General features: G+C 37.8%; 1 protein-coding gene across 1 annotated transcript; it reads right to left on the bottom strand.

Moving 5' to 3' along the window:
• Positions 1-28,288: 28,288 nt before the first annotated feature.
• FCHO2 (FCH and mu domain containing endocytic adaptor 2) lies at positions 28,289-130,160 on the bottom strand. Its single transcript, XM_037529348.2, has 26 exons — positions 130,091-130,160; positions 113,977-114,068; positions 103,390-103,464; positions 98,980-99,121; positions 98,735-98,887; positions 91,115-91,219; positions 84,947-85,045; positions 84,118-84,214; positions 73,103-73,147; positions 71,236-71,308; positions 68,569-68,593; positions 61,966-62,023; positions 61,507-61,682; positions 59,881-59,892; positions 59,517-59,541; positions 53,689-53,728; positions 51,569-51,660; positions 49,185-49,288; positions 44,971-45,100; positions 39,245-39,356; positions 37,855-38,010; positions 37,383-37,515; positions 33,884-34,083; positions 33,197-33,261; positions 30,699-30,863; positions 28,289-30,400 (listed from the first exon to the last, which is right to left on the bottom strand). Exons 1-26 carry the CDS (start codon positions 130,121-130,123, stop codon positions 30,378-30,380), a joined length of 2,430 nt encoding a protein of 809 aa, XP_037385245.2. The 5' UTR covers positions 130,124-130,160; the 3' UTR covers positions 28,289-30,377.
• Between the last annotated feature and the right edge of the window lie 1,498 nt (positions 130,161-131,658).

Here is a 131,658-nt window from a genome sequence, read left to right as displayed (position 1 = left end):
GGACCTGCTGATGGGAAGATGAGCCTCAAAGTGCCCTCCCAGTGGGGAAAGCCACCTTGCCCTGTTCAAAACAGGGTAAGAGATACTGTAACATCTCTCAGCCAACCCACAGATCTTGAATACCTCTAATTCCCCAGAGAAACAGCCCAAGATGCCAAAGAAACAGCCCATTGTTAGCATTCCTCATGCCAACCAACAGGCCAATACTTTCACCAACAACAATGCGCTCACTCACAGGCCTATTGGCAGAGCCTGGGCTGTGACTGAGATGAAGATAAAGAAGAAGAACCCGTGGGGCCCCAGGTCTTGGCCACACCGACCTTAGCTGACTTCCCGCTCTCGAGCCTTGATGTCCCAGCTGACCTGATGATGGCTCAACCACGCAGCACACACACAACCGCACATTTCAGCTGCACCATGTTAAAGTGAATTATGGCCATGTAACAGTGTCAAGCCACTGATGTACCCAGTGGGCATCTTCAAAAGTGATGTCTGTTTATGGTAAAATGTTGATATTTTCAGCATAACATGAATACAGCTCTGCCCCGCTTTACAAGGGGGTCACGTCCTGACAAGCCCATCCTAAGGTGGAAATATCACAAGGCAGGGTGCTGCCTGGGAGCTGGCCAGCATCACAGGAGAGCAACAGTGGCTTCTACAATGTCGAAAAATCGTAAGTCAAGCCATCGTAAATTGGGGACCATCCGTACAAAATCCTTTTTATTTAAATTTATGATGAAAATTTTCCATGTCCGCTTTAAAAGTGCAAGCGGGCGTATCACTATAAAAAATTATGTCAGAGGCTGCTCCCAACAGGGCTCACTTTAGTGATGGGGACGGGGGCCTCTGTGGCCTTCCCAGGCCTTCTGAGCTCTGCATTCCAAGGAGTTAGGGGGACACTCTCTCTGGTGAATCCTCTTACCACCCCCCATCTCGCACCTCTGGCTTACACCCCAGTTCTTGTATGCATAAGTAAATAAATCTTCTAAAAACTTTTTTTAATAAAAAAACAAAAAGAAAGGGCTAGGTGGAGCAGCCTTATAACATAGCCAAGATCGGGATCACCCTTTCCCAGGCTGAGGGGGTGTTCTGGGGCCCCATTTATCGCTGAGAGAAGCTCCTGATGAGATTGTTCCAGAACAAAGCAAGTCTGTTCCTCAGTGACTTGAAGCACTGATAACTTAAGTAGCAGCTTTTCTCTTTAAAAAAAGAAAGCTGTTTCACTTAACCGGCACCCTCTTCACAACACAGTGCTATATTTATCGGTTTTGTTTTACTTTTAAGATATTTTTGTGTCTTATTAGACTATAAGCAACATCAGAGCAGGGATCTGCCTGAATTGTTCTCAGGGCCTAACAAAGTACCCGGATGGCTCATGGTATGATCATACTGTTACTGAATAGACATGAGTCATTAGTCTTCTTTGGTTAAGGTTGGTTCTCTGTGGGTAAGATATTTTTAGGAGGTATGTGTGGGGAGACGCCAGGCTGATGTTCCAGGCCCTCACAGGAATTCGACACCAGGTAGGTACTTGAGTTAGTTGTTTTACACTTGATTTCTCCCCTGTCAGCCAAAATTGCCACTCTAGACTTTCTGAGATGGAACCTTCTGTGTAAATGTGAGTTGTTCGGTGATCCACATTTGCTGCTTCTTCCCCAGCCTTATGTTGGTGACAACTTGGGTCCAGAGAAATCCCCACTGCCAGGAACTTGCTTGTTCTCATTGCTAAACAGTGTTTGCCTGCACCCCTCGGGACCGACCCCTTGGAGAACCAAGTCTTATCAGTTGTTTGGAACCTGTACCTACATGCTTAATGGGGCACCTTCCCCCTGCGACCTCTGCTTCCCTGTTAGTGAGGGGTAGGTGTGGAGCCACTTTCACCCACCCCAGCCTGCAGGAGAACCCTCAGGATTTTCTCATTCTGTTTGACTGTCATTACTGTCACACTGACAGCTCTTGGTTTGTGATTTTGAGTTATAAATGTCTTCTAGCTTTGTGAAGAGGGGGATTTACATTTTTCAATCTTTGGGGGAAGATTTACTTGGGGATGGTTTTGAAGAGGAGAGGTTGGCAGTGTTATTGTTATCTCATTTTAAAGTAGGACTCTCCTTGGGTGGGATTTTGAGTATCAAGGGTAGAGGGGAGAGAGGCAGGCCTCCAGGTGGAACAGGAAAGCAAGATTCAAAGCAGTTTTGGAATCACTGACCACGTGAGTGGGGGCTGAAGTATGAGATGAGATCAGGGACAATGTAAGAAAAGTTTGCTTAGAAAGTCAGAGGGCTGATACTTTGGAAATCCTTCTATATCAAATTGTGAGGTTTTTATTCAATTCTAAGGTCAAAGGGGAAACATCGAAAGTTCTTTAGCAGAAGTTAGCAAGGTTCTATTAATAGTTGATAGGCTCGGTTGAAGGTAGAGGGAAGGTCTGGCAGAAGAAAGCAGTGAAATATTGACAATCAGAAGGCAGGTGCTGGGGATCGAACATAACTAACTCCCCCGCCCTCCATACACATTCTTGTGGGTTAGTTGATTTAGTCACATACTATATAGTCCAGAAAAGCTTTAAGCTGGGGTACAAAATACATATACTCCAACCATAAGAAGTGAAATGATAAATATGCTGTAGTTGAATCCTGCCCATCTTCTCTGCTTGGCCTTGAGTTGTCTGAAGGCCTGAGCAATGTGTATTGTAGATCTTTCTCCTCCCTTATGGAAGGAGGACGTGTAAGAATAAAACGAGGCAAGGGAGAACTAGTCTAACAGGAAGTTGCATGACATTTCTATGTACTATCCTGGGACAGCAACGTGCAAATTCTGCACATGGCATTGAATAACTGGTTGCCATAGAAACAGAGAGCTTGGTGGGGTGAAGCTGTCAGAAACAGTGTTTCTGCAATTCAGGAGAATTAGTGAAAGTGGCCGCCACAGTTGTGCAGCTTTCCACGCAGTCAGGGCCACTGACTTCTCTGAACACAGGGTCTCCGGATGCTGGTGGACCGTGTCTACAAGCGCCCAGGGCCACCTGTACTCCAGTGCTCCTGATCTGCTCCTCTGGCTCAGCGAGGCAGCTTGACCAGGTAAAAAATGTAATGACTGTAATGTTCAGCCAAGAACATACTCTACTCAGAGACTGGGTGTGTGTCTATCAGATGCTGCTATCTCACTGGTTTGGAGACAGAAAGGTAAAATCAGCTCATATTTCTGATATTCCTGCCTAGCCAACTGTGCAGTTTATGACTCCAGCCAAGACTGAACGATGGGAAAAAAAGCATCTTGGAAATAATTGTACAACTTCACAGATCATTAGCAAAGGACTTCCTATTACAAACCCTAGAGTTGTAATATGAGTTTTATTTTCATCCAATCTGTCACTTTTATTCAAAAGAAAAATCTTCCCTCAATTCTCTGAACTTGGCAGTCAGACCCACTTCTCTCAACACCCAGGAACTGAAAGACACCTAGACAAGTACCCATTAAAAACACAAACCACACCTGACTTAAATGGAGGGCTGGCCCCAGCGTTGTGTGTGAGGTGGGTTTTTCATCGGGCACAGTAGCTGGCCGTCAGGGCACTCACTTGTTTGACTTCCAAATATTCCCAGGATGCTAATGTATAGGACATCAGAGTCCTCTAGTAGAGCGGAATTATTTGTCATCTCACTTTTATAAATTTATTTTAATAACTCATTAGCTAGAGAAAAAAAAAAATCTGTTCCTGAGAAGGCTGAATTAAGGTTACACTGAAAGGAAATAAAGTTGTCTTCAGAGGAGTCCCTGGAGGAGTCGGCTCTTGGGCAGACACTGAAACTCTGTGAGAGTCAGCTACACAGAGACCCAGAGAGCAGCTCCAGACCGAGGGCACAGCATGTGCAAAGGCTGTGGAGTGAGAATAATGACATATTCTGGGAACCCCAAGAAAACCAGTGCAACTAGTGAGCAGAGTGAGCAAGGGAAGATTAAGAAGAAAGGAGCAGGCATCAAACAGTGAGCCCAAGAGAGCGAGGGAGGGCTTCAGCAAGGAACTCCAGTGGTACGATGCCCAGATGGGGAAACCCACTTGAGGTTTGCTGTCTTGAATCTCAAGCAGGAGAGTCATGTTGTGTCTTCCTGCCATAATAGGAGCAGCTCGGAGCTGTAGGAAAGCAGGGTCCAACCAAGCCTGGTTCTCCCAGCCAGTCAGGGAGGCAGTGATGATGGTAGGCCGCAACACTGGGTCCGGTAGCAAAGAAATGGGGGCCACAGGGAATAAGAATCAATAAATGCTGATAGGATCAATGGGGCTGAGGAATTGTTAGAAGTCCAAGGATAGATGCAGTTTTCTGGAAAGAGAGCAAGCCATGGTTAGAGAGTGGGGTACTTCTGGAGGAGTTAAAGTTGTCATGACATGGCCTAGTGTGTGATCAGGGAAGTCAGGGGATGACTGATGTAAGATCAAGGAGTTGAGAGTCCAGTGAGCTGACAAGTCTGTTGACACAGATGTTGAAATCAAGACTGATGCGTAGAGTATTGGGTGAGGTAGCAATGCAGGCGTGAAACCACCAAAGAACCAGCACAGAAGCAGGAGATTAGTGAACAGGTGGCAACGAAGAGAGACCGTGGTGCATATTCAAGTTGAAAGGTGTGCGAGGGAAGGAGGAAGAAAAGTCTGAAGGAAGGGCATAGTGGTCTTCCAAGTACGTAGGACTGGGGGAAAGCAGTTACATCACTCATCACGCCCACCCAGTTACCCCGTTCCAAGGGGACAATCTGACTGCACTGCCCATTCCCCATCTACACTCTATGGCAACGGAGCCCCCTCCTCTTCAGGGGGTGCAAGTGTGCGCTTCCTGTCCACCTTCCCTGGGGTGGCTGCATGACCGTTCAGCGGTGCTGAGAAGCAGGACCCGAGCCCTGAGGTGTGCAAGGGAACGGATGTCAGCCTGACCCCCCTCGCCACTTTGGGAGGAGGGAGATGACCTGGGCCTGACTCCCCGCAGCTCCTTCCTCAAGGCCGGGCAGGAGGCCAGTTCCCCCAAGACTTCAAGAAGGATGTGGCTGATGCCGCATCCAAGAGACGTGGCTTGATCTGAGAATGTCTGCACATCCAGTGAGCCGCAGCAGGAGCCGCTGAGGAAGGCTGGAGCTAGCGGGGCAGTGGCGTCCTCACGCTGTTGCTGGAATGTGATTCCATAAGGGTATCGCCAGGACTGGTAGAGGCTGCTCTGGGGGTTTTCTGAGTTTGGGGAAAGGGGTACTCATCACGCAGTAGCACACACAAAGGTATTGGGGTAGGAAAATACCTCTTTCTTGGCCCCAACCTACAACAGGAACCATTTCTGGGGTTTTTTTTTAATTTTTTGAAGATTTATTTATTTATGCATACAAGAGCTGGGGTACAGGCTAGAGGTGTGGTGGGGAGAGGATTCACCAGAGACAGAGTGGGGAGCAGAACAGGCAGATTGACCAAAGTACACTGCTGAGGGGAACAGCGGGTGAGACAGGAGAAATCTGCTGCACCATGTGGGCTGCTCCCTGACCAGCCAGAGGATTGAACTCATGCTGCAGAGACTGCAGTTTAGCTTCATAGTGCGGTGCTTAACCCCTTGCGCCACCAGGGAGGCCCCCATTTCTGTTTCTTTATTACAAGCAGATGAGTTTCATTTCAGATATTATCTCTCTACCCAAGCTGATAGATGCCCAGCCCAAAGGGGCTTACTCTCTTCAGCTGTGTCTCAGCCTGCTTAGATCTTTCTGGCACTTTCAATTTAGGAAGCATTTTCTTTGCCCATGTGAAAGTCCTTCTGTGGGATATCGGCTGAGGAGCCTCAGTTACACCTGTGAGAGTTGTTTTTCTTTGGGGCCAATGACAGAAACAGGGAGGAACCAGAAGACTTAAGTGTCTTCCGGGTCCAGAGCAGGAGCTGGGAAATTTATTCTTTCAGCACGTCAGTTTTCTTATCTGCAAAATAGTCGCGGAATGATCCTTCTTCCCATCTGCCTCTACCCTTGGACCAAGAAGAGCAAAATAGGTGCTGGTGGGAGAAGTGCAGCAACCCACGCTCCCGGGAGAGCTCTCGCAGGGCAAGGTGAAAGGTGGCCCAGGCAGACCTGTGTGTGGGCCTCAGCCCTGGCAGCTGACCAGTTTAACTAGTGTTAGGGAAGAAGCAGAGAGCACAGCGTGGGGACGGTGAGCACAGAGGAGGGACCCTGGAATCCTGACCCCAACATTGCTGCTGCCTCTCCGGAAGCCGGAGCAGGAAAGTTGCTGGAACTCAGGAGTGAAGACTTTTTCTTCAGCCTCAAAGCCTTTGCGCAAGCTCAACCTTACCAGAAAAGCCCTCTGTGTAACACAAATCTTGGGCTGGACTCCTGAGAACGTGGCTTTATCGCATGGATCCTACGTGATTACACACGAGGAAGCTGAGGGCAGGAGAAATTAAGGCGCAGGCTCATACAGCTGGCCCCTGCCAAGGCCAGAGCAAAATGCAAGCCGTCCACGGGTCTTCCATGCTGACAAAGGATTTCAGGACAAGCCAGGGAAGTTGGACAGAGAAGGCAGCCAAAGGTAAACAGGAAGCCGGGGTGGAACCCCCTCCCCGGGAGGACAGATTCCTGGGAGTAAGGTGACTTCACCTGTCCCCAAATAAGAGGGCAAGTGAGGTTCTTCAGGAAAGGGGAGACTGAAACTGGGGTTAAGTACTTTGAAGGGGTTTGGTGACAGGAAGCTCAACTTTTGCCCTTAAGCTGCTCTTCCCACTGGTCAAGAAATTCTAGGCCCCTCCTTTCACGGGAGGGTGCTTGTAAGAGTGAGTCCTTAAGGGTTGTCAGCGACCACTGCATGATATGGATGAGCTTGCTGGGTCAAGGGCTATTAACTAAAGGCCACTAGTAGGGCGTCCGGCTTGAATTAAATCTACCACAAATTCAAGAATAAGAAGATCAAAATAATTAATAGGGAAAAACCATAGTAGGGCTAATGATTAAAGTTAAGGTTGCTCCTCTATGTAAATGAATCAGTAGATGGCCAGTGCTCATGCTGGCTGGTATTCATAAGGCTCAGGCTATTAGCTAAGTAGGCTAATTTTTTGGATAATTATTAATGTAGAAATAAATGGGATAAGTGGCCTTTGAGGCAGGAAATGGGCTAAAATGTTTTTGGTTTGTGGTGGAAATCAATAATTATTGCTCTGCTCACAGGGGAATGGCCATTTCTAGATTTATTGAGCGCTGAGTAGTTGGTATAAATGAATGTGATAGAAGTCCTAGTGGGTTTGTTGAGCCAATAAATAAGTGGTAACAGTATTTAGGATCAGACCTATCCTTTATAATTGTAAATGGCTACTATCTGTTTTGATGTAAGTTGATAATCACTTTTGGATAGAATTTAATTGGTTATTATTGTCAAGTCTGGGAAATGAAATGCTTGGAAATATAATCACTGCGGTGACATTAGGTAATCCTGTTACTGAAGGGGTAGCAAAAGGGGAAATGTTTATTTTTTTTCTCAAGGGGTTTAAATTTTGATGTTTTGATATTTTTTAGCTGTGGAGTTGGAAGATAAGAATGTTTTGAAATGTTTAGTTGGAATATAATGAATACTATCATAGGTATTGGTATAGTAGTAATAAATCATGTATCTAATTGTGGCATCATTCAAAAACTCTTTTACTTAAAAGGTTAATACTGTTTAGCTTCTTGCTGATTTTATAATATAAATGAAGATCATTTATCAAAATATTTTAGTGGAACATCTTCAAGGACATGTAGACATGAGGTTGTGGATGTTTTAATATTGTCCATAGTATAAGCCTGCCTGTAAATATGAAGTTGAGTCCCTTTTTGCCAAATACTGTTGAATAACATCAAATTGCATATTTAAATAAGAAGCTTCAATTCTACTGGGATTTCTCCTTCCTTTCTCCCCAAACACTGAGAGAAGTAAATTGAAGTCAGATTTTGCTACTAATTAAAATTTTATGGAATGAAAGCCCACCAATCTAGTAAGAATTTAGCTTAGTATTTGATTTGCATTTGGTTGATGTAGGATGAAGTCTTGCAATTCTTATCTTCAGGAGCTAATTAAAAAATAATTTGCCTAGGATTGTGAAGTTTTTTGATCTGTTCTAACCTAAACTTCTAGTCCGGTACTGATAATATTGGTGTTATAAAAGAATTAGGAGGATTAACAGTGGAAAAAGTATGATTCATTTCATGTTTTTGCATTGTCTTTATTTTTGTGCTATTGATGGGAATATGGTTTGTGATGTGGAGTAAATTAATTGTATTTAGAAATATTGGTTGAGTGGTGATATAACTATACATGTTGGTAAAACAATGTGTTATTTGCTTCGGAAAAAACCCGAGAGGTTATGGGAAGCCTCCTAATGATAATATAATAGAATGAACCTAAGTGTAGCAATTAGGGTGCTTTATTTCTTCCATTGGAAAATAATAGTGACGTGGTGACTGAATTATATATAAATAGCAATATGTAGCAAGTGTTATCATGACATAAATTAGTAAGTGTAGGACTATTATGGTTGGATTTTTAATTATGACTGTTACTTTATGTGAGCAATTGATGAGTAGGCTGTGATTTTTTTTTTGTAGTTCCGTTTGGTTGCATCTTCCTTATCCCCTCATGTGATAAAATAGTTATAATTAGTAGCATGTGTAGATTAATGGATGAAATTTTATATAAAATTGATAGTGGTGGAAGTTTTCTATCATGTTAATAAAATTAGGCCAGATATTAAGCAAATGCTTTGTGTAACCGTGGGTAGTCAAAAGCAGAATGGGGAAAGTCCAAGTTTTGTAAGGAGGCCTGTTGTCATGATAATGGATTAACAATGTTTGTAATTGCTCATAGGCCAGAATATGCTAGAATAATAGATATTATAAGAAGTATAGTGCCTCATGTCAAACATATTTACAGATGCTTGCATAGCCTGTGGGTTGCATTTTTTAATTAAATTTGAAACTAATATGTTTATTTCAGTGGCAATTCAGATTAATAACCAATATAAGTTTATTTATTTTTTTTTGAGTGCACTTTATTTTTATTATGATAATAAACATAAAACATAAAACTTACCACCTTAGCCATCTGTAAGTGTACAGTTCAGTAGTGTAAAATATGTCATTGTTGTGAAACACATCTCCAGAATTCTTTCATCTTGTAAAACAAATTCTTTTTTTTTTTATTTATCTTTTTGTTTATATTGTAATAGTATTTTTCTCACTTTTATCTTCCTAGCATCAATTCTTTTTTTTTATAATAAATTTTATTTTTATATTCCCCATACAATTGCAACCCCCCATTCTGACCCCAATCCCTCCCCTCCCACCCCCCCCCCCTAAAAGTGTCTCTGGTTCATAGTTTTTTGTTGATTTTGATTTTCACTTTCTTATAGTTATTCATTTTCCTGGTCCCTTATTTAAGTTTTCTAGATTCCTGCTATGAGTGAGACTATCTGGTATTTTTCTTTTTCTTTTTGGCTTATTTCACTGAGCATGATCCCTTCCAGTGCCATCCATGTTGCTGCAAATTGCATGTGTTTATCTTTTTTGAATGCTGAGTAATATTCCATGGTATATATGTACCACATCTTCTTGATCCAGTCATCTATTTTTGGGCATTTGGGCTGTTTCCAAAGCTTAGCTATTGTAAATAGTGCTGCTATAAACATAGGTGTGCAGGTGCTCTTTGGAATTGATGTTTCTGTGTCCTTTGGGTAAATACCTAGGAGTGGAATTGCTGGATCATATGGAAGCTCTATGTTTAGTAGGTCCAGAAATCTCCACACAGCTCTCCATAGTGGTTGGACCAGTTTGCACTCCCAGCAACAGTGCAGGAGAGTTCCTTTTTCTCCACACCCTCGCCAACATTTGTTGTTGCTAGTTTTTTTAATATGTGTCATTCTCACTGGTGTAATATGGTATCTCATGGTAGTTTTGATTTGCATTTCCCTGATTTCTTTGCATTGGAGCAAAGAAAGTTTGTTCAATAAATAGTGCTGGGAAAACTGGGTTGCTACATGCAAAAGAATGAAGCTTGACCACTACCTCACACCATACACAAAAATCAACTCAAAATGGATTAAAGAACTAGACATAAGACCTGAAACCATAAAATACATAGAAGGAAATATAGGCGAAACACTACGGGACTTGCACATCAAAGACATCTTTACAGACACATCACCCAAAGCAGTGATAGTGAAGGCAAAGATAAACAGCTGGGACTACATCAAATTAAAGAGCTTCTGCACAGCAAAAGAGACAATAACAAAAACAAAGAGAAACCCCACTGACTGGGAGAACATTTTTGCACCCAACACTAATGATAAAGGACTGATCACAAAAATCTGCAAAGAGCTGATGAGACTCAACAACAACAAAGAAAATAACCCAGTCAAAAAACGGGCAGAAGAGCTAAAAAGAAACTTCTCTGAAGAGGAAATGCAAATGGCCAACAGGCAATATAAGTTTATTATAGTGATTATTGTTCCTGAAATGATAGAAAACAAGATAATAGTAAAAGTAAGGGAATCATTAGTTGCTATAAATCAACATTTTTAAGATATGGGCCCAATAGCTTATTTAACTGATCTTATCATAGAGTATGTTGTAGTGCACAAAGATTTGTGAATTCTTGGTTCAATCCCTACTCTTTTTTGTTTTAATGATTTATCTTTATTTATGCATATAAGAACTGGAGTGTAGGCCACAGGTGTGGGGAGTGAGAGGATTCACTAGAGACAGAGTGGGGAGCAGAACAGGCGGATCTACTGAAATGCACTGCTGAGGGGAGCAGCGGATGAGACAGGAGAGGTCTGCTGCGCCATGTGGGTCACCTCACTGGCCGGGCATCAAACTCATGTTCCAGTGGCTGGCAGTTGTTTGACAGAGCTGAGACTTAACCCTTTGTGCCACTCGGGAGGACCTCAATTCCTATAATTCTAAAAGGGCTTAAAACCTCTCTAATTTACTCTGTCAAAGTGACTCTTGTAAGACACATTTCTTATGTTTGTGGTGGGATGCTTGATAGAATGATGGGTGAATGATACACGTCATATGCAGTGGGCTGGTGTTATTGGTAAGAAGTTTTTTCACAGAAATATATTTTGGTCAGATTTGTGAATAAGATGCTCAAATTCATAGAAAATTACCATTAAGAAAGGGTTTTGATAATAAAATTGATCATAATATTGGCATAAAGGGGTTATGATATGCTCCTAGAAATAGAATTTTATGAAAAATTTTATTCTAACGTTGGCACAATCTACTAGGAAAAATAGGCTGAGTGGGCAGGTTACATACTCAATACTGAAGCCAGAAATAAATTCTGTTAGATCAAACAGAGCTTAGTTGGTTTCTGCTAGGGTCGAGATAGAACATGTTAGTGGTCAAGATGGAAAAATTACTCATAAATATTCTTGAGTTGTGATTAATGTTGAGAATGTTGAGTGTGTCAATGCATTTATTAATAAAACTGATAATAGAATGAGTACTTCATATGAAATTGTGCTCTACTCTTAGGGTCCTGATTAGTGCTTATTTTGAATTTCAAGTTCCATCTGACCAGAGTGTAGAATATATGTCCAGGGTCCACATGGCTGACATAAATAGTACACCTAGGTTTATGTTGATTAATGGATATGGCATGGGTAATGGAATTTGTATTGTTAGAGCCAAACTGAGGGCTAGGATTGATACAATGATAAATATAGATGTGATGCTAATGGTCATAATGGTGTTTAATGAAATGCATTGGCAATAGGTTGGAGGAGGCCATGAGGTCCAACAATGTTTGATCCTTTACGAAACTATATAACATAGGACTTTGCATTTGATCAGCATAAGGAATGCTATGGTGAGTAGAGTGGGAATAACTTTTAAAGGTCAATTACAAACACACCATAAGGAGAGGAGGTGAACCTCTAGTTATAAGGGTTTAAGTTTTATGTAATTACTAGGCTCTGCCAATCTTGGCAAAGCCTGTTCCTAGCCAGAGTTTTTGTCAAATAATTTAGATTGAATGAGCTTTTGCATAGTAGGCTTATTTCTCTTCTCCTTTTGTACTGAGAAATACAAAATAAAAACTGACCTGCATTACTCTGTCCTGAACTCAGATCACATAGAATTTTAATCACTGAAAACAGAAATCATTAATAGCAATAACACCATTGAGATGTCCTGATCCAACATTGATGTTATAAACCCTGTTGTTGATGTGAACTCTAGAGTAGCACTACACTGTTACTCCTGGGAGAATTTGTTTTGTTGATCAAGCTTTTTTTTTTTTTTTTAAAGACTTATTTATTTATGCATACAAGAACTGGGGTACAGGCCAGAGGTGTGGTGAGTGAGAGGATTCACCAGACAGAGTGGGGAGCAGAACAGGCTGACCGACTGAAATACACTGCTGAGGGGAGCAACGGGCGAGTCAGGAGAGGTCTGCTGCACCATGTAGGTAGCTCCCTGGCGGGGGATCAAACTCACACTGCAGGGGCTGCAGATAGCTTCATAGGTTGTGTCTCAACCTCTTGTGCCTCCAGGGAGGCCCTGATCAAGCTTTTTTTAAATTAATAAATGATAAGATATTTGGGCTAGTCTAGATTTTGTTCACTCCAGAGGTTGTGCTTTTTTCTCAACATCACCACATCCAAAATTGTTAGTTCATTTAAAGTTTTGTTACCTTCTGATATGGTTCATCTGGAGGGTTTTGTTTTTTTTTTTCTGGACTAATTAAAACTCCATGGGGTCATCTTATTTTGTCCTTTCCTGCTACTTCATTGGAAAATCAATTTCACTGATTAAAACTGTGTTGCCATTCATATAAGATTTTATTTAGAAAACAAATAATCATGCTACCTTTGCACAGTCTGGATACCACGCCCATTAAACAGTTGTCGCTGAGCCTCTAATGCCAGACATGATAAAAGGCCTATGTGTTACAATTTCCTTTTAGTCTTTCATATCTTAGGTACATACTGTCTTGGGTTAACAAAATAGATGACTGGATCAAGAAGATATGGTATATGTACACCATGGAATATTACTCAGCATTCAAAAAAGATAAACACATGCAATTTGCAGCAACATGGATGGCACTGGAAGGGATCATGCTTAGCGAAAATAAGCCAGAAAGAAAAAGAAAAATACCGGATGGTCTCACTCATAGCAGGAATCTAGAAAACCTAAATAAGGGACCAGGAAAAAGAATAACTATAAAAAAGAAAATATCAAAATCAATAAACAACTATGAACCAGAGACACTCTATGGGGGGTGAGGGGCGGGGAAAGGAGGGATTGGGGTCAAAATAAGGGGGTTGTAATTGTATGGGGAATATAAAAATAAAATTTGAATAATAAATAAATAAATAAATATTCAAAAAAATAATAAAACAGATCCCTATCACTTCCTAAAATCAATAAATAAATAAATAAATATAGTTAGCAATAAAATTTAACCTATCAGTGATTATTTGTTCCAAGCTATGTGAGGAGAAATAATTTTACTTTTATCAGTGTTGCTTCTGTTAGTAAATCGATCCGGTGTTAAGTTAGAAGTTAATTTTTATTATTGGCATTAAGTACATCCTGGGTATTCAAGTGAGCTTAAATACTCACTTCTCTTATTTTCTATTTTTCAAGTATAATTGACAAAAATTTATTTTAGTTTCAGGTGCAACATAATGAATTTGACTAAATAACTCTACTTCCCTTCTATTAGCAATTTTTCAAATTTGTGACACAATGTTACCACCTCTGGGTTTTATGCTGTGTACTACATCCCTGTGACTCATTTATCTTATAACTGGAAATTTACTTCTCTTGAGTCCCTTCACGCTTTTCTCCCACACCCCAACCTTATGCTGGTAACCACCAATCTGTTCTCTATTTCTTTCTTTAGTTTTGTTTGTTTTTCAGATTCCCCATACAAGTGAAATCACACTGGCTTTGTCTTTTATTTTACTTAGCAAAATACTGTAAAGGTTCACTCATGTGTAATAGCTGGCAAGATTTGTGTGTGTATGTATAAAATCACATCTTTATCCATTCATCTGTCAGTGGACACTTAGGTTGTTTCCATATCTTGGCTATTGCAAATAATGTAATAAGAACAAGGGCACAGGGTAATATATTTTTAAATCATTTTTAATTATATTTTTAATTACTGTATTATGTTTTAATTTTCCTCAGATAAATACCCTGAAGTGGAATTGTTGATCAAATGGTAACTCTTTTTTTTTTTTTTTGAGGAACGTCCACACCATTTTCCATAGTGGCTGCACCAATTTACATTCCCACCAACAGTGTGGGTGGGTTCACTTTTCTCCACATCCTCCCCATTTGTTGAGTATATGCCAAGATCTACCAGTGTTCCAAGAAGAGATCTCTTTTAGTACTTACTTTCAGTTGGCTGAAGACTAGACCCTAGATACCAGCTTTTAAAGTATGCCAGTACCTGCGGCCCTATGGGGCTGCAGCCATAAGTCCTGCTGGCCACCAGACCAGGTGACATGGAGATGTCCCCTTAGGATAGCTGCAAGAATCAAGGTTCCAAATGAATGCATAGGGCCTCCCTGGAGGCGCAAGTGGTTGAGCACAGCACTGTGAAGCTATCTGCAGCCTCTGCAGCCTCTGCAGCACAAGTTCAATCCACTGGCTGGCCAGGGAGCTACTCACATGGCGAGGCAGACCTCTCCTGTCTCGCCCGCTGCTCCCCTCAGCAGTGCATTTCAGTCAATCTGCCTGTTCTGCTCCCCACTCTGTCTCTGGTGAATCCTCTCACCCCCCACATCGCTGGCCTATACCCCAGCTCTTGTATGCATAAATAAATAAATATTTAAAAAATAAAAATAAAAATAAAAAGTGTCATAACCTCCTTTCTGGGAGGTGCCCGTGAGGGGTAGGTAGGCCAATGGCAAGTGCAAAGATAGTGTCCCCTGGCCTGTGGTCCCTGAGAGCTCCCCTTGTTTCCACCAGGGGCCAGTGTGGAGGAGAAGACCAGCCTGGCCCACTCAGCAGAGCCTAGTGGGTGGGAGTGAATGCTTTCTGTGACCAGTGGCTGCTTTTAGGCCAACCATAATATTATTAATACTTTCTCTTTTATTAGTAGTACTTTCTAAGGAAGGTTGTATCTGTATTAAATCATTGTACCTCTTCAGATTAGCGTTTACATTTACATTCATTTAAATTAGTATTTTTAGGTAAATTTAAACTTGAACTAAAATTCTGTTCAGGATAACCAACCAATTATCACCAGACTTATTAGGCTTTTTCTCTTTATAAATCTTCTTACTATTTTGCTTTAGAAACTCTTTCTAGGTAGCTCATCTGGTTTGGGCGTATTTAATTCTTGTTTATTAAATTGTTCAATGATCATGCAAAAGGAAAAAGGGGTATGCTTTGCTATTTAATATTTTTTTCATCTTTTCCTTATGGTACTTTCTCTATAGCACCGATTTAAATTTCCATCTCCTATTCCTTTATTTGTAAATGAGTTTTATTTAATTTATATAGTATAATTGAGCTTGATTAGTTTGAGCTAGTTTTGATTCAAAGTAGTCATTTAAGAAGAAATCTCCTGGATATAAACTTATTTAAGCTACACTTTGATCTATTGAAGCATACTTTCTAGTATGCTTATCTTGTTATGACTTGTCTCCTCTGAATGTTAGTTATACGTAAGTTGTATATTTAGGTCTTGATATTTGAGGACAGTGATGGGTGGTGTGTATGTGTGCTTCAGGCCTGACTCAATTAAGCTCTCTTCTTAATTCTAAATCTTCGTTTAGTTTTTAATTCCATGTAAAATTTAAGGTTCTTAAAAGTGGAAAGCCTTGCATATTTCTTTCTGCTACATAGGGTGTATCTTCACATCACATTTTCAAGTTGATGTCTCTGCGCTTACCATATGTCTCCTAAGGGTTTGCTAAAGATAATCCATATAAGCTGTATTAGCAAGAGCTGGGGAAGTTTATCAGGATTTACTGACTATAGAGGGATATAAAGCACCATCAAGTATTTGAGTTTCAGGCTATTGCTAGTTAGTACCCTAATTAATAATTTTGTTATAATTAAGTTTTTTATTTAATGATTTATATATATATATTTACATTATTATTCATTTTTGTACAATGATAAATTCCTCCTCTCAGGTGTAATACCCATAAAATCCCCACCACTGAGTCATCCATGCACCACCACTATAGTCCTTGTGCTCTTCCCTCCCGATTTGCTCCCTCACCCTCCCTGTCCTCTGCTGAATGTCTCAGATTTAGTTTCCCTGCCAGCTCTGCCTTTTTTTTCCTGACCCCTTGTTTGGTTCCCTTATGTTCCTTCTGTAAGTGAAACCATCAGATATTTTTCTTTTTCCTTGTGACTTATTTCACTGGGCATAATCCCTTCCAGCTCCATCCATGTTGCTGCAAATGACATGAATTTATCTTTTTTGATTGAATAATATTCCATTGTGTATATGTATCACATCTTCTTGATCCAGTCATCTGTTTTGGGGCATTTAGATTGCTTCAATATCTTGTCTATTGTAAATAGTACTGGAATAAACGTAGAGGTGCAGGTTTCCTTTTGAATGAATGTTTTTGTGCCCTTTGGGTAGATTCCTTGAAGTGGAATTGCCTGATCGTATGGAAGCTTCATTTTCAGTAGTTTGAGGAACCTCCACACAGCTTTCCATAGTGGCTGAATCAGTAAGCACTCCCACCAGCAGTGTGGGAGAGTTCCTTTTTCTCCACATCCTTGCCAGCATTTGCTGTTGCCAGTTTTTTAATATGAGTCATTCTCACTGGTGTGAGGTGGCATCTCATTGTGGTTTTTATTTGCATTTCCTTGATTATAAATGATGTTAAGTATCTTTTTCATATGCCTGTTGGCCATCTGCCTTTCCCCTTTGGAGAAGTGTCTTTTTAGCTCTTCTGCCCACTTTTTTAAACTGGATTGTTTGTTTCGTTTTTGTTGAGTCTTATGAGCTCTTTGTACATCTTTGTGATCAGTCCCTTATCATTAGTATTGTGTGCAAATATTGTCTCCCAGTCTGCAGGGTGTCTCTTTGTTTTGGTTAATGTCTCTTTTGCTGTACAGAAGCTTTTTAGTTTGATGTAGTCCCAGCTCTTTATCTTCTCCTTCACTTTCTTTGCTTCTGGAGATGGTCCTCAGAGATGTTTCTGAGGTGTGTGTCATGGAGTGTTTTGCCTATGTTTTCTTCTATATGTGTTATAGTTTCAGGTCTTATAGTCAAGTCTTTTATGCATTTTGAATTGGTTTTTGTGTATAGTGTGATGTAGTAGTCTAGCTTCATTCTTTTGCATGTGGCAAAAGTAAGCATGTGGTCCAGTTTTCCCAGCACCATTTATTGAACAGACTATCCTTGTTCCATTGCCTATTTTAAGCATAATGGAGTAGCTAATCCTAGAAGAAGTTTCAGCTGTCATGAAATTGGGAATATTAAAGTCACTTTTATACTTTACTTTTATTTTAGTTAATTAAAATTTAACTTTATTTTGAGAATATTATTAACAAACTTTATGGTGAAAACTTTACTTACTTGAATTAATTGTATGTCTGCAGTGGCTCGTACAAAATTACCAAATTTAGTGAATATAACTTAGCTGAAATTTTTTTATGGCTTACGTTTTTATCACTGCTGCTTTTGTTGGAGGCTGATTACTGTGCTTGAAGCCTGAAGCCTGATCCCATAAATCACTGGCGATCTAGAGGGCATCTCACTGGAATGCAGATTTGCATGTGCAATTTTATTAACAACTAATAGAAAGACTTGGACCAAGCCTTTGTGTTTATGGAGCTAGTAAGTTAACCTAAGCATCTTCAGTGCCTTGCTTTATTTCTTAGGTATTTTTACATTAACAAGTAAAATGTAGGAGAATACCTGCCCATTATAATTCTGTGAATTTAAGTAACATTAGTATTAATGAAACTGTTTTTAAGCTTCTGAGCAGTAAGTTTTTCTCGTCTACACCAAAATTTTAACTTTTTATTTAGTTAAATAGGTGCTGAGTTTTGGCTTGCTAAAAGGCTGAGAGGTGGTATATGATAGCTAGAAAATATCTGATTTGAGAATTCACATAGGTTTAAAGGATAATCAAGTTTTAAGTTTTGTGTAACAAGGTTAAGTTCAAGTATTAAAGTAAAACCTAAAATAGTCACGGCAAGGGCTGTTACATTTAGACAATAAGGCGCAGTTACCTGTGGAATTGTCGATGGAGTCATGTTTTTGGAAGTGAGACATCCAGTGACAATCTTACAGTTGAAAGACATTTAATGGACTAATTAGGGGAGGTTTGTTTTCAGTAATTAAAATTAAAGTAGAAAAGCAAGGCTGTCCTAGAAGTGCCGAAAGGAGTCCAGTGATTTTTTTTTTTTTAATTTACATGTTTTTTACATCATTGTTCATTCTCCTCTCAGGTGTAATGCCCATAAACTTCCCACCACCAAGACATTCATGAACTGTCACCATGGTCTCTTGTGCTCTTCCCTCCCCTGTTTTGACCCCTCTCCCTCCCCCTCCCCCACTGAATGTTACCAATTTATAGTTTGCCTGTTAGATTTGTCTTTTTCCCTCCTGATGCCTTGTTTGGTTTCCCTGTGTTCCTCCTATAAGTGAAACTATCCAGTATTTTCCTTCTGGCTTATTTCGCTGAGCATGATCCCTTCCAGCTCCATCCATGTTGCTGAAAATGGCATGAGTTTATCTTTTTGATTACTGAGTAGTATTCCATTGTGTATATATCACATCTTCTTGACCCATTCATATGGGTTTTTTTTTAAAGATTTATTATTTAAGATTTATTTATTGATGCATATAAGAACTGGGGTACAGGCCAGAGGTGCAGAGGGTGAGAGGATCCACCAGAGATAGAGTGGGGGGCAGAACAGGCAGATATGCTGAAATACACTGCTGAGGGGAGCAGGAGAGGTCTGCTGTGCCATGTGGGTCAGCTCCGTGGCTGGCAGGGGATTGTGCTGCAGTGATTGGTGATATCTTGATAGTGCTGTCTTTAACCCTTGTACCACCAGGGAGGCCCCCAGTCATTTGTTTTTGGGCATTTAGGTTGTTTCCATATCTTAGCTATTGTAAATAGCGCTGCAATGAACATAGGAGTGAGGTTTCCTTTCAAATGAATTGTTTGTGTAGATTCTATCTTTGGGTAGATTTGTAGGAGTAGAAATGCTGGGTCATAGAGTAGCTCCATTTTTAGTAGTTTGGGGGTCCTCTACAAAGCTTTCTATAGTGGTTGGACCATTTTTCATTCCCACCAGCAGTGAAAGAGGGTTTCTTTTACTCCACATCCTCACCAGCATTTGTTGTTGCTAGTTTTCTTAATATGGGCATTCTTACTGGTGTGAGGTGGTGTCTCATTGTGCTTTTGTTTTGCATTTCCCTGATTATAAGTGATGTTGAACACTTTTTCATATACCTGTTGGCCATCTGCATTTCCCTCTTTGGGGAAGTGTCTTTCTTTTTTTTAAAGATTTATTTTTTATTTATACAATAGCTGGGGTACGGGCCAGAGGAATGGGAGAGTGAGGGGATCCACCAGAGACAGAATGGGGAGCAGAACAGGCAGACAGACCAAAAGCACTGCTGAGAGGAGCAGTGGGCAAGACAGGAGAGGTCTGCTGTGCCATGTAGGTATCTCCCTGGCCAGCCGGGAATTGAACCCATGCTGCAGAGGCTGTGGACAGCTTCACAGTGTGGCGCTCAATCGCCTGCGCAACCAGGGAGGCCCTGTATGGTATTTTTTTTTAAGATTTATTTATTTATGCATACAAGAACTGGGGTACAGACCAGAGATGTGGGGGGTGAGAGGATTCACTAGAGACAGAGTGGGGAACAGAACAGGCAGACTGACTGAAATATACTGCTGAGGGGAGCAGCAGGTGAGTCAGAAGAGGTCTGCTGTGCCATGTGGGTTGCTCCCTGGCCAGGGATTGAACTTGTGCTGCAGAGGCTGCAGATTGCTTTATAGTGAGGTGCTTAACCCCTTGCGCCACCAGGGAGGCCCTGTATGGCATTTTTAAGGAGACATCATATGGTATGGTATATATTGTAACTGTTTTATTATTGTTGTTGTTAATCTTTTACTATGCCTAGTTTATAAATTAAACTTTATAATAGGTATACTATGTATGGGAGAAAATATAGGTTTTGGTACTATTTGCAGTTTCAAGCATCCATTGGGAATCTTGGAAAGTATCCCCATGGTTAAGAACGGGTATAGATTCTGGCATTATCTGGTGATTAGTGATGTAAGAATAGTAGGTATCACATTATAAGGATACTTTTCTGTGTAAATAGTTCAACATTGTTAATATGATGTATATATTTGCCTTGTTGGTTGATCATTAACATATAGGTACACAGAGCAGTCACAACTATTTTAATTCCTATTAAGATAATAGTACTATTGGGCCTCCCTGTTGTTGCAAGTGTTCAAGTCTCACCACAATAAAGCTGTCTGCAGCCACTGCTGCATGAGTTCGATCCCCAGCCAGGGAGCTACCCACATGGTGCAGCAGACCTCTCCTGGCTCCCCATCGCTCCCCCCAGCAGTGTATTTCAGTAGAGCTACCTGTTCTGCTCCCCACTCTTGTCTCTGGTGAATCCTCTCACCCCCTGTGCCTCTGCCCTATACCCCAGTTCTGGGATGCATAAATTAAATAAATCTTTTTTTAAAAAAAGATAATAGTACTATTTAGGTCGTGAGGATAAAATTTCTATAATTCTCAATTGGTGGTGATAGGGCTAGATCAGTGAGGCTTGCTACTGGTCATCCTGCTGCTGGTGGATGTAATGTGCAGTCTGCAGCCTAGAATTGTTCAACTGTGGATTTGTTCAGTTTGAATTGCTGGGCAAAATAGTATTGATGACATAGGTCCACGGGCAACAGGGTATCTATGTGTGCATTAGGTAGTCAAAGTGGCAGGCCACAGAGAGGTATTTTTACTATAAATGCTATTATGTGTGCTAGTCATAGGGAAATAATTAGGTAAAAAATTAATGTTTTTATTTCAATGTTGAATTATTAAATTTTAAGTAAAAATTTAATGACTATAAGATCTTAGTAAAAACTAGAGCAATGAGTAGTAGAAGTGATTATACTAAAATGTAAAATAAGAAAGTCTTGTTTTTAATCATTCAGCTTGATTTCCTCAGTGGATAATAATGATTAGAGTTGGAACTAATGTAGCTTCAAATAATACACAAATATGCAAATATTTATGCAAATATTTAAGCTATTATGCAAATAGCTTCAAATATAATTATGCAACCAAAAGTTATAATTTAAAATATTTGTAATAAAATTAATATTGTAATGTTTTTTCAGACAGGTGATTTTTTGGATAAGTGAATTTGGCTGGTTATGAGTATTAATGGGAGAAGCCTTTAGTTCTATTCTATCTTCAATTATTCTGAAAATGTTCAGAATACTTAAACTGTCTCTCAAACTAACCAAATTTTAAGAAAGTTTCTTAGAAACATAACTCATTTATTTTTCCCCTTATTGTCTCATCTTTTTTTCTTTATGGCTTTCAGTCTTCTGATTTCTAATATGAGTCCTTACTCTTGTATATTTGAAAACATTTCATTGTGAAAAAAAATGCAGATAACTAAATGAAGAAAAGGAAAATTAACTTAGAATCTCAACTCCTAGGAAGTTTCTGAAAACAAAAGTGGAATATGCAGTATGTGCTCTTACAAGTTTTTCTGCTGTGGCTTCATCTTTTATTCCTCAGGCATTGAAAATGCCCTTAAAAGTTGCCCACAGTCTCATTATTGACGGGGAAAAAGTTGCTGAACTTCATTTGAATTTGGTAACATTTCTTATGCTAAATTTTCTGATGGCAACATTTCTATGCTGTTTCTCTAATGACTTTCAGAAAATGAGGGCAAAACCCTACTCATTTAAAGTTCAGAGGGGCCTCCCTGGTGGCGCAGGGGTTAAGGACAGCGCTGTCAAGCTTTCGCCAGCTAATGCAACTTGAGTTCAATCCACAGCCAGGGAGCTACCCACATGGCACAGCAGACCTCTCCTGTCTCACCTGCTGCTCCCCTCAGTGGCGTATTTCAGTAGATCTGCCTCTGCTGCTCCCCACTCTCTGGTGAATGCTCTCACCTCTGCACCTCTGGCTTACACCCCAGTTCTTGTATGCATAAATAAAAAAATCTTTAAAAAAATGTTACAGAGGTTTCATCCTGAAGCACAAGACAGATGAGTAAAAATAGCCCCGTTGCAGTGAGTCAGGCAAACAGCTCTGACCAGGCTGTCCTGAGAGTTAGTTTTGGAGCTGGCCCATGGAGGGGTTGCCTGGTTCTGTACTTGCCAGGCTAGTCCTGCCTCTGCTGACCTAGGAAGCTGCTTGCAGGCATTGCCCCTCCCAATTCTGCTCTGACTTCCTTAGGATAGGCAATTCATAGTTTGTCTGTACAGTTATTGCTCCAGAGGGTCAGCACTAAATGTAGTTGGCAAGCAAGGTGCTCATATACCCAAATTGGGAGCCACTCAAAAACAGGCCCCCACTTCCCCAGTCCTAGCAAACATTTTTTAACTCTCAGTGACCACAGTTCGGATTATGTGGAGAGGACTGCCATGCGTCTTGGTGTAGCCACTATACGAGATAGCCATTTCATATTTAAAAGATGTCCTTCAACCATAACCCTGTCACTATGGACTGGGCTGTGCCTCGACCCCGTGACTTAGGCCTGTGCTTTCTGATGATTGCTAACAAGATCACATTTCTAGAACCACAAGGCCAGAGCCAAACAGACAAAGTTCATGTCACCTTAGTCTTAGACAAGGAAGTGGCATTTTCTTTACAAATGAAAGGACAACAAGTGGTGGGTTTATGGTTGCAAATTAACAGAGGATTATAAAAAGTCTTACTTGCTGGGAAGGCAGAGCATGCTTGCATAATAGTTTGACATAACTTTAGAGTTAACAATCTTCATGAGGCACTGCCGGGCACCTATCAGCCACAGTATCTTGATGCCTCGGAGGCTGAACTTGTCTGTGGGAGCCAGCTTCACTGGCTGCTAGGTAATTTAACACTTCATTAGGAAAAACAGGTATTCTCAAGGGTTTCATTTGGGAAGCTGACCTCAGAGACACTGATCATATAGCAGATATCTAGATATTTTTCCTTGACTGCTCTAAGCCATTCCAGGTGATACGGAGGCTTGCAGTTATTCGCATGGAAAAAAAAAAAAAACAGAAGTTGACATTTCCAGGACTTTTATAGCTAAGTTGATATTATCTGGAAAATTTATTGAAGCTATGTAAAATATGCATGCCTTGGCACGTTTGACAGACTACAGTATTACTTCTGGTTAATTACTGAACCTTAAAATAATGACACATATGCTTCAACAAGGATGGAAGGCAAAGGCACAAATACCGGATGGTTACGCTCATGTGGAATATAGAGGGGAAAAAAACAAAGGAACTGACAAAACTTAAGCAAAATAAGCCCTAGAAATGACTGCAAAATTGAGTACTAGAGCAGGAGGGTGGGTGGGGTGGGGGCAAACAAGGGAGGGGACCCAGTGGCCTAGAGTAAAGGTGTGGTGTGGTGACATACTGAGGAGGTGTGACCCTGTTCCCCTAAATCATACACAATGTTGTGAACCAATGTTATCTCAATACAGAAAAAACAATTACAAAAATGCCCACATACTTGTTCCCCAGAGAGTTCAGGAAGCACAGAATAGTCTTCTATTTCTAATAACTTGCCTACAAACCAAACTTATACTTTCCCACAATTATTAGCAACCTTGTTTTATATAGTTCATAGAATGACTTGTTTCATTCTTCCAGGAGAAAGAAAAAATTATGTTCATGTATGGTTCCAATTTATAATGCCCTCATGAAGAAAGGGAGCTGTGGTTCCATGTTTGACTTCCAAACCCTCTCATTTCTGAAAAAAGGTGGAGGGGAGCTGAAAAGGAATAATGAATGATCACAATTACTTTGCAGATACATGAAATGTTCATGCTTTGCTGATTCTCTCTGAATTGGTATCTTGAGGGAATCTAATAATAAACTCCATCTCTGACTGAGGAACTAAGTATTATGGGTGCTTATGTCACTTTGGAGAGGTGCTGGGTTCAGAGGAGGGTCCTTGGGTCCCCTCTGAGAAAAGTTTCATCAGAGAAAAGTTTCATCAGAGCTCCCCTTTTCAGCAGAACATGGCGAGTTTCTCCAGGAAAGTTTCCCCACGAGGCAAAGACATTTAGTTATATCCAAAAGAGCAGGTTTATTGTAAAAAGGGAAGGGAAGTAAAGGACACTTGCATAGACACAAGCAGGCAGAAAGCGCCATCCCTGAAAGGGACAGGTTTGTTAAAAGAGAGTCCTGAAAAATACCGGATGGTCTCACTCATAGCAAGAATTCAGAAAACCTAAATAAGGGACCAGGAAAAAGATTAATTAAAATAAAGTAAAAATCAAACTCAACAAGCAACTATAAACCAGAGACACACTATGGGGGGAGGTGGGAGAAGGGAGTAGGATCAAAACAAGGGGGGTGGGAATTGTATGGGGACTCTAACCAAGATGAAAATGCATACATTGTGCAAAAATGAAAAATGTTGTAAAACGTTTATAAAATTAAATAAATAAGTAAATAAAAAAAAGAGAGGCCCACATAGTCCCCGGAGGGCAGCCTTGGGAGTAGAGCTGCGCTGAGGCTTTGCTAAGGGAGAAGGTTGGTGACGAGAAACACCTGCATATTCACAGGCGGGCCGGACAGCTGCATCTTGCCAGGGCAGAGATTGTGCCTATACAGTCTTCTCTTTGGAAGAGGTTCATTCCTTTGTGGGAGTGTTAGCTACTGTTAAATTATTTCTAGGGTTGGCACCTAAGGATTTTTTTCTGTATTTGGCTTGGTTATTTATTTATTTATCTATTTATTATTTATCTGGATATTTGACTTTTTAAAGACTGTTAATCATTCCTACTGCCACCTCCAGTTTCTGGTCTTGTAATGCCTCCTTCCCAAATTTACTCTTCTTAGCCTTCATTAGGTGCCACCAATTGGGATCACAAGAAAGTAAAGCAAAAAGTTGCAGCTGTGTGCCCACAGGATTCTGAAGTAGATTCGTCAAGAAGCTCTCCTTACCTAGAGTAGCAACCATGGTTTAGATGCTCTGGCCGATGCCGTTCTGAATATGCTTAAGTGACCCATGCAAATTAGTATGAAGGTGGCTTAAAAGTGTGGCTTTCAAAACACTTTCTGAAAAATTTTAAAGTCACTCATTAAGTTTTCTAACTAATGAAATACTTCATTAACAGAAGGTAGAAATAACCTAATATTTTTTTGAACCTTCATCACACTTCAGATCACTCTGGAGAATATCACTGGTATAAGCCAGCCTATTCTGGACGTCGTAAAAACATCAAGTTTCCAAACTGAAAAAGGCTCTGAATTTTACCGAAAGCTCCCTGGGAGACCACCTTATTCCCACACTCATACTTACACATCTCCTCTGTCCCTTCTCTGTATAATATTTTTTTTCAGAGAATAATTTGGGCAGGAAAAAAATAACTGACCACAGGTGATTCCTCTTACTCACTTAGGCAAAAGAATCAGAGCATTTAGTTTTAAGATGCACACACACAAAAAGCAGAGCAGAAATCTGCTTCCTACACCAATAAGCAATACAAAGTGGACCAAGTGGTAGACCAAGGCAATGATCAAAATAGGCCCTTATGCAGAGGTCTAAATGCTGTGTTTACATCAACATGAAGTTCAACTTGCACCTCCAAAACTATTTTTCAAAATAGAAACTCTTTATTGTAAATGTGATACTTACCTCACTGAAAAAAATGAAATTTAGGCAGCAAACATTTTGTGGAAAGAAATAACCATCATTCAGAGATTACAACTTGGTATTTTTGTAGAACTTTGTTCTAGATGTATGCATTTCTAAAAGTAGCATATTATTGTAGGGGAGCAAAAATCTGCCTCCCCCAAATGTCCTTTTTGCAAAAGATTTATTTCATGGAAGGGGCTCTGAAGACAGAGTAGTTGCTTTTGATATTTTTTATGTGAACAACTCTCTTACAGAGGTCTGTCCCAGAAAGACTAATCTTACAGCTCTTTTTACCTGGGGAGGCAGAACTAAATCTACCTACCTTTTGTTTGCAGTGCCTTCCCCAGTAAACAAGTTCCCCTTTCTTCCTTCAGTCTCCCTTGTCTTGGCTTCAGAAGCTGTATCTTCATTAGCTAAGTGAGATGATGTTATGCTGGGGTCTCTCCCTTGGAGGTATACATTATTCGTAAACATCTTTTTGGCTTCTTTTATCACTCTGATTGTGTCTTTGTCAACCTATAAGAACCCAGAGGGGTGCTAATGATTTCCTTTGGGCCCCAACTTGATCGAATAATGTCATGGCATGTCTATAAATCTTCATGGTTATTTTTAATATTGGTAAGATTTTTTACCATCTGGGAATTACAAAATCATTTAACCAATCTTTCCATTTTTTTCCTATTATAAAAATGCTGCAACAAGCATCTTTGTGTGTACAACTTTGCTTACTTCTCTCATTATTAGAACAAATTCCCAAAAGTGATAAATTAATAGTTTAAATGATACATCAGTTTTTAAAAAAAGGTTTTGATAAAAATTGCTCCAATTTTCTTTCTAAAGATAAAAACACTTTTCAGATTTACCCTACTCATTTCTAAGTTCATGTTGAAAAGTATTTTAAGAGTTCAAGATGCAAAGATTTGATGAGCCATATGTTATAAGGACATATGTCTGTTCCAGTCAGAAATGCTGTTGGCCAGACCATCTTCAGTCATTCCTATCCCTTCTCCTTTACCCACTCTCAACATAAAGCCTACTTGTTTTCACTCTGCCTCTTATACAATTCTGGCCAATAGGATACAAATAAAAATGTACTGGAACTTTCTGACAAAGCTTGTACTCTCATGGCAAAAGATGACATATTTGGAACTGTCTCTTCCTGCAGCTTTGGATTTAAATAGTCTGGAGCTGTGGGTTTACTACAACCATAAGGAATATGGCCAGAAATCATTTGTGATGTGAAAAAAAATTACCCATTTGCTTCAACTACTCTTAGTTTTATTATTGGCAATTAAAAACATTACTGACAGATAAAATATAAGCTATGGTTTTGAGTTATAATTATCAAATGTATTTAAAAATCGGGATAAAATATCTACATATAGCAAGAAATGGTGAAATGGACCTTTAGTACTAAGAGCCACAAGCAATATGCACATTTAAGAGGACGGAGTAGTTAACAAAATGGAGATGGGGTGCAGTGTGTGGCAGAGGACTACTGTGTTTATCAAACCTTGTTTTCTTTTCCTCTTAGGCATACAACCAAACTGTATTTCCCCTCTTTCTTCACAGGGAGATGGAACCACAGCTCAAGTCCTGGCTAATGAAACGTGAGCAGAAGTGATGTTTCTGATTCTAGAACTAGGCCATAAAAGAATCCCAGGTAATCTTTGCTCACTTTCCCCATCTGCTGGTCAAATGGAAATTTTGAGTGCAATCATAAAATGGAAGGAGGCTGGGTCCCTAAAAATAGAAGAGCTCTTCCTCTGTAAGACTAAGATGTGGGTGACATAATATTTTATAGTGTTAAGCTCCTGAGATCAGGGATTTGTTTATTACAGTAGTTTGCAGCATTCACTCTAACAGAAGTGGGAAGAAAAAAAGATTTAAAAATAAGGATGTGTACTACATGGTATAAATGGGAAGGGTGCTACCAGCCTTTTCCCAGCTCTGACTTAAATTAACTGAACTCCATTTTATGATACAGATTTCTCAAAATATTCAACATTTAGGATGAACTGTTTTAAAATTTCTTTTTGTTACTTTCCAAATTTACTGTTTTTTGAGAGGCTTGGTTACCTCTTGGTAAAAGAATTTAAAAATCTTAAGACTGCGTTCCCTAAGCAACTGGTTAGGAGGAAACTTTCTACTGAAGTTTAACAATATAAAAATTCCTTATTAAGCAATTTCCACTTTTTTTGGGTTATATCCAAATGAAGTTTTCCTACATGACTAATACTAAAAAAAATGAAATCGTCCCAAACAAAACTCATTCCTTACCTAATTGGCCATGTCTTAACATCTATGATACAGCTACTACTGTCAATAGGAATATAAAGACACATAAATTCAACTGATAAATTATATATTACATGTTTATTAAGGGTACAACCTTTATGTAAAATTTACATTTTATGAAAAAATCAAAAATATTTACAAAATTTTGTAAGATAGATTTACTCAAAGTAGTAAATAACAATTCTTAAAAACTCACATTTGTTAGAGTTCTGTGTTTACAAATTCTTAGTTAAAGAGGCAGCTACAAAGTTTATCACTGTACATAAGCAAGAACCAGCTTGCTAAATACATTTCCCATTGAAAATCTGTTTTTTACACCATTAGTGGATTTTTAAATGGAAAAAAGGTCAGTATAAACTCATATGGCTTCAAAATTGTAACCTGCACCCAATACAAATTTATCAACACTTGGTATGAAGACTGTGGTAAATAAGAAAGTGCAGAAGTTTAACCATTTCACTAATTCATACATATTTTTAAGGTAATACTTGATTGAAAACAAACATGGTGTGTATAATGGTGTCTGAATTCCAATAATAAAATATTAACTGCCCAATAAAAGCAGTTTCACTGCAAAGCAGTTACAGTTAAGATTCCAGTAAGGGACTGTAATTGGCATATAAAAGAACACAATATAAGAGTTAGGCATTCTAATTTTACTGTTTAGTAAAGATGAATATTCTAGCAAATTGTCCTATGTGTTGCTTCAGTCAAATCTAAATTTAGAATTGGGCTAACACTGAATACATAAAAAGCACATATTGTGTTATATATATTGCTAATGAGTAATCTCTGCTGTATTTAGGTAAAGCAAGATGTTACATAAATGTCTAATAAGGGGTATTTTCTGTAAAGCTTAACAGATTAGTGGTTTTATATAAATTACTATATATAACACAAATTTATCACTTCTATGCAAAATGTAAGATATGGGTATTTATAAATAAAACTCCCAGTTGCAAATTATAAAACTTTATCCAATATAATGCCATAAATTGTTAAAATTAGGTTTTTTAAAGGAAGTTTTACCCAATTCATACTTCAAATTTCCATTTTTAGTGGGTGGCAAATAAGAAACCACACAAAATGCAGTACTTCTGTAATGGCAAAATTAATCTTTTCAAAAATGTATTCCTCACAAAATACTACAAAACTCATACTCACAACATATTCAGCAAATGTATACATTTCCAGTGATAAACAGAGTAAAAGGAAATACTGAGTTAAAATACTAATTACCAATTTACCTGTTTTAAGAATGACATACTTTTGATGAAATTGAGGTCAAATATCTAAAGGCAATTTTTTTCCCCATTAGGTATATTTCTTTCTAGTGTCTACAGTGTATCACAAAAGAAGTGAACCAGGGTTGGTAAGTAAATTACTCTTTTGTTATTCTGAATTCCCCTCCCAACTGCAGTCAAAAGATTCTGATTAGAAGATACAGACTGAGAGGAAAAAAAAAGTGAGGCACATCAATGAACACAAACTGGATAGGCACATCTCTGGTTTTTTGTTATTGTTTTAAAGGCACACATTATGCAATTCATAGAAAAATAAATTAATTCTACAACATTAATTCATCAAAACAATCACAACTTCTATAAAGTTAACTAACTGCAGAAGTAAATTTCTCTGCTGTTTTTGCAAGCTTATTTTAAAACACATTGCACTTGAGGATTTTTTAGAAAATAATATAAAACACCATTTACACTTTGCTTATATAAGATTCAAATTATAATTTTTTTGCATATAACTTGGGCACTGGTCTGATTACTTTCATGGCACATAACTCAATCTGATTGAGTATTCTAAGTTAACATCCAAAACTTAGAATTCATGTCCTATTTGTATCTAAAGCTATCTAACTCCAAAATTTTATGGAAAGCTAAATTTTGTGCTTGCTCTCCGAAATTTTAGGCCTGATATCACACTATAACCCCTTTTTAACAGACACTGAAGATAATTTAAAATTTCAGCTTATGAGAACTTCATTTTACTGAGAATCTGAGTAAATGTGCTTCCTGAATATTTCAGTTGATCATTTACAGCATTGAAAATGATTTCAGTGCTATTTCTTTTGATGACTCACTTCAAAAGTGCAATTTAATATTTGTAGTCAGCTCTTAAATATGTCTAAGTTTTAAAGACATACAAGTTAAAATAGTGTTTGGAAAGAATAGATAATGCAGAATGGCAGGTTTGTACTACCCCCTTGAGCCAACCACGTTCCAGGGCCATCAACAGTCAGCCAGGTACCGACCTGAAAAACACCAAGCAGACCTTACAAATGAACTCACAGGAGGATCTTTTCACTGTGGTCATAGACACAGAACCTAGTTCCCATCGCTATTTACACTACATCAAAATCAGATCACAGGTGCTCAGCTACACTGACTAGGGGTACTCTCCCCCAGGTGTGTGTCTACTTGGCACCTTGTACCAAAGGTCCAAGAAAAAAATGTCCTGCCTTTACATTATACTTGGCAGTTGTTTAGTAACTGACTTTTAGAATACACAATTTCCCCATGTATTAAGAAACTGGAAATCTCCCAACTTACCAGTGGCAAACCGCTTCTTTAATAAGGAAAGCCGATAGCCAGTGCCTACAAGTTCAATGTCTACTCCTGAGAGGGTACTTCCCTCACTGAGGAACTGCACTGCAAGTGTTGCAGGTTTACTCGGTCCTTCTGAAAGATCAAATTTTGCTCTGAGGGATCCAGAACCTATGAAAAATAAAGATTTATACAGGGTAACATAAACTTCAAATGACCAAGTAAGCTAAATTCTACCAGTCCTATGCCAAATTCATGAAATGTGTACAGTAAACGAACTGTCCTATTTCCAAATCAGACTTAATCAGTGAATCTAAATTTTCATTAATCTAAATCTTTGTTTACTACTGAGATTCCAAAGCTATACTATGTTAGTCGCTGAAGGACAGCTCAGAGGGAAGCCCCAGGACTGAGGGATATGAGTAGGAACAAAGTCAAATCGCGGTAATGGGAGAAGGAAAGATAGCTACGACTGAAAAAAGCTATATCGACATTTCAATTTTCTATTCACCTTTTAAAAATTTAACTGGTCCAACATTATGCCAAATAGATACTTCTAGGGGTGCTTTCTTTTTGATAAAACCATTTATTCCACATACCTCAGTCTAACAGCATGGCATAAACAGTAAACCAAATAATTGATAAATGCTGTCATAGAGATCTTAGAAGCTGTGGGCACAAAAGCACATAAAATGGGGGTGATGGTGTGTATTTCACGAAATGGTTACTACTTCTATATGTCAGAAAGAAAGGTAATAGGATACAAGTGGAGAACTAGAGATGAGACTAGAGTAGAAGCAAGGAACAAGCTCTAAGTATCTTTACCTGCCATAAGAAACTTATGACAGAACCACAGGCAGCCACCAAGGATAAGGAGAACAAAAACATTGTACACTGGAGTAGCATGATGCAGGGTAAGGAGATCTAGTGAAAGTCAATAAAATAGTGTTGGGTTCTGGTGACAGATCTGAACTAGGTTAAGGAAAAGGAAAGAAGGGAAAATATTTGGAAGATATTTAGGAGTTAGAACCAAGGGGTGATAAAGGTGTCTAGGAAGGTTCCAGGTGCTGGTTAGGGAAAGTAGACAGAATTGCTGAATAGCAGGAATATTCTGTGATTCCCTGTACAGAAATTTAACACTGCAGAGAGAAATCTTGAGGAAGGCACCTAACCACAGATCCAGCCTATATTGCCTGGTGGCACAGATCATTAGGGAAAGATGAATTGCTGTCTAATTCTTAACCACTGTAATTTTTGACATATAATTCAATCCTATGAAACTGTGACAGCGGGCCAAGAGCACCACCTTGGCAATTCTTAAGCTTTAAAATTATTTCCTGTATCTCTTCTGGGCATAAAGCCAAAATAGAAACAGATTTCTATTTTATAGTATTCTAATTTAGATACATCTTTTTAAATGCTGACTAACCAAATCAGAACCACATTTTAAGACATTTCCATGTCCTTATGCAGACACTCTGATACCTGAACAGCAGAGATTAAAAGAAAATCTGTGTGTTATTTTTGAGAAAAAATACCCTTGGTATTTACATATAGTCTGATTAAATAGTAGAAAAACACAGCTTTCTTCCTTGCAAAATGGTTTTAAATCCTTACTTCAAATAGGACTTATGGTTTTCAGTTTCAACTAGGAGTTTCAGTTTTGCCCCCCTAAAGTCACTGAACAAGAGTGAAAGGCCACCTAAAAATAGGGACCTTTAAGTACCAAACAGCAGCAAAGAAGTACAGATTTGCTTGGTTATTTCATCCAATGTGTGGTATACTAGTACAAGTTTGATTTAGCAAGGCAGATATAAATTAGTAGTTAATACAGAAAAGCTACTGATGTTTTGATCACATGATGCTTAAAAATGTTCAAAAAGCTGAGCAAACTTGAAAAATTATTGCAGGTTAATTAGGCAAAGAAATTCTCTTCAATGAGAGAAAGACAAATAATTAATGTTAAAGACTTAATTGAGAATGTAATTCTCAGTTTAATTAAGTTAGGAGTGATCAGCTAGCAAATTTTTTTTTTTTTTTTTAACATTGGGAACACAAACAGATGCCGACTTAGAAGTAGCTATTAACATCTTGAAATAGATAGACTTGAAGGCTGGGCACTTCTACAAAATTTCTGGGTGGCCAGGAGGACTCCATAAACAGAATGAACTAAAGAGTGAGTTCAATCAGTTTCAATTAGTTATCAGGTTACCTAGCTGGGATAGTTCTGTTTTTTTAAATTTACTTTGTTAGCCCAGAAACGTTAAGCATTTACACAATAAAGTTACAGCAAAACAAATTCTTTTTCTTACAGAGAAAGCATATTCAATCAAGAGGGGAAAAAAATGTGCTCTGAATTTGGTCTACGGTGTTTAAGGTCTTAACTTCCACCTAGTGGTCAATTCTAGAACTGAAGGCATGAAATTCCAAGAACAAACTGCATAAACATGTCTCAAAAATCCATTTCAGTTATATTATAAAGAAAAAAGCATGTACACACTCACCTCCATTTTCTGATTTTTCTGAAATTCCAGACAGTTTCCAAAAGGCTTTCATCTGTTCTGCATTCCTATAAAAAGAAATATCTTCAGATTGCCTATCCCTGTATAGGATACTGTATTAGATAACCAAGTGAGTAAACCAATAAAAACAGTTATTTCACCGAGCAATTATAGTGCTAAGTTTACTTTTAATAGTATCACCTGGTAAAAATATGTTTGATATAAATATGCTGTATCTTAATTAATGGAAGTTTACTAAATTATGTAATTCTCATTTCTATTGGTTAGAAAAAAAAACCGAATGTTTAGGTGACTGAGTGCCTTCATCTCTCAAGGAAAACACTAATGGTGAAGCAAACAGAGTGGTTGGAGTCTAACAGAGGGGACAAAAGAGGTAATTAAAAGGTATGTCAATGCTATACTTTAATAATATCCTTATTTTTGAAAACTTATAGAGGTTTTAGCAATGAATCATTCAAGTCTGGGTGGTGACAGCAAAACCAGTTTTGTTTACTTTGGAATGAGGCTAGTGTGGCTTAACGAGTAAAATGAATAGCATCTTTTATAGAATGGTTTCTATGGGAAAACACAAACTTTTCAAACTAGTAAGTCAACTTTCAGAACTTAGGTTCTAAAAGTGGGGGGCTGCAATAGAAATTGAGCAGAAACTCAGAAATCTACTTAATTTACCATATTGCAGGAGGGATGGACTGCATGTTTGTGACTCCTCCGTCCACTGGTACAACCACCTGTATGTTGGAAAGCGTATTTGGTGCCACCATAGCTCCTGGGTTGTACTTATAATCCACTCTAAGATCTGTGGTGCCAGGAGTACATTTCCAATATGTTGCAAGATTTAAAGGAGTAGAATGAATACCATTTGATGATACCTTTAAAGAAAAAAAAAAACAAAACCCAAACAATTGACTTAGGCCTAAAAAGTAAACAAGTCATATTAATGACATGTATACTTGAACTCAGCAGTTCACACAGCTGTTTGCTAGGTAAAGCAGGCTCTTCTCAAAGAACTAACTTATTCTTAAAGGGTGAGCCTGGGACTACCTACATCAATATCTTCATGGTACTTGGTTAAATGCACAGTCCTTGGCTCCAAATGCAGAAAATCTAATGTAACAATTTAGATGCAAGGCCCAAAAATCAACATGTTACCAGGTCATTCTTATGCATGTAATGTTAGAGTACCTTAACATATTGATATAAGGGATAAAGAATCTAGCATTTAGATGGAAAAAAGGATGGGCAACCTATACAGTTCTGTAAGCTTGTAATTAGAATACTTCCAACCTCAAATGTTTAATTTTAACCACATGACTCACAGTAAATGGTAAAGATCCTTTCAACTCTTCAGTTTGCTTCGAAGATTTCAATTGAGACCTACCCTGTTTCATTTGCATTGACTCTTCCTTACTTTATATTCTATATACTTTTTCATTTCTCCATGCCACCTTCTTTTTTTATTATATATACAAGTTTTTTCAAGGATATAAATTTTCTTGCCAGAGTTTTTTTTTTTTTTTAGATATTTACATCATTTTTCATTTTTGCACAAAGTATGCTTTTTCATTTTGGTTATAGTCCCCATACAATCCCCCCACCCCCGTAGTGTGTCTCTGGCTTACAGCTGCTTGCTGATTTTGATTTTTACTTTATACACAATGGAATACTACTCAGCAATCAAAAAAGATAAACTCATGCAATATGCAGCAACATGGATGGAGCCGGAAGGGGTCATGCTCAGCGAAATAAGGCAGAAAGAAAAAGAAAAACACCAGATGGTCTCAATCATAGCAGGAATTTAGAAAACCTAAATAAGGGACCAGGAGAAAGACTAATTATAATAAAGTAAAAATCAAAATCATACTACTTGCTTTCTTACACAATTATTTACTTACTATGTTTACTGTTGGTTCATTTCTGGGCATTAGATCGGGAAAGAAACACTGAATATCTCCTGAATGAATGATGAACACTTGGAAGTCAATTTAAGTGACAGTACTTTTATTTATTTCATAGAAACAGCCATTTGAATTAGCTACCCTCACAAAAATTCAAACAATAGATAAGCATATAAAATGGCGAACTTATCCTTGTCATTCTTATTCCCTGTTTTTAACATTGTGGTATATAGTTCTGTGCAAACATGTTAGGCATATGCAAATGTGGATCTCTTTATAATGGCCATGGTAATTCATTTAATCAGTCTCTTCCTCTGGATATGTACTTAGGTGGTTTCCAAACAATGCTGCAGTGAACATTCCTTGCACCTTATCTCTTTTTCTGCCTGACTTCTCAAAGTGGAATTCTTTAATTCAAGAAACAATCTGTTCGTCTATTCAACAATCTAAGATTCTATTAATCTGTACTTCTACTAACATGTAGTCACACCTCTTAAAACTATTAACTCGGGCCTCCCCAGTGGCGCAGTGGTTGAGCGCTGGGGTGCGAAGCTGCCCTCAGCCTCTGCAGCGCCGGTTCGATCCCGGGCCGCCGGGCGAGGGTCCTACATGCTGTGCAGACCTCTCTTGCCACCTGCTGCTCCCCTCAGCAGTGTACTTTGTCAATCTGCCTGCTCTGCTCTCCCCTCTGGCTTTGGTGAATTCTCTCACTCTCCCGCGCTTCTGACTGTACCCAGTGCTTGTATAAAATAAATCTTAAAAAAAAAAAAATATATCCAACAGCTCTGATTATGGAAAAATGTCTAATTCAGTTTACTAATGGCAAGGGACATCTTCTTTTACTATATTATGGGGCTCTTTAGAGGAAGTCTTTTGATATATATTACAGGTATTTTCCCCCAGATTAAACATTTAACCTTTAAACAAAATAAATGTATAAATTTGTTTTAACCAAATATTTTATGCATTTATTCAGTTTTGTGTCAAATATCTCATTCTCCAAGTGCATGGTTTCTGGGTTTTTTATCGTACTTAGGTCTTCCACACGTCAAGATTAAAATATATAGACACATAAATATATTTACTTATGTTTATCTTTGGATCGCTATGGATTCATTTACCATTAATAAACCTTTGACAATGCGGATTTCATTCTGGTTAAAGGTATGAGTTAGGGTTTCAGCTTAATTTTCCCCAAATCTCCAGCTTGGTGCCCCAAAATGATCTATTGAAAAGTGTCATTTCCATATTGCCTTCAAGTGCTATATATTGTTACATAATTTTCTATTCTTAGATCTATTTCTCAATAACCTGTTCTATTCATCTGACCATCTATTGGCATAACAGTTTAAAACTAAATACTGTCACCTAATACATTTTCCCATCAAAATTAAAATTCATTCCACATTGTTGGAAACACTTTTTATTCGTCCAAGTTCTATTCTTCCAGAAAGCTTAAAAATGACTGCCAAGCCTCAAAACATATACATATACACCTCTAATGTAATCTCATTCAGAAATCAAATAAACTTAATTTAGAAGCAGCTAAATTCTTTACATGAGTCTTCATTCATGAAGTATTCCTTTTTAACTATATTCAAGTGGGTAAAGATTATTATGTAACAAAGGCAACATTTTATATTTATTAAAAAAACAAAATTACAAAGACATGAAGAGCAAAATCTTTTTGCTGTCTGATACATTTAATGTCATTATTTGGGCCATTTTTTACCTAGTTTTATTGTAAATATTCAGTAGTTTTCTACACTTGGCTGTTTGAGAGCTATTTTTAAGCTGATCACTTTAAACTCTATATTATCAGATGATTCTAGTGAGTTTTCCAAGAATATAACCTATAAGCAATGTCCTTATGAGAATATTCTGGTTCTTCCTTTCCAATTCTTATTACTGGTTATTTTAGTCTCTTGTCTAACTGCTCGAAGACATTCAGAAGAATTTTAGATACTACTAATAATGACCATTTCATTTGTTATTCCTGACTTTGATAGTTTTAGCTGTTTCATTACTAAGATTGATGCTGCTGGCCTTTCATGTATTTATATTTTACTCAGTATTTTAATCAGGAATAGATGGTACCTTTGATCAAAGTGGTCATAATCTCCATCTCCATAGGTTTATTGAGATTTTCTGATTTTGAAATACATTTGCATTCTAGAAAGAGTACCATCACTGATACATAATTCATTTAATGATTTGCATGATTCTATTTGTTAATACTGTAATTTAGAATTTTACAATGACATGACACTTACCTGATATTTTAATACATCTACATTATAATAAGAAGCAGCTGGATTTTGCTCTGATAGCTTCTTGAGGTAGAGAGTAACAGCTTGCATATTCATCCAAAAATCCTTTGTGTTAGAATCACACTGTGATGGGTCACTGTATGTACAAGAAATATTTTTATTTTATATGACTTATCTTTATCCTTGCTTCTGTATAGTAATTTGGCCTTGGAAAGACAAGTAGAAACGAACCAAAAGGGAAGACGGGGAAAAACTAAATTTAAGGGATAAAGAATGGAACACAGCCCTTGAAGCTTGACTGAAAGATGAGAAAGATTTAACGATAACTACTACCATGACCACCAAAACCAAAAATGCAGCATAAGGCTTTTTTATTATAATAATTTAGGTATTGTCTTCCAATTAAAATTTATTGCTTCAAGAAAGGAAAAAAATTCTAAAAAACAGTTTACCTTCAAAACAAAAATATACAAACCTGAACACAAGTTGTGCATTTGGAAGAATTTGCTCTAGTCTGCTGATATTTTTCACCCTGAAGCATAGCACAGCTGGAGATGGATTGCAAGTGAAGACTTTAATAATTCCACTTGGAAATGATATTGTCATATCACCGGTGATCTTCACGATACACCTGAAATTAGGGGTTTCAAAACATTTAAGTAGTAAAGTTTTAATCTCCATGTAAAGCATATTTGATTTAAAAACCATGCTTTTAAATCATGATTATGATTTTTCAATTTCATCATAAAAAAATAATTCTTTGTGAAATGGTATACTCATCTAGCATTAGATTGTCCTAGAATTAAACTCCAAACACAAATGCTAGAGTGTCCCTCCAAAAACATTGGTCATCATCATTTCTCTTCTCAAAAGCCTCCACTAGCTTCTTGTGTCCCTCAAAATGAAAGTCAGACTTCTTAGGGTCTACATACCTATCCTTTTCTGGTTCCTCGTAGGATTCATTTTTGACTTCTCTCTTCCTGCTTATTCCTACTTAGAGACATGGTTCTCCTTGCTATTTCTTAAATATGCTAAGCATGTTTCTACCTCAGTCTCTTGCCAGAATGTTCTTCCCTCAGAGAGCGGCACGGATTGCTTCTCAATGTCTTTCAAACACTTGCCTAAATTAATCCAAAAAAGGTTTTCTCTGTTCATTTTATCTAAAATAGTAGCTCTCTGTTGTAATTCTCCACCTTCTTACCCTTGAGTTTGTTTTCTTCATATCAATACCCCGACTTTTCCGGTAATAACACACATTCATCAAATATTTGCATGCTTAGTTTGTATAAGACTGTTATAAATGCTGAGGATATTTCAGTAAACAAAGTTCTCTCCAGAACTTGCATTATCAAGAAAAAATTAATCAAACTTTGCTCATAATAAAGTTTGTAAGAGTGTTACAAATAATAAGCACTCGAATATTTGATAAGTGAAATAAATTTCGAATGAATAAAGTTAGGCAGGAAAAGTAGGGGTCATTCACCCAAGCAACATCTTAGAAATTCCTACTAGTGTCTCAAATAAGATCTTTCTTGTAAACATAATTTCACTCAAGATACACATTAGGCCAACATTCAGTTTCACCCTCATCCAGGTCAGCTGTCATAACTGTGATCGATAGATACATTAAAAAACAGATGTGTCAAACTGGTAATAAAATCTGGGCAAGAATGTAAATAAACTGGAGGAAAAGCTATTACTATTGCTGATTACAGTGATTTTTAAAATTTGAGAAGTAACCCCAAAAGAACTATAATTAATAGCAACAAAAAGCAGATAAATAGAAAACCCTAACCTATACAGAATCAAACTAAAATTTACCATACTGCCCCCCCACCCCCAAGCATTTCTTTGTTAAAACTAACTTGGTGGGATCTGCTCCTTTAAAGTAGGCATTAACAGATTCTGTAAGAGCAACTGCCACAGGTAAGGTATCCTGATTTCCAAGGCTGACAGGGCTGGGACCTCGTGACACACCTAGAATACACACAATTCATTTGTTAAATCCCACAGAAAGATATTAAGTATCAGGACAGATTCACAATGTTAGCTTGTCACAAACAACTATTACTGGTTTCAGTGATGTCCCTCAGTATAAATCTGGAGGTTAAGAAATGTAGCATATAGCAAATTGGAACATAATACAAAAGAAAAAAAAAAATCAGGAAAACATGTCACAGTTACTTCTTTGAAATGCAATGACACAGAAGGTTGGGTTAAGAAATGTCAGGGGAAAAAAGCACTTCATCTTAGGAGTTAAAAATACTAATTTTTTTTTTCTAAAATGTTTTAAAAAACATTCAGATACTGCCTTGGCATAAACTTGGATAGAAATAGCTACATACAAAAGCCATTGGTTATTTCTAAATGAATAGTATAATGGTTAATTCACTGCTCATTGTATCATAATTCTTTTACCTCGTCTTTGTATTATATTCCCACTTGCATCAATAAATACAACTAATAACATTTTCTATAGTATTACTAACAAAGTTCAGTCAGATAAGACAACTTTAGAATCAAACTACCATAAATGTAAACAAATTTAATCTATGCATGGTTCCAGAGTTTTAACCAAAACATCTGGTTTAATTCATTAAAAAAATTCCCTCAAAATAGTGCACTGCCTTTGTACTTCTTCACATGACTGAAGTGGAGCATTTCATGTAATGTAAAAGTAAATGAAACTTTGAATAAATATAACTGTCCTATTGACTTTTCACATTCTTAAAGAAAAAAAAAAAAAACCTAGGTCAATGTGAATGTTATGAGTGTATAAATGTTCAAAGCCATCATGTATTTTTACTTCATACGTGATCATAGTGAAAGACAGTTACTTTTGACATACCTAGAGTATTAATTCTGACAAAAATCAGTACTGCCTTTCAAGCTATTTCACAACTAAGCCTGAGATTCTACAAACAGTGAGAAAGAACTTTTGTTAGCTACATCTTAGAGGCTAAGGTCATTTTTGTGGTATTTGATATTTTAAAGGAACTTTGATCTAGAAGATACTTGTTAGAAAAATTACTCAGTGATTAAAACTGTAACAACTGCTGAGCCTAGGCTATTAGAAAAAGTACCCTCCTCCCCACCAACCCACACAAGACAAGTTTCATATTGAAAAGTATGAAAACTTACAAAAATCACAATAGCTACTATTTACTAACCATTAACATGTGCCTCTTTGCTAAGGTGACACACAAAGTCTTTCTGAATCACAAGTAATTTTGCAAAGAAGCAGCATACTCTGTGGATGAGGGAGGATAAAAGGACATGAAGAGGGGCCTAGAGAAGTGTTTATAATCCAGGTCAGGGTACAGTGAACATTTAATTTTATCCTTTAGCATGGAAAATATTTAAGATGAACGTAATTAGGTTTTTAATTTAGTACTAACACTGACTGGACTAAAGAGAGAGATCACTGCTGAATCAGGTTTAGAGATGATTAAGTGAAAGACAGGGGTCTGATCAAGCAGTGGTACTTTCAAGGATGTACATAAGAAAATGTTAGGTAATTACAAGTGTATGAAAGTTACAAAACATGTATTTATATACATGTTTGCACTGGGAAAACTTCACTGTAAATACACAAATCAGTTGAATCAACTTTTATACAAATTGTTCTAAACTAGAAGGTCATTAGACATTCAGGGCTCATTTTCAGAGAAAATATGAAAGACAGAGTAATCTTTTTATTAAAAAATAATATTCTCGGGGCCTCCCTGGTGGCGCAAGGGGTTAAGTCTCAGCACTATGAAGCTATCTATCAGCAGCCACTGCAGCACATTCAATCCCTGCCCAGGGAGCTAACCCACATGGCACAGCAGACCTCTCCTGTCTTCGTCCACTGGTCCCCTCAGCAGTGTATTTCGGTCAATTCACCTATCCTGCTCCTCACTCTGTCTCTGGTGAATCCCCCTCACCCCCACCTCTGGCCTACACCCCAGCTCTTGTATGAATAAATAAATCTTTTTAAAAAATTATTCTCAAATATGAAATTAGTCTCTCCCCTAAGATTTTAACCTACAAAAATGGATTATTTACCTATAGTCATGGATAACAATGTCTGCTGCTTCTTGGGCATTAAAAAGAAACCTACAAAATTATTTTAATTGAAAACTACCCAATTTGAGCACATAAATGAGAATTCTTTTTTTTTTTTTTTAAGATTTATTCATTTATTTATACAAGAACTGGGGTACAGGCCAGATGCGCGAGAGGGTGAGAGGATTCACCAGAGACAGAGGACAGAGCAGGGAACAGAACAGGCAGACTGATGAAACACACTGCTGAGGGGAGCAGCGGGCGCAACAGGAGAGGTCTGCCGCGCCATGTGGGACCCTCGCCGGTTGGCCGGGATTGAACCGGCGCTGCAGAGGCTGCGGACAGCTTCACAGCGCTGTGCTCAACCGTCTGCGCCACCAGGGGAGGCCCATAAATGAGAATTCTTGAAATAGTTTTCCTGTAAACAGTTTATGCTCATTATCGAAATATGGCAAGTGGAGAAAAGTAGTGAAAAATTCTCAAAATCCAGTTAACATTTTGGCATACTTCCTCTTGTGTTATCTATTTCATTTCCTTTTAAGATCATATTGCACATGCATACTTTAAAGAAATGTTTGCCAAAGGAAATAGATACATAAGTCCCCTAAAGGTCTATACTGTTATTCAGAATAACTTATTTATGCCTAAAAGAACTGGGGTGTAGGCCAGAGGTGCAGGGGGTGAGAGGATTCACCAGAGTGGGGAGCAGAACAGGAGGATCTACTGAAATTTACTGCTGAGGGGAGCAGCGGGGGAGACAGAAGAGGTCTGCTGAGCCATGTGGGCTAACTCCCTGGCCTGGAATCGAAACCATGCTGCACTGGCTGGCGATAGCTTGACAGCATTTAGACTTTAACCCATGCGCCACCAGAGAGGTCCAGAATAATTTTTTACAAATAAATCCCCTTGTATTCTTTGTAAGATACACAGATTCTGATTTTGGTTTAAATGATTTTGTTACAAAAATGCAGAGAGCTTATGAAGCTAAGGTATTTTCAGATAAGTAAGGGGTACCTTCCTATAACAGTGACTGTTACTCAATGGATTCCTTTCAGCTCAAGAAAAAACAGACACTCACTCCCAATGCTTTCCTACTTGTCTGCCTGGAACTTAGGTTCACCATAGATATGATTTGTGCATAACTTTTTTAACATTCATTCTGCTTTTCTAATCACTTCTCTGATTCTGATAGCATTAAGATTTATTCTATTTAAAAATGTTGAAAAGAGCAGAGAGATGGATACTAAAAAATACTGTATATTTTTATAAGTGGGGATTGGATATCAAAAGAGTCTATATAGCAACTGGACATAATTAGTACAAAATTGAGATAGTTAAACCTTAGGAGTTATTCTTGATTTCTGAGACACCATACATTGCTGGAAAAAAGAAAAATTAGATAAAAGTATTTTAGATACACTTTAGGCTCATTAGTCAACACAGATTTGCTGTTGATACGATACCTTGTGAAGTCTCACAGTGCTTTTCAATTTCAGAGAGTGTCCCAATCAAATTATCATCTTCTATCATATTTAAATAAAACAAAATATTGCAGGAAAATATTTTCAAGAAACAAGAAGAATCAAAAAATTTAAATCTAAAAAGAACTGAATAAGCATCATAATAGAGAACCTTCTTTAAATCTACCTAAAAAGTTAATTGTAGAAAATTTGTACACATCCTGCCTGCCTGTATCACTGTCACCTCCTTGTGGTTCTTCTAGTGCCAGCACTGGCTTACGCTAAACACAAGTATGTTCCAACTCAATCAAAATTAAAGTTCCCATCACAAACAGAAAACCTTCCAAATAATCTAGATAATGGAAAAGAACTCAAGTTTACTTTGGTTACCCAAACCACCTGCCTGATTTCTAATAGGATTCATCTATGTTGTTATGCCTAAAATGCTGTGCAGGAACAAAATTTAAAAAGCATACATACAAAGAAAAAGAATAAAGTATGCATTACAGCAACAAAAAGAAGATTGTTAGATATATTCTGTTTACATAGTTAAAATATGGGGAAGAACATATGTCCACAAAAGTATATAAAATGACATATGCGCATTTAGAAATCAACTTATTTTTTATGTCATTTCTACAATGACTGCACATACACAACTGCACCATTCCTATGTGAGCTTTACCAGTTAAATCAGCCTATTTTGGGGCTATGATTCCCAAACTTTGAATCATCTCGAAGGCCTTTTCAAAGACTGCTAGTGCCTACCCCAGAGCTTCTAATTTTCAAGGTCTGCATTTCCTATAAGTTCCCAAGTGATGCAGATGGGTACTACAAGGTCAAGTACCACAATTTGAACACTGCTAAATTATGTTCAGTGAAAATCAGTGATTTGCATTATCAGCGATAAACCCATTACTACTTAAAAGCCTCAACAATGGGGACTGTTGTAATTTTGATGGGAAGCTGCTGCTCCTGAAATACAACTTTTTAAAGTGACTTTGTGCCGTTTATTACTAACAATGAGTGGGTAAGAAAAGTAGTAAGAGTTTGTAAGAAAAGTTGGGTAAAGACAGTAACAGGCTGGGGCCTCCCTGGTGGCGCAGTGTTTGAGCACTGGGTTGCGAAACTGCCTGCAGCGCCGATTCGATCCCCGGCCACCGGGCGAGGGTCCCACATAGCGTGCAGACCTCTCCTGCCACCCGCTGCTCCCCTCAGCAGTGTACTTCATCTGTCTGCCTGTTCTGCTCCTGTTCTGCTCTGGCTCTGTTGAATTCTCTCACCCTCCCGCGCTTCTGACTGTATAAATAAATAAAATAAATCTTAAAAAATAAAAAAAAGATAATAACAGGCTGGGCCTCCCCTGGTAGCGCAGCAGTTGAATGCTCGGCTGTGAGGCTGCCCGCAGCCTCTGCAGCGCTGGTTCATTCCCCAGCCACCAGCGAGGGTCCCACAAAAAAAAAAAAAGATAATCACAGGCAGCTTTCCTGCCCACCTGTGACTATACAGGTGCCTCTCTTCTCTTTCTTTTTCCTAATAAACCTGTCCTTTAAAAAAAAAAAGATAATGACAAAAATCTCAGGCAAAATCTAGATGTAATAAAAATTCCAGGTTTGTCCAGTGAGATTCAGATGACACTTAGACTTATATAGCTAGTCTCTAATAACTGCTTTTAAATCTTTGATAAAATTCTTATAAAAAAATTTTGTAGCAAGCACAAAATCCCTTTCATTGACTCAATTGTTTATAAACACAATTTTCCTTAGGAATGCAAGTTAGTGGGCAGTAGAAAGAGCTATATTGTAGTTTGCCTTCAAATACATATTGGTCAATCGTTTATGAATTTAATGCATTTATAACAATGCTAACCAGAGTTAAAATTATACTATTCAGATAATATAACCTGAGAAGTAGAAAACTGTAGGTAGTTTGACAATGTCAAAGTGTGTTTCCAGAAAAACCAAAAATTTCAAATGTTAAATTCTTTACTGGGCCATTAATGAAAGAAAGACAAAGAGGAAACCAAATTACCTGATAATACAATGGATGTTAATTTTCACATGTAATCAGTGATAATCACTTACCTACTGTTGGGGTATTGGCAGCACTTAGTGAAGCAGAAGATGAAATAGAGGAAGAACTTTCTGCCCGGGCTAAAGGAGCAGCAGGAGGTGGACTGGTACTGGAAGTTACAGGTGGACTGAATGGCCTGGGCTTAAAAACAAAAAGTTATCCATCAAAATACTAAAACAGTTTCTCTGTTAAAAGAACAGATTTTCATATATCAGGTTTAATTTTAATATGCAACCAAAATATTGTGTGTGTTTCTTACAACTCAGAATTACAAATGTCACAGTCAAATCATTGAGAAAATACTAAAAGCTGAAAAAGCTACTGGTAAGTAATGCTGTCAAAATAATCTTTATTCATGAAAATTTTTCTGTACTTTAAAAAGTATGTCTAACAAGGATTCTCAAAAGTTAATTATTACATAATTAGATGGTTTTTCATATATACTACCAAACTGCTTCCCAAAAGGTTAATAGGTTTTACCCTAGTGCCTATAAATATAATATTTCTCTATACTCTTGCCAGCAAGAGTACAGGCCAGAGGCGCGGGAGGGTGAGAAAATTCACCAGAGACAGAGCAGGGAGCAGAACAAGCAGAAGGATCGAAATACACTGCACTGAGGTCAACAGTGAGCGAGACAGGAGAGGTCTGCCGTGCCATGTGGAAATCTCCCTGGCGGGCAGGGACCGAACCGGCACTGCTGAGGCTGTGGACAGCTTCGCAGCCCTGAGCTCAACCTGCTGCGCCACCAGGGAGGCCCAAAGTAATTATTTTAAATGCTAATAATTTAATAGATATAAAAGGGAAAATACAAATGTTATTTTTAAGTTGTATTAGCTTTGTCTGAATAGCTTTATTTGCTGCAAATATTTTCTCCCTAAATATTGCTTGCCCTTTACTTTCAGTGTCCTCATTTTCTTTTATATTCCTTGTAATGCTTCCTCACTAAGAAAATTCATCCCATAAAGAGGTTTGAGAAACCTTAATTCTACTTACTGTCTTCTCGCTTTTATAAACGTAAAAACAAATATGAAAAAGAGAACTTCATTTATCTTTTACCTTGATAAGTAGTTTTTTCCCCTTCCAAATTCCCAATTGTTCTAATAATACTTGAGCAACACTGCCTGAGGTTTAACTTTTTTAATTTAGCTAAATATACCTTATTTTAAAAATCATCTTTTCCTTCTTATAGAAAGAAGCGTTAAGCACAATCAGTATTTAGTGACTGCTATGTGTCAGGCCAAGGGTTAGCTACTATATGCAAAGCACAGAACAACAACAACAACAAAAAATCACTGTTCTTTGTTCTGGACTGAGCGACATGAAAAACAAAAGGCAAAAACAAGACCCTACAATCAGTCATAAACAAAAATTAGTCAACAATTCATTGCATGAAGTTAACATATATATACACATTTACAATTAGTAATACCTCCCCCCACTTAACTAAACATTTTAGTTCTACAGACTGACTGAAGATTCACTATAGACACTAGAGACACCAGTCTGAAAAAATACAGCAAGGTGTAAAAATGCAGCTGTGCGTGTATAAAGATGGAGATGATGCAGGACATGAGGCCCAACAAATACTGAATTCAACAGATGATCTGAAATTTACAAGCTTGAAAAAAGCCTTGAGATCAAATATCATGGACATATTTCTCCTATGGCAAATGTGCTCACGACCAATACAAGATGGTTGGATTATTTTTTTTATTTTTTTTTTTTTTAGAATTTACAATTTAAACTTTGCATTTTACAGGTTTTTTAGGAAAAGGCAAAAAAAACTTATTTAAAGCAACATTGTCCAGAATAATAGCCACTAAAATTTGAAATGTGGCTAGTTCAAATTTGAGATAAGCTGTAAGTGCAAATACACCAGTAGATTTTTAAAACAGCATACAAAAAGAATGAAGACTTGACTGCATGTTAAAACGTTTCCATATGCTAAATAAAGTAATTTCAATTTTTACTTAATGTGGTTAATATAGCTATAGATGTCTGCACTATATTTCTTTGTTTCCATTGGATAGCACTGCCTAAAAACAGGGGTTCTCATTCTTGAGCATCAGAATTACCAGGAGGATTTTTTAAAACATTTGCTGGGCCCCTCTCCAAAATTTCCAATTTGTTAGGAATGGAACTAGGGAAGTTGCATTTCTACCAAGGACCCAGGTGATGTTAATGCTCCTGGTCTGGGGACCACACATAGAGAACCACTGTTCTTGAACAATGAGAGATCTCCTGTAAGTGGGGAGGGTGTGGTTGTAGACCCTTTAGTCTCTAGTGAAAGGTATGAGTCCTCTCTCCAACAAAATGTACATTAAAGTATACACAGAAATTAAGTGGACATTAAATGCTGACAATGGTATAGAGGATAAAATAATTATGCTCTGAAGTTTCTTCAAATTGTGCTCCCTGAAGCCTTCAGAGTGTGATTTCATAGACATTCTCAATGCTAGGGCAAGGAATAAAGGATGATATAAGGATTGAACTACAAAAGACATTAAGATGTTTTTAACTGAATACATAAGATATCACCTTTTATTTGAAAAGATACACATACCATTTGTTATAAGTGTTTTAAATGTTACATTACTATTGAAATCTTACAACAATCTTTATCGATACACCATTTTACCCATAAGGAAACAGACTCTAGATAAATAAGTTGACCAATGTTGTTTAGGTAATTGGTGGCTAAGTAGCTTGTGCTTTTAACAACTACATGTTTACTTCCTCTCCATAAAGTCTTACACCTTTAACAAAAGAATGTATAAGAAAATGCTAACAGCAGTTACCAGTGGGTAGTGAAAGACAGAAGGAATTTTAATTTTCTTTGTTTTTTCTCAAGTTGTACTGATAGGTATTGCTTTTGTAATCAGAAAAACCAGTGTTATTATTTAAGTAATAGAAAAATTACTACAGCTTTATAACTATCTCCTTACCAGCTTCTATCTAGTCTTTCATGTCATTCCTACTATGTCTGTTCATGGACATAGGGGGTAAAAGAAAAATACCGCCATTTCAATACCTGGTGCTGCTTTTTCATTTATTAAAGTAACACTTCCTAACTATATACACCATGTGACAGGCATTATACAAAGTATTCCGGTACTACTGCCAAGCATTAAGGATACAAAGCTATCTATGGTACAGTCCAGTAAGGAAAACACACACAAAGAAAGTATGTACACGTATATGATCCTTTAGAAAGCATATCTTATGAAAGGATGTAATGTACTAAGAGAAACATGAGTAAATTGTATGGGTTAAGAGAATGACTAAATACACTGGATTGTATAAGGAATAATGATAAAAGAGGACTTTTTAGCTGGAACTTAAAGTAAGAGGTCAGTTTTCTCATAGAAGACTGAAGGACACTGCAAAGGGGGCACAATTAGATATGGGTACTTTTCTAAAAGAGTATGATGTGCTTGCAAACAGTGGAAAGTTCTAAGTGGCTGGAATCCACGTTGCAAAGAGGAGAAAGTTGGGTAGTTAGTCTGGGAAGGCAGGTTACTAAGGCAATTCTATGAAAAGTATTGTATAGTCAGCTAAAACAGTCAACCATATGGATTATTTAGAACCACTGGAGATGTATATCAGGGGGAAAAAAAGAAGATTAAGCGTGACTGTAGAAAGTGATTCTGGCAATTAGTGTAATAAGATGAAGCAAATCAGAACACACAGAAGGCAAGAAGACTCATTGGGAGGGCCTTATTCTCAACAGAACCCGTAAATTTTTTTCATTGTCTAATAACTTCTGAAGACCAAATTTTTGTCAGTAATTAATGTATTTTCATAAGCCAATTAAATGATGTAAACTCCAGTTTCCTTATGTATAAAATAAAGCGGGTTGGACTAGATGCCTTCGAGGATGCTCCTGTTAGTATACTTCCAAATTCCAAGAACAGTATCATTTCTTCCTCAATATTTGACTTTGAAAGAAAATTATTTCTTAAATGGGAGACAATGGGTACAGGATGATGTTTTTGTAATATGCCAACTTTCTTAAGAAATTTCTCTCCTAACAATGCCTTGCTTCACATATATGCTCCCTGAGGCAATATGCTGGAGTGAAAGAAATGTTGGCCAGGTAAACGTTTCTGTATTTTGAAGAATCAAGTAGAAATTTTGAAGCATTTAACTGTAAAGAGCATATAGAAAAATATCATTTGCATTTTAAATCAAAACAGTTTAATTAAAAAAAAAACGAGTACATACTATTTCATTAATTCCACTGAGTTTGCCTGAAGCAAGCTTTGGTCTGGAAGCAGGCCTTGGAGGTGGGACAATGGTACCTACCGAAAGAGGAGTTGTGGGCCTGGCTGGTCAGGGGAAAAGAAAATTTGAAAAAAATGATTAGTATATAACATTCTTATATAAAGACATTCTATATACAGGTACTGTTAGGATTCAAACTCATTTCTCAGGAGTTTTTTTTTAAAAATATGTAACTATAGATATTTGTTGAAATACTAAAAATCTATCAAATACACTGTTTTGGAAGCTACCAACAACAATTTAACTTTTTTTTTTTTGGTGGGACCCTCGCCAGCGGCCTGGTGAATGAACCGGCGCTGCAGAAGCTACGGGCAGCCTCGCAGCCCAGTGCTCAACCGCTGCGCCACCAAGGGAGGACCACAATTAAAACTTTTCATTGAAACTGACATGTGTGATATAGATTATGTTCCTGCCTCAATTATTTACACATATAAAAATTAAATCTGACAAATTAGCTGGTGAAAATAAACAATTTAAGATCTAAGGTCCTGTAACATATCTGAAAAGTGTGATCCTCTACTTCTAAATCTTTTACAGTGCTGAAACCATAGACACTTCAGTTAAAAAAGAGATAAGGCCTTCAGTTTATTACCAACACATTTACTTTACAGACAGTAATGTAAGACCTGAAGCAACACCAATAACAAACTTTAAGGTAAATGTTTTATTTAAACTTGTAATTTGACTTTAAAGTTGAGCCACACTAACTTTTTTGTGATAAATATTAAAAAATTCTTTAGTAATATATGTTACAAATTCCCCAAATGACCAAACATTAAAATTAGTGTCAATAATATCTTAAATTTTCCTAATCCTATATAGTTAGTATTCAATACTTGTCAATACTATGCTAATTTTACAATTCTATAGATCAGAAGTACTAACCTTAGTGTTGCCAATTAAAATTAACACTCATGGTAGAAATTAATCAATAAAGTTCAAGTGTACATCATCAAAAGTCCCAAATGTATTAGTGTAACTAAAACAAGAGTGTAAAATGGGGCCTCCCCGGTGGCGCAGCAGTTGAGCGCTGGGTTGCAAAGCTGCCCGCGGCCTCTGCGGCGCCGGTTCGATCCCCGGCTGCTCCCCAGCCACCAGAGGAGGGTCCCACATGGCACGCAGACCTCTCCTGCCGCCCGCTGCTCCCCTCAGCAGTGTACTTTGGTCCTTCTGCCTGCTCTGCTCCCTGCTCTGGCTCTGGTGAATTCTCTCACCCTCCCGCGCTTCTGACTGTACCCAGTGCTTGTATAAATAAATCTTTAAAAAAAAAAAAAAAACTCATGCAGCAGTTAGTATGGTGAAATTAAACAGAATAGGCATAGCTCCTAAGAGTAACATAGCTGGAACTCAATCAATTCTTTGCTCACCATTCCAGCACTCCTTAGTCCCAAATACTAAACTGTATTTCTAAAATCCCAAAGGAAATTAAAGATCAACTTAAATTTTATTCTCTTGCTTTTAACTAGATAATAAAAACAGTGGTTTTTATTAAGTATGCATTTTTGATGCCTGCTTTGAGTGTTAGCTAATGGGATTTTGTTATTTTTTTTTTAAGATTTATTTATTCATACAAGCACTGGGTACAGTCAGAAGTGCAGGAGGGTGAGAGAATTCACCAGAGCCAGAGCAGGGAGCAGAGCAGGCAGAAGGACCGAAGTACACTGCTAAGGGGAGCAGCGGGCGGCAGGAGAGGTCTGCGCGCCATGTGGGATCCTCCTCCAGTGGCCGGGGAGCAGCTGGAGATCGATCCAGTGCTGCAGAGGCTGCGGGCAGCTTTGCAACCCAGTGCTCAACCGCTGCGCCACTGGGGAGGCCCTGGGATTTTTTATTTTAAAGAAAAGAGAAACTCAACATATTCTTGCTAAAAACTAAAGAGCAGTTCTTGCTACACTGGTAAATGTTAAAGCCTTTCTGGAAAGCAGTTTGGTGGTAAGTATCAATGGGCATATTGTGTCATAAATCTTGCAATGTTCATAACACTAGAAATATTCAGGATATAACCTGAATATCCATCAAGAAAGGACTGACTACATTAATGTACAGATATGCTGCTGAATTATTATTTTGGCACTGACATGAGTATCATATGACTGGATATAAATATTTAAATGGAAAAAAGTTGGTATTTGATTTGTATTCAGAATTTTTAAGCTAAAAGTTAATAAAACTAGTATAAAATCACTTATCAGACAATATGAACAGAGGACAAGTGAAAAAAAAAAACTGATCAGTAAGTTCAACACACGAGTGGTGAATAAGTTGATTAGAAAACAGGCACTAAAGCATTCCTGAGTTAAAAAGAAAATATATGTGTATATATTTACCTGATGATGATGAAGTTAGTGAAGTTGAAGATGATGAATCAAGAGATGGTCCAAACAGGGGGTCCCAAGCAAGTAAATCACTGGTCCCTTTCCTACCATAACATTTTAAAAATAAGAATTTTAACAAAGAAACACTTTATTATTATAAAATCTAGTCACGTATTTTTATTTCATAGAATTCTAAGAGTCCAATGTATTTGATTTATTTCACAATGATATATGTGAAGAAACTTAATTAACAGACTTAATAAGCCAATAATTGATAACTTCTATAAACAGAACCGATGGTAACATTATGTCAAACTGGTAGGGAAGAGCACAGACTAATTTCCACTGATTGCACCTTGTTATACACTGAAACGTAGGAGCTGTCAGAATAGAAATAACGATTAAGCTTTACAAATGATGAAAAGCCACAAAGAGTGTCTAAATGAGTTGCCAAAGGACATACAGCCACTTAATTCCACAACAGTGGCAGGTCGGCTGAACCACACCTAGCACTTGGTCAGAAAATTTAAGTGATATGAAATCAAGTATAAATTTTATACGATCATACTTATTTTCTCAGATGAAAAAGGGTAAGGAAAAAATATTTCTTGGGCACAGAATGGTGGCTTAAAACCCAATGACTTGATAGACTTCAAAGATCTTATTACTGCAGTAGATCATGCAGAGGCAGAATTTCCCCCTGGGCAATACACTGCCTGGGTCCCTAAGGCAGTGTAGTGAAATGTTGGGGACATACCTACCTTTTTAGGAGAGGTAAACAAAAGTATGGATAAGTGTGTGGATAAGATCAAGAGCATCAACATTCTAGTTTCAAAAAACTTGAACATGCTGCAAAAACAAAGACTGTCCTCCAGTGACCTCTCAGAATCATGGGCCAGGTGACTCTTAGGCTTCAACTCCTAGTTCTTTGATATAATAAATGTCTACATGAATGTTCTTCTTTTTCATTTTAATCATATCCTCTAAAAAAAGGCCTAAGCTGTAGGATCCTGAAACACCTGATTTTTGCCACCGCTTGTTTCTAGCTTTTGTGAGATATGATTGACAAAAATTGCCTGGGGTTAAAAAAAGAGATTAATTCCCATAAAACAATATTTAAATATATCAAACAGCCAGTATGTTTTAAAAATAGCAGGCCCACTAGGTTAATCTATATCTAGTATCTCAACATGCATCTAGAAGCATTGCACTACACTTTGTATGATAGTCTAGAATCACAATTACATAAATATTTCCTAAAAACAATGTTTTAAAACTACTCAGGTTATTTTTAAGACGGATAAACAAATACCACTACTGTGCCCACTTAGTATCTAGTTTCAAAGGTATCAAATAATTTTAAACTGTATTTAATTAAGACTACTTTTACTCATGCAAAAATATTTAACTGAAAGAATCTTTATTGATAAAAAGATAGAGAAGGACACATGAAAATGTCTCCTTTCTCATTTCAAGTAAGACACTCATTCTGAAGCTCACAAATGTACAGTTTATAAGATCACAACCAAAAGCAAAGGAAAAAAGTTAGAAAAATTTCATGAGACTGGTTGAAATACAAACATGTATAAACCATGTACTATCATTTAATTAGACGCACCAAGGCCAAATACAGCTGAATGGGTTTTTTTAAAAAAATCATAAAGAAAACACCTTAAAGCAACTGAAAAAACTTCACATGCTGTCACAGCTCAGAAAACAGGATAATTAACACTACTGGAATTGAAACTGCAGCGATAAAAACAATGTTGAAAAAAAGGATACTTAAACTTTAAATGCAGTGGGAAGACGAGGTGGAGGACAGGAATTTTATGGTAGTGAAACTATTCTGTATACCATAAAGGGGGATATATGTCATTATCCTGTTTGTGAAAATTCACAGAATATACAACACCAAGAGTGAACCTTAATATGAACTATGGCTTTAGGTGATAATAATGTGTCAGTGTAGGTTCATCAATTGTAATAAATGTGCTTTGGTTGGCGGGGGATTCTGACAGTAGGGGAGTACGTGCAGGCAAGACTACATGCAAGAATCTCTGTAATGCTTGATTTTACCATGAACCTGAAAGTGACCTAAAAACATATATTTTCATTTAAAACATGGAACTTACTCATTGGATGCAGCAGATCTTGATTTTGTTAGCTCTTCACCTAGTTAAAAAATTGAAATGTTATGGAAAAAATTTGTAATTTGAGTAATATATACAATTTTAAAATAATATATTCTAAACAATTACGAAGAAAAGGAAAAAAGTAGTAAGTTTTCTACCTTGCTTAACAATATTACAATACTAAATATTTCTTTATCCTAATATCTCTGGTAAGAAATGATATGAATTGGGGCCTCCCTGGTGGTGCAAGGGGTTAAAGCACAGCACTGTGAAGCTATCCACAGCCTCCGCAGCACCAGTTTGCTGCCAGGCCAGGGAGCTACCCACATGGCATGGCAGAGCTCTCCTGTCTCGCCCACTGCTCCCTTCAGCAGTGTCTCAGTCAGTCTGCCTGTTCTGTTCCCCACTCTGTCTCTGGTGAATCCTCTCACCCCCCACATCTCTGGCCTGTACCCCAGTTCTTGTATGCATAAATAAATCTTTTTAAAAATCCTGGGTCAACTAAAATGATATTCACTAATATAAAATTGCCGCTGTCCAGAAAAGGGAAAATATGGGCTGCAACTTTAAAAATTAGAACAATTGTTTAAACACGTATTACTCAAGAATGTTAAGTTTTCAAGTTCTAAGAATAATATTACTTATGGCCAAAAGTGGTTACTAACTCTTGAAGGACAACTTTGAAAAAATCAAAAATTTTACAACCTAGCACAATAGTCCCTTTATAAGATAATCTGTTCTGCTATCTTTTGCAACATGAGTCATTTCATAAACAACTGGCATTCTAGGGAACAGCATCACTAATACAAAAGTCACATTGGTTCATAAGAAATATTCCATGCATCTATTAATGAAAATTACTTTTGTTGCGGTGACACTGGTTTAGGTAATAGGTTCACATACTCCTTGGATATATATACGTCACACACACCACTGGTCCCCCTCCTTCTTCCCTGCCAGTAACCTCAACTATTGTAGTCATTAGGATTTGTGTTGTCTTTTCTTGCTTTATATTGTACATATAAGTGAAATCACCTACTATAACCTTTTGGCTTATTTCACTTAGTACAAGCTGTTTATGGTGCAGCTGGCGACATTCCCCAGCTGTGATGCAAACCCATTTTTTGTGCAGAGCAATTATCTTGGGCCCCCTGCCATCGCCCCCATAGGCTTATGGGGGTAAGGGTAAGAGAAACCTTAGGGAAATGTGTGCTGTGAGAGAGACAGAGACACACCTCACACACACACACACACACACACACACACACTCTCTCCACATTCATTCACTCAAACATACACACTCAAACACCTTGGAGGTAGCAGCGGGCAGAGGCAGGCCCGCTACACCCTCTGTGGGTTAGCTCCATGGCCGGGGATCGAACTCAGGCGGTGGTGGTGATAGCACTGACGCTTAACCCCCTAGGCCACCGGGGAAGCCGCAAACTGCAGAGGCAGGAATACCTATCCAGGCGCTGGAGCTAGAACCTGATGCAAATAAGGATCACCAGGCCTAAAGAGCCTTTCCAGGACCAGCTGCACCTAATCAGCTAAATATACCAAGGAAAGCATTTCACTAACCCTTACATTCTAAATAACCTGAAAGTTAGAAGTCACAAACAGGGGTGCATAACACTTTTAATTACTCAACGTATGCTTAGCTTGGAAAATGCAACTGCTAGTCCTACAAATTCCTTTTAAATGAATCTGAGATGCTGCTTTAAAGTACCATAACATTCTTTGCATGTGTACAAAAATGAGTAAGGGTGTAGAGAGCAAAGGGAAGATGCCCCCCATGAACTATGGTGAAGTAGTGATGACTGGAGGTAGATGTCGAGTGGTAACACACATTTGAGGAGGTGTGAATCTATAACCCTAAAACATATACAATGTAACCTAAGGATACCTCAAGAAAAAATTTAACATAAAACACACACACCCCTATTCATTTCACTTGCTGTGCTGAGAGCAATAATCTTTGGTCTCTAACCTAAGAATCTTCTATTTTCTGAATAATGGGTAATCTAATCCTACACTTGGCAGCACTTAAGGTATAACTGAACAGTGTTCCAAACATTGCACCTTTCTTCAAAAAGTAGGTTACTCCCTAGTTAGAAAAAATCCTTTCATTTGTCCTTAAATACCACCTAGTACAACAGAAAACAATACGTGTTCAATCTTCCTTATAAACCTGACATTTATTCTGTTACTACCAAGAACTTCTAAATTTATTCTTTCCTGAAGCAAAATTGCTTTACAGTATGAAAAACTTTTTTAAAAAGTGAAAAAAAATCTTGCAAATCTTTTTAATACCAAAAGAGTTAACTTAAAAATTAAGTATTTCTGGGGCCTCCAGGGTGGCGCAAGGGTTTAGACGCAACCTATGAAGCTGGCCGCAGTTACTGCAGCCCGAGTTCGATCCCCAGCCAGGGAGCTACCCACATGGCGCAGCAGACCTCTCCAGACTTGCCTGCTGCTCCCCTCAGCAGTGTATTTCAGTCAATCTGCCTGTTCTGTTTCCCACTCTGCCTCTGGTGAATCCTCTCACCCCCCACAACTTGGGCCTGTACCCCAGTTCTTGTATGTATAAATAAATCAATTAAATATTTCTGCAAAGAAAGTTTGTTCAATAAATGGTGCTGGGAAAACTGGGCTGCTACATGCAAAAGAATGAAGCTAGACTTCTACCTCACCCCATGCACAAAAACCAACTCAAAATGGATTGAAAAACTAGGCAATAAAACCTGAAACTATAAAATATATAGAAAAAAATATAGGAGAAACACTCCATGACATATACCTCAGTAACATCTTCAAAGACACATCACCCAAAGCAAAGACAGTGAAGACAAAGATAAACAGCTGGGATTACATCAAATTAAAGAGCTTCTGTACATAAAGGGACAATAACCAAGACAAAGAGACACTCTACTGACTGGATGAAAATTTTTGTGCACAATACTACTGATAAGGGACTGATCACAAAGATCTACAAGGAGCTGAGCTGAACTCAACAAAAACAAAGTAAACAACCTAGTCAAAAAATGGGTACAATACACTGATGTCTTATTTGGTTCCCCTATATTCCTTCTATAAGCAAAACCATCGGTATTTTTCTTTTTCCTTTTGACTTATTTCACTGAGCATAATTCCTTCTAGCTCCATCCATGTTGTTAATACCAATACAAAACACAATAAAACAAAAACAGACAATTATAAATCAGAGACATCCTGCAGGGGAGGAGGAGGGAGAGGGATCAGTAAGAGGGAGGGAGGAGCACAGGGGACTGAGGTGATGGTGCATGGATACATTGGTGAAGGAAATTCTATGAGGACTACACCTGAAGAGGGGGGAAGCAAATACGTTTAAAAATGAACAATGATGTAATAAATAAAAAATAAATAGGGCACAAGAGCAAAAAGACACTTCTCCGAAAAGGAAATGCAAATGGCCAACAGGCATATGAAAAAATGTAAAACATCACTTGTAATCAGGGAAATGCAAATCAAAACCATAATGACATACCATTTTACACCACAGAGAATGGCACATACTAAAAAAACAGCAACAACAAATGTTGGTGAGGATGTGGAGAAAAAGGAACTGTCCTGCACTGCTGGTGGGAATGCAAACTGGTCCAACCACTATGGAAAGCTGTCTGGAGGTTCCTCAAACTGCTAAGAATGGAGCTTCCATATGATCCAGCAATATCCTTTGGGAATCAACCCAAAGGATACAAAAGCATTAATTCAAAAGGATACCTGCCCTATGTTTATTGCGGCACTATTTAAAGCAGATAAGCTATGGAAACAACCCAAATGCCCCAAAACAGATCTGAATCAAGAAGATGTGGTACATATACACAACGGAATATCACTCAGCAATCAAAAAAGATACACTCTTGCCATTCACAGAAACATGGATGGAGCTGGAAGGGATCATGCTAAGTGAAATAAGCCAGAAGGAATAGGAAAGGTACTGGATGATTTCAGTTATAGGAGGAATGTAGAGGATCCAAATAAGGGATCAGGAAAAAAAAAAGTAATTATAATAAAGTAAAAATCAAAATCAACAGGCAACTATAAACCAGAGACATTCTGCAGGGGGGGGAGATGGAGTAGGATCAATATAGAGGAGGGACAAGCACAAAGGACTATGGTGATGCTACACGGGTGAATGAGTGATGTGAATTTCCCAAGATGAGAAAGCATACATTGTATAAAAATGAAGAATGATATAAAAAACACATAAAGCAAAAAAAAATTAAAAATAAGTAAAAATTAAAAAAAAAAAATCTCCATGCATCCAAATGCTTTTACATCACCAAGCAATAACTGATGAATGTATATTAAATCAATATGGCCAACTGCAGCAAACCATAGACAAACATCACACTATACACAATGCCCACTCACATCACATTCTCCCATTTAGCTCAGGTTCGACTTCTGTTTTGCCTCAAAGTGTTTATTGTGCTGTTCTCCATCACTCTATATTCTGCCCTCATATCCATAATCCAGTAGCATCTTTTAACCTCATGACCTTCATGTCCCTAGTTATCAAGCTACTCACGATTTCTTTTTTGTTATCCCTCCCACCCTCAGTTGCCTCATGATTTCTTTATTTTTTTTTAAAGATTTATTTATTTATTTGTTTGTTTGTCTGTTTATACATACAAGCACTGGGTACAGTCAGAAGCGCGGGAGGGTGAGAGAATTCACCAGAGTGGGGAGCAGAGCAGGCAGAAGGACCGAAGTACACTGCTGAGGGGAGCAGCGGGCGGCAGGAGAGGTCTGCGCGCCATGTGGGACCCTCACCGGGTGGCTGGGGAGCAGTCGGGGATCGAACCGGCGCCGCAGAGGCTGCGGGCAGCTTCGCAACCCAGTGCTCAACTGCTGCACCACCGGGGAGGCCCTCATGATTTCTTTAAATGCAAAATTCTACTTTTAGTTTGGTGTTCATTATGAATTTAGTAGGTCTTTTTAATTGCATTAAAATTTTTATTAGCCCTGATGTTACAGTTTTTTGTGTGTTTGCAAAACTGCATGTATTTTTTAAAGATTTATTTTTATTTATTTATGCCTACAGCAGCTGGGGTGTCAGCCAGAGTTGGGGGATGGGGGGATAAGAGGATTCACCAGAGACAGTGGGGAAACAGAACAGACAGACTGACTGAAATACACTGCTCAGAGAAGCAGCAAGCGAGACAGAAGTCTTCTGTGCCATATGGGTTAGTTTCTGGCCAGTGATCAAACTCTTGCTGCAATGGCTGCCAACAGCTTCAAGTGTTGAGACTTAACCCCTTGCACCACCAGGGAGGCCCCTAAAATTGCGTAGTTTTGGAGTGAGTTGTCTCAACTCCATTTTCTCCACAATTCTTATTTTTTTTAATGCAGATTCTGCAAAAGTTAACCCCCCCCAAAAAAAAAGTTTTTACTATAATTACGTTAATATATTAACAACCCTTTTACAGAAATTGCAATTTCGGTATGACTTAGAAAGAGGTAAAGCTAAAGCTTATTCATCTTATAAATGCCTTCCAGCTCATGAGAGAAAATATATCAGCTAAACAGTGTAACAGTCTTAATTAGAAGCTACTACTTTGGCTTTCCTGATTTCCGAAAAGAGCTAAAATAGCAATTTATTAAAGTTTAAGGTATGTCTCAATGAAATAATGTAGACAAGTTGCTTTCTGTTTAAAATACAGATATTTCCAGTCTACTCTTAAGGCTTATAAGGGCATTTGTTCTGCTAACTGCATACACAAGGCTACAGCTTAGCAAATTGATGAATTTTAACAGACATAAAATATTTTAAATGTCAAACTTACTAGATGAATTCCGATTCATCTGCACCTGAAACAGAAAAGCAAAAACCAAATGATGTTAAATAAATTATTTGGTAATGAATTATTTGGTAAAATACTAATACTAGAACCTAAAGTTGTTTTTAATATATCTATACAATTGCAAACTGCATTAGGGTTAAAAAATATACAGACTTCAAGCAATTTTTATTTTGCAGTAAAATGATACATGTACATTTAACAGTCAATGAAATGTTTCAAAATATTAACACCTAGAATTTTAATTTAAAAACTTCAACAAAATTATTTTGAAAATCAGTGTTCAAACATCACAATGATTTTTTTTTTAAATCAATAGGAAGTAAAAATATAAAAATCTCACACTTACTGGGCTGTGTCTCTGGCAGAACATGAAAAGAAAAAAGACAGTGCTCATTTTAGAGTTTAAAAAGTTACTTTCCTGTTCTCATAATTTGTCTACTCTTTTTTCATACCTAAAATCTATACACCTTAAAATACATTATTGGGGGACAAAGATTGAAGCTAGATAAACAAATTGGCAACAAAATATACTCATAATATCCATTTTTCAAGCCCAAAATTAACCACTAAAATTTTTCCAATTATTAATGACTTTCTGAGTATGAAATTAATACACGTTAACTCTTGTTTTTTTAAACAGAAAAGAGAAGCACATAGAGGACATTTAAAACCATCAATGATCTCAGTACCCACTGACAAATCTTTAACATTTTGATATATATTTTCTTCCGGGCTTATATATATATACACATATATATATGTGTGTGTGTGTATATATATGTATATATATTATATATATATACAAATATAAATAAATATATATATAGGTTATATGCTTATACAAAAAAATTTAATGGTTTCACAACTTCCTACTTCAAATATATCTATTTATATATATGTATACCTATACATACACACACACATACAAACACACACATTCCCCCATGATTTAATCTTGGTATAAGCCTTAATGATAAATTGTAATGGTATAATAAAAACCTCACTTCAGAAATCTTTTTAAAAAAATAGTTCTAAAATTAAATTCTAAGACTTCATGGCTAGAAAACAACTACTTCCAAGCTAATACATAAAAACTATTTAAATAGACTATTAAAATAAATATTTGTCTTTTAATTGAAACAGTAATAACTCCTATTTTCCATTATCAAGAAGAATAGGTTTAACATCAATTAGGATGAGCATGTTTAACTGTCATACTCTAAATTCAGATGTGTTAAGCTGAGAGTATGACATAAATGGCAGATCTTTTAGGGTGATTTTTTTTCTCCAAATGTTACTAAATATATCTTAGAATTGAGGAATTAATGACTACCACTTAGAATTCTTATATTTGCCTTTTGTTGTAAGAAAAGTATAGAAAAATAAACTGTGACAGGTCAAAAAATGCAAAGATATAATTTAATCTTTCAATTCATTTTTATAGAATTCCCTTTTTTGTAAAGGTCACACAAATGGATAATCCTTAAAATTAAATGATGTAGAGATTAACACTACTCGTTCACAAAATTCTGCCCAAGGCATACAGTACTGTTTATAAAATATAAAATACAACGAATGGTACAAATAGTGGATTTTTTAGATTTTCACCCTATGTAAAAAAAACACTTTCGAAAGGAAACAAAACTAAGCTCAAAAGTTCAGGTCTACACCTGAAAGGAAGAAGCACACAAGCATGCACTGTACAAAAATTAACAATGATGTAAAATATATATGTAAATAAAAAGTTCATGTCTGTATAAATTATAATTGATAAAAATTATAAACTATATACTTCAATAAAGCAAAACATTATAAATTTCATAGTTCCTCATCTAACATGCTAAACTACTGCTAAGTGATTTTTTTTTTATTATTCCTAAAATTAACCACAATTCAGGTAGCTGAGGTTAAAATAAATAGATGTGTGTATGTAAACTTCTATAAGAGAGCACAAAATTGCTCATTTTCTTACCGATATTGCTGGGGAGAGTGATATATTTCCTATAGATACTTTTAATTCATCCAAGGAAGCCATTGTGTGATGTGAGTTATTTGGATGCATAGGTTTGATTTCTATACGAAACTTCTTTGGTTCTTCATCTTCTGAATCAGAATCACTAGATGAGTAGAAATGGTTCTCTTTGGTATGTGAATATCAGTTAAAGAATTCAATTTTCAAATTATCTTAGTGTATGTAACCTTTCTTACACATTTATAAAAAGAAACAAAACAAAAAACTTTCAAGAGGTAAGATGGACTTAAACAGAAATGGAACTACTCACTTTTTTAAATAAAAACATGTCAAATGAAGAACATGAAGTTATTTTATTATAACTAATTAAAAAATTTTAAATCTACTAAATAAGATTATTCTGTTAAAACATGTACTTATATTTCAATACAATCAACAAGAATGAAGATGAAAGGATATTATTCTGATTTGCTTCTGGTATTATACTATAGCCTTCTTCATCTACATCAGGAATGTTCTATGGGAAAAAGAAAAAACTACTATAACAATTGCTTCAACAAAAATATTAAAAAGTCAGCAAAACAGCATTACCTACATTAACTATCAAATATCAATAGATTAACAAAATAACACTGGAAAAATTACATCTTTTTAGTTAATTAGCTTTGAATCACACTCATACTTCAGGTATCTGAAAAAGAAAAGGTACTGCAAAACAAAACAGAACAAACACTGAAAAGAAGAAAATAGGTGTTCAGGTAGGAATACCAGCAGTTCTGTGAATAATCAAATTTTCACCTAAACTTCAAAGTGAATGTGTGCCTGGGGAAGGGAAGTAGTGAAATTAAAGTCCTGTCAGCTTAAATAAATGGAAATATATCTCACTAATATAGAACAAACAAAAAACTCTAACAAGAAAATTAAAATTATATACTAAAATAACAACTCTTATCCACGGGACTAGCAAAAATTCAAAAGTTTTTTCCTGGTCCCTTATTTAGGTTTTCTAAATTCCTGCTATGAGTGAGACCATCTGGTATTTTTCTTTTTCTTTCTGGCTTATTTCGCTGAGCATGATCCCTTCCCAATCCGTAAAAATCAAAATCAACAAGCAACTATAAACCAGAGACATACTACTGGAGGGAGGAAGGAGTAGGATCAAAACAAGGGTGAGTGGGAATTATATGGGGACTAAACCAAGATGAAAATGCATACATTGTGCAAAAATGAAAAACAATGTAAAAAATAAATTTTTAAAATGCTCAAAAAACATAAAAAAACATTCAAAAGTTTGAAAATGCACTCTGTTGGAGATGCTGTACGGAAATGTACTTTTAGGGCCTCCCTGGTGGCCTAGGGGTGAATGCTCACTACTACCATCAGGGACTTGACCCATTTGATGCAGTAGACCTCTCCTGTCTCACCTCCTGGTCCCCTCAGCAATGTATTTCAGTAGATCCGCCTGTCCTGCTCCCCATTGTCTCTGGTGAATCCTTTCAGCTCCCGCACTTCTGGCTTACACTCCAGTTCTTGTATGCATAAAAATAAATCTTTTTTTAAAAAACCTACATATATGTTTGCTCTTCAACTCAGGAATTTCACTCCTATGAATTTATCCCAAAGATATATGAACAAGTTAAAAATATATATGCAACAAGGTTACTCATGAAAGATTATCTATAATTTAAAATTACTGGAAAGTACCTAAATGACTAAACATAGCTGGCTAAATTATGATACGTATACAAATGAAATATTAAGCAACTTTTAAGTAAGATGAGAAAGGTTTCTACAAACTGATTATCAAGTGACTTCCAGCAAGAAATGCTAACAGGAGAAAAGTCAAGTACAAATAACATAGATAGTATAATCATCTTTCAAGTCAGAAAGAGTGGAAAATAAGAAAACATACAGGTATCCTTTAGGAAAAAAAAAAAAAATAAGAAGGATAAATGAGAACACAATAAAGCTGGTTACCTACAAGGCAGGGCAATAGACTTGAAGGGATACAGGAAGGAGAGACACTGCTCTAACCTACTTTTAGACATTAAATACTTAAGTATTTAGGGATAAAGGACCATCAAATAGATCAGAAAAAAATATTATACAAAAACATAAACACATGCAAATATATACAGGGTAAATACAAATGTTAACCACAAATGCAGTAAAAAGTTAAGGGTATACAAATGTTCTTTGTGTTATTTTATTCTAGGATTTTTGTGTAAATCATGTCATTTCCAAATACTTTTTTTTAAATGAAGAAAAAACAGGGCCAAGAAGGGCTAAATATATCAGTTGAAATTGCGCAATCAATAGTTCTTCTGGTAAAGTCTGTTATTTCTCCAATCACCTGCTAAACCTCAGCAAGGGGAGTAGGAAGGATTGCTAATCTGACAGGCACAAGTTTAAGGAGAACTGAGAGCAGATTTTTTTCTGTTTTGGAAAAAAATTTTAAAGCAATTATTCCCACTTTTTAATACTGGAACTATTCATGAAAATTTGACCTTCATAAACACTTACACATTTCTTGTTTAAACCTTTGTCCATTCAATTCATGATTTCTGTATTAGGGCCCCACACTCCTGGAGCAAAGCATTAAGTCAGAAGCAGTAGGAACAAAAGAGAGGAAATTTCACTCATCTCAAAGGAGTTTTGATAGCGGTGGCAGTGATTTAAAAAAGTTCTTTTCAGGGCCTCCCCGGTGGCGCAGCGGTTGAGCGCTGGGTTGCGAAGCTGCCCGCGGCCTCTGCGGCGCCGGTTCGATCCCCGGCTGCTCCCCGGCCACCGGCGGAGGGTCACACATGGCATGCAGACCTCCCCTGCCGCCCGCTGCTCCCCTCAGCAGTGTACTTCGGTCCTTCTGCCTGCTCTGCTCCCTGCTCTGGCTCTGGTGAATTCTCTCACCCTCCCGCGCTTCTGACTGTACCAGTGCTTGTATAAACAAACAAACAAACAAATAAATAAATAAAAAACATGCCTCTATTAAAAAAAAAAAAAAAAGTTCTTTTCAAATATACTGGAATAGGCTCAGTAGTTAATGGAAAGTTTATTGATCTCTGTTCAGAACAGAGAAATTGACCAAAACCAAAAGAAAAGAGCAAGTCATACTTCCTTGGTCAAGTCTCAAAAAAAGCACCCTCAAAGTTAATATTTTTTAATTACACAGACGTTTTAAAAAAGGAACAGAACATGAACATAATGTCCCTTCCAAAGTAGTCTATGGATATTTTTAAAAGCAATTAGTAGGGCCTCCCTGGTGGTGCAAGGGGTTAAGATGCGACCTATGGGGCCTCCCATGGTGGCGCAGGCAGTTGAGGGCCACACTGTGAAGCTGTTCGCAGCCTCTGCAGCACAGGTTCGATCCCGGCCAGCTGGCAAGGGTCCCACATGGCACGGCAGACCTCTCCTGTCATGCCCACCGCTCCCCTCAACAGTGCATTTTAGTCAGTCTGCCTGTTCTGTTCCCCTCTCTGTATCTGGTGAATCCTCTCACCACCACCACCCCACCTCTGCCCTATACCCCAGTTCTTGTATGCATACATAAAATAAATTTTTAAAAAAAGCTATTAGTAAAACTAGCTATAAATAAAAGGTGTTAAGTTATAGATGAAAGGAACAAAAATGAGGGGAAAAAAAGAAACAAAATTAAAACCTCCTTTCCTGCTGCCCACTGTAATCCTTTTCCCCAAATGTAACCACAATTAATAACTCATAATCTCACTTTTTTTTTTTTTTTTTGGTGGGTCCTTCGCCGGCGGCCGGGAAATGAACCAACACTGCAGAGGCTGCAGGCAGCCTCGCAGCCCAGTGCTCAACTGCTGTGCCACCAGGGGAGGCCCACTTGTAATCTCACTTTTAAAAGAGAACACATATACCAAACATTTATATTTTTCAAACAGCTACAACTTAATCATACATGCTTTTATTTTCAATAAACTTTATCAGTAGACAGCTATGAAAACAATCTAACTCTGTAACATCGATGAAAACAATTACTTCATCAAGTGACTATTTAATAAGTTAACCAATCCTTATTCTGATGGATGCCAGTGTTATCAGTCTTCTTCTATTAACAATGCTGAAATAAACATCTAAACCTACCGCCCCTCACCACCTCCTATGCATTAAAATTCTGTGTTCTGTTTAGAAGCCCTTTTCTAATTCCAGATAAATACTGACTAAAGTTCAAAACTGGTAATTAATGATCACTGTACAACAGTACAAATAAACAGAATTAAGAATGTTTTATTTAAGGGAGTGTATATGAAAAGTGAAATATTCAGTATTAAAGAATCTTATTCAATGTTTCAATCATCAAATAAATGCTATAAATATTTCAGAAATAAAATCCATGATGAGCACTAAAGAAATCACATCTGGCTGACTTTTTCATTAAAAGTCAAATGGTTCTCCTACATTGCTGGTGGGAGTGCAAATTGGTTCAACCACTATGGAAAGCTGTCTGGAGGTTCCTCAGTGTACTAAAAATGGAGCTACCATACGACCTGGCAATTTCACTACTAGGGATCTACCCAAAGGACACAAAAACATTGATTCAAAAGAACACCTGTACCCCAATTTTTATTGCAGCACTATTTACAATAGATTAAACCTGGAAACAACCCAAATGTCCAAAAATAGATGACTGGATCAAGAAGATGTGGCACATATACACAATGGAATATTACTCAGCAATCAAAAAGGATAAACTCATGCCATTCGCAGCAATGTGGATGGAACTAGAAGGAATTATGCTCAGTGAAATAAGCCAGAAGGAAAAAGAAAAATATCGGATGGTTTCACTTATAGCAGGAATATAGGGGAACCCAATGAGACATCAGTGTAAAAAAATAATAACAGTACAAAACACAACAAAGCAAAAACAGACAGGGCTTCCCCTGGTGGCGCAGCGTTTGAGCGCTGGGTTGCAAGGCTGCCCACAGCCTCTGCAGCGCCAGTTTGATCCCCGGCCACGGGCAAGGGTCCCACAAAAAAAAAAAAAAAAAAAAAAAAAGGCAAAAATGGACAATTATAAATCATAAATCAGAGGTATACTGCAGGGGAGGGAGAGGAGGAGGGAGAGGAATGAGAGGGAGGAGCACAGGGGACGGAGTTGATGGTGCACTGGTGAAGGAAACTCTATGGGGACTATACCTGACAGGATTGGGGCGGGGAGCAAATATTGTTTAAAAATGAACAATGATGGGGCCTCCCCGGTGGCGCAGCGGTTGAGCGCTGGGTTGTGAAGCTGCCCGCGGCCTCTGCGGCGCCGGTTCAATCCCCGGCTGCTCCCCGGCCACCGGAGGAGGGTCCCGCATGGCGCGCAGACCTCTCCTGACGCCCGCTGCTCCCCTCAGCAGTGTACTTCGTTCCTTCTGCCTGCTCTGCTCCCCGCTCTGGTGAATTCTCTCACCCTCCCGCGCTTCTGACTGTACCCAGTGCTTGTATAAACAAAACAAACAAACAAATAAATAAAACATGCCTCTATTTAAAAAAAAATTTAAAAAAAAAGAACAATGATGTAAAAAAAAATTAATTAATATTAAAAAAAAAAACCTTGTACTTAAAAAAAAAAGCCAAATTGTATGGTAAATGTTGCAATTGCAAAAACATTCCAATGATTTTAACTCTCAAGTTCATTAGAAATCTATTTCTTTATTTTCATTGTTATTACTTACTAAAAAAAATCATTAATTCCTATTTTCAAGCTAAAATGTGAAATAAAAACTAGTTTTATATTATTTATATAACAGAATACCACATTTTGCAAAATGTCTACTTTTTTATTTTGGTATATCATTATGCTGCAAAACATTAAAATGTTTTTGGAACAAAAGAAACAACACTTATGCAAGCAAGAAAATAAAGGAAACAATTTTGACTGCTATATCGAAATGAACAGCCGCGTGTGATGAACAAATTGAAAAATATGTCTATCTAAATATTACTTAAACACTTGCTAAACCTACTCTTCCACTATAACCACAGGGAGCACCATTTAATGTCTTCTTTAATTATATATAAAGAAATATATTTAGGGTAAATAAGCTTCCTTTAAATAAGAAAGGGTATCCCTGGTAGCGCTTTATCTTTAACCCCTGCGCCATCAAGCTATCACCAGCCAACTGCACCACCAGTTCGATCCTGGCCAGGGAGCTAGCCCACATGGTGCAGAAGACCTCTTCTGTCTCCCCATCGCTCCCCTCAACAGTGTATTTCAGTAGATCTGCCTGTTCTACAACCCAATCTGTCTCTGGTGAATCCTCTCATCCCCCACACCCCTGGCCTACACTCCAGGTCTTGTATGCATAAATAAATGAATCTTTAAAAAAAATTTAAAATAAAAAGCATAGGAAAGTACTGAACACGGTTATTGCTCTTTTTCTAAACAAAAAATACTTGAACAAAGTAGATTTTAATACAGCTAAGAATAAATTAGTAAGAGCACCACATTTTAAAAGAAAGTATGCAGATTTGAGATTTGGCACATGTTCCAAGAAATTAAAGCAGTATGCTAAGGCACTACTCCTACTTTAAATCAAAAGTTCGTTTTTCAAAGGTAGTTAACATTTCCTTTAGGGCCTCCCCGGTGGCGCAGTGATTGAGCGCTGGGTTGCGAAGCTGCCTGCAGCCTCTGCAGTGGCGGTTCGATCCCCAGCTGCTCCCCGGCCAGCGGAGGAGGGTCCCACATGGTGCGCAGACCTCTCCTGCCGCCCACTGCTCCCCTCAGCAGTGTACTTCAGTCCTTCTGCCTGCTCTGCTCCCCGCTCTTGGTCTGGTGAATTCTCTCACCCTCCCGCGCTTCTGACTGTACCCAGTGCATGTATAAACAAAACAAACAAACAAATAAATAAATGAAAAAAAAAAAACAAAACACATTTCCTTTAATAGAAATCCATCTGGCAAAGTAAAGCCACAAATGCATCTGTAAAATAATTTAAGTGAATTCACAATACAATATTTTTCTTAGAAAGATATGTAAACAACTCAACAAATATGCTGAATATATCCTGAAAATATCTAGTTTAAGTTGTTCATATCAAAGTAAAATCTACTTACAAGTGAATCTGCATCAGGGCACTCCCTGTTAAACAAAATATTAGAATTATTAGAACTATGTAATAATTACATTATATTGAAAGTATTTTTTGGTATTTAAATATAAATTCTACAAAAATATTTAGAGAAATCAAGTCAGGAAGATTAAAATATACTAAGTGACTTTATAATTCAAATGAAGGCATTCCTTTGTGACAAAATACAAATAGCTTACAAGTATTTTAGGAACTACTTTCAAAAGTAATTCTTTTCCATGAATATGCTCATGAATCATATCTAGGAAGCTGTCAGTATTCAATGATTTCTAGTGGCTTTTAATTCTTCAGGCAGAGAAGACAAAAAAAAAATCCTCAAAGAAATTTCCTTAAAAAAAAGTACATTTATATTTGTTATAAAATGATCATAAATAACTTTTTAAACCTCAGTTTCACCTGAAGTACTTTCCACAAGTAATTTCCACTAGCATGTATTAGTCAAAACTGCTTTTCTTCAAGTATGCTAAATGAGCAAACTTTCCGTTGGCTACAACGCTAAAATTGAACTGGTATTTTAGCATTGAATTGAAAAATATGAGTGTAGATATGAACTAGTGAGAACTATTTTTTAATGTAAAACTGCTACACAAAGAAGAGCAAACTTCTCAGTCAGATAAAGGCCTAAATACATAAAATTAAAGAGGATGAGACTATGAGGAATAAATTTAGAAGAAATTTATGTGCATTCTAAAACAAATTCACTAATGAAAATATAGTGCATATTTAAAAGGCATTTGGATTAGTTATATATTCTTTGGCTTGAGACCATTAATGCATATATCAGAATTGCCACTTTAATAATATAATGTAACATTAGCATTAGGTACATACACCTTAATGTAACATTAACATTAGGTACATACACCTTAACTGAAAAAAGCACTAAATTAATATATAAAATAAACAGGTAATCTCTACCTAAAGACTAAGCATAAACCATAAAAATCCATAAACAGAAGAATTTTGTTGAAGGAAATAGTATGGAACAGATTGAAAATATGCAAAAAGAGGTAGGTAACCACAATACTTACTCCACTGAATGCCAAATAAACAAGATAAATGCAAACCCCAGGGTTCTTTTTCCCCACTTAGAAGTCACTTAAGATCTCAAAGTTTGAAAAATGACTTCCTTATTACTGGTAAATAAGGAATATTATCTCGAAAAACCTATGCATGTTCTGAGTACATGTTCCAAAAACATGTTCCAAAAGTACTTTTAACAATAAATTCAATCCTGCTACAGAATCAAAGCAATTAAGATGTTATAACAGATCAGCTTCTTTAAAAAAAAAAAAAAAAAAAAAAGATGTATTATTTAAAAAATGTTTTACTCTTTACACTAACAGATAAACTCGCAAAACAACTGTTTAGACTTCAGTATGTATTCTCAATGTTATAAAAACAGATTAGGTTCCATCCCATAGCAAAATACTCCATTAATGCTCATAAAAAAAAAAAAAAACACTTCTTGAAAGAGATGGTAATATAACTATAAATCACTTTGCAACTGGTATTATTTTGTAAGTCAAATACCATTTCAGAGGGGAGGAGAAAAACTTATTTATTCAATAGAATGGGAGAAATTCAATGATAAAAATAAAACTAGGTTAGAATCAAGAAAATCCAAAGCACACAACTGGTCTCATATTAAAAACGAGAGCCCCTAAAAGCAGTAAATGGTGTAAGGGTTCTGCTGATTATGCTAGAGAAGTAGGATTTTAAATGGATTTTCAGTCAAAAATCAAGTCATTAAGTCAAAATCAATCAAGATTTTTGATTAGTGTTGTTTCACGCTAAACAGATTTAGTAACTACAGAAAGAAAGGTTTCTTTAATTCCTATTTATCTCTGGTTAATCACTGTTCAATTATTATCAACCCAGGCTGTAGATTAGCACTATTTAAACAAAACAAAACCAAAACTATGCTGGGGCCTCCTGGCCTCAAGAATCTGGTATAATTGCTCAAGATGGGGTCTGCCACAGATATATTTATTTTAATTTATCAACTAGTTCTAATATGTTGTCAAGGAAGAAAACGTCACCAAGCTAATATTAGTGAAATATAAGGTAATTATATTTTTTATATTAATTTCTTAGTTTTAAAAAAAAGGTAAAATGAATTTATCTGCATCATCTATCTAAAATTGACACCTAGTGTAAATAAATGTTAGGCTGTTTTCCTACCCCACGTAGCATTTTCCATTTACTTGTGTGTGTGTAAAGAGAGAATGCATGCATGTACATTAGTACTACATAGCAATATTCTCAGAGTTGTCTTAAAGAATTTTCATCAAATTGTTGACCATGGGTTTTCTCTCATGCAATGTAATACTTACACTAATTTTTAGTTTTCTCTGTGCTTTTGTTTAATTTTATTATGTGCATGTATCAATTTATAAAATCAGTATCTTAAAGTTTCAATTTCAAAACACTGAAGTTTTAATTTTAATATTTTAAATAAAAAAATTAATACCTTTAAAACCAGAGGATACTTCAATGTATTTAGAAAATTTTGTATTTTTCACACCTTAGACATAAACTTTGAGTTATTTTCCAAAGATTATTTTTAATTCAAAACAAGTTTGTCTTAATTAACAACAGAAAGGAATCTGACAATATTTAATATACTTACACAGACTCTGCATCCTTTTCCTTTTTAATTATTCCTGGCAAACCAAAAGTCTTTCTTTTTCTTGGTTTTATACCTTGAAATAAATGTATGTTGTTACAGAAACATAACTATTGCCAGTAAATATCAAACATATAATCTGCTCATAATTTGTCAATACTAAACTTGTCTAAAAATAAAAACAACTGCTAAACCCTAACATTTAAAGCAACATCATAATATGCTTAGATTTTTCTTATGTTAATATAGCCTACTATTCACCAAAAGGGGACATTCACTTGAACAATGCAATTCTTTTTTCTCCTACTAAACACCTTAGACAAAACAAGCACTTGCAGATATCTTAAAGCTTCAAAGAGGATACATCATTCACTGTATTAATAAATTTTAATTAATTTAAATTAATTTAAATTTTGTTGTAAATAAAGGTCAAATCGTGTTTTTTGTCTAGAGGATCACAAACTATGTGGTTTTAAATAAAAAAATGAAAGCAGATTCATAAACAGTGTAGCATGGAAAGCCTGTAGTCAAGCATCACATAATGTCGGGTGTACTTTCTGAGAAATGCATCACTAGGCAATTTTGTGTAAATATCATGAATGTAATGACAAGCCTAGATGGTATAGCCTCCTATACACCAAGGCTATATAGTAGAGTCTGTCATTCATGCCATCTGCAGTTGACGAAAATGTCATTAAGCAATGCATGTAAACAATGTTAGAAATGAATCCATAAGTAAGAAGCAAATATCATCTGTTTTGACTAATATAGCAGGTTTACCTCTTCATACATGACAAATTATTTCTCAAGTTAGTCATGCTATTAATTACTGATGGCATTCATCACTTAAAGCTTGACAGCTTACTCTGAGAACTAGTGCACATGTAAGCTAAGATCTCATCTTACAGATGAGGAAACTCAATATTTCGTTGCTGTTATTAACTCCATATTACACAGCAAGTAAACACTACAACCAGGATTAGAATCCAGACGTCTTAGAATAATACACTTGCTTTCATGCAAAGTAACTCCCTGAACCATATTATCTGACTAGCATATTTTTTCAATCAAACACATTTTTATTCTCATTGAGTATTATTCATTATCCATATTACACAATAAGGAATGCTGATGTACAGAGAAGTTAATTATTGCTATCAAACAGTAACTATAAGAAGCCTACGTCCAAGAGCTGCAGACATATCCAAAAAATGATCTATGTACAATAGCAAATCACTTCTCCAAATTCTTGCACAGGTCTTAGAAAAATATAGAACTGCTTTCAAATTACTACTAGTAGCTCACAAAGTGAGGTATATAAAATATGACAAAAATAGCAAGTATAGTTTGGGTTCCATACTATAAAAAACATCGATCTAGATGGGAAGGGTTGTGTCCTCTTACTACAGGTCAAACCAATTTGGAATGATGTAGTAACATTAACATTGAGGTATTACCTCATCAATTACTAAAAAGTATGCAGAATAAGCATACATTAATGTATGCTTATAATGTATGTATGTAATTGGACTTTTCATATTTTCGACACTAGAATGCCAATGGAGATGTCAGTGGAGAAAATAATCTCAAGGTATATTTGAAAACAAATACATATTATATTTAATATTTTAGAATATATATTTTAACATGCTAATAGTCCTTTCAGTAAACCTACTGTATATTTATCAAATTACAATAAATAGGTGCAGGCAAAAAAAAAAAAAATAGGTGCAGGCTTTAAATAAACGACCTTCAGATCTTTTACCTTCCTCCACAATAATGTTGCAACTCATCTATAGCTGAGTTCTTTATTTGTTCAGTAAACAGAAGATATTAGCTAATTGTCACATATTACAACTAGTCAAGTTACCTTCAACTGCACTAGCAGGATCACATTCTTCAAATTCAATAAGACCTAAAAAAAAAAAATACATAAATATGAACAAGGGATAGTTAAAAAAAACAAGTAATATGATCTGAAGAGTTATGAACCTAAACCTATACAGTGTTTAAAATCAATGTTATCTTATACATCTCAGAAACATCTTTAAAGACTCATCCCCCACAGCAAAGAAAATGAAAGAAAAGCTAAACAGCTGGGACTCCATCAAACTGAAAAACTTCTGTACAGCAAGAGAGACAATAACCAGCACGTGGGTGGGGGGGTGTGGGGAGAAGCAAATATTGTTTAAAAATGAACAACGATGTAAAAAAAAAAAAATTTAAAAAAAAAAAAGAGGGCCTCCCTGGTGGTGCAAGGGGTTAAGCCCTGCACTATGAAGCAATCCGCAGAGTTCCATCCCAGGCCGGACAGGGAGCACCTCACAAAGCGAGGCAGACCTCTCCTGTCTCGCCCACTCCTCCCCTCAGCAGTGTATTTCGTCAGTTTGCCTGTTCTGTTCCCCACTCTGTCTCTGGTGAATCCTCTCAACTCTCACCCTTCCCCCCCAAACCCCCCTATCTCTGGCCTGTACCCAAGCTCTTGTATGCACAAACAAATAAATCTAAAAGAAGAACAAAAGAAAAAGAGAGAGACAATAACCAAGATGAAGAGACACCCTAGAGATTGGGAAAAATATTTGCATTCCACACAACTGATGAGGGACTAATATCAAAGATCTACAAAGAGCTTACACAACTCAGCAACAACAAAATGAAGAATCCAGTCAAAAAATGGGCAGAACTTGGGGCCTCCTTCATGGCGCAGGGGTTAAAGACAGTGCTATCAAGCTATCCCCAGCCACTGCAGCATGAATTCCATTCCTGTCCAGCCAGGGAGCAACCCACCTGGTGCAGCAGACCTCTCCTGCCTGGCCTGCTGCTTCCCTCTACAGTGTATTTCAGCAGATGTGCCTGTTCTGCTCCCCACTCTCTCTGGTGAATCCCCTCACTACCACCCCCCACCACCATCACCGCTGCACCTCTGTCTACACCCCAGTTCTTGTATGCATAAATAAATCTTTTTTAAAAAATTGGCAGAAAAGCTAAAAAGACACTTCTCAAAAAAGGAAATGCAGATGGCCACAGGTACATGAAAAAATGCTCAATATCACTTATAATCAGGGAAATAAAAATCAAAACCACAATGAGTATCACCTCACACTAGTAAGAATGGCCCTCATTAAAAAAAATAACAACAACAACAACAACAAATGCTGGCGAGGATGTGGAGAAAAAGGAACCCTTTTACACTGCTGGTGGGAATACTGCTTCAACCATTATGAAGGTGTGTGGAAGACCCTCAAACTACTAAAAATGGATCTACCATATGACCCAGCAATTTTATTCCTAGGAATCTACCCAAAGGACACAAAAACATTAATTCAAAAGAAACCTGCACTTCTATGTCCATTGCAGCACTATTTATAATAGCTAAGATATGGAAACAACCTAAATGCCCAAAAAACAGATGACTGGATCAAGAAGATGTGGTATATATATATATATCAATGGAATACTATTCAGCAATCAGAAAAAGATAAATTCATGCCATTCACAGTAACATGGATGGAGCTGGAAGGGATTATGCTCAATGAAATAAGTCAAAAGGAAAAAGAAAAATATCGGATGGCTTCCCTTGTAGGAAGTATATAGGGAAACCAAACAAGGGATGGGGCAGGGAGAAGAAAACCAATAGATTGGAGACATACAGCAGGGAAGGGGGAAGGTGAGGGATCAGAAGGGGAGGGAAGAGCACAAGAGACTATGGTGACAGTTCATGGGTGACTTGTGGTGGGAATTTTATAGGGGTTCACTTGAGAGAAGAAATCAAACACTGCACAAAAATAAACAATGATGTAAAATACATATTTATATTTAAAAGTTAAAATAAAAAATCAATGGTACTTTAATTTAAAAAATTAAAAATATGATAAAGTGGATATCAGTTGGAAAACAAAATCGCCTTGAAATGACAAATCTGTTGAGACTAGCTTTAAAAACCAAATTATTTAGGTAGTAAAGAAAATAGCAAAGCATGAATTACACTTCTGTTGCAAAAGCCCCAAAATATTATGTTCCATTAAATTGTGATTTTAGTTCATCAAGTAGGAATAAATCATTGGTAGCAAAAAGAAAAAGTCAACAACTTAAAGAATTTACCCAAGTCTAATTTGGGTCAAAACTTCTAAAAAATGTTACAAGAGGAAATACAATTCATTTAATTCCACAAATATTTTATGAAATGAGGCAGAATATTTTGAAAAATGTAAAATAATCAATATTGCCCATGTTTTGGAATCCATTTTAAATCTCAGACTTTCAACCTGGCAAATTCGCAACTTTGGCTAGTTAAAAACTGGCCTCAAAACTCAAAAAATCTGGGGTACTCAAATCAAGTATAGCCTTCACATACCCAACTAAACACATAGGACTCTTAGTTACAATCAATCAAAGTAAAGCACACAAACATGCCCAGATCCCAAAGTCTAATGAAAAGAATGGTGATAATGAAAGGGATAGGGTGGATATGGGAAGGAAAGAGGTGACTCCTAACAATGGGAGTCTGACTATTTTCAAGTTTGCTCCTGGGCCTGTGGAATGCAACACAGCCACATTCCTAAGTGCCTCAGGTTGAACCAGGCAAGTTAAGATGAAAAGAACATCAACCTCCAGCTTGCAGTGGTATGCAAAGGGCATGGAGACTCATGTTTTGGTTTTGCCACTTGCTTGTTGGCTGATTTCCTTAAACTATTATTTTTGAACCGTGGTCATGTTGTTTTTACAAACGATATAGGGGGATAACAATAACACCTTTTGCCATAATTTACTTTTTCGTTCTCTACATATATCTATAAATATGCAGTCTTTTACTTTTTTCACTTGGTAAATCATTTGAAAATAAGTTGCAACATCAGTGTTACTTTACTGAAAGAGTATTTTAATAAAGAATTTGTAGAAACAATTACCTCAATCCAGTAGTTCCAAATTCCAAATCCCAACTCCTAGTTGAATTTCTAAGATTGTTATAGAGCAACCCCGATATTAAACGGGTTCCTGGCTGTGGGTCCTCACCCGCGCGCTTTAAAGGGACTTACGAATACTCTACTACAGACACACGCAAAAGGGTTAATAAAAGGTTTATTTACAAGAGAAAAAGAAATAAGGAAAATGTACAACTCAGGGAGAAAATAGGGAAATAAAGTCTTTAATGCGTCCTACCCGATCCAATGACCTGGAAACCCAAAGTCACTCTCAGAGCTGGCCGGACGCTGCGAGCTGGCTGAGAGCCCAAAAATGGAGAGCCCCTCAAAGCTCACGTGTCTGCCTTTTGTATCCACCTGGCTGCTTAACCCCACCCTCAGGTCCCAGCCACCTTCCCTTTGGTGGTGATGGGATTTGGAGTTCCCAGTGTCTTTGGCTTTGACCTGGGGTGGGGGTGGAGTCCACAAAGCCTATATGGAATTTGCTTTGGGACATCCTTTTCCCCCTAACAAGATCAACGTTTCACGAATCAGAATCACCTACGGGGCTTGTAATATCACAAATTGCTGGGCCCCATCCTCAGAGTGCTCCATTCTGAAAGTCTAGGTTGGCGCTCAATAATTCGCATTTTTTTAAAGATGTATTTATTTATGCATACAAGAACTGTGGTACAGGCCAGAGGTGGGGGTGGTGGTGACTGGATTCACCAGAGACAGAGCGTGGAGTAGAACAGGCAGACTGACTGAAATACACTGCTGACGGGAGCAGCGGGCAAGGTCTGCTGCACCATGTGGGTAGCTCCCGGATCCAGTCCAATGTATGTATGAAGAGTTCCCAAAAATCAAGCAATTCTGACACCAAAAGAGTATCCAAAAATTCAACTCAATTCTAACACTATCTACCCAGAGTCATCATCAGATTCCACTCACAGGCCATTTGCAAGCCCAGGCTATTATGAGTGCTTGACGAACTAGTTATGTAAATCAGAGGTTCCCAGGTTGAATTAATTTGCTAGAATTGCGAAAAGAATTCAGGAAACCTGTTTACTTGCTAGATCACTGACTTATTACAAAGAATATAACTCATGAACAGTCAGATGGAAGAGATGCATAGGGTAAAGTATGGGGAGAAAGGCATGGAGTTTTCATATCTTCTCCAAATCTGCACAGAAGCTCTCTGGAGTCCCTCCTTTTGGTTGTTTATGGAAGCTTGATTATTTGAGAGTGGTTGATTATATCATTGACCACTAGCAACAAGACTCCATCCCTAGCCTCTCTCCCTTCTAGGGCAGGAGTCCCCATTATTCCTGTTGGTTTCTTTGGCAACAGCCTCCAATTGTTTTCCAAAAGTGCTTCTTCATTAACCTATCCAGAGACACTTTTAACACTCAAAACTTAGGAAATTCCCAGATTTGGGGGAGCTGTGAGCAAAGAACTGTGAATAAAGGGCCTCCCCTGGTGGCACAGGCTGTTAAGAGCAGCGCTGTGAAGCTGCCCGTGGCCTCTGCGGTGCCGGTTCGATCCTCGGCTGCTCCCCGGCCACCGGAGGAGGGTCCCACATGGCGCACAGACCTCTCCTGCCGCCCGCTGCTCCCCTCAGCAGTGTACTTCCGTCCTTCTGCCTGTTCTGCTCCCTGCTCTGGCTCTGGTGAATTCTCTCACCCTCCCACGCTTCTGACTGTACCCAGTGCTTGTATAAATAACAAATAAATAAATAAATCTTTAAAAAAAAATCCTTTGGTTCATTAATCCCATATAATCACATGCAAATTTTGATGATTTTTCTGAGAAACACAAAATTTTCCTCATTGCAATTGGTCCCCAGACTAATTTTTTTTAAAAGGATTTATTTATTTATGCATACAAGAGCTGGGGTGCAGGCCAGAGATGCAGGGGCGGTGAGAGGATTCACCAGAGACAGAGTGGGAAGAGAACAGGCAGACTGACTGAAATACACTGCTGAGGGGAGCAGCGGGCAAGACAAGAGAGGTCTGCCTCGCCATGTGGGTTCCTCCCTGGCAGGCCGGGGATCAAACTGATGCTGCTGAGGCTGTGGACTGCTTCATAGTGCGGTGCTTTAACCCCTTGCACCACCAGGGAGGCCCAGCCCAGACTCATTTCTTCAGATGCCCATAATCTGGAAGAGCTATAACTATACACACCCATAGGAAGTCAACCAAAGAATATTTATTCCTTCCACTCCACCCCACACCTTTTTTTAAAAATTAGTTCTAGGACCAGTTTTTTTAATCACCTCTATACACAATGACAATAGTCATTCTGAAATAGTCACTTAATTTTGGGTTTGGTAATTCTAGTAAAGCCCAGGTCATCACTATTCCATTCTTGACTGACCTCTTACCTTCTAGTTATAGGATTTCCTACAGATCTTAGTACATCTAGAGGCAAAATTAAATTTATAAAGAGAAAATATTAATTAGTAGATGCCTATTTAACAGGACTATATTAACTTTTTCTTTTTTTTCTTCTTTTTTTTTTTGCGTAGAAGAACTGGGGTGTAAGCCAGCAGTGCAGGAGGTGAGAGGATTCACCAGGGACAGAGTAGGGAGCAGAACAGACATATTTTCTGAGATACACTGCTAAGGGGTGCAGTGAGGAAGACAGGAGAGGTCTGCTATGCCATATGTGGCTTAGCTCTGTGATACATGGGTCAGCTCCCTGGCCACGGATCAAACTCAGGCCTTAGTGGTGACAGCACCCAGCTTTAACCCCTAGGCCACCAGGGAGGCCCCTATTAACTTTTTAAAGTAACATTTATTAAATACTCAGTAATTTACATTATGTCAAGTAAACCTCACAACAAGCACATGATGTTAAGTACTATTATTATCCCCACTTTACACATGAGGATATGAAGCATAAATGTCTCACTGCTAGTAAAAAGCAGGCCACAAACTACAGGGAGAAGTATGTGCTATATCACACATAAGAAAATAAACATAATTTACATCCAGAATTTTAAAAGTCAAGGAAAGAATCTAGAGACAATTTCTGATATAGAACTATTTTAAATACCCAAAAGAAGAGAATTTATAAAATTGCATATATGGAGGTTTTGTTGTGTGTTTTTTTTCCCCATAGAGAATGTATGAGTAAGTGAGCACATAGGACATTATTATGAGTAAGGGTTTAGCAATCCCTGTAAGCTGACCTAGCAAAATTTCTGAGAAGTGATGAACTTTAGTTCACCTGCAGTCCATACTGAAAGATACAAGTAACTAGTGGCATGCATATATAGGTATATATATACATATTTGATAAGTTTCAATATGTCTCTGTGTTAAGCGAACTGGTTTGGATTAGATTATTTTAAGGTTCCCTTATGCAATAAAATCCCATGATTATAAAACAGACTGAATTATGTAACTTCCCTCTAGTTTTATTTAATTATAAAGTAAACCCTTGTTTCCTAAACTGAATTAGCTTATTTAAATATTAATAACATGCTAAGTCCTACACCTGAAACACATACACAAACTACCCCAGTTCTACAGTTGTATTTTTAGGTTTGGTCTCTATGAACTTTGTACACAGATACCACAAAGTCCTACAGTAATTATTTGTGTCTACCCAGAAAATATTTCCAAATACTTTTTTAAGATACATATCCTGCGACTCTATGTATTGGGCATATGACCTATTTTACCAATAAAAAATATTTTACAACGTAAACACAATGATTAATTCAAAAGGAAGCACACAAAAATTTCCCCCAAAATTATTATGTTAATTTTAGGGAGAAAGAAGTTTTTTCTACTGGGGTCCTAAACCAAACCGATAGGCCTGGCGTTGTTGATGCTTTCCTTCCTTCCCCACAATGGTAAAAAAGGCTACAGCAGAAGCTTAAGCTTATCTCAAGTAGAGATAAGCAGAAACAAGAAAAAAGAGTGAAACATTCCTGTGATGACACCCATTTGGTCCCTGACTCCATTCCAATCCTTCAAGATTATAAAAGACAGGGCATCCCTGGTGGCGCAAAGGATTAAGATGCAACCTAGGAAGCTATCGGCAGCCACTGAAGCATGAGTTCAATCCCCAGCCAGGGAGAAACCCAAATGGCGCAGCAGACCTCTCCTGACTTGCCTGCTGCTCCCCTCAGCAGTGTATTTCAGTCAATCTGCCTGTTATGTTCTCAACTCTGTCTCTGGTGAATCCTCTCACCCTCGGCACCTCTGGCCTGTACCCCAGCTCTTGTATGCACAAATAAAAATAAATCTTTAAAAAAAAAGATTATAAAAGACAATACATAATCTTCTTACTTAGAGCTAGTTAAAATAGGCTTTCTGACATTTGCAAACAAGAACCCCTATTAAACTAAGCCAGAGATGACAGTTTTCAATTTGCATGCCAACTGTCAATATTGAGTGTTTGCTTCGGCAGCACATATACCAACTATCAATATTGCCAGGGACTGCCTACAGCAATGTGATGAGAGGGACTCTGAAGAGAGGCCTCCAATGGACAAAGAAAGCAACAATTTACTAACAATATCTAATGCCATCAGTAAAAGCAGACACACACCATATACTTGTCAGTCTTGGGCTGAGCAATGTCTTTGGAAATGACACTGGCATATAAGCAAAGGAACAGTAAAAAGTCCTGGAAACTGGCAGAGTTTGCAGTTACATAAGGAAAGACAGATTCAGTATCACTAAAAAATGACAATCAAAATAATGTGGTTTCATTTCTATCTTTTGTTTCAATTATTCCCTGGTTTAATACTTTAAGGAAATAATAATTCAATTAAAGCTGATTCCCTGTGCTTTTCTTTCTGCTTCAATATACTCTGGATTATTCATAACTCAGGGGGAAAAAAGATAGTTTATGAATTTAGGTCTCATTTCAGTTCAAGTGCCCTAGTTCTAAGGTGTTATTTTAAATTGAAAATTTTATTGAGGGCCTCCCTTGGTGGCGCAGCAGTTGAGTGCTGGGCTGCGAAGCTGCAGTTCCATCCGGTTTGATCCCCGGCCACCGGCAAGGGTCCCACAGGGCATGCAGACCTCTCCTGCCGTGCCCGCTGCTCCCCTCAGCAGTGTATTTCATCAGTCTGCCTGTTCTGCTCCCCGCTCTGTCTCTGGTGAATTCTCTCACCCTCCCACGCTTCTGACTGTACCCAGTGCTTGTATAAATAAAATAAATGAATCTTAAAGAAAGAAAAGAAAATTTTATTGAGATAATTGTAGATTTACAAAAAATTGTTTTTAAAAATACAGGGAGAGGGCCTCCCCAGTGGCACAGTGGTTGAGCGCTGGGTTGCGAAGCTGCCCGCAGCCTCTGCAGCGCCGGTTCGATCCCAGGCCAATGGCGAGGGTCCCACATGGTGCGCAGACCTCTCCTGCCATGCCCGCTGCTCCCCTCAGCAGTGTACTTCAGTCCTTCTGACTGTTCTGCTCCCTGCTCTGTCTCTGGTGAATTCTCTCACCCTCCCGCGCTTCTGACTGTACCCAATGCTTGTATAAATAAATAAATAAATAAATCTTAAAAAAAAAAAAACAAAAAAAAACAGAGAGATTCTTCATATACTTTGCCCAGTTTCCTATACTAATATTTTGCAAAGCTACAGTATAATGTCACAGCCAGGATACTGATAATGACACAATGTATTAGACTTTTTTAGATTTCTATCAGTACTTTTAAATGCTCTATTTAAAAATTCTATTTGTTGGGGCCTCCCTGGTGGTGCAGGCGGTTAAGCGCAGTGCTGTGAAGCTGTCCACAGGCTCTGCAGTGTGGGTTCGATCACAGCTGGCTGGAGAGATACCCACATGGAGCAGCAGACCTCTGCCTTGCCCACTGCTCCCCTCAGCAGTGCATTTATTTCAGTCAGTCTGCCTGTTCTGTTCCTGCTCTGTCTCTGGTGAATCCTGTCACCCTCCCGGACATCTGGCCTGTACCCCGGTTCTTGTACGCATGAATAAATAAATCTTTAAAAAAATTCTATTTGTTCCCCCAATTTTTTTTATACTCAAAAGGGCTGGTTTATTATAAAAGGAGAGAGAAGAGTAAAGGACACTTGCATAGACACAAACAGGCAGAAAGCGATGCCCCCGAAAGGGATAGGTTTGTTAAAAGAGGGACCTGCATAGTCCCAGGAGGACAGCCTTGGGAGGAGAGCTGCTCTGTGGCTTTGTGAAAGGAGAAGGTTGATGAAGAGAAACACCTACATAATCACAGCAGCACATAGCTGCTGCCCCAAATTTTTTTTACCCAATCTCATAATTTGCAATTTAATCTCTTTGTAAAGAAATTTAGGCTTTGCGCCATTCTGTAGTCATGGATCTCAAGGTACTCATTCTTTCCACAAATGTAAAATTATTCAGTTATACTTTAATTTCTCTAAAGTATGGGGCACTGGTTCAAGAATTCAGCTTTTCTATGTACTAGCACAGGCAATCATTTAACATCTCAATATTTCCCACATCTGTAAAATGGGAATAATAGTACCTATTGAAAGAGTTATTAAAGATCAAAGTATGCCTGCAAATTGGTTGACACAGTACAATGCACAGAGTAAGGGCTCACTAAACTTCGAACACAATTAGTAACTATTTGATCACCACGGCTTTCCTAACAACAATCCATCCATTTCAATCTCTTTAACATCCTAATTATATATCCATTATATACCATTATATACCCATTTTTTTCAATGAAATCTATACTGTCTATACACAGTATAGTCAAAGATCAAACTTTTCTTCACCAATGCACAATTTAAGACAGACAGCAACAATGCCCACCACCACCACCGAAAAAAAAGGATAAAATTGTTTGGCATTTTTGATAGAAGTAACAGGGATGGAAAAGTGCAAAGAGAACACCAAACAACTGAATCAATAAGATTTGAAATGTGGGATGAAAAAAGTGAAGATGACTGTGGTTTCAAGTCATAATTCCATGAACTATATAGAAGAAAAATGGCTTCCAGACCGCTACAAATCATGTATTCATTTTCATGAATTCTAAACTATATCTTTAACATCTCTAACGAAGTGAATTATTTTTACTTGTAAAGCGAAACAAGTACCTTGCAAGAACAAGAAATATGGAAGACTATAGATGTGCTGAGCTGGGGAAGGATTTAGGCTACTTATTACATTTCATGTATCATAACATGCTTATTAAAGCTAAGATTCAGGGCCTCCCCTGGTGGCACAACGGTTGAGCGCTGGGCTGCGAAGCTGCCTGCAGTCTCTGCAGCGCCGGTTCAATCCCCAGCCACTGGCGCGAGGGTCCCACATGGCGAAACAGAGCCCTCCTGCCGCGCCCGCTGCTCCCCTCAGCAGTGTATTTTGTCAAGTCTGCCTGTTCTGTTCCCCACTCTGGCTCTGGTGAATTCTCTCACCCTCCTGCGCTTCTGACTGTACCCAGTGCTTATATAAATAAATAAACTTTTTTTTTTTTTTAAAAAAAAGGTAACATTCAGTATACCTATAATCATTTGTTCATAAAATAGAAATCAGGATTTCAGTATTCACTTGTTCACTGGTGAATCCCCAGTGTCTAAAACAGTGCTGAAATAGTGTTAACACTCAATATATTTGTTAAATACATATGTGAAAGAACATCATTACATGTTAAGAAGGGTTCTATGTTGACCTCATTCCTCTGAGGGCTCAGTATTCTCTCCACTTTTTCTCTTATTAAAATGTCCCTCTGTAGCTAACTCTACTCTCAAAGATATAAACAAATTGCAATATACTAATTTAGTAAAGGTTATAATAACCAACTCACTTATACTAAATTATTAAGCTCTAGAGGTCAAAACAAAAATCATCAACAGATCATCAGACACAAAGTAAATGCATGAGATTTTATACAGATTTTTAGGTATTCCCCAACCATCACTTTGCAGTTTTGGAATTTAAAGGCAAATACACTAAGTACATGTGTTGCTGGATGGAAAATCTGATAAGTTTCCTTGCAGAGTTCATCATCTTACCAGGTCTTTCTTTCCCAGTGCCTTTTGACTCAGCAAATTTCTGTATCAAGCTTTCAACTGTAGTATTAGCCATGTTATTTATAAATTCTTCATGAACCTATTAAGATGAGATAAAGACAATTTTTTCTTTTTCCATAAACATTGTTACTATATTTCAAACAAATCTCCTACAAGAAACTAAAATTCATTACATCAAAATATGTGTATTTTGATTCAGAGTCTTTTACAACTTTCTATTTACCTAATTTATAATATTACAAAGCTCTGCTGCTTAATTTACAATGTTAGCAGATTTATGACTACCATCTACTGTTTACATGAGCCCCTTAGTATTTGGCCTCACAGTCTTAGCATCAAAGTGATTTCCTATTCCCATTTTTAAATCTTTTAGAGAAATAACTCTTATGACAAATATAATGTATACAGGCAATAAAAAGTTTTAGCTTTTTAGTAATAAATAACAGATTTCACCTTTCTCTACTGTATTTCAATACACCCCAAACTGTCTCTATTAAATCTTATATTTTTGGAAAATTTCTAAGTACAAGTTCAAGAAAGCCACTAAAGCTACTGTTCCAAATTTAAAAATAGTGTAACTTTACCAAAGAAATTTTCAAGAATGGGTATCTTCAGAATTCTAACATAAAGACTGACATCACTGATTTTAAAATTTAAATTATTAGTATTCAGTGAAATGTTCTTTCTATTTAATACATGTTAAGTACAAATTCTTTCTCTGAAAAAAATCAGTATTATGAGTTTTGAATTTTTAGAGTCATAAGTAAACATAAAATTTTCACGAATCAGCTCAATGAAAGTAAAATTTTACCTGGCCTATTTGCAAATGAATTTCCTTTATAGCATTTGACAAGGATTCTATAATTTCCTTTATATGAATGAGATGAGTTTCTTCAATATCTTGAAATTTCTGGGTAGCAAATATAAAAAGTTACACATATATACACATACACATTCTGAAATCAAAGTCATCTCAAATATAGCTAACGAAACTTAGCAAGTTACCATTATTACATAATGTTTATTTATTTTACATAATGCTTAACAATGTTTCTAGACAAATGCTCCTAGACATAGTAAAACATAACTGTAAGAAGTTAGGTTTTTGCACTATGTGATATGCACATCAAAGACATCTTTACAGACACATCACCCAAAGCAGTGATAGTGAAGGCAAAGATCAACAGCTGGGACTACATCAAATTAAAGAGCTTCTGCACAGCAAAAGAGACAATAACAAAAACAAAGAGAAACCCCACCGACTGGGAGAACATTTTTGCACACAACACTAATGATAAGGGACTGATCACAAAAATCTGCAAAGAGCTGATGAGACTCAACAGAAACAAAGAAAATAATCCTGTCAAAAAATGGGCAGAAGAGATAAAAAGAAATTTCTCTGAAGAGGAAATGCAAATGGCCAACAGGCATATGAAAAAATTTTCAACATCACTTGTAATCAGGGAAATGCAAATCAAAACTACCATGAGATACCATCTTACAGGAGTGAGAATGGCACATATTAAAAAAACTAGCAACAACAAATGTTGGCGAGGATGTGGAGAAAAAGGAACTCTCCTGCACTGTTGGTGGGAGTGCAAACTGGTCCAGCCACTACGGAGAGCTGTGTGGAGATTTCTGGACCTACTAAACATAGAGCTTCCATATGATCCAGCAATTCCACTCCTAGGTATTTACCCAAAGGACACAGAAACATCAATTCCAAAGAACACCTGTACCCCTATGTTTATAGCGGCACCGTTTGCACTAGCTTAGCTTTGGAAACAACCCAAATGCCCAAAAATAGATGACTGGATCAAGAAGATGTGGTACATATACACCATGGAATATTACTCAGCATTCAAAAAAGATAAACACATGCAATTTGCAGCAACATGGATGGTGCTGGAAGGGATCATGCTCAGCGAAATAAGCCAGAAAGAAAGAGAAAAATACCGGATGGTATCACTCATAGCATTAATCTAGAAAACTTAAATAAGGGACCGGGAAAATGAAGAACTATAAGAAAGTGAAAATCAAAATCAACAAAAAACTATGAACCAGAGACACTCTATGGGGGGGTGGGGGCGGGGAGGGGAGGGATTGGGGTCAAAATAAGGGGGTTGCAATTGTATGGGGAACATAAAAATAAAATTTATTTAAAAAAAAAAGAAGTTAGGTTTTTGTAACACACTGAGATACCAATCTTATACCAGTAAGAATGGCATATATCAAAAAAACAAGCAATAACAAATGTTTGTGAGGATGTGGTGAAAAAGGAACTCTCCTACAATTGCTGGTGGGAGTGCAAACTGGTCCAACCACTATGGAAAGCTGCCTGGAGGTTCCTCAGCCTACTAAAAAGGGAGCTACCATACGATTCGGCAATTCCACTACTAGGGATCTACCCAAAGGACACAAAAACATTGATTCAAAAGAGCACCTGTACACCTATGTTTATTGCAGCACTATTTACAATAGGTAAAACCTGGAAACAACCCAAATGCCCAAAAATAGATGACTGGATCAAGAAGATGTGGTATATATACACAATGGAATATTATTCAGCCATCAAAAAAGATAAACTCATGCCATTCGCAGCAACGTGGATGGAGCTAAAAGGAAGTATGCTCAGTGAAATAAGCCAGAAGGGAAAAAAAAAAATATCGGATGGTTTCACTTATAATAGGAATATAAGACATCAATGTAAAAAATATAACAGTACAAAACACAACAAAGCAAAAACAGACAATTATAAACCAGAGACATACTGCAGGGGAGGAAGAAGGAGAGAGGTGAGAGGGAGGGAGGGAGGAGCACAGAGGACTGTGGTGATGGTGCCTGGGTGCCTTGGGGAAGGAAATTCTATGGGGACTCAATCTGAGGGGTGGGGGAAGCAAATAGTATCTAAAAATGTAAAAAATGATAAATGTTAAAATAAAAAAGTTAGGTTTTTGTTATGCTATTTCTTAGGAAAATATGAAATCTATCAGTGTTTGAAGATACTGAAAATTAAAATCTGTAATCAGGGTCAGAAAATTGGGAGGCCCCTCAGAAGAGAACAGCGTTACAAAAGCCAAGGGAAATGTTCCAAAAAGTGAAAAACAACTTGTTGGCAGAGCAAAAACTATAATTTACATTTGAAGGCTTACTAATCTAGCTTCTAGACTCTCAAAATGTTTTCTAATTCTTGAAATTTCATATACAGTTCCCAAGAGAGGTAATCTGTGGTCAAAGAAATTGGGAAAGCTGGCATAAGCTATCTCTGCAGTCCTCAACTTGACATGGGCCTGTTATCAGATCACCTGAGGAACAATTTCAAATTATAAATCACAAATAGGGGTGGAAAGAGATGAAAATGTTGTTTGGAAAAAGTTAATTCTGATATTTATCCTCTAGAAACAAAACCAGTGCTAGACTTGATTTCACAGTAAACATTTAAAACGCTGAAAAACACTGAAACAAAATTATTTCATCCTGCTCAACCCAGTGTTTTCCAAGTTTCTTTGACCGCATACCCCTTTTTGTTTTTCTTCTCTATCTATTAATATGTCATAGAAAATATTCCTCAAAATAGGATTTGGGAAATGCTGAAGTAGTCATTTTCAGACAAAATACACTAGTCATTTTAATTACACAAACCTACTTAACCTTTTTTTAAAATTATAGTTAATTCTAAGAAATGTGCCTCAGGCAAAAGTGCCTGGTTATACCTTCCTGGTTTGTTTATCAAATTAATTTCCTCATTCTTTATTTATTTTAAATATTTATTTTTATACACTTATGCATACAATAACTAGAGTATAGGCTAGAGTTGCGGGATGGGGGGAGGAGGGAGTGGAGATTCACCAGAGACAGAGTGGGGAGCAGATCAGGGGGATCTACTAAAATACACTGCTGAGGGGAGCAGCAGCTAAGACAGGAGAGGTCTGCTACACCATGTGGGTTAGTTAGCTCCCTGGCCAGGGATAGATCTCTTGTAGTGTCTGGCAATAGCTTGACCATGATGAGACTTTAACCCCTGCACCAAATAAGTATGAGGGAGGCCCCTTATTTATTGGCCAAATTCCTTCAGCACTCAAGTACATGATCAGAAATCACTATGCATGATCAGAAATTACTAAGCTAAATAATTATATCCATTATTTGTGTAAAGGGCATGAAGTTTAAAAAAAATCAATACTGGCAAAATCAATTTGGGCAGCAATACTATAATAGTCTACATAATTAAATCAATTTTACTCACAAGGAATGGCAGAGTTTATAAAAGTGTTCATCGCTGACTAATTTTGAACAACTCAATGAGAATATCAGTATTTCAAGATCCTGAATTGTTCTTAGAACTGAGGCATATTCAGAAGCATGATTCTATTTTATTTCATACTACAAAATGTCCCCTTCAGCTTAAATACCTGCAATTTAGTGGACAAGATATTTTCTCATAAACCCAAATCCAGCTACAAATTTCACATGGGTGACCCCTAATTCCAAGAAAACTGTGCCTTCTCAATATCTTTTGAAACAAATACAATAAATAAAGCAGAGCCTTAATTGTTTAGAAATATCTTGAAGCAGGAAGCCATAGAGAAACTCAAAGCATGATTCAAATGCAATTTTGAAATTGTGTTGGCTTTCTTGGTGGGGAATCATTGGTAAATATCACAATTCTTCAAAAGTAGTCACTGAGCTCGGAGCAATTCAACAATGAAAATGTAATCTCAAAAGTTCAAATATAAATAAACGGAGCAAATTGAACAAATCAACTAGATCTTTCCCCCTTCATTTAAACATTCACTGTTTAACTGTGCTTTGTTACATTAGTTTTAAAAAATGCAACCTTGTTAACCACCAGAGATACAAAAAAATAACCCTAAATCAAGTTCTTATCTGTAGGTACAGCTTAAGTCAATCCCAAAGGTTTCTTGAACTAGCCATCTGTTTAAAGTAAACAAAATTTCCATCTGGTTTCAAGGTTTTAAAGTGTCATCAACTAACAGTTGCAAAAAGTTCAGGCATAAAAATAAGACACAATTTTAATCATGCTTATACTCAACCCAAATTATAAAAATCAGATCACAAATACTCCAAGTAAGTTCTAACCTCTTTTACCTCAGGGACTCAGTTTCTTTTCTCACTAGTAAATACAAATCCTGACACCCAAATATGAATTCTCTTTAACTGACATGTTCCTTTCCCTGACTGGATGAGTCTGCTAGACCTGAAATAAAAGGAAAATGGAGTTCACTTCTAAATAATCCTAATTAAAGCCTACTCTGTTAAAATACAATAGTCAGGGGCCTCCCTGGTGGCGCAAGGGTTTAAGCATCAGTACTATGAAGCAATCTGCAACTACTGCAGCATGAGTTCGATCCCCAGCCAGGGAGGTGACTCACATGGCACAGCAGACCTCTCCTGTCGCGCCTGCTGCTCCCGTCAGCAGTGTATTTCAGTCAATGCGCTTGTTCTGCTCCCCATTCTGTCTCTGGTTAATCCTCTCACCCCAACCCCCACAACCCTGGCCTACACTCCAGTTCTTGTGTGCATAAATAAATAAATCTAAAAAACAAACAAACAGTAGTCAACCTGTTCTGCAGTTGTATGTGGTGACAGAGACAAAGGCAGCACAGGGGTTAGAAAAACACACAAACACTAGCATGGCATGCTATCATCTTTATTTAAAAGTATCACGGTTACACATCAACTAAAAAAATTAATGTAGGTCCAGAAATCTCCACACAGCTCTCCGTAGTGGCTGGACCAGTTTGCACTCCAATCAACAGTGCAGGAGAGTTCCTTTTTCTCCACAACCTCGCCAACATTTTTTGTTGCTAGTTTTCTTAATATGTACCATTCTCACCGGTATAAGATGGTATCTCATGGTAGTTTTGATTTGCATTTCCCTGATGACAAGTGATGTTGAACATTTTTTTCATATGCCTGTTGGCCATTTGCATTTCCTCTTCAGAGAAGTTTCTTTTTATCTCTTCTGCCCATTTTTTGTCTGGAGTATTTTCTTTGTTTTTGTTGAGTCTCATCAGCTCTTTGCAGATTTTTATGATCAGTCCTTTATCATGAGTGTTGTGTGCAAAAAAGTTCTCCCAGGGAACCACATTTTTTTTTACTGTTTATTTTCTCTGACTAAAATGGAAGCTCTATGAGAGCAAAGATGTGATTTCGTTAACTGCTATATTCTTAGCACTGCATCATTTCCAGTTTTCTTCTTAAGAAGTCAATTTTCAAATCCATACATAATGATGCCAATTAGTACCATGTTCCCCAATTCTCTTTAAACAGACTCTTCTGATCTATCTGAATAATTGCTTATAATTTTTTTATAATTATGATATAAGTACTTCATCTTGGTACTCAAACTCTAAATCAAGATGTGTATTTTCAAAGCAGTATTAAAAACACTGGGATCGTGGGGCCTCCCTGGTGGTACAAGGGGTTAAGACACAACCTATGAAGTTGTCCATCGCCACTGCAGCACAAGTTCAATCCCTGGCCAGGGAGCTATCCACATGGTGCAGCAGACCTCTCCTGACTCGCCCACTGCTCCCCTCAGCGTGTATTTCAGTCAATCCGCCTGTTCTGCTACCCACTCTGTCTCTGGTGAGTCCTCTCATCCCCCACATTATGACTTGTACCCCATAAATAAATAAATCTTTTTAAAAAAATTGACATTATGCATTTGAACATTTCTAATACGGTGCTGGCCTAGTTGCCTAGGGGTTAAGTCTCAGTGCTATCACCACTACAGCCTGAGTTTGATCCCCTTAGCAACATATTTCAGTAAAATCTGCCTGTTTTGCTCCCCACTCTGTCTCTGGTGAATGCTCTCACTCCACGCAACTCTGGCCTACACCCCAGTTCTTCTACTAAAAAAAAAATTAGACGCTTCTAATATTAAAAAGCTATATGCAGAATAACCTATTCTTTATCAGTAACACAAGTATTATTTTAGATATGAAATACCAACCTGAGCTGTTTCTGACATTTTCTGTTCAAAATCAGCTTTTGCTAAAGCATATTTTTCCACATAGAGTTTATAGGTATCTGTTGCTTTCTTAGATTTAACAGCTGCCTGTAAAAGAAAAAAAAAATTTAAACAATCACCTTTTTTTCTGGTATGTTAATGTGAAACGGTAAATTACAATGCATTTTAAGGAATGAGAACCATGCTGAGTTCCATACAGCATAAACAAACTTGAACACCTTTTTTCAAATCTTCTTTAGTAATATTTTTTGTTATAGTCACACAGTAATGCAGAAATTAAATGCCAATTCTTCTTTCTGACAGAAGCAGAAAAAGTTAAAATGCTTTCATTCCATAAGCCACAATAAGATCATATAATCACATTCTAATAGTACAGCGTTATTAAAAATTCACTGTGCAAAAATGTGACTCTCCTACAACTGGGCGTCTTCTTTCCTCTCCTTAGAACATACACATTTAATGTTGGATTAGTGTCTAAAGCTAGTTCAACAGCTGAGTAAACTGATTTTCCCCTTGCTGCTTCTGTTCCCATTACATTCCAGTAAACCTATTATTTTTATTCACTACCTAGTTTTTCAAGATTTCTATTTTTAAAAACTGTTACAGCATTATTTTAGTTCTAGCTTCATTAACTACTTATTTAAAACAACTTAATACGTATTAGGTAAAGAACCTGAAGACAAACTATGTAAGGATTTTTTCTTCAAGGACTTCATGAAAAGATATAATCTATAACAGCCATAAATTAGTAGAAAGTGATAAAGTCACAGAAGTCAAGATAAATTCTATGAAAGCTACACATTCAGGAAAGGGAAAGATTATGTGTAATCTGTGGGTGGAGGCAGACACATGGTTTATCAAAAAACTAGACCATTCTCAAAGGACTGATCAATTTGGACAATAAGGAACTGGGGGGAAGGAAAAGTGTTTAAGTAAGTAAGAGTTTAAAGATAAAAAAGAGGGCCTCCCTGGTGGCACAGCAGTTGAGCGCTGGGTTGCGAAGCTGCCCACAGCCTCTGTGGTGCCAGTTCGATCCCCGGCTGCTCCTCGGCCACCGGAGGAGGGTCCCGCATGGTGCGCAGACCTCCCCTGCCGCCCGCTGCTCCCCTCACCAGTGTACTTCGGTCCCTCTGCCTGCTCTGCTCCCTGCTCTGGCTCTGGTGAATTCTCTCACCCTCCCGCGCTTCTGACTGTACCCAGTGCTTGTATAAATAAATAAACAAATCTTTAAAAAAAATAAAATAAATAAAAATAAATAAAGATAAAAAAGAGAAGCTACAGAATTTCAAGATATAAAGATAGCCATTTTCTTGAAGAAAGGAATGGTCTGCTAAGAGTGAAGAATAGGGTAAGGTGAGAAGCTTCAGAAAAATGAAGTTTCAAACTATATTTGTGGGGAATGCAATAAGTAATAATAGGATGCGTGAAAGTATTACTAGCAGCCACTGAGGGCCAAGTAAAGCCGGAAAACAGGGAATTTGCGTAGAGCCAATCAGAACTAATATGAATTATCTCCAGTTATGTTTAGGAGTCTAAGAATAAATATTTGAAATGGAAAATTGGGTTGACCTGGAAGTTTGGGATTGGCTAGAAATACATACAGTCTTCTCTTAAAAGGCAACTCTGTACTCTCTAAAATATAATTGCAAATATTACATTAAATATATACATTCTGTGCATTCCTGTCTTCCTAAATAAAGAATATAGGATACCACTTTATCTTAGAGTGTAAAGAAAACCGGCTTAGGAGCCTTAAGAAATCAGAGGGTTTCACTTATATGTGGAATACAGAAAAATTAAACAAAGGATCAGACAAAAACAAACTTTGAAAGCTGACCACAGATATGAGGCAGCCAAGAGGGAATGGCAAGGGGTGAAAGCAGAGAGTTTTGGAAAAGCACAAAGGAATATGGTGATGGACTAAGCGTGCTTTAGTGGTGGGAGAACTCTGGTGACCACACCTGAGGCAAAAAATCATATAGTGTCCAAAAATTAAATTTAAAAACTTAAAATATTTTTTAAAAGTTAAGAAAGAAACTGGATTTAAATTCTGGTCTGCCACTTACTACGCATCTGACCTTGTCTCTCAGCTGCATATAGTTTCCTCATTCCTAAAATGGGATTGATGCCATCTATTTTTAGAGCTTTGGCAGTAATGAAATGTCATTTATGTAAAATGCTTGAAACAGGCTCTGGCATACAATTAAATCAACAAAATAAATGGTATCTGCTTATATTATGGTTTCTAAGAGAAACACTATTAGGAACACACATTATTATATTTTGCTATTAAATAATATAAAAAGATTTCTACTGACCTATCAATCCCTGTAACAAGTGGCTAAATATATACACTAATGATTTTCTAATTTGCTCCCTCTATTTTACTCTTTTCCCATTGTCTGGCCATTTAACAGTATTTTATACTACTACTACTATGCTTCCTCTAACATCCTGGCCCTGTTCAAAGACATAACAATTACATGAGATAGGTATTTATTTATAGTTTATTAAGTACCTTCACAAGAAATCCAGATAATCAGAAAATGCAGAAAAGCTGCTAGAATTTATTTTACGAACAATTAATGGCATGGTTATCTGGGTTCCCTTCTCAGATTTTTATGCCAAGAGATTTTAGTTTCTTCTTCTAATTACCTATATTTTCAGCCTGTACAAAAGCTATCAGTAACCTTACAGTACATAAAGTGATTTTTAATGATATAGTCTAGGAAAACACAGTCTCGATGGTAGCCCCTCCTTTACTTGTTCCTTACCCCAACATCTACTCTTTTTCTCTGATGCCTACTGTCTAATAATGTTTGTTACCCATAATGACATGAATTATAAGTCCTAGAGGTAACTACAATTTGAAAAGAAATTAATATAAAACTGAAAATACAAAAAAAAAATAACCATAATGATTAAATCACTTTCAAAAGTAATGTACTTCATGGGATCTTTCCTGTTTTTTACATGTTCTATACAAAATAAGATACCTCTCCTTCTACACTTACCATTAAAATCTTTCTCTAATCTCTTGTTCTGCACTACTGAATACGTCTCAACTCTCCCAAAAGAAGGATGATTATCAGAGAGCATATGTATTTAACTTTTAATAATCTTCATAATATCTAGTATAGTGATAACCACATTACAGAAAGAAAAACATTTATTTTCTACTACACAAAACTATCACTTCATGATCCAACAATCAGAAAAATATTTGAATTAACCATTGAAAAAGACAAGATTCTAGGGTCTCCCCGGTGGCGCAGCGGTTGAGCACTGGGTTGCAAAGCTGCCCGCGGCCTCTGCAGCGCCGGTTCGAACCCTGGCCGCCTGGTGAGGGTCCCACATGGCGCGCAGACCTCTCCTGCCGCCCGCTGCTCCCCTCAGCAGTGTACTTCATCAGTCTGCCTGCTCTGCTCTCCGCTCTGACTCTGGTGAATTCTCTCACCCACCCGCACTTCTGACTGTACCCACTGCTTGCATAAATAAATAAGTAAATAAATCTTTAAAAAAAGAAAAAGAAAAAAGAAAAAGACAAGAATCTAGTCTGCAGTCTATACTGAAAATTAATTTATATCGTACTAATTAACAGGAATAACTCAAACAGCATTTTGCTATAACGATTTCTTTCCAATAAACATGCTATGTTGCTGACAATACAATAATGGTTTCCACCTCACAAAGAATTTATAACATTGCAGAAATAATAAATTCCTGCCTAGAGGAACATTATCCCTTATAGAAAAACTATTATGTATTCCAGAATGTAAACAAAATAATCATTTTGTGGGCCCCACTGGTGGTGCAGGGGTTAAAGACACAGTGCTATCAGGTTATTGCCAGGCACTGCAGCACAAGTTCGACCCCTACCCACAAGGGAGCTAACTCACATGGTGAGACAGACTTCACCTAACTCATCTGCTGCTCCCTTCAGCAGTGTATTTCATTAGATGTGCCTGTTCTGCTCCCCACTCTGTCTCTGGTGAGTCCTCTCACCTCCTCAAACCTCTGGCCTACATCCCAGTTCTTGTATGCATAAATTAAAAAAAAAATCTTTAAAAAAAAAATTTCTGTACAACAAAGGAAACAATCAATAAAATGAAAAGACAGCCTTCAGAATTAGAGAAAATTTTTACAAACCATATCAGATAAGGGGTTAATATCTAAAACATATAAAGAACTCACACAACATAAAAACAAAAATTACAAATAATCCAAGTACACTTTTTTTTTTAAAGAGGACCTTTTTTTTTTTTTTTTTTTTTTTAAAGATTTATTTATTTAGGGCCTCCCCGGTGGTGTAGTGGTTGAGCGCTGGGTTGCGAAGCTGCCTACAGCCTCTGCAGTGCCAGTTCGATTCCCGGCTGCTCCCCAGCCACCGGAGGAGGGTCCCACATGGCACGCAGACCTCTCCTGCCGCCCGCTGCTCCCCTCAGCAGAGTACTTCGGTCCTTCTGCCTGCTCTGCTCCCGCTCTGGCTCTGGTGAATTCTCTCACCCTCCCGCGCTTCTGACTGTACCCAGTGCTTATATAAATAAATAAATAAATCTTTAAAAAAAAAAAAAAAAAAAGATTTACTTATTTATTCATACAAGCACTGGGTATAGTCAGAAGCGCGGGAGGATGAGAGAATTTACCAGAGCCAGAGCGGGGAACAGAACAGGCAGACTGATGAAATACACTGCTGAGGGGAGCAGCAGGCGAGACAGGAGAGGTCTGTCGCACCTTGTGGGACCTTCGCCGGTGGCAGGGGAAAGAACCAGCGCTGCAGAGGCTGCAGGCAGCTTCGCAGCCCAGCGCTCAACTGCTGAGCCACCAGGGGAGGCCCTAAAGAGGACCATTTTTAAAAATGGTCAACAGGGGCCTCCCTCGTGGCACAAGGGGTTAAAGCACCGCACTATGAAGCAATCCACAGCCTCTGCAGCACGAGTTCGATCCCTGGCCGGCCAGGGAGAAACCCACATGGTGCAGACCTCTTCTGTCTCACCCACTGCTCCCCCAGCAGTGTGTTTCAGTCAATCTGCCTGTTCTGTTCCCCACTGTCTCTGGTGAGTCCTCTCACCCCCCGCATCTTTGGCCTGTATCCCAGCTCTTGTATGCATAAATAAATCTTTAAAAAATAATAATAAAATGGTCAACTGGCACATGAAAAAATGTTTAATATCACTAATAATCAGTGAAATACAAGTTAAAACCACTGTGATATCACTTCACTCTCATTAAAGGGGTTATCATCAAGAAGATAGGAGACAGCGGGTGCTGGAGAGGATGGAATGAAAAGGGCACACTTACACACTGCTGGTGGGAATGTAAATTGTTTTAACCACTATGAAAAACAATATGAAGGTTCCTAAAAAAATTAAAAATAGAAGTACCATATAATCCAGCAATTGCACTATTAGGTATATACCCAAAGGAAATGACAATATAGGCACTCCATTCTCTATTTCAGCATTATTCATAATAGCCAAGATAGGGAAACAATCTCTATGTCTATCAACACATAAATGTATACAAAGGATATGCTACATATAAAAATATTATTCACTCATGAAAAAGGAAGATTTTTGCCTTTTACAATACATAAATAGCCCCTGAGCACATTACCTAAGTGAGATAAGTCAGAGAAAGACAAGTACTGCATAATATCACATATATAAAATAAAAAAGTCAAACTCATAAAAAAACAAGATAAAAACGGTGGTTACCAAGAAACAGAAAGTGGGGAGATAGGACTGATGCTCAAGGGAACAAACTTGCAGTGAGTAGTAAATAAACTGTGGGATCTAATTCATGGGACAATGAATATAGAGAACAATATTGCAGTAGAAATATGTAACATAATAAATGTAGCTACAGGGAAGATCACATTACAATATATAAATGTATCAAAGTAACACACTATATACCTTACATTTACACAACTGCTTACATTTTCATTTTACCAGGATGTCTCGAATAAAAATTTCCAGACAGCAATCACAACTACTCTTTCCTCAAATGGTCTTAAAATGGAATGGGAACTGAAACATCAAACTGTTGCAGGTCTAAAAACCAAATTCACAGAGGCAATTTAATATTAGTCTTCTAAAGGTGGTTTTTAATTTCATCCTTTTTTTTAAAGATTTATTTATTTATACAAAAACCGGGGTACAGGCCAGATGTGAGAGAGTTAGAGGATTCACCAGAGACAGAGCGGGAACAGAACAGGCAGAATGGCCGACTCACACTGCCGAGGGGAGCAGTGAGACTGGAGAGGTCTCCCGCACCATGTGGGTATCTCCCTGGCCGGCCAGGATCCAACCTACACTGCAGAGACTGTGGACAGCTTCACAGTGCTGCACTCAACCGCCTGAGCCACCAGGGAGGCCCCTAATTTTTTCCTTTTAAGAAGTAGAGATATGTCCAAAAGGCATAATCATGAATGAGTTCTTTGGCTTAATTTCAGTCAGAATTGTGTTCCTATGCCCCGAACCCCAACTTCCAATAACTTCAGTCCTAGTTAGCAATCAATCTTTTTCTCCCTACCTGTACTTTCAATCAGATAACAATCAGAACTACTGCAATGAGAACATATTTTGCATACTTACTTCTGTTTCACTTAAGCAGTGAGTGGGGAACATTTAGTTTCCTTTACTACATAATAGAGAAATTCCTTGCTTAACTTGGACTTTGAGTTCAGCATGCCTACATAATCAATCTCTACATGCTACTACTTTGGGTTTCTGTTCCATTTCTGTTTCACTGAGATAATATTCTTTTTTGGAATCTGTTACTTTGTTTTCCCTTTTTATATTTTATTCATAACTGCTGGAACAGAGAATGTGTTTAAATTGTTAACTTACTGTGCCTCATCTCCTTCCCTCTCCCAATTTTGATTTACTGCATAAACATTAAAGGAAATATATTACTCTAATTCCATCAATGATTGTGATTTTTATACACGGTCTTCTAGTTTTTGCCCATGTATATACATTTCCATAATTTTTAAAATTATAGTTATAACTTGGTTTTCTTTTACTGGACATTTCAAATGCTTTAAAAAGTTATATTATGTTAAAATGCTTTCACTTCCTATGCTTCATTCCTAAATGAAATATGCCACATCAAACAAGTGAATGGTTAGTTTAAACTGTTTTGAAAGGGAGGGGGGAACCTAAGTTTCAATTAAAAAGCTAGTGGAAAAAAGGGTTGTGGTTTACCACACTACTGCAGAAATGTGTTCTAAGTCACTGATAAATCACCCACAACAGATATTTAAAGATTATCTTCAAGTATCTATGCCTTTCTAAATATATCAAAGTGTTACCTCACACAAAAAATTTTACCTCATTGTTCAATCTCATTATCTTACAAAATATCCAGCAAATGTGTCAACGACATAAAATTATTCCATTTTATGTACTTGCTAATCTATTTACCATCCACACCATATTTTGAAAAATACATCTGTTTCACTTTAATAAATCACTACTATTCAGAGGTAGTGTTTTCATCTTTAATGAGATCATTCTTGAATATTTGAAGATTAAATGCAGAGTTGTGTGTGAAAGTGCTTTGAAACCATAAAGACATTATTTTTATTCCAATTACCTTTTCTATTTCTCTTTGTGTAGCTCCTTCCTTTTTCAAACGTTCCTGTTCTACACACTTGGCATTGTAATTTTCCTTGGATTTCTGGAGAGCCTGAGTTATGGTCTGGATGGTTTGGACAGCTTCCAGAGTTCCTGCAACTTCTTCTTTAGTCTGTTTGGTATAAAATGATTCATCAAAATGACTGAACTTAAAACACCTAATATTTGACCACTTAATCCTTTAGCAAGAAAAAAAATTGGTACCTTTTTATGAGATTTTACTTGTTCTTCTCCATACTTCTGAACTTCTTTTATTAATTCTTGTAACTTTCTAACAAGATCCAAGTGACAATTTGCTAATTTTTCCGTAGATGTTTTGAACACATCCCACACTGGTGCAAAAGTTCTAAGGGAAAGAAAACACAGGGATAATGACTAAAATAAAAGTTAAGGTTCCAAAAAAGAATCAATGAAAGCAATGTTAAATTCAGCAATTTTAATTAGGCAAAAGGTGAAATTAAATCACAGATAAAATCACTGACAAACTGACCTTTATTTTTTACTTTTGGACCTCAGTATACAGAAATGGGTTAACTATCTCAGGTATGGTCACAGCTCTCTCTCAATTAAATCATATTATTTTCTGAGTTTATTTAGTTATTTGGACTTGTATCAGAAGCCTTTCTAATCATTGTCTACTATTAAATATAAACCTATCAAATTTCAATTTTAGTCTATTCAGTATTCCATCTAAAAAGTTTCATCAGGGCCTTCCTGGTGGAGCAAGGGCGTTAAGACAACCTATAAAGCTAACCACAGCCTCTGCAGCACGAGTTCAATCCCTGGCCAGGGCGCTACCCACATGGCGCAGCAGACCTCTCCTGACTTGCCTGCTGCTTCCTCAGCAGTGTATTTCAGTCTGCCTGTTCTGCTCCCTACTTTGTCTCTGGTGAATCCTCTCACCTCCCACACCTCTGGCCTGTACCCCAGTTCTTGTATGCATAAACAAATAATCTGTAAAAAAAAAAGTTTCATCAGGGCCTCCCTGGTGGTGTAGGGGTTAAGTCTCAGTGCCGACCAGGGAGACAACCCACATATGGGAGAGTAGACCTCTCCTGTCTCACCCATTGTTCCCCTTAGCAATGTATCTCAGTAAATCTATCTGTTCTGCTCCCCACTCTGTCTGGTGAATCCTCTCTCTACCTCCCTCTGGCCTAAACCCCAGTTCTTCTATGCATCAATAAATAAATCTTTAAAAAAAAGTATTAATAACAAAATGCTTCGGAGCCTCCCTGGTGGTGCAGGTGGTTGAGCGCAGTGCTGTGAAGCTGTCTGCAGCCTCTGCAGTGCAGATTCAAAAGCTGCCAGCCGCGGCAAGCCACATGGTGCAGCAGGCCCCTCCTGTCTCACCTGCTGCTCCCCTCAGCAGTGTATTTCAGTCAGTCTGCCTGTTCTGTTCCTGCTCTCTCTCTGGTGAATCCTCTCACCCTCCCGCACATCTGGCCTGTACCTCGGTTCTTGTATAAATAAAATAAATCTTAAAAAAAAACAAAGCCTCTGGCCTCCCCGGTGGCGCAGCAGTTGAGCGCTGGGTTGCGAAGCCTCTGCGGCCTCTGCGGTGCCGGTTCGATCCCCGGCTGCTCCCCAGCCACCGCAGGAGGGTCCCACATGGCGCGCAGACCTCTCCTGCCGCCCGCTGCTCCCCTCAGCAGTGTACTTCGGTCCTTCTGCCTGCTCTGCTCCCCGCTCTGGCTCTGGTGAATTCTCTCACCCTCCCGCGCTTCTGACTGTACCCAGTGCATGTATAAACAAACAAATAAATAAATAAAAATTCATGCCTCTTTAAAAAAAAAAAAAAACAAAGCCTCTCTGTTAAAAAAAAAAATGCTTCATTGAAAACAAACAAGTTCCTTTGAATTTAAATATGCAAAAGTCAAATCGGCATCTGATCTGTGTCTTCATCATTAATAATTATATAAGAATTATTTTAGGGCCTCCCCTGGTGGCGCAGCGGTTGAGCACTGGGTTGCGAAGCTGCCTGCAGCCTCTGCAGTGCTGGTTCAATCCCCGGCTGCTCCCCGGCTGTCGGAGGAGGGTCCCACATGGTGCACAGACCTCTCCTGCCGCCCGCTGCTCCCCTCAGCAGTGTATTTCATCAGTCTGCCTGCTCTGCTCCCCGCTCTGGCTCTGGTGAATTCTCTTACCCTCCCACGCTTCTGACTGTACCCAGTGCTTGTATAAATAAATAAAAATAAATCTTAAAAAAAAAAAAAATTATTTTAGAACTATTATCTGAAATCTTTGCGTGGGTATTTATCAGTGTACTTCAACAAATCTAAGATTCTCCTTTTTCAACTACATAATACAGGATTTATGACATACTTTCCTACCACTTTTTCTTAATATTGAGGACTTAATATTTTCAGCCAGTTCAAGTAAGCACTTCCTAGATTTACTACAGTATTCTATCTTGGATAATACTTAGGATGCCAGTGATTAGTTTCAATAATTTGTCAGAAAATAATAAAGTAACTTTATCCTATCTTTCCTCAGGTATTTCCTCAGGTACTTTCAGTAACACTTGCTTACACTCTACAATAATATTTCTAATAGAAAATAATACAAATAGCAGCAATGACCACTTATGCAAGAGACAGAAAAAGAAATTACGTATCCCAACATGTACTCTTGTGCCAACATTACATTTGCTACTCTGTAGGAAAGCTAACTGGCAATGATCATTTTAAGCATAATAAAGAAGTTCATGTTTCTTTAGAAAAATACTTAAGAGTAGGACTGTTCTAATTAGGTCTCTCCTCACACTTAAAAATCTAATCAGTATTTATCTGGCAGATAGTTAAATGGATATTTTTAAGTGGGGAAGGTATCTTCTCAGCACCAAAATATATGTACGTCACTTCATGTGAACCTGCTACATGATAATTTAGGCTTCACAAAGCAGATAAAAAGGGAGTATCCCTTTACATTATCAAAGGATTCTTTACACTGAAAGGATGTTCAACATAAGATTTCTTTAAATATGTAGGTTTGTTTAAGGACTTTGAACTATCCTTGGATTTTTTTTAAAAAATATCATTCAATTTTTAATACGTTAAGTTATACAACTTTTTCCTAGTCAAGTAATACACACCAGTGTACAATAAGCACTAAGAAAGAAAACTGACAAATCCAAAATATGACTGAATGCAACTAAATACAGAAAGATAATATTCAATGTCTTGCCTAAATATGCATCAATAAACAAAATCATTAATATTTTAAATATTTATCCTGAGAGACACTAACAAAAAAAAATCACTATTATTTATGAAAGCACATATTCTAAAGACAAATATTATCAATAACTTTATTATCATGAAACACAGATGATGTCAATCCATTTTTTTTTTAATCTTCCTCCTGGTAACTAAGATTAGGGTGGAATTTCCTATAATAAAACCAAGGCCATTGTTGAAGTTAGCTCTGGCCTTTCTACTGTGGTCAATAAAGAAGAAATTATGCTTTTAAAGATACATGTCTATATGAAGGCTTTAGAAATAGGAGACCACCAGAAAAGTTAAGTGAGAGATGAAAAAAGGAAAGTGAAGTTGAAGCAAGGGAGAGGGAAAGGAAAGGAACTGGAGGAAGGAAAATAAATAGCCAACTACCAGCCCCCCAGTTTCCTTTAAATGAAAGAAATGGGACCTCTCCAGCTTTCCCATCACTACACAGGGCTGTAGAAGGTCCTCTAAGTTGTGGTTGTGAACACTTATATAATAGACAGTGTCACTACTCTAAGGATAACTGAGAGTCCAACTCATTATTTACGCCACAAAGTAGGAAGATAATTAAATTCATTCAAACTCAACCACAATAGAAAATACTTTCATAAAATAGTCATAATTGATCAAGTTTTTTTGATCACAAAACCACATGTGAAACTGGTAGATAAGCCCTTTTCATGAAAAATATGAGTTAATTTTAATACCTATACAAAATTTCACATAGAATTTCAGACTTCAGATTATCAAAATCCCAGAAAAAAAAAATTCCAGAAGGAATCTTTTACGGAGTATCACTATAAAAATCTTTATAAATGTTCAACTTTTTAACATCTTAGCTAAACTAGAACCTTTCCTGAAATTTTAGATAATTATATTATCTTGAATATGTACTTCAGAGTTGTTATGGTTCAAATTAGTATACAAATATTCTTTCCAGAGGTGTTATGACTATAAGATTATCTCATTTTAAATATATCTTATTATTATTATTCCTTTTTCAAAGAACACATTTCTTGAACACAAATTTTTAAGAGAAATATTTAATCATGAGATAGTTTAATATGTTTCAATCATTTTAATAAAATTTACTTTAAGTTTTCAAAGATCTATTCAAGAGAATTTAAATAAAGTTACAGAAAACTAACGTGTGTAACATTTATAACCTCAAAATTACAAATGATTACATAGTTTAACAAAGGGGGAAAAAGAAAGCTCATTTACTCATTTGCATTAACTGATTTAGCAAGGTCAATTGTATTTTCTGTCAAGAATACATACACACACATTTTAAGTATATTATACATTGTTATAGTATTTATCAATTATTATAGCCTTACTGGGAACTTGTCTTAAGAATTTTACCTAAATTAATACTGAAAAAAAGTCTCACCCAAGTTGTGAGTAATTGCTTGCAGATTTTGCTAGTTTTGTCATTGACCTGGAGTATGCCTCTTCGATAGTAGCTCTGTGAAATCAAATTTCCATATTATAATATCTCAAATAACAAAGTTATCAAAACACAATTAAAACTAAAAAGAAAAAAATAACTCAAATATATGTTAAAAGTAAACAGGCCTGGTTCTCCCCGGTGGCGCAACAGTTGAGCGCTGGGTTGCGAAGCTGCCTGCAGCCTCTACAGCGCTGGTTCGATCCCCGGCTGCTCCCCGGCCAGTGGAGGAGGGCCATGGAGGAGGGTCCCACATGGCACGCAGACCTCTCCTGCCGCCCGCTGCTCCCCTCAGCAGTGCACTTCGGTCCTTCTGCCTGCTCTGCTCCCTGCTCTGGCTCTGGTGAATTCTGTCACCCTCCTGTGCTTCTGACTGTACCCAGTGCTTGTATAAATAAATAAATAAAGCTTTAATAAAAAAAAAAAAAGTAAACAGGCCTATGATCCAGAATTCCTAGCCTATCTTTGTGCACATCTACTTAAAGAACTAATTTGCGGGCCTCCCCGGTGGCACAGCGGTTGAGCGCTGGGTTGCGAAGCTGCCCGCGGCCTCTGCGGCGCCGGTTCAATCCCCAGCTGCTCCCCGGCCACCGGAGGAGGGTCCCACATGGCGCGCAGACCTCTCCTGCCGCCCGCTGCTCCCCTCAGCAGTGTACTTGGGTCCTGCTCCCTGCTCTGGCTCTGGTGAATTCTCTCACCCTCCCATGCTTCTGACTGTACCCAGTGCTTGTATAAATAAATAAATAAATAAATCTTTAAAAAAAAAAAAAAAAACTAATTTGCTATAGACTTAGAATAATTTATATTGCAGAAAAAACTTAAAAGTCACTAATCTTTTCTTTATTACCAATGATTATTTAACAGGTAAGTAAAAGAGGGGCTTCCTTGGTAGTGTAGGCGGTTGAGCACCGCACTGTGAAGCTGTCCGCACTGGTTTGATCTGGGCCGGCTGGCGAGGATCCCACATGGTGAGGCAGACCTTTCCTGTCTCACCCACTGCTCCCCTCAGCAGTGTATTTTGTCAGTCTGCCTGTTCTGTTCCCCACTCTATCTCTGGTGAATCCTCTCACCCTCCCGCGCATCTGGCCTGTACCCTGGTTCTTGTATAAATAAATAAATCTTTAAAAAAAAAAAAAATAAGAAGTAAGTACAAGAGTGTGTTTCTTGTATTCTCTGTCTCTATAAATTGATTCAGTGTGAAAGTCATCTGTATTTAATACTGCCTTTTTAATTGTTCCTTAAACATCACAATTCCACTATTTTACACATTTAACAATAGACAATATAAATTGTCTGCACAAAACTAAATATGAATTATTATTAAGTCTAAGATTGTGAACTCCAGGGCCTAATCTATATAGTGTTTATATATTTCATACCAGAATATTGATTTTCTGTAGCTACTATTGAGCACATAGGATTTTAGGCTTTATAAAAATCAACGAAAGTCATTAAATATATATTAAAAAAGTAATTTTCATAGATAGATAACCTAGAAATAAATACATTATCTTGACCTACTATTACTACAAAATTTTTTTATATCTTACCTTGCCAGCAATTACCCTGCCCATAAGAGTGTTACCCCTAATACTGGAAGTCTACAACTACCATTGCCCTTAGCATTTACAATGACAGGTTCAACTACAATAATTTTCTGCTTTTAATGTCCAAATCCAGAGCCCCTCACTGCTCCTACATCAAACCACTTATTTAATATCTGAATGCCTCAAGCATAACTCTACTTAGATATCTTAATCACCTCAAACTCAAATTATGCAAACTAAACTTATCTCTAACTTCTTCCCCAACCCCATCCCCACAAAACCAGCCATCTAACAAAAAGGAAGTATTACAGGAATACTAACAGTCAAATGCCTCCTGACATTTGACTTTTTTCAACTCCTTAAAACATTTACTTTTTAATACACTATTTTATAAGGATAATTCTTGGATAATCTAAAAAAAAGTTAATACAGTAACAGCATCTCTGGATAAATTCAACAGCAAGAAAAAAGTAGCTCAAATTTCCAGTAATAGTGAACAGATATCTGTAAACCTCCCAATGAGGAAAACTAGAAAAGTATGGGGAGGGGAGGAAAGGTGATGACTAAAAGACACAGGGGAAATAAAGAGGTGGTTAAGAATCAGCAGACCAAGATCTAATAACTATCCATGGAAGTGAGTCAGATTTGTAATGTAGCTTTTCCCTTAGGGCATCCAGAAGAGGCAGTTCAGACTGAGAAGTAGAACAGAGCTTTTCAAACTTCACAGGGTAAGAGAGACAAAACTAGAGTTCAGAACTGCCAAAGGTGAGAAGCATGGGAAATCCCAGGCCCTTTGAGACTCAAAGAGTAGGAACAAAGGAGTAAGGATGACCCACACATAGGCAAGCCCTCAAAGGGACTGTAAGCCATAACATTCTTCTCTCTTTTTTTAAATTTATTTTTATTTTCTTACGTCATTGTTCGTTTTTGTACAATATTTGATTTCTCCCCTCAGGTGTGGTCCCTGTGCTTCTCCCACCACCACTGCACTCGTGAGCCATCACTGTAGTCCTTTGTGCTCCTCCCTTCCCAGATCCAACCTCTCTCCTTCCCCCTACCTTGCTGTATGCCACAGATCTATGGTCAGCTCACTGGTCTTGTCTTTTTCCTGACACTCTGCTCAGTTTCACTATATTCCACTTGCAAGTGAAGCCACTCAATATTTCTTTTTCCTTCTGACTTATGGTATGAGTTTATATTTTTTTCATTACAACTCATAACTTTTCAAACCTGATATTTGATCCAAATGGATGGTTTATATAAACGAGATAAACTAGGGGGAACAAATCAGCAATATACCAAATACTGATTATCAAGTTTAGGCTCTTGAGTTTAACATATTATGTTGAAGTAGACAGATTAAATCAAGTATTTATGTAGAGAACTAGAAATTATTTCTTTTAAGTGTAGGAAAACATAATAAATCTGAGAATGTAAATTCTACAGCTGAAAAATAAAACCACCAAAAGTAACATCACAATAAATAGAGTTTTCTAGATTTGATACCACTCTGCGAAAATTAGTAAATTAGAAGAGAGGTAAGAAAAAATCCATCCTAGGGGCCTCCCTGGTGGTGCAGGGGATTGGGCGCCACACTGTCAGGCAGTTCTGCAGCCTCTGCAGCACGAGTTCGATCCCCAGCCGGACAGAGAGCGGTCCACATGGCGAAGCAGACCACTCCTGTCTCGCCCGCTGCTCTCCTCAGCAGTGTGTTTCAGTCAGTCTGCCTGTTCTGTTCCCCGATCTGTCTCTGGTGAGTCCTCTCACCCCCTGCGTCTCGGGCCTGTGCCCCAGCTCTTGTATGCATAAATGAATAAATCTTTGGAGATGAAAAAGAGGGAAAAATTTAAAAAAAAAAAAATAAAGAAAAATAAAATCCATCCTAGAGTAAAGTTCAGGGAGAGAAAAGAATGGAAAATTAAAGGACAAAGCAAAAAAAAATCTAAAATGTGTAAAGAGAGAAAGAATAAGTCACAAGAAATATTTGCAGAGGTAATGATGAGAACTTTCCAAAACTGACAAAACATACCAAAATCACAGATCCAAGTAGCTCAATAAACTCTAAGAGGCTAAATGTCTACAGCTACAGCATGTGAAACTGCTGACAAAAAGAGCATTTTAAAGGTAGTCAAACTTTTAATGTTATCTTCAAAAGAGCAGTAAGACTGATATTAATGTCTCAAAAGTAGGTAATGGAATGGTCTTCAAATAAATTTTTTAATCTAGTAAAATGCAAAACTATAAAGCTCCTAGGAGAAAACCTGGATGACCTAGGGTATGATGATGTCTTTTTAGATACAACACCAAAGTCATGAATGAAATGATTAATAAGCTGAACTTCATTAAAATTAAAAACTTCTCTATGAAAGAAAATGTCAAGAAAAGGAGAAAACACGTCACATATAGGGAAAAACTATTTGTAAAATAAACATCAGAAAAAAGAGAGTTACCAAAGTATATAAAGAGCCTTTAAAATCCTAAAAAAACAAGTATCTTTGTTAAAAAATGGGCAAAAGAGGGCCTCCCCGGTGGTGCAGTGGTTGAGCGCTGGGCTGTGAAGCTGCCCGCAGCCTCTGCAGCACCAGTTTGATCCCCAGGCGGGCGGCTAGGGTCCCACATGGCACGACAGACCTCTCCTGCCATGCCTGCTGCTCCTCTCAGCAGTGCATTTCATCAGTCTGTCTGTTCTGTTCCCCGCTCTGGTGAATTCTCTCACCCTCCCGTGCTTCTGACTGTACCCAGTGCTTGTATAAATAAATAAATAAATAAATAAATAAATAAATAAATAAATCTTAAAAAAAAAAATGGGCAAAAGATATTAAGAGTCACCTTACTTTAGATGACAAACAAGCATATGCTCCAAAACATATGTCATCGGGAAAACACATTAAACAAGATCCACTACATACTTATTAGAATGGCAGAAGTCTGGAACACTGACAACACCAATACTGGCAAGCATGTGGAGCAACAGGAATTCTCATCCATTACTGGTGGGAATGCAAAACAGAAGACTGTTTCATACAAAAATATATTCTTACTCTACAATCCAGCAACAGTGTTCCTTGATATCTACCCAAAGAAGGTGAAAACTTTAGTCCACACAAAACCTTGTATACAGATGTTTATAGCAGCTTTATTTATAATCGTCAAGACATGGAAAAAACCAAGATGTGCTCCAATAGGTGAAGAGATAAACTGTGGTATATCCAGACAATGGATATTTCTCTTTGTTTTTTCAGCACTAAAAAGAAATGTCATTAAAAATACATGGAATAACCTTAAATGCATTTTGCTAAGTGAAAAAAGTCAATTACATACTGTATGATTCCAACTATATTACATTCTAGGAACTAGCAAAACAAAGGAGATGATAAACAGAAAACAGAAAATTCTTAAGAGCAATAAAAATATTTTGTATGGCATTATAGTGATGAATACATTTGCCCAACCTGTACAATGTACAACACCAAGAATGAATCCCAAGGTAAACTATGGACTTTGGGAGATTACGATATGTCAATGGAGGTTCATCCTTGGTAGAAAATATACCATCTGGTGAGTGATACTGTTAGTAGAAGTTTGCATGTGTGGGGGATTAGAGAAATGTGGGAAATCTCTATATCTTTGTCTCAATTTTGATGTAAACCCAAAAGTGTTGTAAAATTGAAAAACATTCTTACAAAAAATCTACAAGAATTCTATACCCAGCAAAAATACAAACACAAGTAAACCCCAATAATAGATCTAGGTTAAAATCATCATTGGCTACTAACATCACAAAACAGATATAATCAGATATTACATGCCTGTGATCTGTATTATATGTCTCTGATATGTCACAATACTACCTATGAAGTATTCTTGTCAAAATATTGGACTAGATTTTATTAAGCCACTTGATTTAAATGACAATTTATAGGAAATACAGGGATGGGAGGTAAGGGAAAATGCTGAATAAACTGTGGAAATGTAAATTAGCATATTCCACAAACTGGAATGCTCTATACAACAAATAATCAGGTTTTTCCAACAAAAACAAAAGTTAAAGAGGGTGTGATTTATAGGTTAAGAAACTCAAAAATCAGTTCTCCCTGGTGGCGAGGGCTTAAGATGCAACCTATGAAGCTGTCCGCAGCCACTGCAGCAGGAGTTCAAGCCCTGGCCAGGGAGCTGCCCACATGGCACAGCAGACCTCTCCTGACTTGCCCACTGCTCCCCTCAGCAATGTATTTCAGTCAATCCTCCTGTTCTGTTCCCTACTCTGTCTCTGGTGAATCCTCTCACCCCGCCCCCCCACACCTCTGGCCTGTACCCCAGTTCTTGTATGCATAAATAAATAAATCTTTAAAAAAAAATCAAAAATCATATTAACCCAACATAACGTATACATCTTGCTGGGATCCTGATTAGGGGAAATCAACTGTGTGTGTTTGTGTGTGTGTGTGTGTGTGTGTGTGTGTGTGTTACACAGAGACAGAGAGAATATGAATGTATAACAGCTTTTCTTTTTTTCACTTTTTTTAAATAACCAGAGTTATTTTTTTTAACACCTATCATGCCCTATTTCATAGGGCCCATGCTATATGGGTTCCAGCAGCCCAGGTTCCTTTCCAATGGTTCCAGTGCTTCTCTGGATGGAATAGGCTGGCACTTCAGTTGAACCCAAATACCTTTCTCTTTGTTTTTTCCTGATCATTTTCCTTTACCCATTTTCAGGACACAGCTCTTAGAATGCTTAAATATTCTCAATATGAACATTCTCTTGACAAGATTCTTGCCCTTTACTTGGAATAATAATGCCAAGGGTAACATTTAAAGTCCCAGTTCTGCCATGATACCATCCGTGGTAACATTTAAACAGTGCCCATCCCCTTGATGTCTACAATATCACCATCCTTATAAATTAGGATGTACACAGCATAGGTGGCAAAAGGAATGACTCCATGTTTTTCAAGGTCTAGAGAATAGAGAGCAGCCGCTTCTACTTTTTTGTGTTGGTCATTCTGGTGGTAACAGAAGATGGCAGTTCTAGACAAAAGGAAATCTTGGTTGTGTTTTTTTTTTCCTTCACATAAGTGAGATCATATAGTATTTGTCTTTCTCTATCTAACTTATTTCACTTAACATAATGCCCTCAGGTCCATCCATGTTGTCACAAATGGTAAGAATAATATTCCATTATGTATATGTACCACGTTTACCCATTCATCCATCAATGGAAACTTATATTCAATTTATGTTTAAAATAAGGGTAAAAAGAAAACCAGGCAAAAAAATGAATATGTACTTCACAAGAAAAAATGAAAATGATCAACATATGAAAAGATGCTCAAACTTATTATCAGGAAATGAAAATTATAATCACAATAAAATACTACCACAGCATGTGTACCTTGATGAAAGGGATACATTCTGCAAAAAGTGTCATTAGGTGACAGTGTCATTGGGCAAATGTCAGAGTATAATTATATAAACCTACCTAAATAGTACAGCCTCTCATACATCTAGGCTACATGTTATAAATTATTGGAACCAAAATCCATCACTGACAGACATATCAAGTGACATATGACTTTACTATCAGAATGCCTCAAAATAAAAAAATAATACCAAGTGTTGACAAGGACATGAAGTAACTGAAACTCTCAAGCAAAGCTCCCAATGGTGCAAAATGGTACAATTACCTTGGAAAATTCTTTGGCATTATCTATTAGGCTTGAACATATACATATACATACACATATACAACATATACATGCAATAAGGCACATATGCAAGAATATTCAAAACAATATTACTTGTACTAGCAAAAAACTGGAAAGAACTCAAATTTCCATCAATAGTAGTAAATGAACGTGTTTTGCATTAGCACTGCAAATGCATTATAGTAAACTCAATACAAATGAATCTCACAGTGTTGTGTAACAAGAACCAAAATACCTATTAAATTAAATTAACAAAGTTCAAAAAAGGTAAAATTTCCTTTGAAGATGAATGGGAAAAGTGGTATATCCATAAATCTAATACTACTAAATAGTAAAAAATTGATACATGTGACAATATGGATTAATTCAAAATGATTATACTAGACAACATAGTACATGCTGTTTAATTCCATTTATAAATTCTAGAAAATGCGAACTACACTAATTGCCAAAAGCAAGTGAATAGTCACTTAAAAGGATGAAGAGAAGGGAGAGATGATGGATTGTGGAGATGGTTTCATAACTCTACATGTCCAAATGTATCAAATTGCACTTTAGATATGTACAGTATTTTGCATGTCCACTATACCTCAATCAAACTGCTGGAAGGAGGAGAGGCAGGAGAAAGGAAGCAAGGGAAGAAGGGAGAGGAGGAAAGCAAGAGAGACAGGAAGGGAGGTGGGATGAAGGGAACAGAAAAGTGGGAAAGAGAGGAGAGTACGAAAGTCTGAATGACTCACAAAGTTATTTAACCTTTCTGGGCCCTAATTTTCTTATTCATAAAATAAGACTTAAGAGTTCTGATAGTTAAATGAGATAACATCCATAAGTCCTCATGCACAATATACGTTTATGTGTCCTTTCTCATTCACTCCTTCAAGAAATATGACTGATTTTGCTAGGCACTAGGATACAAGTGAATATTATATTCAGTTCCCCTTATAAGGAAATACAAAAACAAATAACAAAAATAAACAATTACAAAATTTCACAAAGAAATTAATGATGATGAAGGAGATTATAATAAATGCTTGAAACCTAGTCAGAGATCAAGAAAAGCATCCTTGGAGGAGTGATATAAAGCTCTAAAGGAAAAATAGGTATTAACTAAGTGAAAAACAGGAAGAATCGCATACAAAGCCTGGACTGGAAGAAACCTGTCCATAAAATGACCAATATCTCTGGGGAGGAAAAATTAAGGAAGAATATGGTGTGAGCCAGACCCTGACCTATCTTAAGGGCAGTAAGATGCCTTTGCAATGGTTTAAATAGGAGAGGTAACAAAACCGATCCTGCAGTTTAAAAAAAGCACTCCAATTTCAGTGCAGAGAATAAGCAGCTAGAGAACAAGGAGGAATGTAGACTAGTTAGGAGGTACAAGTGCAGTTCAGGATAGTGAAATCTGGAGATTCATTATATCAAAAAATCTTTACTGAGGGCTACGGGTTATTCCAAGTGCTTATCCCTTACTGCATGAGAAAGAACAATACACAAAAGGAAAAAAGAAAATTCTTGTGGGGTTTATAGTCTATTGGGGAGAGGCAAAGACAAGTAAAGCATCACTTCTATCACATGGTTGTTCGTGCTATAAAGAAAAAGTAAGAAGGGGAAGTGGAAAGAGGGGGTTGTCTCTCTGTCCACAGAATCATAAAGAGCTTGAGACTGTGGGCAAAGAAGGGACAGCCCAGGTTTCCTGGACTTCTTACGGTGACTGACATACACAGGGCTAAGATATCATGGCAGCTGCCCCCAGAGTCTAAAGACAGATAGTGATAGCAGAGAGAAGCAATCTAGGGAACATTGTGGAAGAGGAAGGGTGCTAAAGCTTTACCTTTATTCCTGACAATGATGACGTAAAAGCCTGTATGGGACAGCTTTATATACAGCGTTTAGGACTTTGGGGCTCCTTCTGTACTTCAGTAGAGCGATGGAAGCCAGAAGAGAATTGGCTTCACATAGAATAGTTTGTTTCCCAATTCCGACCAATCTGTATGCTCTATGAAGTCAGAAGCTATATTTTAACACTATAGTCTCAGAATGCAGACAAGTGCCTGGGACATGGCCGACTTGAGATATATATTATTGAAAAAACAAACAACGGGAGCCCTACAACTAAAAGCAAAGTATCCCTATGTTATCAAGATAAAGATTTTACATGTGATCATGGAAAAATCACCAAGGAAAAGTCACAGAATAGCTTTAATCAATTCAAATTATATTGATACTTTAAAAGTGACTTATATTTTAAGAGTCCTAAAAACAATCACATTTTGTAAATTTGCAGAATTTAAAAATATATATGTGGAACTTTTAAAATATGAAAGTTAAAATAATGTATAATTAAATGAAAAGTTAAAAAAACTTAGTCTTTTCAAATTATTTTTAGCATGCCTTAATATGTTTAATGTTTACTATGTTTGTTTAAAGCAATTTTATCCTACAAAATACCTCAATTTTTCTGTTGTTTCACCTTGCTAGCATATTCAATGTGTAAGCAATAGTTACAGTGATAATGCAAACCAGGAGCTTAAAAATGCCACCTGAAGTCTCTATTTAGACCTCAGGGTATAAATGACAGATAATCACTACTTAAAATATAATTATAGGGGCCTTCGTGGTGGCCTATGGGTTAAGTCTCAGCGCTATCACCACTGTGCTGTGAGTTCAATCACCGGCCAGGGAGCCCCCTGGCCCACATGAGATGCAGCAGACCTCACCTCACTGCTCCCCTTAGCATTTATTTCAGTAGATCCACCTGTTCTGCTCTACACTCTGTCTCTGGTGAATCCTCTCACCCCCTGTACCTCCGGCCTACACCCCAGTTCCTCTATGCATAAATAAATAAATAAACCTTTTTAGGGCCTCCCTGGTGGCGCAAGGGGTTAAGCACTGCACTGTGAAGCAATTCGTAGACTCTGCAGCACGAGTTCGATCCCCGGCCCGCCAGGGAAATACCCACATGATGCAGCAGACCTCTCCTGTCTCGCCTGCTACTCCCCTCAGCAGTGGACTTTGGTCAATCTACCTGTTCTGTGCCCCACTCTGTCTCTGGTCAATTCTCTCACCGCCCCCCCACACCTCTGGCCTGTACCCCAGCTCTTGTATGCATAAATAAATAAATCTAAAAAAAATCTTTTACAAAAAATTAATAAAGTATAATTATATTATACTTTTAAAAAGTGTACTTCATTCCTCTAATCCAACTAAAATTTTCCCAATTATTTATACTCTAAAATTGAACAGGGTAAATTTTAAAGATGTTACAACATACATACCTTTCTCTTACAAAATCTGCCAGTTCCTTTGTCGATATCTGTCCATGTTTCATATTATGGTAAAGGACATCAAAACCACTATTCTTCTCCCCCTAAAATTTAAAAAGATATTTACTTTAACAACACAACAAAAAAAATATTTAAGAATAACCTAACCAGGGCCTCCCTAGTGGCACAAGGGGTTAAGACACAACCTATGAAGCAATACGCAGTCTCTGCAGCACAAGTTCGATCCCCAGCCAGGGAGCTACCTGCATGGCACAACAGACCTCGCCTGACTTACCTGCTGTTCCCCTCAGAAGTGTACTTCAGTCAATCTGCCTGTTCTGTTCCCTACTCTGTCTCTGGTGAATCCTCTTATCCCCCACACCCCTAGCCTGTACCCCAGTTTTTGTATGCATAAATAAATAAAATCTTTTTAAAAAAAGAAGAAGAACCTAACCTTACATTAACTAATATGCAATTCTAATGCTCAGGTGAACTTTTTCCAGTAATTTAACTACCATTGCTCACTGTAAAACTTTAAACTATATCAAAGAAATATGTATGTTTTGATAAAGTTTATAATTTATTACAGAACTTGTTTTTCCTTGGCTAACTACAAATGCCTGGATGTACAAGTATTCTGACATTAAATATCTATTATCAAATAGAACTATTATCCAAAATATCTCTGGTTTTCAATACTTTACTGAAACTGGATGTCATGCCCTTTGATCTAGCCATTTGAATTTTAGAAATCTATTTCACAAAAAAACACAAATACTAAGGTAAATGTGGAAGAATATTCACTGCGGTACTCTTATTACAGTGAAAAATAACAAATAGCTCTAAAACAGCCATTAACATTACGGGTTAAATAAATGAAAATATAGCCTACAATGAAATACATGAAAGTGTTTTTTTAAAACACCACAGCAAAAAATAATAATAATAATAATAATTGCAATAGGATTTTAAATCTTATTTTTAAAAATCTGCGCAGATGTACCATTAGTGGGGAAAAAAAACAAGATACAATTATTTAATATAGTCAAATATAACCAAAGGAAAGGAGCAACCTAAATGCCCATCAATGTGGTGAAAGGACAGACAAAATGAGGTATATCCATACAACAGGATACATCTCGGCACTAAAAAGAACAAACACTGACACGTGCTACTTTATGAATGAACCTCAAACATTTTACTAAGTGAAAGAGGTGAGACAATGTATTATACAATTATATTCATGTAAAATGTCCAGAATAGGCAAATAAATCTTTACAGAAAGAATGTCACTGTCTTGAGCTACAGCGGAAAAAGAGCATTCAATGTATATGAGCATGAAGGATCCAATTATTGGGATGTCGAAAATGTTCTAAAATTGATTTATAGTGATGACTGCTCTACTCAGTAAAGTTATTAAAAATATGCTTCCAAAATGTTGCTTTTTTAAAAAAGGCAAGGAGCGAAACAGTCAACAGAATATTTAATTATCATTGGGAAAAAAAAAAATGTTGCATATGTATAAAAAAGGAACACCAAATGGGCCTCCCTGGTGGCACAGCGGGTTAAGCATAGCTCTGTGAGGCTGTCCGCAGCCTCTGCAGTGCCGGTTCCATCCCTGCTGGCCAGGGAGATATCCACATGACGAGGCAGACCTCTCCTGTCTCTCCACTGCTCTCCTCAGCAGTGTATGTTGGTCCTTCTGCCTGTTCTGCTCCCTGCTCTGTCTCTGGTGAATTCTCTCAACCTCCCACGCCTCTGGCCTGTACCCCAGTGCTTGTGTAAATAAATAAATTGTTTTAAAAAAGGAATCTAATGGCATATACAGCAAACTATTAAGAGCAAATTATTTCTAGGGATGGAATATGAACACAGATTAACTTCCTAATAAAAAATAAATGCCATGTCTTTCTTATAGAATAGAATTAAGGGCCTCCCTGGTGGCACAAGGGGTTAAGTCTAACAGCAGCCACTGCAGCATGAGCTTCATTTCTTGCTAGGGAGCTAATCCACATGGCGCAGCAGACCTCTCCTGTCTCACCCACTGCTTCCCTCAGCAGTGTGTTTCAGCAGATCCACCTGTTCTGTTCCCGACTCTGTCTCTGGTGAATCCTCTTACACACATACCCACCCCTGCCCTACACCCCAGCTCTTGTATGCATAAATAAACCTTAAAAAAAAAAAGAAAACAATTAAGCCATTATGACAAGCAGTTTTAAAATGCAATTCTCTCCCAAGATATATAATTATTGATATAAACTCTTGATTATCAGTAAGTAGATTTTCCCTTTTCTGCTCAAATTTTTAATTTTTTATAGCAGTTTAATTTAAATATAATTCACACACCATACAATTTGCTCATTTAAAGTATACAGTGCAATAATTTTTAGGTATTTTTCAGAGTTGTACAAACCACATCACCACAACCAATTTTAGAACATTATTGTCCCCCCAGGAAAGAAACCTATAGTTAAATAGGTAAATTTTTAAGAATAGGTATTTACTCATCATTGATGAGCATACTTTTAGGTGACTTATTCCTTAATCAACACTTAAGTAAATATACATGTCCACAAATATATTAGCACACGAATGTTTATAGCAGCAAAATTCATTATAGCCAAAAGGCGGAAACAACCCAAATATCCCCATTTTCTTAAGCACATATAGGCAAAATGTGGTATACTGGAATATTATTCAGTCATGAAAGGAATGAAATACTGATACATGCTACAACAATGATTAATCTTGAAAATATGCTAAGAAAGAATACTCTATTATTCCACTTATATTAAAGTTCAGGATAGGAAAAGCTATGAAGACAGAAAGTAGATTAGTGGGTTGCTTGGTGGGGAAGTGTGTGCAGGTCAAGTAGGAGTGAGATATAGGGTGATGAAAGATACAGGGTTTCTTTCTGAGGTAATGAAATGTTTTAAAATTTAATGTAATAAACACCACACATATCTGCTAATATTACCAAAAAACCACTGAACTTTGAGTAATGAGTAGTGTATGAATACATCTTAATGAATTTATCAAAAAAGTAGATTTTTTTATCCTTTTAAATCAATATATTCTCACAGAGAAATTTTCAGTAGTAACTGACAAAAACAGCTTAACACTACTCCTGTCTAAGGAGGACAATTTACAATGAAGATTTGCAGTAAGATAAGGTCTTTTATCTGCTGATCACAAAGCACTTTACAAAGAGGCAGTACTTTCAAAATGTCCAGAGTGTGACTTGGAGTAAAAAAAAAAAAAAAAAAAACTCATTATAATGTAGTATAACAAATGTTAAAAAGTCTTTGTAGTAATAGTCTTTTTTCCCTAATAGTAAGTAGGGGGAAAAAAAAAAGTTTTGTCATCCTTTGACGTTAAGTCCAGATTCACAGAGATTCTTTAAAAGGAATACAAACTTCTCAGTACCTATTATTTCCTCTAAGCACACTAATTTAAATAAGATGACTGCAGTTAATAGTTTGATGTATATGAGTCAGATTCCTTTTCCGCATTCATATAATCACATGTTACTCTTCAAAATGAAAATGAGATCATATTATGTAGGTTTGCACCTAAATTGTCAGTTACACTGAAATTTAGTTGAAAATAAAGTTGTAGACATATATCTCAGTAACACTGCTCATAACAACGGCAAAGAAAGTCAAGGAAAAGATAAACACCTGGGATTACATCAAACTGAAAAGCTTCTGTACAGCAAAAGAGACTTTAACCAAAACAGAGACACACCCCACTGATTGGGAAAAAAATTTTGCCCCCATACAACTGATAAGGGACTGATCACAAAAATATACAAAGAACTCACATGACTCAGCAAAAGCAAAGTAAACAATCCAGTCAAGAAATCCAGGCAGAACTTAAAAAACATTTCTCCAAAGAGGAAATGTAAATGGCCAACAGGTATATGAAAAAATGTTCAACATCACTTATAATTAGGGAAATGCAAATCAAAACCACATTGAGACACCACCTTACACCAGGAAGAATGGCACATAACAAAAAAACTAGTAACAACAAATGTTGGCGAGGATATGGTGAAAAAGGAACTCTCCTACAATTGCTGGTGGGAGTGCAAACTGGTCCATCCACTTTGGGAAGCTGTCTGGAGGTTCCTCATCTACTAAAAATGGAGCAACCATATGAACCAGCAATTCCACTCCTAGGGAGCTACCCAAAAGACACAAAAACATTGATTCAAAAGAACACCTGTACCCCTATGTTTACTGCAGCTCTATTTACAGTAGGTAAAACCTGGAAACAACCCAAATGTCCAAAAATAGATGACTGGATGAAGATGTGATATATATACAAAATGGAATATTACTCAGCAATCAAAAAAGATAAACTCATGCCATTCGCAGCAATGTGGATGGAGCTAGAAGGGATTATGCTCAGTGAAATAAGCCAGAAGGAAAAAGAAAAATACCGGATTGGTTTTACTTATCAAAAGAATATAGGGAAACCAAATAAGATATCAGTGTAAAAAAAACAAAAACAAAAAACAAAACAAAAAAAAAAAAAAACAGTAACAATACAAAACACAACAAAACAAAAACAGACAATTATAAACCAGAGACATCCTGCAGGGGAGGAGGAGGGAGAGGGGTCACAGGGAGGGAGGAAAGAGCACAGAGGACTATGGTAATGGTGCATGGGTGCCTTGGGGAAGGAAATTCTATGGGGACTACACCTGTGGGTGGTGGGGGGGTGCGGCAAATATTGTTTAAAATGAACAATGATGTAAAAAATAATTAGAAAAAGAAAATACAAAGTTGTAAGTTCACCAAGTCAGTGAAAATGTTCAAATTTTTTCTAATCTAATATACACTTTACAAGTATGACGGTTTTAAAATTTCAAATTAAAAACTTATCAAATAAGTCATAGAGGGCCTGCCTGGTGGCTCAGTGGTCAGTCTCTGCGTTATCCAGCTATGCCAGCCATGGTGGCATGAGTTAGATCCCAGCCAGGGAGCTAACCCACATAGCAGAGCAGACCTCTGCTGTCTCGCCCACTGATCCCATCAGCAGTGTATTTCAGTAGATCTGCCTCTTCTTTTTTTTTTTTTAAAGATGTATTTATTTACTTGTACAAGCACTGGGTACAGTCAGAAACGCGGGAGGGTGACAGAATTCACCAGAGCCAGAGCAGGAAGCAGAACAGGCAGACCGATGAAGTACACTGCTGAGAGGAGGAGCGGGTTGGCGGCAGGAGAGGTCTGCACACCATGGGGGACCCTCGCCAGTGGCCGGGGATCAAACTGGCACTGCAGAGACCACAGGCAGCCTCTCAGCCCAGCACTGAACCACTGCGCCACCAGGGAGGCCAGATCCGCCTCTTCTGCTACCCACTAGTGCTCTCTCTGGTGAATCCTCTCACACACCCCATCCCTGTAACTCTGGCCTACACCCCAGTTCTTGTACACATAAGTAAATCTTGAAAAAAAAATCATCAAACTTATTCTGGAAACCCAAAGTAACTGTTCCTATTAATTTTATAACATAACTTTGTAATTAAAAAACATTTTAGTAGATATAAAATGCAATTTAACATATAACATACTTCCACTTTAAAAATGCATGCCTCTACTAACAATACTATGAAAGTCTTGTTTTAAGAAAAATGGAACTGTTAATATACCTGGGTTTTTAAGAGCCAGGAAAACAGTGGAAAAATCACAAACTTATCAACCCCACAGATTTTTGTTAATGCTTAAAATCTTCTTCAAAGGTTCAAAGAACCTTTTAAAGGCAAGAGTGAATTAAAAGTCACTAAAAATAAAAAGTCTGGATAGTCTTCACTTCTGATGAAGAAGTGAAGGAGATGGTCCAGGAGATGGAAAATAGGCAGAGGATAGAATGTACACTGTATAATCAGATTGTGAATATAAAAGTTGATTTCACCTAGCTTCCTTATTAAAAAAAAAAAAAATTCTGGATCAAGAAGAAATGGGTGAGGAGGTCCTGTCATGTGTACAGTAACATGCCTAACCTTCCTTTCAACTTGAAACCGCCTGAAAAATAAACATCGTCACTTCCTACCTCTCTACATATTCCTTTTACTCTAGCTCTCCCTGACATGTATTAGATAATCCCAGACAAGTCACTGCAAAATATAATACATGTTTGACTTATTCCCAACTTTATCCTGCCTTCTCTGAAAAACAGAATAAAACATTTAATTCTGAAGATATTTTTCTTTGAAGAATGGCCTCCTCAGTGGATAATCTTCTAGACACTTTTGATAGGAATTTGACAAATATGCAATGACAGTTCTCCAATGCCTTTTTTGCCTTGAAAAATGTTAATAAAGAAAAGATTAAAATATGTAAGCAGGGTCTCCCCTGGTGGCGCAGCGGTTGAGCGCTGGGTTGCCAGGCTGCCCGCAGCCTCGGCAGCGCCAGTTCGATCCCCAGCTACCGGCGAGGATCCCACAAAAAAAAAAAAAAAAAAATGTAAGCAGTATTTCTATAAGTAAACAGGACATTCAATCACAAGTCACAACCCCGTCTAGTCAATGTTCTATTTATACATTGAAATTTTCATACATGATCATGAAATCTATTCTGTGAATCTATTAACAAAATATAACAATGCTTAAAAGATGTAGAGAAAGCACTGTGCAGCAGTTGTAACTACCTGGTGCAGGTACAAAAGTCACTCAAACACATTTGTTGGCTGATCAAAGGAAAAAAAATCTTAAAGTTTTTTTCTTACTCCTCAGATACTCCTCCCTAATCTTTTCAATTATAACTCACCTCTTCTAGTAAATTAAATCCTTAAAGGTATCTAAACAGATATTATATGGATTCAGCAAAAATAAACTGTGAAATAACTTTTTTATATATGTCAAATTTTCTGTAATAGTGTGTAAATGGGGCCTCCATGGTGGCGCAAGGGGTTAAGCACCACACTATGAAGCAATCCGCAGCCTCTGCAGTGTCCGTTTGATCCCCCGCTGGCCAGAGAGAAACCCACATGGCGCAGCAGACCTCTCCTGTCTCGCCCGCTGCTCCCCTCAGCAATGTATTTCAGTCAGTCTGCCTGTTCTATTCCCCACTCTGTCTCTAGTGAATCCTCTCACCCACCTCATCTCTGGCCTGTACCCCAGCTCTTATATGCATAAATAAATAAACCTTAAAAAAAAATAGTGTGTAAATGTATTTTCACTATTTTCAAAATAAAACTAGTAGTAAAACAATTTCAGCTTTCTCAAGAACAATCTATGCTTACAAAGATACAGAAGGCTACCTTCTTAAACACTCATCTTGTTCACAATTAATATTTAAAGCTCCAGTCTTCACAACTCATAAAGGAAAAAGCAAAAAGAAGTAACCTAAATATCCAAAAGGCGAGTCTATCCATCCCATGGAAGCATATGCAGTCACTGAAAATAATTTCAAAAAATACATAATCCATGAGAAAAATGCTTGATGATACTTCAGTAGAACTCATTTTGGACATTTTTATTCCTAAAGAAAATCTTAGAGAATGGGGGGGCCTCCTTGGTGGTGCAAGGGGTTGAAACACAACCTACAAAAGCTGTCCGCAGCCACTGCAGCATGAGTTTGATCCCTGGCCAGCCAGGGAGCTACCCACATGGCACAGCAGACCTCTCGACTCACCCACTGCTCCCCTCAGCAGTGTTCTTCGGTCAATCTGCCTGTTCTGTTCCCCACTCTGTCTCTGATGAATCCTCTCACCCCCCTCTCCACACCTCTGGCCTGTACACCAGCTCTTATATGCATAATAAATCTATTTTTAAAATCTTAGGAGAATGGAAGGAAAAGCTGTAGATAATTTTTCTTCTGCATTTTATCTATCACATAATAGTGGTTCTAATTAAAAGGTAAAACCAGGGGCCTCCCTGGTGGGGCAAGCGGTTGAGCGCAGCACTGTAATCTGTCCGTAGCCTTAGCAGCTAGTGAGAATCTCCGCTGGCTGGCGAGAATCCCACATGGCGCAGCAGACCTCTCCTCAATCAGTCTGCCTGTTCTGCTCCCTACTCTGTCTCTGGTGAATCCTCTCACCCTCCCGTGCATCTGGCCTGTACCCCAGTTCTCGAATGCATGAATAAATAAATCTTAAAAAAAATACTCATCCTTTAAAAAAAAAAAGTAAAACCATCACTGGCTGTTATTTCAACCAACCAAAAACTAATGCTTTTTAGTTTTAAAGGCTTAGCACCACCAATTTGCTTTACTTAAACTGTACCATCCTATCTTTTCACTAAAGTCAAGCAAACATGCTTGTTATATCTTCCACAACTTTTTACTCTTGCAATTTCATCAAGAAACATGTATCTGAGCAGGTGTTTCTTCATACAAATCCTTTCTCTTTGTTAAACAAAAGTGGCAGCTCTCCTGCCCACCTGTGATTATTATGCAGGTGCCTCTCTTTTTCTTTCTCCTTTTCCTAATAAGCCTGTCCTTTTAAAATGTAAGTAAGGGGTAAAAATCATGTACCCGAAGGAACTGTATGCCTCAACTTAATCATACTTCACTAATCACGTCCCAATTTAATCCTCTCTAACCATTCCATGCAACATTCTCTGGCATCTTTACCAATAGGTATAACGATAAGTCTCAGTTGCTGTTGTGCTGTTTTGTTTCCCCCATATCTGACAATTTAGTCTTATCTCTGTGGATGAGATTTCTACGAAAATTCTTACAGCTCTAATATTCTTTAATTTTTTTTCACACTAGGTGAAATAAGAGCCAAACTTTTTTTTAGCATGTATAATTATTTTTTAATTGACTATGGTTGATAAATAACATCATATGCGTTTTTCTATTTATTTCTATATATATTTTTTACATCACTACTCATTTTGGTAGTTTGCTTTCTCCTCTCCAGTGTAGTTCCCATAAAATTCCCACAACAAAGTCACCTGTGAGCCATCACCATAGTCTCTTGTGCTCTTCCTGCCCGTTTTAATCCCACTCCCTCTCCCTCCCCTGGTGAGTATCTCTGATTTTATAGCTGCTAGTTTTGTCTTTTTTTTTTTTCCTGCTCCCTTATTTGGCTCCCCTATATTCCTCCAATAAATCAAACCATCCGATATTTTTTTTTTTCCTTTTGACTTATCTCACTAAGCATAATCCCCTCCAGCTACATCCATGTTGCTGCAAATGGAAAGCCAAACTCTTACTCCCTTTCCTTTATATCATATTTCTATGTGAATTTCTTAGAGTGCTCCTGTTAATGATCCTAGAATTATGAAATCAGGATGAATAATCATAGGAGATATCCCATGATTCAAAAAACTACTTTCACTGACAAGGGACTGATATCAAAGATTTATAAAGCACTCATACAACTAAATAAAAAGAAAAACAAATAACCCAATCAAAAAATGGGTAGAGGAGTTAAATAGACACTTCTCCAAAGATATACAGATAGCCAACAGGCACATGAATAAAATATTCAATCATCACTTTTCATCAGGAAATGCAAACCAAACCACAATGATAAATGGCAATATCAGTAAAATCAACATAATACTGGAATGAGACTTCTGTAATGATTAAACAGAAAATGAAATAAGGAAAAACAAGATAAAAATACCTAAAATAATTGTTGTTCATTCATTCTTGATGTGCTGACTAGAGATAATCTTTGGGAAAAGTCACCAAACTAAGAATGTCAGTTCATTACAAAGTCATGTTTGCTAAAGAATACTACGTGGTTCCTCAGCAAGAAGTGAGGGAGAGAGAATGAATACTGGGATGTTTTGCTGTACCCCAAGACAAGCAGCAATGCACAAGAATTCAGTGAACCTGACTTTGGCTTTTCTGCCTAGATACATCCTGCAGCCGGATTTACAATGTCTGACATGGCATGGTGGTACAATAAAGTCTAGGTGGTTAATTTAGGAGGACTTCATCTCAGAGCTCAGGCAAACTACACTTAAGTTTTAGGAACCCTAAATATATATCAGTGGTTTCTATTCCTTTTCCCATTAGTAACCCTAAGTAAGGACCTGTATTTTGTCTTACTCTGAATCTTCCATAGGTGACTTATATTTTTTTTACTATCCATAAAAGTCTTATCTCAAGGGTAAGAAAGAAGAGGAAAATTTCCTTTATCATTATTCATTCTTCACAAATTTTAAGTTTTGGAAACAAATTTAGACTTTTGGTACTTTTTGAGATTCAAAATTCCTTTCTCCTAACTTATTTCTTTGTCATACCTTACCTTTTAAAAGGTATATTAAAATGAGAACAGATTTATTTTTAAAGAATACTACTTGGTCTACTTAGGGGAATATTTCCAATATTATATAAATTGGGATTGTTATATAAAATGAGGTTTATAAAATGTGTAAATCAAGCATGTTATGCTTAATTATTTTCCCCCCCAAATAATCATCACCTTTGAAACACAGTCTTTAAGTTTTTAATTCCATAATTAATCTTGGCTTATATAAAAATATAAAGTCATTTAAATTACGGTAGTGCAATGTGACACAGATAATCTCAAGCGTGTTATACACTAGTACTAACCTCTTTTAAGAAAGAGTATAATTATACCCATAGGTATAATTCCTCACATGTATCTGTCCATACCTTTTATAAAGTTATATAATCTTTTGGAAGGCTAGCAACTGTTTTCATATATGGAAGGCAATGGTGGGGATTTCTGCTATCAAAATTGTTTTTGCTGTTCAATTTTAATAGAAAAGCAAAATACTTTCAACTTTATTATCAATGACACTATACTTTGTGGCAAAAGCTGACTTATCAGCAACATAACACCTGTTGTGTAGGAAGTTCTGAATTCATTTTTGTCTTCAAAGTATATTATTAAGTAAAGGCATCTATAATGTTACATATAGATTTAGCTAAGAAAAGCTATAAAGAAAAGGACAGGATGTGTTTTCAAAAGAACTTGAAGAGAGTTTGAATGATTCAAACTTTCCTCTAACAAAACGCCACAACAAAAGGTTTTGTCTTTCTATACATAGGGAGAAAAACAATTAATAGGTTGTTTAGTTAGAAACTTTAAAGGTTTCCATTACCTCACTTTGACAATTTTTGTTCTGTTTTGACAGTGCCACTTTAAACATTGGGGGTGAAAAGTGAAATTATATTCTAAATTCTCTATTTTAAGAAATGATTTTCTGAATGATCCCGAAATACGAATTTTTCATTAAACAGACAACTATCAGAAGTTATTTAGTTGCTAGACTTTGCTAGTTCATTTAATTCTCTGGAGCTAAAATTTTTAAGCTCCAATTTAGAACTTTCCACCCCAATTTCAGGCTTGGAAGTAAAATAAAACAGAGTCTATTTTAACTATTTGTACTCAAGAATAGAAGTGAAGGTAAAGACTGATAGATTAGACTTGTCACTTTCCAAATTTCAGATACCCAAATTTATTCCTATTCCTTTATTAAGAATAACAAATAAGGGCCTCCCCTGGTGGCACAGCAGTTGAGCGCTGGGTTGCGAGGCTGCCCACAGCCTCTGCAGCGCCAGTTCGATCCCCAGCCACCGGCAAGGGTCCCACAAAAAAAGTAAAATAAAATAAAATAACAAATAAGGGATACCAAAAATGTGTACAAAAATCTTCATAGAAGCATTATTCATAGCAGTCCAAAACACCACACAATACTACGCTCAAAGCTCATTTAACAGAAAACAAAAGCTAACTTTAAAATGTTAATTTAAAAACAAAAGGAAAAAATTTTTAAAAACAAAATGTTAATGTACAATTTCAAAAATCAGCAAACTTCAAAAACATGCATCTGGGGCCTCCCTGGTGGCGCAAAGGTTGGAGTCTCAGCACTATCAAGCTGTTGCCAGCCACTGCAACATAGGTTAGATTCCCTGCCAGGGAGCTAACCCACATGGCACAGCAAACCTCTCCTGTCTAGCCCTGCGCTCCCCTCAGCAGTGTATTTCAGTGGATCTGCCTGTTCTGCTCCCTGCTCTGTCTCTGGTAAATCATCTCACCCACTACATCTCTGGCCTATACCCCAGTTCTTATATACATGAATAAAAATAAATCTTTTTTAAAAATTTATGCATTAAAAATATGCAAAATATCCTAAGAATGTCAATGCTTAAATGATTCCTATAAGAGTTTTATAAACTGCCACTGTAAAGCTTAAAGTCTAAAACTGATATGTTAATTCTAAATTCGAATAGAAATCCGTGAGACCAGGTGAAAATAATCTTAAAAATAAACAAAATCTGAGAATTCACACTTCCCAATTCCAAATTTACTACAAAGCCACAGTAATCAAAACACTGTGGTACTGGCATAAGAACTGACAATGAACCACGAATGAAAATCCAGAAATAAAACCTATACAGCTGTGGTAAATTGATCTTTGACCAGGGAGCCAAGGTTATTCAGTGGAGGGGGGAAAAGCATCTTTTTAACCAATGTTGCTGAGATAACTAGATTTCTATATGCAAAACAATGCATCTAAATCTCTTTCTTACACCACATATACGGATCACAGACCTAAATGTAAGAGCTAAAATTATAAAACTTGTAGAAGAAAACACAGGAGTACATCTGTTGACTTTGGGTTAGGAGTTTTCAACTACAACAACAAAGCATAAGTAATAACAGAAAAATCAGACAAACGAACTTATCAACACTTCATCAAAATTTAAAACTTCTTGTGATTCAAAGGACACCATCAACAAGTGAAAAAGGGGCCTCCCCTGGTGGCGCAGGCAGTGCAGTTGAGCACCGCTGTGCTGTGAAGCTGTCCGCAGCCTCTGCAGTGCTGGTTCCATCCCTGCCGGCGGCGAGAATCCCAAATGGCTTGGCAGACCTCTCCTGTCTTGCCCACTGCTCCCCTCAGCAGTGTATTTCGTCAGCCTGCCTGTTCTGTTCCCCACTCTGTCTCTGGTGACTCCTCTCACCCTCCCATGCATCTGGCCTGTACCCGGGTTCTTGTATAAATAAATAAATCTTAAAAAAAAAAAAAAAACCCACAGGATGGGAGAAAAAAAGTTACAAAATCATATCTCATAAGAGACATTTTACCAGAATTTAAAAAGAACTCTTAAAAAAAAAAAAAAAAAAAAGAACCTTCCCTGGTGGCACAAGCACTAATAAAGTGATCCACAGCCTCAGCAGCACCAGTTCAATCCCCTGGCCCACCAGGGAGCTACCCACATGACACAGCAGACCTCTCCTGCCTGGCCTGCTCTGCCCCTCAGCAGTGTATTTCAGTCAGTCTGCCTTTTCTGTTCCCCACTCTGTCTCTGGTAAATCCTCTCACCCCCCACACCTCTAGCCTGTACCCCAGTTCTTGTATGCATAAATAAATAAATATTTGGGGTATTTTTTTTAAGTTTTTTTTTTAATAATTTTTTGAAGTATTTATTTATTTATAGATAGAAGAACTGGGGCACAGGCCAGATGTGCAAAAGGGTGAGAGGATTCACCAGAGACAGAGCGGGAAGCAGAACAGGCAGTCTGATGAAATACACTGCTGAGGGGAACAGTGGGCGCGCAAGGAAAGGTCTGCCAAGCCATGTGGGACTCTCCCCGACTGACTGGGAATCGAACCTGCACTGCAGAGGCTATGGACAGCTTCTGCAGCACAGCTCTCAACCCACTACGCCACCGGGGAGGCCCAATAAATAAATCTTTAAAAAAAAAAAAAAAAACCTACAACCCATTAATTAAAAAAAAAACAATTTATAAAAGAGCAACAAATGTAAATAGACATTTCTCCAAGGAAAATATTTAAACGGGCAATAAGTACATGAAAAGAAATATCATTAGCCATAAAGCAAATCAAAACCACCACAATGAGATACTAACTCACTTCTATCCACTATAATAAAGACAGATAACAAGTGTTGTACAACATGTAGAAAAACTGGAACTCTCAGACACTGCTAGTGGGATTATAAAATAGCGTACTTTGGCAGTTCCTCAAATGTTAAACAGAGAGTTGAACCATAAGATCCCTATGACCTAGGAATTCCATTCTCAAAAAAAAAAATGTAGACACATGTCCACTGAAAAACATGCACAAAAATGTTCACAGCAGCATTATTCATGATAGCTAAAAAGTAGAAACAACAAATGCCCATCACTGAGGTATGGATAAATAAAACGTGGTTGCTGTGTGTGTGTGTTTTTATGTATGTGTACACATATATATATATACCTCATTCCATACACACAATGGAATGAAGTACAGATACATGCTTCGTCATTGATTAACCTTGGAAACATACCAAAGGAAAAAAGCCAGTCACAAAGGGCCATGTATCTATGCCCATAGTAGACAAACCTACAAGAGACAGGTATCTACAGATTAGTTGCCTAAGGCTGAAGTAGGGGGGAAATGAGATAAGAGGGAGCAACTGCTAACAGATACAGGGATTCTTTCTAAGGTGATGTATGCATAATCTATGAACACATTGTATGTTGATACAGACACAACATCTTTCAATTGTACATTTAAATGGGTATATTGGGGCCTCCCTGGTTGCGCAAGGAGTTAAGCACAGCACAGTGAAACTATCCGCAGCCTCTACAGCAGGAGTTTGATCCCCCGGGGGGCCAGGGAGCTATCCACATGGCGAAGCAGACCTCTCCTGTCTCGCCCGCTGCTCCCCTCCGCTGTGTATTTCGGTCAATCCGCCTGTTCTGCTCCCCACTCTGTCTCTAGTGAATCCTCTCACCTCCCCCAACCCGCACCTCTGGCCTGTATCCCCAGTTCTCCCAAGCATAAATAAATCTATTTTTTAAAAAATGAGTACATTGCCTATTATGTAAATTGTACCTCAATAAAGCTATTCTTTTTTTTTTTTAAGAGTTATTTATGCATACAAGAACGGGATTACAGGTCAGAGGTGCAGAGGGTGACAGGATTCACCAGAGACAGGGTCAGGAACAGAACAGGCAGACTGACCGAAACACACTGCTGAGGGGAGCAGCGGCGACACAGGAGAGGTCTGCTGCACCATGTGGGTTGCTCCCTAGCCGGCCAGGAATTGAACTCTGCTGCAGAGGCTGCAGACAGCTTCACTGTGCTGTGCTTAACCCTTTGAGCCACCAGGGAGGCCCCAATAAAGCTGTTCTTTAACAACAAAAAAACTAATATCCGCTCACTTGCAGAAAACAAGGAACATTCAAGACCAAAAACAACCTATGAAAGGATCTGATTTGCTAAGCAAGCGCAGGTTTGAGGCATTCAGAAATAAGAATTTAAGACACACTCCTTGCTCAGTCCTTTAATAGCTCTAAATCTCCACTAAAATGGAATTCTGGCAAGTGTCTGGCTATAAAATATTCACCTAAGATACCTGAGTAAACACTACTTGCCCGTACGTGGCCGAACTGTACTTCCTATTCCAATAAACAATAACTGCAGGAAAACATTCCACAAGGAGCCGGCGAAGTCAGTCTCCAGCAAGAATCTCACACTGATCCTAAGAGGAGGGGTGTGGAAGAATGAGGAAGGGCAGGCGCACGGGAGACGAGGGAAGTCTCGGGGCACTGCAGCCCACGGAGTCCAGTTACACGAAATTCAACTTTTATCCGCTTTGTGAACAGGCCCCAAGGCAAAGTCCTGGGCAGAGGGCACCCGCCGCGCGGCCGAGAGGAAGTGCCGATCCCGCCCCGGCCAGCACGGGATTTCGTGAGGAAGCAGAGGGGCGCCCCAGCGCTAACTCGGGCAGGGGCCCGCGGCGCGGGGAGAGGCGAGTCCCCGCGGCCGGGGCGGCCGGCGCGAACCCGAGCGGAGGGGCCGCGCCGCGGGCCCGTCGTCCGCGTCCGAGCCCCGGAGCGCCTGGAGCCTCCGGCGGGGCCGGGTCGCGCCGCCCGCCCCATCCGGCGCTTTGTCCCCACCCGGACGGCGGGCGGCCCCTCGGCGTCCCCGCCGCGGGCTGAAGGGCCGCGCTGACAGCTCCCGCCCCCCGCCGGGGCTGCGCGCCCGCGAGTCCCGGCGCCCCGGCGCCCCGGCGCCGCGGGGTCAGCCGGGCGGGAGCCGGCAGCGGCGGTCCCGGGCGCTCGTCCTGCCCGCGGAGCCGCCGCCTCAGCCGCCGCCCGAGACGCACGCAGGCCGAGGGCAGGCGCCGAACGCCTCGGACGCCGCAGCCCACACGATTTCCAGCCTTCCTCTTACCCAGAAATTCTCGACGAAATGCGCCATGACCATCGTGCCGCCGCCGTGCCGGGTTCTGCGTCCGCGCCCGCCCGCCCGCCGCTGTGTAAACACGGCCCGGCCCCCACGGCGCCCCCGCCTTTCGCGGCCGCCGCCGCCTTCCCGCAGACCAACCCGCACGCCCCAGGGCGCATGCGCCACCTAGCGGCCGCCGCGCCGGGCCGAGCCCTTCGCCGCCGGGGCCCGGTGTGCGCATGCGCCCCGGGGCTCATTCCCGGGTTGGAGTCGCCTTCTTGTCCGTCGCAGCCGGGCGAGGCTGGGTTGAGTCGTTTCTTGGGAATGGCGGCGAGCCGGGGCTCTGAGGAGTCATCCGGGAGGCGGCCCGCACCCTTCGCGGTGCGGAGGTATGGGCCCAGGGCGGAGCGAATAAGGGACCGGCCAGGCCTATGGAGCCGGCAGCCTGACCTCCCGCTCGCCGCCGCCTCCTGCCGGGACGCGTTTCCCGGCCTTCGCGGGTGCGGGAGGCGCAGCGTGGGCAGAGCGGCCTGAGGGAAACTTGGCCGCTGGCCGCCCCGGTGTAGACTCTGAGGAACCTTTGGCCAACAGGGCGCCTTTCCTTGCCTGGGGACTAAGAGCCAAAACAAAACTTCCCGAGGCCGGAAAAGGAGGAACGCCCAGTGCTGCCCTGGAGCCGCGAGCCGTTGGGGACCCGGGCGCCCGACCCCGCCCGCGCCGCTGCCCCCGGCTCGCCCGCCGCAGACCGGCCCGCGCCGCCCTCAGCGGGAACGTGACCCGAAACGCATGAGTTTCCCTGACCCGGGCCGTCACAAAAGAATGTGTCTTCCAGGACTGGTTCATGTGCGCCCGTGGTTCTCTTAGCAAATTGTGCATTTTGCAAAAAGAAGCAAGTTTAAACACGCCACAGCATTACAGAGAACTAAATCCCCTTCCCAAGCCGCGCTTTCCTAAAGTTTGGGGGGTTGGGGGAAGGGAGGATTCAAGTTCATTGTCACCGGGTCAGCCAGGTCCAAATATGCAGTTCTTTTCGCCAAGCCCCATAAACAGATTGAGTATAGCTTTATGTGTAATGTCACACCGCCTCAGATCTTGTACCATCAAACACAAGGATTATTAACTCTGCTGCTTCATCTCAAGTGCATGAAGCTAAAGTGTTGAGCTGAATGAGTTTATGGTTCTGACCTCTTAAGAATATTTTTTCGAAATATGTAAGGTTTAAGGGACGATAAAACATAATTTCCTTAAAATAATTCACTGAGGACTTTTGAAAAAAAAATAATTCATTGAGGAAAGAGGAATGAGTGGAGGTATAGATGAAACAGTCACCATGAGTTGGCAATTGTTAAACCTGGGTAATGGAAAAAAGGTGGTCAACTATACATCTAAAGTGTACCTCTTTTTGTGTAGGTTTGCTATTTTCTTTCAAAAAACTGCATGATATTGTCAAATACACCTTGTTTTGGGGAAAGTCAAACTTAGAAATAAATATGCTACAGTTCTCTCAGTCTTGTTCTAGTGCTATCTTTCTTGATGTTGAAGAAATTCTTTAAACAATAACAGTCATCCAGCTG

This window comes from Talpa occidentalis, unplaced genomic scaffold, assembly GCF_014898055.3.
Source record: "Talpa occidentalis isolate TD23 unplaced genomic scaffold, MPIMG_talOcc4v2.1 talOcc4.6, whole genome shotgun sequence".
Taxonomy (NCBI): domain Eukaryota; kingdom Metazoa; phylum Chordata; class Mammalia; order Eulipotyphla; family Talpidae; genus Talpa; species Talpa occidentalis.
This window is presented reverse-complemented; position numbering and strand designations above follow the sequence as displayed.

Coding starts and splice junctions, on each gene's coding strand:
- FCHO2 (XM_037529348.2), bottom strand. CDS start 130,123: ATGGTCATGGCGCATTTCGTCGAGAATTTCTGG. Junction 103,465..113,976: donor GCAGATTTTGTAAGAGAAAG/GTATGTATGTTG, acceptor TTGATTTCACAG/AGCTACTATCGAAGAGGCAT. Junction 30,864..33,196: donor AGAAAAATCAGAAAATGGAG/GTGAGTGTGTAC, acceptor TATTTTTCATAG/GTTCTGGATCCCTCAGAGCA.